Here is a 143,174-nt window from a genome sequence, read left to right on the forward strand (position 1 = left end):
AAGTAGACATAGAAGTTGAAGAAATACTAGCAGAGCACATGAGAAGACTGTTTGTTAACCAAACCCGTATGTCCAAGATTTTGTGTCCAACAGAGGAATTACAGGAGAAGGTGATTCACTCAATCCAACCAGGAGACTGGGTATGGATCCAGTCCCTGAGGAGAAAAGACGGGAAGCAGCCCCGTTGGGAAGGCCCATACCAGGTTCTGTTAAACCACTGCCTTTGCCATTAGAAAAACTGAGAGAGTCACTTGGGTCCACGTTATCCACTGCAAGAAGGTATGTACACATATGAACACTGCTGATCACACACAGAGTTAGGAGAAGAACCGAGTACCAACAGGGTCCGGGGGTTACCTCCTTAACGAAGATTTCCTATCCCGACCGTTCATCACTGTGTGTGCTCCTAGAGGTGTGAGTATGGGGTGGTACCTTGCAGATCGACTAAGGGCAGGAGAGGGTTGGCGGTTTTTGGGAAGAGTAGAGACTCTGAGCTGCATCATAGTCTAATCTTTCTGATACATTCAGATCCACCACCTTCCGGTACTAATCATACGACACTGTTGTCATTTATAAGAATGAAAAGAAAAACTATCTAATACACTGATGAGTGACATACAGAATAAGGAATCAAAGAAGATCAAGATGTAGAATTTAAGGTAAACGTTAAACTATTTCCTGGGAAAGCAAATAACTGTACAGGAATTGGGGTTGGCCAGATTGAAGTACTCAGCCAACCCACCTCGGTTCACTTTAACTCCTGATGAATACCAGTGTTATAGATACAAGAATGGCACCAAGAACTTAGATGATTTTAATGGCTGAAAGGTAGTCGTTAATGTGACTGAGTTAGGTTTAGAAGTACAGGAGAAAATTCTTAACCTAACAGAACCTATAACTGATGTAGGGTGGGCTAGTACCAGCAAAGGACGCATATGACAGAAATTAGGAACTTGCGCCCTGGGGTTATTGGTCCAACCAAGTCGAATTAGTCATCAGAGACCAGTTATAGGAGGCTAAAGTAGGCACAGGAGGAGTTTTGACCAGGATGGGAGTAGCTTTGTCTAGATGGATGCTATTGGCATCCTCAGGGAAGTTCCAGATGAATACAAAGCTATGAATCAAATATGTGAAGGCTTTAACACTACATTATTTTGGTGGTTGACAATAAATAAAAATGTGGATTGGATTAATGACATCTTTTATAATCAACAGAGATTCATGAATGAAACCGGGGATGCAGTAAAGAGGTTCTCTGACCAATTATCCGCCACCTCCCTCGTGACCTGGTAAAATAGACTGACTCTCGATATGTTATTGGCAGAAGAGGGCGGTGTAGGTAGAATGATTAGGTTCATTGCTGTACGTAAGCTCCTGATAACACAGCTCATGTTTGGGAAATGGAAAAGTGTTGTAAGAACTGTATTATGGACTGTTATTTTCACCTGTATGAGTGTGTTGAGATTGTGTGATTGATGAGTATATGCCGAGTGTGAAAGGTTTAATCACCAGGACTCTAGAGAAATCGATGACGCAGCAGATGGTGAGATATGGACCGATTCTGAGCTCCGATCAGTGGGAGGACGAACACGGACCTCCAGGCCAGGAAGATGGCTCTGTTTATTTTAACCATGAGGAGCCAATGTTTGATGAAACCATTTTCAAAGTTTATATTGACTGTTCCTTTAATGATAATTATGATGAAAATCCTTGTAAACGAAGTGTCATAATTGGAAATAGGCCTAGGACAGTCATTGATGAGTATCGGATGTATATACATGTATTGGTTTGGTTAATCCTTATATCACAATTATGTTTCCATATAGCATTTGATAAACAATGTGTATTATTAGTCATTTAAGGGTGGAATGATAAGAGAATTATCTAATGAAGGTAAATTAATCAATAATAAATCCATTATGAATTAGTAGTTATGTAGCATGGATAAAAAAAACTGTAAGTCAATGTGCATAACGTTAGTCCCATCAAGTCTAGACATGGGTGTGTGAGATACCGGGAGGAGCCTTCAAGGTTCTCCTAATCTATGGGGAAAGGAACAGGCAGTGCTGGAACAGTGGTAGCAGGTCAAGGAAGAGATACTGTTCACCTACTGTCTGTGCGTATGTGTGTGCATAGGTTATCTACTTTTGGGTGTGAATGTGTGTGCGTAAGCGGAGAGAGGATAAAATGAACATCTTTGTGTATGTTGGGCAGAACGTTCTCTGAATAAACTGTACAAGACCTTTTGCAGAAAGCTGAGTCCTTGCCTAATTATTAACCCAGTGTCTTACAAACCCTGGGGATTAGTCAAGGTTTACTGATTGTTAATTATTAGCATTAGGATATAAAATTCCTTTGACAGTTATTTGAAGGTAATTAATGAACATTCTGAGAACATGTTTCCATATGATTTTTAAAATCACTGCTAGCTTATTTTGGGTTAACTGTTGAACCAAGCACAGAAAGGACACATGGAAATTAATTTGCTTAGGCATTAATCATACAAACACATTTATTTTTCAATGTGGCATCTTCTGTTCTCTAAATATAGAATTTTGGCAAAACATACATTTACTTTAGGGGAATCCAGCATTCGAACAGTGCAATGTGCACCCACCAACTTTCCTTTCCAACTCGCAACTGTACTGAAACCAGATATCTGTTATAATGACGAGATGCTCATGTCTCCGCCCTAACAATGGGAGTCGTTCCAAGGGCAGGAAGGCAGGCGACAAGCTTAGGTCTGCTTATAATGCCCATAGAAATGCATTGGATTCATTCTGCACAGATTTTTTTTTACGAGAGTGTGTCCTCTCGCTTTGCCTCTTCCTCTCTGCTGAAACTATCGTACCAGAGAAAAGATCTGTGCTAGCAAAACAGCGCCACTCTGTCTTACTATATGTAACCCATGTATCTGATGCTGTCTGGACAGAAATAGTATGACATGCCATACTATTTTTGTCCAGACAACATCAGATACATCTTTCTATCTGCATGAATCTCTGTCAAATAAATGATCAATATTTTTATATTTTATTTGGACAGGCAAGGAGGTAAGGTACGGTGGACGAGGCCACCTAAGGCCCACCCCTAATGATGGGTCTGCATTGTGGGAAGGTTTTATGCAAAAGAACAATAGGACAACCTCACTCACACCAAGCACTAAGAAACAAATGGTTCTCAGAACGTTATGTGCTAGCTGGGCTAACACTGCCATGTTGGCAATAGAATACGCTTTCAAATGATGCCCACCCACCTAACCCAGATTGCGATTTATAATGGAATGTTTTTGGATTGGAAACTACAAGTGTGCTTAATTGAGTTCCTCAATGGCAAAACTAGGAGCGCTCAAAAAAGCACCTTATAGTTTAAGGCTCTTTCCTTGAGTCATAATAGAGCATTGAAATGATTTAGGAACATTTTACAGTTTGCAGAGTTGTGTTGCCACTTGGAGACACTAGTTGGACCTCTCACTCAAACCGTTGTAATCGTTTTTTCTTATCTTGCACCTAATCCAAAATGTGAATGAATATTCTTATTTATGTTACTGAATGTTTACAGAGTATTTTTAGATTTCATTATTGACAAATGCTGTAAATAGCACAGTAAATGTAAAATGCACATAAATTCAACTGTTTTGTCCTCACCTTTGGTGTTCCCATCCAATTGCTACCATGTCTTGCATATCCTTTTTATAGTTCTTCTGTTAGAAACATTTTTATTTGGCCCATACAGACCAATTTTCACAAGATTAAGGAGTTAAGGTCCCTGCTACGACTAGGTTCCAAAATGTTACCTGGTTACCATCAGGAGAGAAAAAATGGCCCCAACAATCTGGGACCTGTGGTGCCACTGCCACCTCTGTGTCCAATCAGATTCCCGGAAATCGCAGGTCAGGCATGGCACAAGTCTATAGAAAGCAGAGTGTGCATTCCACTTTCATAAGGTATTATTTTAGCAAACAGAAAATAACTCACTCCTGAAAGACACAAGCAAAAACTCTTTAGAGAAATGTTGTAGCAGCCTACACCTAAACATTAGTGATCTGACCTGCAGTATCAGTCTGATTAACTGTAAGCCTCTATATGTCCTGTCCCATCAATCAATCAAATGTATTTATAAAGCCCTTCTTACATCAGCTGATATCTCAAAGTGCTGTACAGAAACCCAGCCTAAAACCCCAAACAGCAAGGAATGCAGGTGTGGAAGCTTCTGGCCAGGGGAAACAAAGTGGTAACACTATGTATTTATGGCCTAAAACAATGTATTTGTCTTAAGAGAAAATGTGAATGTGATCAACTTTGGTTTATATTCAAACTTCTTTAATCCAAAATTCAAATAGTGATGACATAGGCTAGACTGTGTTAATGGACCTGGCACTTTTTAATTACAAATATATATAGGCCTACACAGCGATGGAATTTAAGGATTTGGGGCACTGGCCGTTTCCATCCATGGGCCTACATGATGCAACCCTGCCTAAAGCAAGCTCGGTCCTGTTAGTTCTATTGTCTAATCACAGTTGTCTGTGTAACGGAAACCCCCCCTTTTAAAATATAATTCATATGAACAAGTACAAGGTTTTACTATAACTACTGCTGAACACACCTTTTCTATACATTTATTGTCCATACTGTCTATATTTCGGACTCTGATATTGCTTGTTCTGATAAGTATGAATTGTTTTACTTTTTGGATTATTTGTGTATTGCTTTTTAATTTCTAGATATTACTGCACTTTTGGAGCTAGAAAACACAAGCATTTCGTTGCAAATCGATGTACACGACCAAATACACTTTGATTTGAAGGTTGCTGCAGTTTTATAGGGTTTTTATCCTCCCTATAAGGCCAGGAGTCTTTCCAGAAGTTTAAAACTATGTGACCTGATTGGAAAAAATCTGTTATCATCACAACGTCATACCTATCCAGAGATTTACTTTCAGGTCTGAAAGGCACTTTCCCATCGGCAAATCAGCAGTATTTTTTGGTTGCTCAAAGATTATGGTTACTTGCCCGAAAATGTAAGTAAAGTCTCAGAGAGGTCAGAGAGTAGTTTGGCCAAAGAAGAACTCATACCGTTTAACCCAATTCAGTCTCCATAGGGAGTATTTACAACTGAATATGATTGAAGAAATGACCCCATCTAGTGGAGAAATAATAGACATGGTCCATGTGGGCTTTTAGAGGAAGGTAAGTGCTATGCAGATGTTGGTTCAGGTTTTATGTGCTCCATTTTTTTACTTAACAAATAAGGAACACTCAATATGTGCACTTATAAATCATAACAATATTAATCAAAATACAGCTGTAGACAGAAGACAAAGATCAAACATACAACTGATGTCTCTCCTGAGGTCTGCCCCATAGGAAAAGTCCCAAGTTATTTTATTAAGCCCGAAGTCCAGCCCTAGTGATGTCACTGCTTACGTCATTACCTTCTACTCATCAGACCAAGCCCATGCATACACAGCTATACAAACTTGCAAGAGAGATACAATAGTTCCAGTGTTTTCTAAGGCCTCAGCAGTAAATGTCCACTCCCCCAAGTTGATATATAGAGGTATGTCAGACTCGTCTCTTATCTCTTTTACTCCCCTGCAGGGTTCTATGTTTATCTTCAAAGTGCTGTCTCACAGACCCCATGCAATAATTCACACATCTCTCAGATCGTTTCTTTATAAGAGGCAGAGACTTAGAAAAGACTGTGGAACAATATTAAACCTTTATAATGAATATATATAGTTCATCTGTAGTCTAGGACCCTATAAATGTAATGGGGGAGGGGTCTTTTATAACCCTTCCCCTTCTATTAATACAACATAAGCATAATCAATTATTATAATACATCAAACATTTGGTGCAGCCCCTATCTTGACCCCATCACAGAGAAGCACAGTTGACCTAGATAGACATCAGATCTTTGAATCTGTACTATTATGGTGTCTGTGAGAGCATGGACAGTGCCATTGAGACCATCTCCATTTTGAAGTAGTCAATTTTCTTCTTCTACTACTTCTATGAGTTGGCAAACAAACTGAAAGGGTGCATACTGCCACACGCAGTGCGTGGTTTGAACAGGTATAAAGGCAAGGTTGGCGATTCACTACCACCTGCAGTTATGGAATGTTTGCTCACAACTATAATTAATTGGCTGATTCCCCTCCTGGTGACCCGATTGGAATTATGTGATCCTTCCTTAACCCATAGGAAGTCCCACCCACCCAGTAGACAACTTCAAAATGGTGACAGTCTTCAATGGCGCTGGCCATGGCAAAACAGGCTTTTGGGCACAAGAGTCCTCTAGCTATTTCTATGGGAAGCAACAGCTCTCATTTGGGGGGGAAAACAATCCACATCCCTGCATGTTCAAATGCCTTTATTCAAGTGCAAGCATAGATGTTATGCTTTTTGCTTAATACTTAAGTAAGAACAGTGCTACATGTTGATATGCTTTCAGCAAATCAACAAAGGGTTATTGTTACGGATACAGGTAGTGTGTATCCTGTATTTGTATATCTTTTCTCTCCTCCTCCTCACAGGTGACAATCATCACTCCCCAATCAGTCATCAATCAGTCCCCAAACAGAAGACACCTGCTCCTCTTCCCTCACCCAATCACAGCCCCTTTCCCTTGGTTTAAAAACCCCAGTCAGTTGCTCTCTTTCTAGCTCATTCTCACTCTGTGTTCAATCTCTCTCTGTGAGAAAAGGGGGTACCAAGACAAGTCGCCCATGGGCATACATTACCCGGAGGAATACTTTGTCTAAGTACCCTAGTTAGAACTGGGCGGACCACCCACTGTATTTTTGGTTAGTTAGCTAGCTGTTCTTGAAGTAGGCTAGTCTAGCTTAGGGGTGTTTTGGATTATTGTTTCTTTGCTTGGGTCCAGCTCAGCCCCTTTTCTCACTCCCCATTACCGTGTGTTTGAAAATAAACCAGTAGTGTTTGACGGTAGATTTAAGTTGTCTGTGGTTTTTGTTCACACTGTTCCTTTTCACTATTATAATTTGCATGATTTATGTTACGGGTCTCATCCATCCCCCCTAGACTGCAGGGCCAAAAAGGGATTCGTAACAGTTATGATCAAATCAATCACATTTCTAAAACTACATTATCATAATTTCAAACTCTTGTGTGTATATATAAGAAATTAGTAATTGATTGGCAACATGGACATAATTATTCCATTTTTGGATGTGTGTTAGGAGCATTGTTGCGTCTGTGCCAGTCAGTGCTATCAGATGTATTCTGGTCTCACCACGAAGCGAAATGCATACTGGCAGATCTGTTTGTGCTGTATGGCCATGGCCTTTGGCATGACAATGACAGTAGGAGTTAACAACACAGTACAAACCAGGCTAAATGGAACTCACTGAATAGATTCCATGTTGCAGAGTCTAGTCCAGGGACATGGAGAAGCAACAGCAGCCACAGAGTGATTCCACGATTCTGCATTTTCACCAGCCAGCTTGGAAAACTGACAAACAGATAAGCAATAGAAAAAGAGGAAAATTTGGCATCCTGAGTGGCTCAGCGGTCTAAGGCACTGCAGTGCAGTGTTCGATCCCGGGCTGTATCCCAACCCGCTGTGATTGGGAGTCTCATAGGGCGGCGCACAATTGGCCCAGCGGCGTCCGGGTTAGGTTTTGGCCGGTTTATGGCGTCTTTGTAAATAAGAATTTGTTCTTAACTGACTTGCCTAGTTAAATAAAGGTTAAATAAATAAATGTATTCTGCATGGAAGAGTGGGCCAAAATTCCTCCACAGCAACGTGAGAGACTGATCAACAACTACAGGAAGCGTTTGGTTGGAGTCATTGGTGGCACAACCTGTTATTATTTTTTCACACAGGGGCATTGGGTGTTGCATGTTTTTGTTTATTAAATAAAAAAATAAGTATGTAATTGTTGTTATTTGTTCACTCAGTTTCCCTTTATCTAATATTAGGTTTTGGTTGAAGATGACTTAAAAAAATATGCAAAAGTAGAGAATGCTTTTTCACAGCACTGTATATGAAGTGTGACTGGCTCATGGCATTTAACCGTGGATGTACGGGGAAAATGTCCTCCTTTTCCTTTTTGTTGTCACTTCTGTTGACCCCCTCACATAGGGGCTTGTGCTCTCTGATTGGCTCCACGTCAAGTTGTTTGACACTGACGAGATTTGCAAAAGTTGTTTTGACACTGACTGACAAGCATTGCGATTCGACAAGTAGAAACGTCAGGTTCGTCGCTTCCAGGTCGGCACAGTGGGTATTTTGTTCTAGCAAGAAAAGGAACGGCCTCCCACTGTTATCCGCAGTGAGATTCTCAGTGTTTCTGGTGAAATATGCCCAACTCACAACGTCCATGAGCAAAACCATTGGCCTAAAGCTTCAATGTCTAACGTTATATTATACCATCTTCCTCAACAATAACAACCACCATTATTAGTTTTAGCTGATGCAATACATGAATTATAATTTCATTGAAAAAAATGGTACTAAAGTAGCATAATTGTATTCTACACAAAAATACAAGTAGTGCTGTATCTGCTAAAAATCTAATGCTTCATGTCAAATACCTGCATTCAATAAGACAACAGTCATACAGTCTACAATGCACTGTGCTATTCCACTCCATACATTGTATTGATAAGAAATTATATCACATTTTGTTGATTTTTAACGCAGTCCATTTTCTATACATAAAGTAAATGTATGTGTACAAGAGACAATCAAGTATATATATTACAATCAAACAGTATTGTTTATGCATCACTGAGGACAATAGTTAATTAGGCTTTTTGTCACGTCCTGACCCTTGTAAGATGTCATTTTCTATAGTAGAGTAGGTCAGGGCGTGACAGGGGGTGTTTTGGGTGGTTTTCTATTTCTATGTTTAGTTCTAGTATTCTATTTCTATGTTGGATGTTTTTGGGATGATCTCCAATTAGAGGCAGCTGGTTCGTGTTGTCTCTAATTGGAGATCATATTTAAGTTTTTTTTTTTTCCCCTAGTGTGTTTGTGGGCAGTTGTATTCTGTTTAGTTGTGTTCTGTGTAGTCTTCAGTACCTGACAGAACTGTTAGCTGTTCGTTTTCTCATTGTTATTTTCTTTAGTGTTCTGAGTTTAATAAACAGTAATTTTGAGCACTCAACACGCTGCGCCTTGGTCCCCTCTATACGACAGCCGTTACACTTTTCCAGAGATGACATTTTCAGCTTATATAGAAACAGGGGTGGAAGTAGTTGCTAATGTAATGAAAACTGCACTTCTGCAAATGGGTTCTCTATGTTTAATTTCTTGTAAAATCAATGGGGGTCCGGTTAGCATTTCTTGTCAGGTGCAGAATGACAGATCCATAACACAGTTCTATGTGAATTTTATTGGTTAGCCGATCCACAACAACCAGGACAGTAGTGTTCCCCTGAGACGGGTGAAAATCGGTCAGGAAGTCCACTGACAGGTGAGACCATGGCCGTTGTGGAACGGGGAGGGGCTGTAGCTTCCTTGTAGGAAGGTGCCTAGGAGCCTTACTCTGGGCGCACACCGAACAGGAAGAAACGTAGAACCTAACGTCCTTAGCCAAGGTGGGCCACCAGTACTTCCCCCTGAAAGGATCGATTGGCCGGTCCTCCGTGTCATAGAGACGGGACTGCGCGTTGGCCTTCATGTTCAGGAAGCCTGGTCTATAGGAAATGGTGAACCTGAAACGGGTGAAGAACATGGCCCACCTAGCCTGACGCAGATTCAGTCTCCTAGCTGCCCGGATATACTCCAGATTCTGGTGGTCGGTCCAGATGAGAAAAGGGTGCTTAGCTCCCTCAAGCCAGTGTCTCCACACCTTCAGGGCCTTTACCACCGCTAACAACTCCCGGTCCCCCACATCATAGTTATGCTCCGCCGGACCGAGCTTCTTCGAAAAGAAAGCGCAGGGGCGGAGTTTAGGTGGCATACCCGAGTGCTGTGATAGCACGGCACCCATCCCAGCCTCGGATGCGTCCACCTCCACTATGAATGCTAGAGAGGGGTCCGGGTGCGCCAACACGGGTGCCTCGGTGAACAGCACCTTCAACCTATTGAAGGCTCTGTCAGCCTCTGTTGACCACCGCAAATGCACCGGAACCCCCTTCAGCAGTGAGGTAATGGGGGCCGCTACCTGGCCAAAACCCTGGATAATTGGCAAACCCTAAGAACCGCTGCACCTCCTTCACCGTGGTTGGAGTCGGCCAATTACGCATGGCCTTAACGTGGTCACACTCCATCACCACCCCCGTGGTGGAAATGCGATAACCCAGGAAGGAAACGGCTCATTGGAGAACACACACTTCTCAGCCTTGACGTATAGGTCATGCTCCAGCAGTCTCCCAAGCACCTTGCGCACCAGAGACACATGCGCGGCGCGGGTGTCAGAATATATCAGAATATCATCGATATAGACAACCACACCCTGCCCGTGCAGGTCCCTGAGAATCTCGTCTACAAAGGATGGAAAGACTGCTGGAGCATTTTTTAACCCATACGGCATGACGAGGTACTCATAATGGCCCGATGTGGTACTAAATGCGGTTTTCCACTCGTCTCCATCCCGAATACGCACCAGGTTATACGCGCTCCTGAAGTCCAGTTTTGTGAAAAACCTTGCTCCGTGAAATGATTCCACCGCCGTAGCGATGAGAGGTAGCGGGTAACTAAACCCCACCGTGATGGCATTTAGGCCTCTGTAATCAATGCACAGACGCAGACCTCCCTCCTTTTTCTTCACAAAAAAGAAACTCAAGGAGACGGGTGAAATGGAGGGCCAAATGTCCCCCTGTCCCAGAGATTCCGTGACATATGTCTCCATAGCCAACGTCTCCTCCTGTGACAATGGGTACATGTGAATCTTGGGAAGCGCAGCGTTTACCTGGAGATTTATCGCACAATCCCCCTGTCGATGAGGTGGTAATTTAGTCGCCCTCTTCTTACAGAAAGCGATCGCCAAATTGGCGTATTCAGGGGGAATGCGCACAGTGGAAACCTGGTCTGGACTCTCCACCGATGTGGCACCGATGGAAACTCCCATACACCTCCCTGAACACTCCTCTGACCACCCCTGGAGAACCCCGTCTCCACGAAATCCGGGGATTGTGACTAGCCAGCCAGGGAACCCCCAGCACCCCCGGAAACGCAGGCGAATCGATAACGAAGAGACTAATCTGTTCCTTATGATTCCCCTGCGTTACCATGTCCAGTGGAACTGTGGCCTCCCTGACCAACCCTGACCCTAATGGCCGGCTATCTAAGGAGTGCACGGGGAAGGGGGGATCTATTGGCACTAGCGGAATTCCCAGCTTGATGGCGAGTCCGCGATCCATAAAGTTCCCAGCTGCGCCTGAATCGACTAGCGCCTTATGCTGGGAAGAGGGAGAAAAGTCAAGAAAAAAAATACAAACATGTAACCAACAGGGGGTTCTGGGTGAGTTTGGTGCTGACTCACCTGGGGTGACCGAGAAGTGTTCTGCCTGCCCTCTCGACTCCCAGACTGCCTCCTCCAGCACCTGTCGGCCGTGTGTCCTCTCCGACCACAGCTGGTGCAGGAAGAGCCTCCTGCCCCGGTAGGAATAGGGGCGGGAGTGCAAGGAGGTGGAACAGACAGGACCCTTTCCGAATGCCTGCGGGCAGCCAGTAGATTGTCCAGCCGGATAGACATGTCTATAAGTTCGTCGAGGGAGAGAGAGGTGTCTCGACACGCTAGCTCCCTGCGGATGTCCGCCCGGAGACTACACCGGTAATGGTCTATCGTTCCACCCCGCCCCAGCGGCCAAGGTCGCGAAGTCCTGCACGCTCCTCGTCTCCTGCCTAAGGTGGAATAGCACCTCACCGGGTGGTGAACTCTGCACGTGAACTCTGAACCAGGCGGGTGAACTCTGGATAGTGATCCCTCGCCGAGTCTGGGCCATTCCAGACCGCGTTGGCCCACTCCAGAGCTCGGCCCATCAGGCAGGAGACGAGGACTCACACTCTCCTCCCCTGAGGGAGTAGGTCTCACGGTAGCTAGGTACAGCTCGAGCTGGAGCAGAAATCCCTGGCACCTAGCCGCCGCTCCATCGTACTCCCTCGGGAGCGCAAGACGAAGCGCGCCGGAGCCGGACGCAGGGGGAGGAGGAGGTGGATTCGTCGGAGGAGCCGGAGGTGGAGAGAGGAGACCACTCCTCTCCCATTGGTCCATTCTCTCACTCATCTGGTCCATCGCCGATCCGATGGAGAACGGTGGTTTGATGGAGGACGTGTTCCTCCATCGAGGGAAGGGGGGTGGCAACTGCTCCTGCTGACTCCATTCAGTGTAGCGGGATTCTGTAAGGCTTTGGGCGTAGTGGGTGTGAAGTCAGGCGCAGGAAGCAGAGAGTACCGGGTAGTGCTTTAATGTACACAACGGCGAACACAAGCCACCCCATGGAGATACAGGGCGCACACAAAAACAAAGTGCCCCAAACACTGGGGACTGAAACAGTCCAAGGAAAACCACGTACCAGCACATCAAACATGAGCGTGTACAGATGCAAAATACAGATAAACAATCCCGCACACAGAGCAGGCGGGCCTACTGGCTAAAATAACCCAGCTAATCAGCCCAACACAAAACAGGTGCAAACAATCAACAGAAAGGGGGGAAAAGGGAATCAGTGGCAGCTAGTAGGCCGGTGACGACGACCGCCAAGCACCACCCGAGCAGGAAGGGGAGCCACCTTCGGTAGGAGTCGTGACACCTAAATCCTAACCCTAATCTAAAAGTTGATGTGATCGTTTCCTAATGCAGACAAATGCACATCTTCTTTAAGGTCAATGTCTATGTTAATTTTGTATGATTCCCAACTTCCCAAACGCACCAAATAAAATACTCAGGGTGTATCAAAATAGATTTACTCAAAAACCACCAGTAAAACATTTGTTATAATAGGATGACATGAGATTCTGCTTTTCTATATTCCTTCAAAAAACATTCTATTTTCATAAAGGTCAGACCTTCAATGGATTCACATATTAAGTGTTCTGGAGCATATGAGTTCACCTGAATTGAGACAGGAGATGTCCAGATTGTCTAGAAGTGCATGCATACGAGATGTGTCAGGAAGAGTCTCTGATGAGTAAAGAGCAGAATAAAATTGCTTAAAATGGATTGTTGATTTCTTTGGGATTGGTAGAAGTTAAATCAGCTGCAACACAGATTTCAGGTATGGTGCTGCTAGCAGCGCAATGTCAAACCTGGTGAGATAACAACTTGCCAGCTTTCGCTCCGTGTTCATAGAATTTTTGCCTCGACTTAAACAGAAGCTGCTCCGTTTGTTTGGTGGAAAGATTGTCAAATTCCGAATGGTGTAGCGGTCTCTAGAGTTCAGGAGTCGGAGAAGAGGCATATCTGTTGTCCACATCTAGAATGAGTTGAGCTGGCTCCAATAAGCGTTTGGTGCACTGTTTGTTGTCATACGCTGTGTATTAAATAATTTGGCCCTTAAGATACAGTTGAAGTCGGAAGTTTACACTTAGGTTGGAGTCATTAAAACTCGTTTTTCAACCACTCAACAAATGTATTGTTAACAAACTATAGTTTTGGCAAGTTGGTTAGGACATCTACTTTGTCCATGAGACAAGTAATTTTTCAAACAATTATTTACAGACAGATTATTACACTTATAATTCACTATATCATAATTCCAGTGGGTCAGAAGATTACATACACTAAGTTGACTGTGGCTTTAAACAGCTTGGAAAATTCCAGAAAATTATGTCATGGCTTTAGAAGCTCTGATAGGCTAATTGACATCATTTGAGTTAATTGGGGGTGTACCTGTGGATGTATTTCAAGGCCTACCTTCAAACTCAGTGCCTCTTTGCTTGACGTCATGGGAAAATCAAAAGAAATCAGCCAAGACCTCAGAAAAAAAATTGTAGACCTCCACAAGTCTGGTTCATCCTTGGGAGCAATTTCCAAACGCCTGAAGGTACCACATTCATCTGTACAAACAATAGTACGCAAGTATAAAGACCATGGCTGTCATACCACTCAGGAAGGAAATGCGTTCTGTCTCCTAGAGATGAACGTACTTTGGTGCAAAAAATGCTAATTAATCCCAGAAGAACAGCAAAGGACCTTGTGAAGATGTTGGAGGAAACAGGTACAAGGTATCTATATCCACAGTAAAACGAGTCCTATGTTGACATAACCTGAAAGGCCGTTGGGCAAGGAAGAAGCCACTACTCCAAAACTGTCATAAAAAAATCCAGACTATGGTTTGCCACTGCACAGTGGAACAAAGATTGTACTTTTTTGGAGAAATGTCCTCTGGTCTGATGAAACAAAAATGGAACTGTTTGGCCATAATGACCATCGTTACGTTTGGAGGAAAGAGGGAGGCTTGCAAGCCGGAGAACACCATCCCAACCAGGAAGCATGGGGATGGCAGCATCATGTTGTGCGGGGGCTTTACTGCAGGAGGGACTGGTGCACTTCACAAAATAGATGGCATCATGAGGAAGTAGAATTATGTGGATATATTGAAGCAAGACCTCAAGACATCAGTCAGGAAGTTAAAGCTTGGTCGCAAATGGGTCTTCCAAATGGACAACGAGGCCAAGCATACTTCCAAAGTTGTGGCAAAATGGCTTAAGGACAACAAAGTCAAGGTATTTGAGTGGCCATCACAAAGCCCTGACCTCAATCCTATAGTTCTGTGGGCAGAACTGAAAAAGCGTGTGCGAGCAAGGAGGCCTACAAACCTGACTCAGTTACACCAGCTCTGTCAGGAGGAATGGGCCAAAATTCAACCAACTTGTTGTGGGAAGCTTGATGAAGGCTACCCGGAACGTTTGACCCAAGTTAAACAATTTAAAGGCAAAGCTACCAAGTACTATTTGAGTGTATGTAAACTTCTGACCCACTGGGAATGTGATGAAAGAAATAAAAGCTGAAAAAATAATTCTCTGGTGATCCTAACTGATCTAAGACAGGGAATTTTTACTAGGATTAAATGTCATGAATTGTGAAAAACTGAGTTTAAATGTATTTGGCTAAGGTGTATGTAAACTTCCGACTTCAACTGTACATACATGCATACACACACACTCAAAAACATTTAATTAAATAGTTAAACAAACCCAGTAAAATTCAACATTGGTATAAATGTAACCCTCTGTTGAACATCCTAACAAGTCAGAATACCGAAAATTGACTGCCACACGCTTGGTAATTAATACCCGTCCTGCAGAGCTGCAGTGTTCGCTCGGCTATACAACCTGCAAATCCGTGCCATCCACCACCAAGCACCAGGGCGGACCAACCAGTCAAATAGTAAAGAATAATTCACATGGTCCTTTCTGAGTATACACTTGTATGTATTAAACATGCTCACAGTATGTTAGAAGGGTATCCTATTAAGGCATGGAAAGGGAGCTCAGTGGCTAGCTTTAGGTAGCAACTAGGCTAATCAATTCGTGGCTGTACAGCCGCAGTTAGTTGGTTAAAGCTAATTGTGCCATGTACTGTAAATAAAATACTATTCAAACTATATTGTCCTTGTGAGAATATGTCACCCTATACATACCATCATTGTTCATAACGTTAAATTACTGGAGTAATAATTGTCATTTTTTTGGCAGCATGGTGGAGGCACGTTTCTAATCAATACAATGTATGGAGTGTAAATAGCATTGTAGACTGTATGACACAGTTGACTTAATGCAGGTATTTCACAAAAATCGTTCGATTTTTATTGGATACATTGCTAAGGCATGGTGATTTTTGTGTAGACTTTAAAATGGAGATAGCCTCAATGGCGCTTCCCATGCTGTCATAGGCGCTGTAATGGCACAGGTAGAAAGTCCTCTATCTACACTACCAGTCAAAAGTTTGGACACATCTACTCAAGGGTTTTTCTTTATTTTTACTATTTTCTACGTTGTAGAATAATAGTGAAGACATCAAAACTATTACATAACACATACGGAATCATGCAGTAACCAAAAAAGTATTTTATATTTGAGATTCCTCAAAATAGACACCCTTTGCCTTGATGACAGCTTTGCGCACTCTTGGAATTCTCTCAACCAGCTTTATGAGGAATGCTTTTCCAATAGACTTGAAGGAGTTCCCACATATGCTGAGCACTTGTTGGCTGCATTTCCTTCACTCTGCAGTCGAACTCATCCCAAACCATCTCAATTGGGTTGAAGACGGGTGATTTTAATGAGCTGTCCTCCCCTCAGCAGCCTCCACTCATCTGCTGTTACTTGATGGACATATGGAGAGGGTAAGAATCTTACAATGGTCATGTTCATTAGGCACCAAATGGAAGAAAATGTACTGAAACAGGGAGGGACCACCTGGGTCATATTCACTAGTCACAAAATGGAAGAAAACGGACAAAACATCAGTGAAATGTTGAGGTATCATCTGAACTTGCACAATAAAAAATCTTCCTTTTCATTTTCTGTTGCACAACATTTTGAAACGTTTTAATACGGCGTGCATCTAATGAATATGACCCTGGTGTGTCCTTACATGTGTTTGCAACCAGGAGGCAGTGGAAACAACAAGTAAGTCTTGTCACTAACCAAATCAACCCTCTACCCCCTAGGGCCCTCAAACTCAACTCTGGACCTCGAAGCCAGTTCTACTGTTTTTATTCGTTGTTCAGGGACTGATTCAGACCTGGAACACCTGGTGGTGCAATTAATTCTTAGGTAAAACAGAAACCAGCAAGCTCTGGACCTCATAGGGTAAGAGTTGAATACCCCTGCCCTAGAGTCAATTAGTATTTTTTTGCATATTTCAAATCAAATGTTATTTGTCACATGATGCGAATACAACAGGTGTAGACTTTACCGTGACATGCTTACTTACGAGCCCTCCCCAACCATGTAGGGTGCAGTTATATACAGGGAGTACCAGTACCAGATCAATGTGCAGAGGTACAAGGTATTTGATGTAGATATGTACTTGAAGGCAGGTTAAAGTGACTAGGCATTCGGATAGATAATAATAAGGTATTTGAGGTAGATATGTACATGAAGGCAGGGTAAAGTGACTAGGCATCAAGATAGATAATAATAAGGTATTTGAGGTAGATATGTACATGAAGGCAGGTTAAAGTGACTAGGCATCAAAAGAACAGAGTAGCAGCAGCATATGATGAGTGTAAAAGTGTATGTGTGTGTGAGTATGTCATTGTGTGTGAGTGAGTGTATTAAGTGTGTATATAATGTGTAGTCTTGTGAGTGTGAGTTGAGTCAGCGTAAGATAGGGTCCGTGCAGATAATCCAGGGAACCATTTAATTAATGATATTATTTAGCAATCGTATGGCTATTTAGCAGTCTAATGTGTTGGGGGTAGAAGCTGTCTCGGAGCCTGTTGATCTTAGAGGCGGTGCTCCGGTACCGTTTGCTGGACGGTAGAAGAGTGAACAGTCTATGGCTTGGGTGGCTGGAATCTTTGGCATTTTCCGGGCCTTCCTCTGACACGCCTGATAGAGAGGTTCTGGATAGCAGGGAGCTCGGCCCCAGTGATGTACTGGGCTGTCCTCAACACCCTCTGTAGCGCTTTGCAGTCGAGGGATGGTGAATTTGCCATACCAAGCAGTCAAGATGCTCTCGATGGTGCAGCTGTAAAACTTTTTGAGGATCTAAGGGCCCATGCCAAATCTTTTCAGCCTCCTGTGGGGGAAAAGGCGCTGTCATGCCCTCTTCCTGACTGTGCGGGTATGTTAGGTCCTTAGTGATTTCTGCACGTGATTCCGCTTGCTTTTTGTTTATCCTCTATTTTGTCTATCCAAGGATCGGGTTCAATCTGGTTGGATGATATGGACTGCAAAGGAACCGAGAAGTCCCTGTCCAGCTGTCCCTTCAAAGGCTGGGGTTGACCGACTGTTCCCACAAGGAGGATGCAGGGGTCGTTTGTGAGAGACGTACGCTACTACGCTTCACTGTGGGTGGAGCTCTAAAGTATTTTCCTTGATTCCTTGTCTCCTCTTTCCCGTCTCCTTCTCAAAATTCTCCCTGTCTCATTCCCAAAACATCAGAGGGAAAAGGAGAGCGTTGGTGGAGATGATCTGATGTGCCCTCTCCTTTAATGCTCTCCTTGATGTTTTGAGAAGGAGGCAAAGTGAGAGGACTCAAGGAATCGAAGAAAATACCTTTGAGCCCTGTCTGACAAAGGCCTCTTTCTACCAGTCTGGATTCCCTGTCTGATCAAGGCCTCTTTCTACCAATCTGGATTCGCTGTCTGATCAAGGCCTCTTTCTACCAATCTGGATTCCCTGTCTGATCAAGGCCTCTTTCTACCAGTCTGGATTCCCTGTCTGACCAAGGCCTCTTTCTACCAGTCTGGATTCCCTGTCTGACCAAGGCCTCTTTCTACCAGTCTGGATTCCCTGTCTGACCAAGGCCTCTTTCTACCAGTCTGGATTCCCTGTCTGACCAAGGCCTCTTTCTACCAGTCTGGATTCCCTGTCTGACCAAGGCCTCTTTCTACCAGTCTGGATTCCCTGTCTGACCAAGGCCTCTTTCTACCAGTCTGGATTCCCTGTCTGACCAAGGCCTCTTTCTACCAGTCTGGATTCCCTGTCTGACCAAGGCCTCTTTCTACCAGTCTGGATTCCTTGTCTGACCAAGGCCTCTTTCTACCAGTCTGGATTCGCTGTCTGATCAAGGCCTCTTTCTACCACAAATCTGTGTAACACTGATACTCAGGGAGAAACAGACATTTTGAACCCATAAAAACTAGGCACAATGTTATTTTCCTGGTTAAATGAAGGTTAAATGAATAAATAAATTATTGAATGAATGAATACGTGTCGCTAAACTACACTGAAACTAAAATATGTTCTATCAGCCCCACAGGGAACAGGGATGGGGAGGGGAGGGGAAGTGGAGGAGAGGAACATCAGCACCCACAAACTGATCCTCTCTCTCTACCCACACTTCGACATCAATACAGGTCCAGTAACCTCTCCCTAGAGATTAGCCAAGCCTGCAGCCCCTGTGTCACCAGCTTCATCAGGTACTAGTCTATGACCCTTAACAGGTGCTATTTAGATATGTTTATTGGGTCAATACATGATCCAGAATGTTGTACAGTATGTCTTAAAGGGGAAGTTCAGTATTTTACAATGTAATGTATGTGGGTGGCAGTTAGCCTAGCGGTTATGTGCTGGGCCAGTTACAAAAAGGTTGCTGATTAGATTTCTCGAGCCGACTATGTGAAAAATCTTTCGATGTGCCTTCGAGCAAGGCACTTAACCGTAATTGCTCCAGTAAGTCGCTCTGGATCTGCTAAATGACTCAAATGTAAAATGTATGATGGATACCCCTATCACTCACATTGACTTTTAGCTAGCGGTGGCTAAAGTATAACTGAAAAATGTAGAGGCTGTTAAAAGGAAACCGAACCATGGATTATAGTTTATCCTGGCCCATGGACTACTTTTCACCCTTAAATTATAAAATAGAATTGACCCTTTAGGGACGTTTTAGGGACCTTAATCCCCAAAATGAAAATGTGTCAGATGATTTTAGACCTCAAAAGTAGCCAGTCTGTCAAGATGAATCTACGTATCCTTGCATCAACTGTGTAGATCCAGGCTGATTGTGCCTTACTTAAAGCACAGTTTTTCTCTAGGTCCAACACCACTGGCTGAAGTTCCTTTTTAGCTATGGTATCTCCTCATTTTTTGTTTGTTAATACAAGTGAATGTATTTAAATGTCCTTGCTCTGGCTCTCGAGGTACACCCTACTAACAACAGTCTGGCCCTGTCCAACTCCTGTCCTGAAGGCCTGTATCACTTCTGCTTCCTGGTGAGACCAGAGTACATCTGACAGCACTAGCTGGCGCAGATGCAACAATGCTCACATTTTTTAATAAGAGTTTTAAATTACGGTACTGTAGTTTTGGAAAATGTTGATTAATTTGCATATGAATCTTAATTTCATCAAATAATATCAAAATGTATGACTGTTCTTAGATTAGAATTATGAACATAACAATATTAACTATAAAATGTATGCTTGCACTTGAATAAAGGCGTTTCAACATACAGTGATGTGGATTATGCTTTTTCCTTGATGACGGCTGGTGCTTCTCTGTATAGTACTTACCCTCCTCTAAAAGCCAACATGGACCATGTCTATCTAGGTCTACTGTGCTTCTCTGTATAGCACTTACCCTCCTCTAAAAGCCAACATGGACCATGTCTATCTAGGTCTACTGTGCTTCTCTGTATAGTACTTACCCTCCTCTAAAAGCCCACATGAACCATGTCTATCTAGGTCTACTGTGCTTCTCTGTATAGTACTTACCCTCCTCTAAAAGCCCACATGAACCATGTCTATCTAGGTCTACTCTGCTTCTCTGTATAGTACTTACCCTCCTCTAAAAGCCCACATGAACCATGTCTATCTAGGTCTACTGTGCTTCTCTGTATAGTACTTACCCTCCTCTAAAAGCCCACATGAACCATGTCTATCTTGGTCTACTGTGCTTCTCTGTATCCTGTCTGGGCCAGTGGGACACTTACGTCCCACCCTAATCAACAGCCAGTGGAATCGCGTCGCGCGAAATGCAAAACCTCATAAATGCTATAACTTCAATTTCTCAAACATATGACTATTTTACACCGTTTTATAGATACACCTCTCCTGAATCGAACCACGTTGTCCGATTTCAAAAAGGCTTTACAGCAAAAGCAAAACATTAGATTATGTTAGGAGTGAACCCAGCCAGAAATAATCACACAGCCATTTTCAAAGCAACTAGCATGCATCACAAATACCCAAAACACAGCTAAATGCAGTACTAACCTTTGACAATCTTCATCAGATGACAATCTTAGGACATCATGTTACACAATACATGCATTTTTTGTTCGACAAAGTTCATATTTATATATAAAAACAGCATTTTACATCGGCGCATGACATTCAGAAAATCTTTTCCCTCAAATGCTTCCGATAAATCAGCGCTACAATTTACAAAATTACTATTCGAAAACATTGTTAAAATTTAATATTGTCATTCAAAGACTTATAGATTAACATGTCTTGAATGCCACTGCTTTGCCAGATTTAAAAATAACTTTACTGGGAAATCACACTTTGCAATAAACGACGTGGTATACCCAGCAAAATAGGCTAGGCTATACATGTTGGAGCCATCTTGGAATGATCAACCATCAAAAATACTATTGTAAATAAAACCTTACCTTTGATTATCTTTATCAGAAAGCACTTCCAGGAATCCCAGGTCCATAACAAATGTAGTTTTGTTCGAAAAAGTTAATCATTTATGCCCCAATTGTTAGAGCGCTCCGAAGGCTATTGAAAATGTACCGTGCTGAGTAGGACTTGTCGTCACGAATGTACAATTTTTTTTAATTTAAGTTCGTTCAAACATGTCAAACGTTGTATAACATAAATCTTTCGGGCCTTTTTCAACCAGAGCTTCAGTAATATTCCATGGGGACGTTTGCATTGTCTTTCAAAACGTTTCGAAAGGGGAGGGTAGCCATGGGCGGCGGCGTCATAATGGTAAATGGCCCTCCACCTGTGACCACTTTCCACAGCCTCTCTTTCAGTCAATTTTGATAGTAGGAGACTAAAACCACTTTGTAAAGACTGGGGACATCTACTGGAAGCCTTAGGAAGTGCTAAATGATTCATAACCCCCTGTGTGTTTCAATGGCAAATGTTTGAAGTGATATCCACACATCAGATTTCAGTTTCCTGTCAGGATTTGTCTCAGGGTTTTGACTGCCATATGAGTTCTATTATACTTACAGACACCATTCAAACAGTTTTAGAAACTTTAGGGTGTTTTCTATCCAAATCAAACAATTATATGCATATTCTAGTTACTGGGCAGGAGTAGTAACCAGATTAAATCGGGTACGTTTTTTATCCGGCCGTGCAAATACTGCCCCCTATCCCCAACAGGTTTTAAAGAACTTACCCTCCTCTAAAAGCCCACATGAACCATGTCTATCTAGGTCTACTGTGCTTCTCTGAATAGTACTTACCCTCCTCTAAAAGCCCACATGAACCATGTCTATCTAGGTCTACTGTGCTTCTCTGAATAGTACTTACCCTCCTCTAAAAGCCCACATGAACCATGTCTATCTAGGTCTACTGTGCTTCTCTGTATAGTACTTACCCTCCTCTAAAAGCCCACATGAACCATGTCTATTATTCCTCCACTAGATGGAGTCATTCCTTCAATCATATTCAGTTGTAAATACTCCTTATGGAAGCTGAGTTCCTCTCTGACCAAACTAGTCTCTGGCCCTATATGAGACCTTCAGTTTCTAGAAGCACATAAATAGCGCAGTCCCGGTTGCCAGGATACTCTAAAGGATTAGAACCATAGAAATAAACCACTAGAACAGACCTGTCAAATTTCCGTGGTTTGAGGGGCTTTATCCATTCTAGTAATTATATTTCTATTATTGTAACCTTGTCCACTCCAGCAGCTGTGATCAGTCCAGACTGACTGTGATCGCTGCTGGTCAAGCAAACCTCTGTCAATATGACGTCAGCCATAGATGCTGTTCAGTGCTCCAACAGGGTTGGTTAGCTCAGCATCACAGAGCAACTCTGATGTATTTTTAACTGTCGTGGGAACAAAGTTCAATAGTATATCTGTTTATTACAGAACCAATGAATAAGGGTGGAGGCTTGACCACTTCACAGCATGTCTGTGGAGAGAGACAGACAGTGAGAGAGAGAATAGCTCTGCTATAACAGTATTGTTACAATGGGAAAAAAAATTGTTGTTTTTGTAGAAATTCATGAAAACACTTTAACTTGTATTCAGAGGTTGGCAGTTTGAAAACGGGGTCATCGTAAGGTCAATACTCTTCTAGAGGATTCTGACTTAAATAAGGCCACATAGACCTAGTTTCAAACTCTTTTTCATCATGGCATTTTTTTATTTTACCTTTATTTAACTAGGCAAGTCAGTTAAGAACAAATTCTTATTTGCAATGACGGCCTAGGAACAGTGGGCTAACTGCCTTGTTCAGGGGCAGAACGACAGATTTTTACCTTGTCAGCTCGGGCAACCTTTTGGTTACTGGCCCAACGCTCTAACCACTTGTCTACCTGCCGCCCCTATTCCAATTACCGTCATGAGTGAGTAGTATCTCTCTCTATTTCTATCAGTCACTGTCCTCTAGTTGGTATATCTCTCTATTTCTATCAGTCACTGTCCTCTAGTTAGTATCTCTCTCTCTATTTCTATCAGTCACTGTCCTCTAGTTAGTATCTCTCTCTCTATTTCTATCAGTCACTGTCCTCTAGTTAGTATCTCTCTCTATTTCTATCAGTCACTGTCCTCTAGTTAGTATCTCTCTCTATTTCTATCAGTCACTGTCCTCTAGTTAGTATCTCTCTCTATTTCTATCAGTCACTGTCCTCTAGTTAGTATCTCTCTCTATTTCTATCAGTCACTGTCCTCTAGTTGGTATCTCTCTGTATTTCTATCAGTCACTGTCCTCTAGTTAGTATCTCTCTGTATTTCTATCAGTCACTGTCCTCTAGTTGGTATCTCTCTCTATTTCTATCAGTCACTGTCCTCTAGTTAGTATCTCTCTCTATTTCTATCAGTCACTGTCCTCTAGTTAGTATCTCTCTCTATTTCTATCAGTCACTGTCCTCTAGTTAGTATCTCTCTGTATTTCTATCAGTCACTGTCCTCTAGTTGGTATCTCTCTCTATTTCTATCAGTCACTGTCCTCTAGTTAGTATCTCTCTCTATTTCTATCAGTCACTGTCCTCTAGTTAGTATCTCTCTCTATTTCTATCAGTCACTGTCCTCTAGTTAGTATCTCTCTCTATTTCTATCAGTCACTGTCCTCTAGTTAGTATATCTCTGTATTTATATGTCACTGTCCTCTAGTTAGTATATCTCTGTATTTCTATCAGTCATATATTGAATCTCAAGACATCAGTCAGGAAGTTAAAGCTTGGTCGCAAATTGGTCTTCCAAATGGACAATGACCCCAGGCATACTTCCAAAGTTGTGGCAAAATGGCTTAAGGACAACAAAGTCAGTGTATTGGACTGGCAATCACAAAGCCCTGGCCTCAATCCTATAGAAAATTTGTGGGCAGAACTGAAAAAGCGTGTGCGAGCAAGGAGGCCTACAAACCTGACTCAGTTACACCAGCTCTGTCAGGAGGAATGGGCCAAAATTCACCCAACTTATTGTGGGAAGCTTGTGGAAGGCTACCCAAAACATTTGACCCAAGTTAAACAACTTAAAGGTAATGCTACCAAATACTAATTGAGTGTATGTAAACTTCTGACCCACTGGGAATGTGATGAAAGAAATAAAAGCTGAAATTAATCATTCTCTCTACTATCATTCTGACATTTCACATTCTTAAAATAAAGTGGTGATCCTAACTGACCTAAAACAGGGAATTTTTACTAGGATTAAATGTCAGGAATTGTGAAAAACTGAATTTAAATGTATTTGGCTAAGGTGTATGTAAACTCCCGACTTCAACTGTATATCAGTCACTGTCCTATAGTTAGTATGTCTCTGTATTTCTATCAGTCACTGTTTTCTATTTAGTATATCTCTGTATTTATATCAGTTACTGTACACTAATTAGTATCTCTCTGTATTTATATCAGTCACTGTCTTCTAGTTAGTATCTCTCTGTATTTATATGTCACTGTCTTCTAGTTAGTATATCTCTCTATTTATATCAGTCACTGACTTTTATTTAGTATATCACTGTATTTATTTCAGTCACCGTCGTCTAGTTAGTATCTTTCTGTATTTATAACAGTTATTGTACACTAGTTAGTATCTTTCTGTATTTATATCAGTTACTGTACACTAGTTAGTATCTCTCTGTATTTATATCAGTTGCTGTACACTAGTTAGTATCTCTGTATTTATATCAGTCAGAAGTGTTCAATGACGTTACTTGGCAACATGCAAGCCCCGACAGTCCTGGGCAGGGGGTTCACCTCTTACAACACTTGTACTTACATCACTGACACGTAATTACATTTTACATTACACCCATGTTTTCACATCTTACATTACACCCGTGTTATCGAGTCAGTCACATAGAAACCTGAGGGGTGGAATTGTCTGGTGGAGGAATGGGCCGTGTTCAGTTGCCAAACGTTGTTGAATGCTGCACATAGAAATTCCATGAATAGAGCCTACTCTATTCCTTGTTCTACATGTCGGAGAGGCATGTTTGTTCTACATAGCATATTTCTAACTAAAAGTTCCAAAACATGTCCTGCTGAAAAAGGCAATGTTTTAAATGTCATGCCCATATCAAATGAACTAATATAAAAAAGCTAATCTTACTAAACTATCCCTTTAAGAGATCCTGTGTGTAATAATGAATATGACACATCTAAATTCCCCTAATCCATAATCCAGAAAGTAGACATGATGGTTTAGTCTGGGGAAGGCCATGGAGTGCGTGAGCTGATAAGAATTATTATTATTACAGCTCATATTTACAAACATCTGTCATATACTGTGCAGTGCATCTCTGTTGAAACATGCCGACTGTTTGAAGAAGAGGCGTGGTAAGACTGTTTTGATAGGAGTAATCCCATGTATTTTGTCTCTGGAGGAGGGAAATGCATTGCTGTGTCACAGCCCAGTGGCGTCTGGTTGAAAAGGCCAGACAGGATTGAAATTCTGTGTTAGTATCACTGATGACATAATTCCACCTCACTCTCACAGTATTGCATAATACTGGTAATTTACTCGTACACTTACAATGCCTACACACACGTACAATCATAAATGACCCATACAGACATGAGTGGTGGAATTGTCAGGGGGTGGATCGTATACAAAAAAAAAGAGTTAGGAGATAACCTGTGAAGAACTAACTCTGCCCCCTGTATTCCACCGTATGAAATGTCAAGTTATTTTTCTCCCGGGAACACTTTCCCGGACGTGTCTGTGTCATATCCGGGGTCTGCCTGAGGAAATGAGTGTGCTCTTATAAAATCTCAAAGCAAACTTCAATTTTGTAAAAGTTCCACCATGAGTAAGTAGCTATGAATGTTACCTCACACACCTACAACAATTCCAAAACAACTCTCTTCTGTCTCCACAGTCTCTGTTTACTGTAGACGCACTGTTGAAATTCATGTGAATCATTGTGATTCATTGGGTGAACACGCAGTCACACCGTAGGCTGAGTGGTCCACTGTGGTGCATTGTGGTCCACTTGACCAGAGTCCCTGATGTGAATCATATGCAATCAGACATTATGTCCAGGCAACAAGAGGACATTCTCAAGACATTTAAAGGGATGTTCATACCTTACCACAGCTGTTCAGTTAAACCTCATCATCGCCCCAAAGGAGGAGACAGCCAACACAGATCATTCAGTGTTTCAGGGAGTCTTCAATACTAAGATATTAATAGATCTGCTGATGAATGGAAGACCACGGGAATTGTCCAGTGGGATCAAATGAAAGAGTGGAGGAACTGGGATTAAATGAAAGACAGCAGTAATGGAAAGAGTTGGAGGAGTAAGAGGCCTGGGGGGAGGGGGTGAAAGGGCAGGGTAGTGGTCAGGTCACCATTGAGCCATGTGTGTGTGCGCACACTTGTCTGTGTGTTTTTTGTGCGTGTATGTGTGCACACCTGTCGGTGTGTATGTGTCGTGTGCATGTGTGTGTGTGTGTGTGTGTGTGTGTGTGTGTGTGTGTGTGTGTGTCGGTGTGTCGGTGTGTATGTGTTGTGTGCATGTGTCTGTGTGTGTCGGTGTGTGTGTGTGTGTGTCTGTGTGTGTCGGTGTGTATGTGTGTCTGTGTCTGTGTGTGTATGTGCACGCGTGTGTGTGTGTGTGTGTGTGTGTGTGTGTGTGTGTGTGTGTGTGTGTGTGTGTGTGTGTGTGTGTGTGTGTGTGTGTGTGTGTGTGTGTGTGTGTGTGTGTGTGTGTGTGTCGGTGTGTATGTGTTGTGTGCATGTGTCTGTATGTGTCGTGTGCATGTGTCGGTGTGTGTGTGTGTGTGTGTGTGTGTGTGTGTGTGTGTCTGTATGTGTCGGTGTGTATGTGTCTGTGTGTCTGTGTGTGTATGTGCACACGTGTGTATATGTGTGTGTCGGTGTGTATGTGAGCGCGTGTGTGTATGTGGTGGGGGGTGAGCAGAGGATGTGGGTCACTGACATGACGCCCACTAGTTCCCACAATGAGACCCTCTTTTTCGGTCTCACTGGGCAATTCCTTTGAGAGGGAGTATTTCTGTCCCTGCAAGTGTATAATTTGGGCTAGCGAGGTTGGACCATTCCCCCCAGCCTCAGTGGGTATTTGCAGTGTGCTACATACGTTCAGAGGGGGGCTGCTTGCTTACATTGCACTTTGACAAATCCCACCTCATTGTGCAAATGAAAACCTTATGTCTGTCTATTTTCTAATGCAGACCGATCCACAGTGGTGAACAATCTCCTGTTGAAGTCAGTGAGACCTGCACTAGTCCTGTTTTAACAGCTTGTCTCATTGAGGTCAAAGAAGATGGGATACCTGCACTGTCTGCAGAGCAATGCAGTTGTGTTCAATTAATTAAAGGGACATAACTCTCCAAAATCTAAGTTTGTCAGATGTTTTAGACCTTAAAAGTGATGTGATTTACATGTACATTTACATTTAAGTCATTTAGCAGACGCTCTTATCCAGAGCGACTTACAAATTGGTGCATTCACCTTATGATATCCAGTGGAACAACCACTTACAATAGTGCATCTATATCTTTTAAGGGGGGGGGGGGGTTAGAAGGATTCCTTTATCCTATCCTAGGTATTCCTTAAAGAGGTGGGGTTTCAGGTGTCTCCGGAAGGTGGTGATTGACTCCGCTGTCCTGGCGTCGTGAGGGAGCTTGTTCCACCATTGGGGTGCCAGAGCAGCGAACAGTTTTGACTGGGCTGAGCGGGAACTGTACTTCCTCAGAGGTAGGGAGGCGAGCAGGCCAGAGGTGGATGAACGCAGTGCCCTTGATTAGGGTGTAGGGCCTGATCAGAGCCTGAAGGCCTATATCGAATCTTCCATTCCTCTCAAAAAATTTAGAAAAAGCTGTTGCACAGCAACTCACTGCCTTCCTGAAGACAAACAATGTATACGAAACGCTTCAGTCTGGTTTTAGACCCCATCATAGCACTGAGACTGCACTTGTGAAGGTGGTAAATGACCTTTTAATGACGTCAGACCATCGATCACCACATTCTTTTGGAGAGATTGGAAACCCAAATTGGTCTACATGGATAAGTTCTGGCCTGGTTTAGATCTTATCTGTCGGAAAGATATCAGTTTGTCTCTGTGAATGGTTTGTCCTCTGACAAATCAATTGTAAATTTCGGTGTTCCTCAAGGTTCCGTTTTAGGACCACTATTGTTTTCACTATATATTTTACCTCTTGGGGATGTCATTCGAAAACATAATGTTAAATTTCACTGCTATGCGGACGACACACAGCTGTACATTTCAATGAAACATGGTGAAGCCCCAAAATTGCCCTCGCTAGAAGCCTGTGTTTCAGACATAAAGAAGTGGATGGCTGCAAACTTTCTACTTTTAAACTCGGACAAAACAGAGATGCTTGTTCTAGGTCCCAAGAAACAAAGAGATCTTTTGTTGAATCTGACAATTAATCTGGATGGTTGTACAGTCGTCTCAAATAAAACTGTGAAGGACCTCGGCGTTACTCTGGACCCTGATCTCTCTTTTGAAGAACATATCAAGACTGTTTCAAGGACAGCTTTTTTCCATCTACGTAACATTGCAAAAATCTGAAACTTTCTGTCCAAAAATTACACAGAAAAATTAATCCATGCTTTTGTTACGTCTAGGCTGGACTACTGCAATGCTCTACTTTCCGGCTACCCGGATAAAGCACTAAATAAACTTCAGTTAGTGCTAAATACGGCTGCTAGAATCCTGACTAGAACCAAAAAATGTGATCATATTACTCCAGTGCTAGCCTCCCTACACTGGCTTCCTGTTAAGTCAAGGGCTGATTTCAAGGTTTTACTGCTAACCTACAAAGCATTACATGGGCTTGCTCCTACCTATCTTTCCGATTTGGTCCTGCCGTACATACCTACACGTACGCTACGGTCACAAGACGCAGGCCTCCTAATTGTCCCTAGAATTTCTAAGCAAACGGCTGGAGGTAGGGCTTTCTCCTATAGAGCTCAATTTTTATGGAATGGTCTGCCTACCAATGTGAGAGACGCAGACTCAGTCTCAACCTTTAAGTCTTTACTGAAGACTTATCTCTTCAGTAGGTCCTATGATTAAGTATAGTCTGGCCCAGGAGTGTGAAGGTGAACGGAAAGGCTGGAGCAACGAACCGCCCTTGCTGTCTCTGCCTTGCCGGTTCCCCTCTTTCCACTGGGATTCTCTGCCTCTAACACTTTTACAGGGGCTGAGTCACTGGCTTACTGGTGTTCTTCCATGCCGTCCATGGGAGGGGTGCATCACTTGAGTGGGTTGAGTCACTGACGTGGTCTTCCTGTCTGGGTTGGCGCCCCCCCTTGGGTTGTGCCATGGCGGAGATCGTTGTGGGCTATACTCGGCCTTGTCTTAGGACGGTAAGTTGGTGGTTGGAGACATCCCTCTAGTGGTGTGGGGGCTGTGCTTTGGCAAAGTGGGTGGGGTTATATCCTGCCTGTTTGGCCCTATCCGGGGGTATCATCGGATGGGGCCACAGTGTCTTCTGATCCCTCCTGTCTCAGCCTCCAGTATTTATGCTGCAGTAGTTTATGTGTCGGGGGGCTAGGGTCAGTCTGTTACATCTGGAGTATTTCTCTTGTCTTATCCGGTGTCCTGTGTGAATTTAAATATGCTCTCTCTAATTCTCTCTTTCTCTCTTTCTGTCTTTCTCTCGGAGGACCTGAGCTCTAGGACCATGCCTCAGGACTACCTGGTATGATGACTCCTTGCTGTCCCCAGTCCACCTGGCCGTGCTGCTGCTCCAGTTTCAACTGTTCTGCCTGCGGCTATGGAACCCTGACCTGTTCACCGGACGTGCTTGTTGCACCCTCGACAACTACTATGATTATTATTATTTGACCATGCTGGTCATTTATGAACATTTTAACATTTTAACATCTTGACCATGTTCTGTTATAATATCCACCCTGCACAGCCAGAAGAGGACTGGCCACCCCTCATAGCCTGGTTCCTCTCTAGGTTTCTTCCTAGGTTTTTGGCCTTTCTAGGGAGTTTTTCCTAGGGAGTTTTTCCTAGCCACCGTGCTTCTTTCACATGCTTTGCTTGCTGTTTGGGGTTTTAGGCTGGGTTTCTGTACAGCACTTTGAGATATCAGCTGATGTACGAAGGGCTATATAAAAATAAATTTGATTGAAATTTGATTGAAGGTACGGAGGTGCCGTTCCCCTCACAGCTCTGTAGGCAAGCACCATGGTCTTGTAGCGGATGCGAGCTTCAACTGGAAGCCAGTGGAGAGAGCGGAGGAGCGGGGTGACGTGAGAGAACTTGGGAAGGTTGAACACCAGATGGACTGCGGCGTTCTGGATGAGTTGTAGGGGTTTAATGGCACAGGCAGGGAGCCCAGCCAACAGCGAGTTGCAGTAATCCAGATGGGAGATGACAAGTGCCTGGATTAGGACCTGCGCCGCTTCCTGTGTGAGGCAGGGTCGTACTCTGCGAATGTTGTAGAGCATGAACCTACAGGATCGGGTCACCGCCTTGATGTTAGTGGAGAACGACAGGGTGTTGTCCAGGGTCACGCCAAGGTTCTTAGCACTCTGGGAGGAGGACACAATGGAGTTGTCAACCGTGATGGCGAGATCATGGAACGGGCAGTCCATCCCCAGGAGGAAGAGCAGCTCCGTCTTGCCGAGGTTCAGCTTGAGGTGGTGATCCGTCATCCACACTGATATGTCTGCCAGACATGCAGAGATGCGATTCACCACCTGGTTTTCAGAAGAGGGAAAGGAGAAGATTAATTGTGTGTCGTCTGCATAGCAATGATAGGAGAGACCATGTGAGGATATGACAGAGCCAAGTGACTTGGTGTATAGCGAGAATAGGAGAGGGCCTAGAACAGAGCCCTGGGGGACACCAGTGGTGAGAGCACGTGGTGCGGAGACAGATTCTCGCCATGCCACCTGGTAGGAGCGACCTGTCAGGTAGGACGCAATCCAAGCGTGGGCCGCACCAGAGATGCCCAACTCGGAGAGGGTGGAGAGGAGGATCTGATGGTTCACAGTATCAAAGGCAGCTGATAGGTCTAGAAGGATTAGAGCAGAGGAGAGAGAGTTAGCTTTAGCAGTGCGGAGAGCCTCCGTGACACAGAGAAGGGCAGTCTCAGTTGAATGACCAGTCTTGAAACCTGACTGATTTGGATCAAGAAGGTCATTCTGAGAGAGATAGCAGGAGAGCTGGCCAAGGACGGCACGTTCAAGAGTTTTGGAGAGAAAAGAAAGAAGGGATACTGGTCTGTAGTTGTTGACATCGGAGGGATCGAGTGTAGGTTTTTTCAGAAGGGGTGCAACTCTCGCTCTCTTGAAGACGGAAGGGACGTAGCCAGCGGTCAAGGATGAGTTGTTGAGCGAGGTGAGGTAAGGGAGAAGGTCTCCGGAAATGGTCTGGAGAAGAGAGGAGGGGATAGGGTCAAGCGGGCAGGTTGTTGGGCGGCCGGCCGTCACAAGACGCGAGATTTCATCTGGAGAGAGAGGGGAGAAAGAGGTCAAAGCACAGGGTAGGGCAGTGTGAGCAGGACCAGCGGTGTCGTTTGACTTAGCAAACGAGGATCGGATGTCGTCGACATTCTTTTCAAAATGGTTGACGAAGTCATCCGCAGAGAGGGAGGAGGGGGGGAGGAGGATTCAGGAGGGAGGAGAAGGTGGCAAAGAGCTTCCTAGGGTTAGAGGCAGATGTTTGGAATTTAGAGTGGTAGAAAGTGGCTATAGCAGCAGAGACAGAAGAGGAAAATGTAGAGAGGAGGGAGTGAAAGGATGCCAGGTCCGCAGGGAGGCGAGTTTTCCTCCATTTCCGCTCGGCTGCCCGGAGCCCTGTTCTGTGAGCTCGCAATGAGTCGTCGAGCCACGGAGCAGGAGGGGAGGACCGAGCTGGCCTGGAGGATAGGGGACATAGAGAGTCAAAGGATGCAGAAAGGGAGGAGAGGAGGGTTGAGGAGGCAGAATCAGGAGATAGGTTGGAGAAGGTTTGAGCAGAGGGAAGAGATGATAGAATGGAAGAGGAGAGAGTAGCGGGGGAGAGAGAGCGAAGGTTGGTACGGCGCAATACCATCCGAGTAGGGGCAGAGTGAGAAGTTTTGGATGAGAGCGAGAGGGAAAAGGATACAAGGTAGTGGTCGGAGACTTGGAGGGGAGTTGCAATGAGATTAGTGGAAGAACAGCATCTAGTAAAGATGAGGTCAAGCGTATTGCCTGCCTTGTGAGTAAGGGGGGAAGGTGAGAGGGTGAGGTCAAAAGAGGAGAGGAGTGGAAAGAAGGAGGCAGAGAGGAATGAGTCAAAGGTAGACGTGGGGAGGTTAAAGTCACCCAGAACTGTGAGAGGTGAGCCATCCTCAGGAAAGGAACTTATCAAGGCGTCAAGCTCATTGATGAACTCTCCAAGGGAACCTGGAGGGCGATAAATGATAAGGATGTTAAGCTTGAAAGGGCTGGTAACTGTGACAGCATGGAATTCAAAGGAGGCGATAGACAGATGGGTCAGGGGAGAAAGAGAGAATGTCCACTTGGGAGAGATGAGGATCCCAGTGCCACCACCCCGCTGACCAGAAGCTCTCGGGGTGTGCGAGAACACGTGGGCAGACGAGGAGAGAGCAGTAGGAGTAGCAGTGTTATCTGTGGTAATCCATGTTTCCGTCAGTGCCAAGAAGTCGAGGGACTGGAGGGTAGCATAGGCTGAGATGAACTCTGCCTTGTTGGCCGCAGACCGGCAGTTCCAGAGGCTGCCGGAGACCTGGAACTCCACGTGGGTCGTGCGCGCTGGGACCACCAGGTTAGAGTGGCAGCGGCCACGCGGTGTGAAGCGTTTGTATGGCCTGTGCAGAGAGGAGAGAACAGGGATAGACAGACACATAGTTGACAGGCTACAGAAGAGGCTACGCTAATGCAAAGGAGATTGGAATGACAAGTGGACTACACGTCTCGAATGTTCAGAAAGTTAAGCTTACGTTGCAAAAATCTTATTGACTAAAATGATTAAAATGATACAGTACTGCTGGCTGGTGAAGTAGGCTAGCTAGCAGTGGCTGCATTGTTGACTTTGTTTGAAAGTGTAGCTGGCTAGGTAACCTCGATAGTTTCAGTACTACACCTTATCATGATACAAAGGCAACTATGTAGCTAGCTAACATAACACTAATCAAGACGTTCCTTTGTAATGTATTTAGTTTCTACAATGCTGCTCGTCGGTAATAGTTGGCTAGGTTTGGAAATGGCGTCGCGGGGGCCGAAAAAAGCTGGCCAGCTAACCTCGATAATTACTCTAAACTACACAATTATCAAACTATGACAAACTATGACAAAGACAACTTATTGACTAAAATGACTAAAATGATACAGTACTGCTGGCTGGTAAAGTAGGCTAGCTAGCAGTGGCTGCGTTGTTGACTTTGTTTGAAAGTGTAGCTGGCTAAGTAACCTCGATAGTTTCAGTGCTACACCTTATCATGATACAAAGGCAACTATGTAGCTAGCTAACACTAGCTAACCTGGCTAGCTAACCTCGATAATTACTCTAAACTACACAATTATCTTAGATACAAAGACAGCAAAGACAACTATGTAGTTAGCTAACACTACACTAATCAAATCGTTCCGTTGTAATGTATTAGGTCTAATGTCTAATGTCCCAGAGAAGTATACACCATATAGCCAATATTCAAGTTACAACTTTACATAACAATTTGTTTACAACTCAATTCAAGTCCATACTGATTTGAGTTGTAAACAATTAGCAACTAAACTTCCATAGTGTATCTTTGAATCACAATGACCACTTTCAGGACACCATAACTGACTTATTGGGAATCATATCTTGTCATATCAATGTTGTCACATTAATGTTACCAGGAAATGAGAGAAAAGTTTACAATAATGTGTGCCAATAATCTTAACAGACTATTCTCACCCATTGTACAAACACATGGAGCTAACACAATAAAATCTACAAGAGCAAACTCTCCCTCACTGAATCAAAGGTTATTCGAATAAAAAAACGTTTAGCATCACTGTCCAAATACATATGGAGAGTCCTTTATATTTTCAAAAAGTGCTAATCAGGATTTCTTCATTTTATGCTGCTCTAGACCAATCATCAGTTACCTCTCCCACCAAACCCCCCAGCATCCTGGGACACGTTCTGGTTCAGCTGCATGTCCTTGATGCAAGGTCATCACTGCCTAAAGGTCAGGTTCACTGTCCACCTCCAGGGAAAGCTGTCCCAATCCTCATTCTTTGATTGTGAAAGTAAAGGCCTACTACACCCAGCCACCAAGCAGCTTGTGTCCAGTAAAAGAGGAAATGGTCATTTAAACGTCTAACCCACCCATACCATAACAGGATGATAAAGACGTCAATAGGCAGATGTTACGCATTAGGAGAAAGCTGGTTATGACATCCCAGTGCTTGATGGGAAGTGAACAGGGTGGAGCTGTGTTGTCTAATGAGAAATGTCCTTTTGAAACAAAGATCTTAATGAAATGTGATATGATTCAGTTCTTAGCTGGTGGGAACTGACGTTTTTGGTTACAAAACGTTTCTGTGAAAAGCAAACAATGAGAGCAGTCAATTTCCAATAGATTAGAACAGAAGGGAAAAGCTTCCATTACCACTGAAAGGTGACTTCCAAATTTTCCAAGATGTTCCAAAAATCTGCTATTTCAGTGTGTTTAAGGCAAACACTTATAGCACACATAATCCAATATGTTATCATCTGTTTTTAAGACTGTAATTGTAATCTGATTACACATTTTTCAAAAGTAATCTAGGTTGATTACAGTTACTTCATTTTTTATATCTGATTACGTAATCCCTGTTACATGTAATCCGTTACTACCCAACCCTGGTGCTAATACACAGTAGTCATTATAATTTAAAGATACACTATGGAAGTTTAGTTGTTCATCGTTTATGTCAAATGAATGATATATTTACCTTAAAATAAAGTGTTTATACCACTATCTGAAATGAATGGAAGAGATAAGCACCATTTAATTTCCAGATTTGCTGTGTTTATCTTTTCCATTAATTTGGGGAAGGCACATATCTGTATACAACTGATGGCATGGGATGTGGGCATGGGATCTACAAGATGACCTACAAGATGACCCCCTTATCTCCGCTCACTGGTCACCATAGCAGCACCCACCTGTAGCATGCGCTCCAGCAGGTATATCTCTCTGGTCACCCCCAAAGCCAATTCCTCCTCTGGCCGTCTCTCCTTCCAGTTCTCTGCTGCCAATGACTGGAACGAACTACAAAAATCTCTGAAACTGGAAACACTTATCTCCCTCACTAGCTTCAAGCACCAGCTGTCAGGGCAGCTCACAGATCACTGCACCTGTACATAGCCCATCTATAATTTAGCCCATACAACTACCTCTTCCCCTACTGTATTTATTTATTTATTTATTTTGCTCCTTTGCACCCCATTATTTCTATTTCTACTTTGCACTTTCTTCCACTGCAAATCTACCATTCCAGTGTTTTACTTGCTATACTGTATTTACTTTGCCACCATGGCCTTTTTTGCCTTTACCTCCCTTATCTCACCTCATTTGCTCACATTTTATATAGACTTATTTTTCTACTCTATTATTGACTGTATGTTTGTTTTACTCCATGTGTAACTCTGTGTTGTTGTATGTGTCGAACTGCTATGCTTTATCTTGGCCAGGTCGCAATTGTAAATGAGAACTTGTTCTCAACTACCTGGTTAAATAAAGGTGAAATAAATCAAAATAAATAAATATATGGGACTAGGCTGTGAAGCAAGTGTGTAGTGGCAACTGACTGGAAGACTGGGAGCTGTCCTCTCTCTCTTTCTCTTTTTTATATGGGCATGGGGTAGCCGGCAGGCAGCACAGAGCTGTGGAAAAGCAACCAAGCAAAAATGTTCAATGCGCAAAAGAGTGGAAATATGGAACCCAGAGGAACAGCGGATGGACGCCAAAGATGATGTCAGAGAGAGAGATTGAGAGAGAGAGAGACAGAGAGAGAGACAGAGAGAGAGAGAGAGAGTGAGATGTGTGACTCACGCTCCAACCACAACTCTCCTCTCTTCCTTATTCCTCCTTTCCCCTATTACAACACACCATGTACTCCATGTTACACACACACACACACACACACACACACACACACACACACACACACACACACACACACACACACACACACACACACACACACACACACACACACACACACACACACACACACACACACACACACACACACACACACAACCACTCCCAGGCCAGAAACAAGACAAAACAGAGTCTGGAGGCCACAAACCCCAATTCTCCAAGTCCCCTCAACTTCCCGAGCTGGTGTTACAAGCAGCCAGTGGTGAATACGTTTTTCCAACAAAGGAACAGGCCATTTTTGTGCATGGGAGTAGGGGGATGCTAAATGCCTGAATATATCTGACTATAGCATTATGTTTCATTCAGCAGGAAGCCAGGGAGCAGGGAAAGAAGCAGGGGTTTGGGTAGCTTACATTAGGGGAATTGCCACCAGATTGAATCTATTATGTTTAATGGGATGATGTCATCCCTCATCCCTCCTCCCCCTAAACCTCTATTCTCTCTCTCTCTCTGTCTCTCTATCTTTATTTCTTAATTAAGTTAAATTCAAAGGGCTTTATGGGCATGGGAAACATTTGTTTACATTGCCAAAGCAAGTGCTATAGATAATAAACAAAAGTGAAATAAACAATCCAAAAATAACAGTAAACATTACACTCACAAGTTTCACAGGAAGAGACACATTTCACATGTCATATTATGGCTCTGTACAGTTTAATGATGTGCAAATAGTACAAATAGTACAAAAGGGAAAATAAATAAACATACATATCTCTCTATCTCTCTCTTTATCTCTCTCTCTCTTTCTCTCTGTGTACTGGTATTTCCTTGTGTGCTGTGATGTCTTGGGTTTCCTATTAGCTGCTGAAATTGCTCCCAGACACACAAGGTCCACATTGCACTCACTATACACAGGTCTGTGGAAGCACACTGAGAGATATTTGAACTTGGGAAAAAGTACAGCAAAGTAGGCCATCGGTTGTGGATAAATGCTTAAAGGAAATCACATGACAAGAGCAGGCGCTATATTAAAATGTTGTAGACATCAGATAGGACATGTTTGGAATTAGTGACTTGTTATTAGGCCTAAATCCAACCTTTATTCAAGTCACATATTTAGATAATGCCATGAGGATATGGAAACGGAGACTTCATAGCCTACATATAAAGATATACATAATGTAGGCTAGACTCTTAGACACATTACATAAGCCTAGCCTATTGATGAAAAACAACCTCATTGTTACTAGAGCTCATTCAACATGAATCTGCTGTTTTATAGAATGCTCAGCCTGCCTGCCACTGGTTAGGTCCTGACTGGGGGAGGAGCTCACAGCCCACCATAAAAGGCAAGGAAAACACATTTCTAGGTGTCTGTCAGTCTGGAACAGTCTAGAAGGGAAAGAGCAATGTTCTAGTGTAGTTTACATGTCACACTTTCAATAGTGCGATCCTTTTGTGATATTTGGCGAAACAATCGACTTCACGACCTTCTGAAAAGCTTGGGACTGAATATATATTTGTGTTTCTGTTCTTTAGCTGTCGTGGGGTAAACATTTTCCCTCCACGCGATAGATTGATAGATTTTTCCATACAGTCGACAGTAGAATATTTCGTTTCCAAAATGACTTGGTCCGTAAGCAGTTGTTTCTTTACTCTGGTCGTTCTGTTCCTCTGGCGGGTCGAAGACATCGCAGAAGCTTGCAGTTGCTCCCCTGCGCATCCTCAACAGGCTTTTTGCAACGCAGATGTCGGTAAGCAATTTTGGCAACATTTGTTTCTCTTCACATGTTGATAGATATGCTACTACACTGTATCAAGATAGGCTACTACACATTTTTGCGCATCATGCAGAATTGTCTATGGTCGTTGTAACTTTGTATAATTTTCATGCCATGATCATTAGGCCTATATTTACGTATTCTCACACAATTATTTACATAATTAAGTAGGCAACAGTAAAACGGACTACAGCCAGGGTTCTCAAACCCTGTTCCTGGATAGCTACCCTCCTGTAGGTTTTCTACACCAACTGTTCTATTTTGCTATAGGCCTACAGTATGCCTTCAGATTCATTGTTATTTGTCCAAAAGCTAAATGATATACACCAAAATATAAAAATAATGTTTTCCTACATTTAGCCCAAGGCACTCAGTTGTAGTGTAGACTTCTTGGTGTAGACTATTATGAAAATCAAATAATAGTGGTAGGTTATATCACTAATCTTTGACAGTTAATATGTTTCACCATTTAAGATGGATGGCCTGCTTTATTTGCAACATACTGGGAATACAGGAGGGAATGGTGATGGGTGGAATAGAGGCTGCTAATGAACACCTCTCTTTTTCTCTCTCTCACACTGCACACATACACACACACAGCACGTTGCTTCAAAACAAATGTTCAATTCAACATGAAATTATCCAATACTTCACATACTTTACGTTTTACAGACAGAACCCATCAACCCCCCCTTCTTTTTCTTTTTCCTGTCACACTGATGCTCTAGAGTAGTCTTATAGCAGCAGCTACTGTACCAGACACTGTGCCCTCTATAGAGTAGTCTTATAGCAGCAGCTACTGTACCAGACACTGTGCCCTCTATAGAGTAGTCTTATAGCATCAGCTACTGTACCAGACACTGTGCCCTCTATAGAGTAGTCTTATAGCAGCAGCTACTGTACCAGACACTGTGCCCTCTATAGAGTAGTCTTATAGCAGCAGCTACTGTACCAGACACTGTGTCCTCTATAGAGTAGTCTTATAGCAGCAGCTACTGTACCAGACACTGTGCCCTCTATAGAGTAGTCTTATAGCAGCAGCTACTGTACCAGACACTGTGCCCTCTATAGAGTAGTCTTATAGCAGCAGCTACTGTACCAGACACTGTGCCCTCTATAGAGTAGTCTTATAGCAGCAGCTACTGTACCAGACACTGTGCCCTCTATAGAGTAGTCTTATCGTAGCAGCTACTGTACCAGACACTGTGCCCTCTATAGAGTAGTCTTATAGCAGCAGCTACTGTACCAGACACTGTGCCCTCTATAGAGTAGTCTTATAGCAGCAGCTACTGTACCAGACACTGTGCCCTCTATAGAGTAGTCTTATAGCAGCAGCTACTGTACCAGACACTGTGTCCTCTATAGAGTAGTCTTATAGCATCAGCTACTGTACCAGACACTGTGCCCTCTATAGAGTAGTCTTATAGCAGCAGCTACTGTACCAGACACTGTACCCTCTATAGAGTAGTCTTATAGCAGCAGCTACTGTACCAGACACTGTGCCCTCTATAGAGTAGTCTTATAGCAGCAGCTACTGTACCAGACACTGTGCCCTCTATAGAGTAGTCTTATAGCAGCAGCTACTGTACCAGACACTGTGCCCTCTATAGAGTAGTCTTATAGCATCAGCTACTGTACCAGACACTGTGTCCTCTATAGAGTAGTCTTATAGCAGCAGCTACTGTACCAGACACTGTGTCCTCTATAGAGTAGTCTTATAGCAGCAGCTACTGTACCAGACACTGTGCCCTCTATAGAGTAGTCTTATAGCAGCAGCTACTGTACCAGACACTGTGCCCTCTATAGAGTAGTCTTATAGCATCAGCTACTGTACCAGACACTGTGTCCTCTATAGAGTAGTCTTATAGCATCAGCTACTGTACCAGACACTGTGCCCTCTATAGAGTAGTCTTATAGCAGCAGCTACTGTACCAGACACTGTGCCCTCTATAGAGTAGTCTTATAGCAGCAGCTACTGTACCAGACACTGTGCCCTCTATAGAGTAGTCTTATAGCAGCAGCTACTGTACCAGACACTGTGCCCTCTATAGAGTAGTCTTATAGCAGCAGCTACTGTACCAGACACTGTGCCCTCTATAGAGTAGTCTTATAGCAGCAGCTACTGTACCAGACACTGTGCCCTCTATAGAGTAGTCTTATAGCATCAGCTACTGTACCAGACACTGTGCCCTCTATAGAGTAGTCTTATAGCATCAGCTACTGTACCAGACACTGTGCCCTCTATAGAGTAGTCTTATAGCAGCAGCTACTGTACCAGACACTGTACCCTCTATAGAGTAGTCTTATAGCAGCAGCTACTGTACCAGACACTGTGCCCTCTATAGAGTAGTCTTATAGCAGCAGCTACTGTACCAGACACTGTGCCCTCTATAGAGTAGTCTTATAGCATCAGCTACTGTACCAGACATTGTGTCCTCTATAGAGTAGTCTTATAGCAGCAGCTACTGTACCAGACACTGTGCCCTCTATAGAGTAGTCTTATAGCAGCAGCTACTGTACCAGACACTGTACCCTCTATAGAGTAGTCTTATAGCAGCAGCTACTGTACCAGACACTGTGCCCTCTATAGAGTAGTCTTATAGCAGCAGCTACTGTACCAGACACTGTGTCCTCTATAGAGTAGTCTTATAGCAGCAGCTACTGTACCAGACACTCAGACCTATTTTCTTCTCCAGATCATTTAAATCCCCTTGGGGTCACATGAAGGGAGATATTCTCAAACATAACCAACTAAGAATATTCTAGCATCTTCTTCCTTCATGTCCTTGTGAAATAAACACAGGATAGTTGTTAATTCTGTGGAATGTGACTGACCTATGTCTGGCTCATAGTGGATTTGACAAGGTCAAAATATGCTAGAAATGTATCCATTTAAAGTCATCTGTCCTTTCAAAGGTGCTGTCATGCTGTTGTGCTGTTATGTTAACATCCATACAGGCAGATACGAATAAAAAAAAAGCTTGTGTAATGCATTGTGGGTAAATAGTGTTTGTTGTGAGCTCTACTATGGGTGGTTCTCTGGCCAGATCCTTGTATTGGTCATCAAAGTGTACCATGAACAGGCAAGATGTTGGGAGTCGAGTAGCACAATCCACTGTGTTGTGACTGAGAACTGTTTTTCTGGGACCTTCTTCTATATCAAATCACATTTTATTGGTCGTATACACATATTTAGCAGATGTTATTGTGGGTGTAGCGAAATGCTTGTGTTCCTAGCTCCAACAGTGCAGTAATATCTAACAATTCACAACAATACACACAGATCTAAAGGTAAAAGGGTGGAATTAAGAAATCTAGAACCCTGGATGGGTTCTGCCCTGGTCAAGCCTAAACCACCAGAACAACAACTACAGATGATAGATGCCTTCTACTGCAGCCACTATTACTACTGTATAGTTACTACTGCTAGCCTGTGTGGCAAATGGTATCTGGGAAACATGGGCTTTGGTGTGAGGTCCAGGCAGGGTTGCTCACGTTCATTAGGCCACTGTAGCAAAACGTTGTGCAATGGAAAAAGTGAAAAAATGAGTGTTTCTTATTTGACAAGTGTAGGTAGTAGGCCTACCTCCCCGTTTCGGAAAGTTTTCTTCAGTTTCATGACTTGTGAACACGACCCAGTGCACTCTTAGAGAAAAGGATTCCAAAAGGTTTCTTCAGTTGTCCCCATAGGAGAAACCTTTTTGGTTCCAGGTTGAACCCTTTGGGGTTCCATGTAAAACTCTCTGTGGAAAGGGTTCTATTTGGAACCCAAAAAGGTTCTTCAAAGGGTTCTCCTATGGGGACAGCCGAAGAACCCTTTTAGGTTCTAGATAGCACGTTTCTATTTCTAAGAATGTACTACAGCGTCCACGTCCAGCCTGAAGGCTGATGACTGTATATGTACTTTAAAGAACCAGGGAATCCCACTAGTTATACTGTATTTTAGTCAATTCCACTCCAACATTGCTCATCCTAATATTTATTTGACTTTTAGATGTGTGTATTGTTGTGTATTGTTAGATACTACTGCCCTGTTGGAGCTGGGAACACAAACATTTCAGTAACCCGCAATAACATCTGCTAAACATGTGTCTGCGACCAATAAAATTGTATTTGATAAAATTGTATTTGATTTAGTCATATTAGGCCAAACCTTTGGAAACCAACGAGGATCTGTTTCTGGGCCTCTTTCTCTTCTGATTTGACCAGGTACAGACCACTGCCTGTTTGGGTTACTTGTCTTTACATAACTAACTTATGCTAACGAGAATCTCTGAACAGTGACCGGCTTGTCTTGATGTTTAAATACTGTTTTTTCAGGGACTTTCTTCGTGGTTGTGAGCTGGCTCAGCCTGTGGTGTGTATATATACAGCAGTTTACTTATTCCACAGTTTCTCTGCTATAGGTTGCAATGGCACCAGAGTTCGTAGAGTTTCACGTTTTAATGGCATGTGCACAAGGACAGTGAAATGCCTTTCTTGCGAGCTCTAAACCCAACAATGCAATATTCAGTATCAATGAAGTACTAAAAATAACATAAGGTAGAAAAAAAACACACAAGAAATAAGATGAACATGAGAAAGTAAGAAGCTGCAGTACAGTATATACAGAGTCCGTTCCAATACCATATTTCCAATGTGCAGGGATACTGGAGTGATAGAGGTAGATATGTATAGGGGTCACGTCACTAGGCATCAGGATGTATGAGAAACAGAGTAGCAGCAGCATAAATTAAGAGTGTGTGTGTGTGTGTGTGTGTGTGTGTGTGTGTGTGTGTGTGTGTGTGTGTGTGTGTGTGTGTGTGTGTGTGTGTGTGTGTGTGTGTGTGTGTGTGTGTGTGTGTGTGTGTGTGTGTGTGTGTGTGTGTGTGTGTGTGTGTGTGTGGTCACTATAAATATGTGTGCATGTTATGTGTGTGTCGGTGTGAGTTTGTAGAGTCCTGTGCCATACATACCAAGCAGTGATGCAGCCAGTCAAGGTGCTCTCGATGGTGCCGCTGGATAATTCTTTGAGGATTTGAGGGCCCATACCAAACTTTTTCAACCTCCTGAGGTGGAAGAGGCCCTGTCACTCCTTCTTCATGACTGTGTGTGTGTGTGTGGACCATTTTAAATTCTTAAATGCCTTGCGAGTGTGGAGCTGATTAGAGACCTTATTCAAGTCGACCTCGGAGAGCGAGATCCCCCAGTCCTCTGGGGCCTCACGCATGGCATGGCATGGTTATTGTCGAAGCGTGCGTTAAATGCGTTGAGTTAGTCTGGTAGAGAGGCATAGTTGAGCAGATCACTCCCGGGTCTTCCTTTGTAATCCGTAATGGACTGTAGCCCCTGGGCTCCCGAGTGGCGCAGCGTTCTAAGGCACTGCATCTCAGTGCAAGAGGCAACCAGTCTCTGGTTCAAATCCAGGTGGGATCACATCCAGTCGTGACTGGGAGTCCCATAGGGCGGCACACAATTGGCCCAGCATCGTCTGGGTTAAGCCAGGGTAGGCCGTCGTTGTAAATAAGAATTTGTTCTTAACTGACTTGCCTAGTTAAATTAAGGTTAAATAAAAAAAACAATTAAAACATGCGAGGGGCGTAGAACCTGTGTAATATGATTCCACTTTATTCCTATGTTGTCCTTTTGCTTGTTTGATGTAGAAACACAATCCTGTTCATGAGATTAGTGCAGCAGAATAAAGCCTAGGTTTAGGTTAAAGGTCAAAAGCAGAACGGTCTTTTCATTGCACTTTCATTTCATTGACACTAAAAGGCTGTGAATCAGGGTTGGAGTCAATCTAATTTCCATTCAGTCAATTCAGAAAGTAAACTGAAATTCCAATTTGAGGAAGATTGGTGCTTTTAGTTTACTTCCTGAATTGACTGGATTGAAACGGAATTGACCCCAACTATGCTGTGAAATGCACAAACCATGGTCAGAATGGGTAATTTTACTGTCAACAGTTTCTAGTATGTGAACACTGGACACTGTTTGCTTTTCTTTTGCACAACGATGCCTTGAAGTTGGCAACGTGGTCACATTGCAATGGCATTGTCATCCCGTCTGATGGAAATTAGGAAATAGAGGGCCAATGAAGAGCATGACCAAGCATCTGAACCTGTTGAGAAAGTCCCTGGCACACACTGCCTTTTAAAATCCAGCTGTGTAAACCCATAACCTCTGGAAGGATTTTTAATCTCTGTAAATTCCTTGGTCGATTTTCACCACTGAAAATCAGACAATATTCTTTGTAATTTTCCCGATGCCATTAACGGGCTAAGCTATGTTGAAGGCGTATTTTTATACACAAACCATTCTGATGAAATAAATCCTTGGCCTGCTTTAGAGGTGACCTCATTTGGCCTGGTGTACTAGTTTGGTGCTGTTCCCTATTTTCAGGATACATCGCATTTCTTAACGCAAGAGGTTCAATTTGGGACCTCCTGCCCTCTCAGTAAAGGTGACTGGCATGAATGACACTGTCAACCTAGCTTCTGTGTGGTCCATTGTAGGTTGGTGCGGTGGGGTGGCAGGCAAGAGGAGGGACGGCGCCTTCGGTCACTTTCTTTAAAGGAGTTTCAGTATTTGTCTTCCACTGGACAGAGGACAGAGAGTAGGAAAGACAGGAAGCGAGTGTGTTGCACAGGGCTGGGAATTGCCAGAGACCTCGTGATACAATATTATCACCATACTTAGGTGCCGATACGAGATGTTTTGCGATTTTCACAATTCTGTATGTATTGCAATTCGATACTGTGATTTTATTGTGTTTTGATGCTCCAAAAATATTGCTCCCCATTTGTCTTCTGCAGAGGGACAAGGGAGAGCCATGAGAAAACGAGGTTTGATCAGTCATGGAAATAAAAGTGCTGAAAACACTGGTGTTTTGGTGCAAGTACAGCCAACTAGCGCAAAAATAATATTGCGATATAGTCAAAACGATAAGATATATCATAAAAAATAGTATCCCGATATGTAACTGTATGGACCCCGCCCATCACTAATGTCACAGGCAGCAGGTGACATTTGAACCCATGCTGACACTGGTACGTGTATGTTCTGTAGGTGGTAGCACATCAAGCTAGACCACCAAGGCCACTTGGTTCCTTCTTTTGTCTTTAGGCAGAGGTGTACAGTCAATTCCAGGGGGGGAGTATTTCATTGTCTGTCTGACATGTACTGAAACGTATGAACTTGATATCCTCTTCACTCCTTGTGGACCACTGCGATAACAACGCCATGTACTGAATATACTGGAAGTCTTCTTCTAATTGGCATCTCCAGACAGTTTATTCAATCATGAGAAGGGATTGAACAGAAGCAAATCCATTTCCATCCGCATCAATTGAAATCGTCCCGTCAGGGCTGACCGGTTACGGAGCCCTTCAATGCCGCTCGACGGTCAGATGTTATGCCAGTCATGCATTTGACCAAGCAGTCCGCTGCCTCGTATTGCTTCTAGTTGGAGGTGTGTGTACTTATGGAGAGATTTGAGGAAAAGGAATGCAAACCTTTTGGGATCTGAAAAAAGTAGGCTGACTGGTTTCTGCTCTGAAGACAGGCCCTGCTGCAAGCTGTGTCAACAGACGATACCATTATAACCACATCCTTTTCTGTCCAAAGCAAAATCTGCGCCAGCTTTGACATCACAACAGCTCCTTATGTACTCAGGGTTTGGCTGGGCTGTTTGTTTATCACGCGGACAGGTTGGCTAACGGTTGTTCATTCTACTAAGTGAGATGATATTTCCATGCTTTTGAAGTCCTGAGTGGATAGCTAACGCAGACGAGTGCTTGAATTGGGCCAGTGTTCAACAGGCTTACCAGCACTTTACCATAATTTAACTGCTTGACTATCGACACCTCTAGGTTAGTCCCTGTAAAACATGAATACCGGCATTGTGAAATTAAAGCGGACCGGCACCTTTTTCATTCTACTTCAAGCACTGATGCAGTCTGTCCTGTGCAGTATGGTAAGACAGGACGGTTGAGCACTGATGCAGTCTGTCCTGTGCAGTATGGTAAGACAGGACGGTTGAGGACTGATGCAGTCTGTCCTGTGCAGTATGGTAAGACAGGACGGTTGAGGACTGATGCAGTCTGTCCTGTGCAGTATGGTAAGACAGGACGGTTGAGGGTCTTTGGCAGCACTACAACATGAGCAGCTATTCTTGACGTTTCAGAGAAATGTACCAAGAAACAGATTGCTGTTTCAGTTAGTGAAGAGGTGTGATGACATGCAACACACAATTCCCTGAGGACAGTTCCTGTTGAGTTTATGGACAACCATTTGAAGCTAAGAGATTTCATTCCTAGTAGATTCTCCAAAATGATTGAGGGACACAATGGCGAACACTTGATGTGAGAGCTAATTGTTTGGTTTGAGTGGATTGATGAATTTGGCATTGCTGCGGAGGGGGCAAGCTCAGTTGGTAGAGCATGGCAACATCAGGATAGTGAGTTCGATTACCAGAACCACCCATACGTAATAAATGTATGGGTACATGACTGAATCGCTTTAGATAAAAGCATCTGCTAAATGGTATACTGTATATGGAATGAGGACTAGATTGGATAAAAGCATCTGCTAAATGGTAATTTACTGTCTTTCTTTTGATTTGACTTAATCATTTTAGCTCCTAGAGGAGCAAAGAGCCTCAACAGTGTATCTCCAGCAAACCCAGTTCAGAGCAGTTTTCTTAACTTCATTCCAGGTGAATCCTAGTTCCTACCCTCTTCATCCCTTCTTCATTGGTTCTTCTCAATGTCTTCCTCGATGTCCAACCCTGTGGATCCCACTCCAGTGCCTGTCTTGTTAGTCTTTAGAGGGCAGGAATAGAGGGCAGGAATTGTCGGCCACTGACTGACCACTGTGTTCAGAAGGAAAACATGCAGCAGGACTGGCTGAACCAGAACCCTTCTCCTCTACAATTAAATGACATGCATGGACATTTTTCCCATCTGCATATTGTTAGAAAAGGTTTGTTGATGACCAAGCAACTATCCCAACTAGTGTGTTTGTTGTTTGTGAAAGAGGACAATTAGAAAGTACACTCTGTTCCGCAACCTCTCCTGATCTTGTGCCAGCCTGCCAGATAATTCTTCTTGTCTTTTTCACAGCCTTTGGCCATCTTGTTTCCAGTAAACATTGTAATTTCCTATAATGATTTTATCTATGGTCAACTGTTTTCAGGTAACATTGTCATTTCCTATAATGATTTTATCTATGGTCAACTGTTTCCAGTTAACATTGTCATTTCCTACAATGATTTTTATCTTGAGACCGAGAACAAATCAACTTATGTGCAACTCGGGTTAGAATTGGACACACACCACACACTCCATGTTAGTCATAATCATCATTCAGTGGACTCTCCCAGGTTTCACCTCTGCACGGTGGAGTTGCGTAGTAGTCTGGGAAAGTTACTAGGATGAGTCATTTAGCCTTCCCATAGATTAGAAATGAACTTGAAATGGAAGGTTTTTTGGAAATGCTGTTTTACAATGTAACACTGATAGGTAATTGGAATCTTAAAACAGATGTCAGATTTTTCCAGAGCCATAATTGAGTGCTCCCTTTGTGTTCCTTGTTTTGAATGATTGTCTCACCATTTTAATCAATGAGTTCTAACTTTTTAACTACTTGTAAAATGTTTAATTGACTGTCAATAATTAATTTGATTATAAATCCTTTATAAACCCGTAACCTTATTGTAAAGTGTTACCCTTTAATTCAGTTTAGGGGGGGGGGGGGCAGTCAGAGTGAACAAGAAGGAGTTGTTTTATGATGAGCCACTTCCTGGTAAATCTACCCTCTTTGAACATCTGTCAACAGGCTTTATCAAGGACTTGTTTAAGTCATATTTTTTGAGTGCCCTTTTCAGTGTCCATCCATACTGTGCTGCCTGTATCCCCCCTCCTTTCCAGCACGGTTCCAGCCACTATGATAGATGTGTAGTCCGGTCAGTTGAGCTTGGCTCAGTAGTTTGATAATGGTACCTCATTTCGGCTCACCTTGGGGGCCAGGCAGAGCGTGGTGTTTGTTGACTACACAGTGTACACTGTTGTTATGGCACAGGGCCAATGAGAGCAGACTGTGTAACATGCATCACATCTCCCATCCAATTACACTGATGTAGTGTGTCAACCAATAAAACCACACATAAAACCACTGTAAGACTTGCAATAGCAGCCCCACTGTTCCAGCAGCTCTATAGTGTAATGAATGTGATGGATGGCTACTGGTAACCATCCGGTCATTCAGACAGGAAGTGCGCTTTTATCCCCGCTGTTAGACATAAATGTGGCAGCTAGAGGTTAAACCATTTGGATTTAAAGCTGAGGAAGATTAAATGTGTTAGTTTGTTTCTGGACTTTCTCAGTTAATTCTTCGTAGGTTTGGTGATTGGAAAATCGGATGGTGTTAGAAGTTGGAGTTTGGAAATGGTAGGACTCATGATCTGCTCAGGTTCAATGGAGAGGGAGATTACATGTCACAATCCAATCATGTTAGTGTATTTTCAAAAGGAAATACCAAATTGAGAAAATGATATTACATGAAGAGAGTACTGTATTAGCCATGTACACAGAACCCAGCTCTCATTTCCAAGAGCAGACTAGTTTCACAGTACATTTCAGACCGACAGCATTGTCCACCAATCCAAGTGACGCAGCACAACTGTGTCACTCCACAGTCCAGTCAGTCAATATATCCTTGCTTGGTGTCTTTGGAACATTCCACCTGACTTACTTTACCATAGGAGGGAAGCAGAAGTGTCCGGTGTCTGATTCCTGCTCAGCCAGTGAGGATTCTTTCTGTACACTCCGGTCAAGGGGACGACCACCAATCCCCATGGACCTGGAGGAGCAGGAGGCTGTCCCTACACTGGTTGTCCATGGGGCTGTAACACTAGCAACGGTGTGTTTCAGAATGGCAGAGTGTGGAACACAGAGGGAAAGAGGGAGTGTGTGTGCGTGAGTCGATCATTCTGAAAGGATCACTCAGTGCAGTACTGTGGGGTCCCCTGGGCATGTTTGGTGTCGTGTGTGTGTGTGGCCTCAGAAAAGGTGCTCTGTTCCATCTGAGACTGTTTGTAGACTATAGTGAGACTCTGTGCAGACAGTTGTGTAAAGTACATAAGTAACAATACTTTAAAGTAATACTTATGTAGTTTTCTTTGTTGTCTGTACTTTACTTTACTATTTATATTTTTGACTACTTTTACTTTTACTTCACTACATTCCTAAAGAAAATAATGTACTTTTTACTCAAGTAGTGTTTTACTTGGTGACTTTCACTTTTACTTGAGTCATTTTCTTTTAAGGTATCTTTACTTTTACTCAAGTATGACAATTTGGTACTTTTTCCACCACTGTGTGTAGACTATAGTGAGACTGTGTGTAGACCTTACCCACTGGGCCCAGAAGTGAATTCAATCCCTATTCCACGTTGGTTCAATGTAATTTCATTGAAGGGATGTGGAAACCACGTTGATTTTAACAGTGTGTGCCCAGTGGTTAGAATCTGTATGACTGCAAGGGCTGCCCTCTCAGAGCTGTTCTGATGCACACAGCAAACCATGCAGCCTGGGTAGAGTTTAGTGCTTTTTCCTGGCTAGTTGACTCTTCTCCTTCTCTGTCTATCCTGTTGACGTCTCTCTCGCGTGCTCTCTCTCTCTCGCCCTGTCCCTCTCTCGCCCTGTCTCTCTCTCGCCCTGTCTCTCTCTCCCCTGTCTCTCTCTTCCCCTGTCTCCCTCTTCCCCTGTCTCTCTCTTCCCCTGTCTCTCCCTCCTCCCCCTGTCTCTCTCTCTCTCCCCTGTCTCTCTCTCTCCCCCTGTCTTTCTCTCTCTCCCCCTGTCTTTCTCTCTCTTCCCGTCTCTCTCTCTTCCCGTCTCTCTCTCTCCCCCTGTCTCTCTCTCTCTCTCTCCCTGTCTCTCTCTCTCTTCCCCTGTCTCTCTCTCTCTCTTCCCCTGTCTCTCTCTTCCCCTGTCTCTCTCCTGTCTCTCTCTGAATGTCAGTGCTAACATATGGTATTGGTATTGCTGGCCTGTCTCTTTCTAAACACATGAAATGGTGATGAGGATGATTCCACAACTGCAGCATGATTGCTATTCCTGCCACTCCTTAACTCTGTTTCCCTGCCTGGAGATATTCTACATTCCTCCATCACTCTCACCATCCTATCTCCTAGTATTCTCTCTCTCTCTTTCTCTTTTGTCCCTCCCTCTCCGTTCTCCCTGTCAACAGTTTGACTCTGTAAAACCTTAAAAGGAAATGTTATTCTCGGTCCGTATTGTAATCCAATTAAGGCACATGCTTCGTACTTCTTAGACAAAGTATAAATTCCCTAAAAGACTGGTCTTAGCCGTACCTGCGGTCGCCACCTTGGGAAATTGGACGACTGAACTCAAAGTAAACATCTGTTTAACATTAGTCTCCAGTCTGATTCACAGCTGAAGGCAGCTAGGGCTGGACTGCACTGAGGTGAACCTCATCTTTCATTCATAGCAGCATTTTCCACACTGCCCTTTGTTTGTTGCTAGGCAGTGCTACACTTATGGTTTTAGAAACCAATAGAAGAGATGTTCATATTAAAGGGATATTACACTCTAAAGTCAAAGTTTGTCAGATGTATTTATTTTTTATCTCAAAAGTAATCTTGTGTTTAGGAAAGTCCACCTCCCAGGCTATATATTGTGTAGATCCATAAATACACATCCCAAGCTATGTATTGTGTAGATCCATAAATACACATCCCAGGCTATATATTGTTTAGATCCATAAATACACATCCCAGGCTATGTATTGTGTAGATCCATAAATACACATCCCAGGCTATGTATTGTGTAGATCCATAAATACACATCCCAGGCTATGTATTGTGTAGATCCATAAATACACATCCCAGGCTATGTATTGTGTAGATCCATAAATACACATCCCAGGCTATGTATTGTGTAGATCCATAAATACACATCCCAGGCTATGTATTGTGTAGATCCATAAATACACATCCCAGGCTATGTATTGTGTAGATCCATAAATACACATCCCAGGCTATGTATTGTGTAGATCCATAAATACACATCCCAGGCTATGTATTGTGTAGATACAGCTACATGCCACAATCCCTAATGAACGGAAAGATGAGCACCATATAATTTCCGTATTTGTGGTGCGTATCTTTTTAATTCATTTTTGGTTGAGGCATAGTTGGCTCTGCACAACCGATGGCAGGGGATGTGGAGCCATCTTGAGGTCTGTAAACCTCTGACAAACTCTGACAATGGAGTGTAATGTCCCCTTTAAGTAGCTGGTAAAGCTGTTAGTAAAAACCCAGTCTACTGTAATTTCATTAGATCAGGATGCCTGCAAAACAAAAACAAACTGCAATTCCAGTGATAAAGCAACACAAGTACATCTATGTGGTGTACTGGTCCTAATGATGATAGACAGCTGTGGAATAGAGGGAACTTAACATCGTTACAGAGGAAGTTCATCTGTTTGGCAAGGACCATGTTTTTCCACTCCAACCTTTCTGCCTATTTCTTCCCTACTTGTCCAACAACAAATCCTTTAAAAATCTCCTGAATCAGACTGAAATGAGGAGAAAGAAGAAAAGAGAGGGTGGTTTGTGTCGCTGTCAGCACCTTCTACCCAGACTGATGGGCGGAGGGCTCGGGAGGAGGGGCCTGGGCCCAACAGTGTGTGACAACGTCTAGTGTGTGACTGATTTCCTGTGCACATGCGTGCATTCTGGTTAAATTTTCCAAAAGATTGCTGACTAGCTTCCTCAGAGCAGGCCAGGCACATTCCTCTCTCAGATTACAGCTGATGAAACGCTCATGTGCCTCAGTCTTCCTACCAGCACCTGGTTGGCACCTGAACATCTGCAGACCAGACAGGGCAGCATAGTTAAACCAGGCGTGTTGAATTAAAGGCAGGGCAGCATAGTTAAACCAGGCGTGTTGAATTAAAGGCAGGGCAGCATAGTTAAACCAGGCGTGTTGAATTAAAGGCAGGGCAGCATAGTTAAACCAGGCGTGTTGAATTAAAGGCAGGGCAGCATAGTTAAACCAGACATGTTGAATTAAAGACAGGGCAGCATAGTTAAACCAGGCGTGTTGAATTAAAGGCAGGGCAGCATAGTTAAACCAGGCGTGTTGAATTATAGGCAGGGCAGCATAGTTAAACCAGGCGTGTTGAATTAAAAGCAGGGCAGCATAGTTAAACCAGGCGTGTTGAATTAAAAGCAGGGCAGCATAGTTAAACCAGGCGTGTTGAATTAAAAGCAGGGCAGCATAGTTAAACCAGGCGTGTTGAATTAAAGACAGGGCAGCATAGTTAAACCAGGCGTGTTGAATTAAAGACAGGGCAGCATAGTTAAACCAGGCGTGTTGAATTAAAGACAGGGCAGCATAGTTAAACCAGGCGTGTTGAATTAAAGACAGGGCAGCATAGTTAAACCAGGCGTGTTGAATTAAAGACAGGGCAGCATAGTTAAACCAGGCGTGTTGAATTAAAGACAGGGCAGTATAGTTAAACCAGGTGTGTTGAATTAAAGACAGGGCAGAATAGTTAAACCAGGCGTGTTGAATTAAAGACAGGGCAGAATAGTTAAACCAGGCGTGTTGAATTAAAGACAGGGCAGCATAGTTAAACCAGGCGTGTTGAATTAAAGACAGGGCAGCATAGTTAAACCAGGCGTGTTGAATTAAAGACAGGGCAGCATAGTTAAACCAGGCGTGTTGAATTAAAGACAGGGCAGCATAGTTAAACCAGGCGTGTTGAATTAAAGACAGGGCAGCATAGTTAAACCAGGCGTGTTGAATTAAAGACAGGGCAGTATAGTTAAACCAGGCGTGTTGAATTAAAGACAGGGCAGTATAGTTAAACCAGGCGTGTTGAATTAAAGGAGAAGCAAACGACCAGAGCGAGGAATCTAGGACCAGGAGGAAAAATTGACTTTCATCTGTTTTGGAGCAAACCTAGCCAAAATGTTGCACCCAAACAGTCTAAACTTATGCACAGTCTGAACAGACGGTAGAAACGTGGGTCTATAAAGCATTTTACTGTTGTTCTCTTAGATCCCATAACACCCTTAAACCGTCAGTGTCTGACTGACCAGTAAAACGGAAATAGATTATTTCAGTAGAGTTAAACCATGTCTCCCTCTCTTTCACTCTTCTAGTGATCAGGGCAAAGGTGGTTGGAAAGAAAGTGGTTGAGGCTGGTAATGACGTCTATGGTAACACCATCAAGAGGATCAAGTACGACATCAAACAGATCAAGGTATGATCAGCCTTTTTATTAAGTGGTTTCTGCAGTCAGTGACATTCAGACCTGCATATGGACATGTTTGATAGATCCTTCTCTTCCTTTCCTTGTGATTGGATAGATGTTCAAAGGTCCTGACCGGGATATCGACGCCATCTTCACTGCACCCTCCTCAGCCGTTTGTGGCGTTACTCTGGAAACCAACGGCAACAAGGAGTATCTCTTCACAGGTGCGGTTCTCACTATGTTACCAAGATCTATTGCCAGCACTGGTTCAACTACCAAGAAATGCTTACAGCATTATGACCACTGACTGCATGCTGTAGGAGAAAACAAGTGCTTTAGAACAATACATTTTTGGTACAACTTCAGGTTTCAATTCATAATAACTTTTTTAAATAAATGTTTGTGTTTTTAAATTAATGATGTATACCCATTGATTCTTGAAGAATATAGCTTGTAAATTAGTAATGTCCTTAGTTCAACTGTTGTACCCCATCAGAACCCAAAATACAAGCTTGTTTTAATTTGAATCACATGCGTGGTCAGTGTTTGCATCCATAGCTCTGTCTATGAATTTGAGAGGGGTTACATTTCTTCAGCCCCATCCCTCAGCTTTTCACCAAAACCATGACAGGGCGTCTGCTTTGTTATTGTTTGAACTGCAGATTTCTAAATTAATCATGACAAATGTTATACATGCTTATGAATTAACCATTTTATAATTCTTATAAATGTTTATACATATTAAAATACTAATTGATTTTAAGTATTTATGTACACTAGTTATAAATAGTTTATGAATGCTTATTCAAGTTATTATAAAGTGTTACCCACTCGAAGAGTTCCAGTGTTCCTGTCTGTATCAGTATGTTTTCTCTATGGGACATAGACTCACTATCTCCTCTATGTCTGCAGGCAAGCTGGAGACTGATGGAACGATGCATGTTACACTGTGTGACTTTATTGAGTCTTGGGAGGCCATGAGTGCCACACAAAAGAAGAGTTTGACTCAACGCTATGAGAGTGGCTGCAAGTGCAAGGTGTGTGTGGGGGTGTTTAATGGGAATTATAGGAATATTACAGTACACAAGTTTTGTTCAATATTTACACAGCACATTTTCTTAAAGAGTACTCTGATCACATTGGGAAATGCTAGAGAATTGGGGTAATGATCAGTCGGTGTTCTTGATCTTTCTCTCTTTCTGCTCCGATCCACAGATCATCCGCTGCACTTCCATCCCCTGTACGATCAGCGCCCCGGAGGAGTGTCTGTGGACGGACTGGGTGATGGAAAAGAGCCACAGCGGTCCCCAGGCCCAACACTTTGCCTGTATCAATAGGAGCGATGGGTCCTGTGCCTGGTACAGGGGGATAGCCCCACCCAAGAAAGAGTTCCTGGATATTGAAGACCCCTAAACTCTACAGGTCATCCACTCACTGTTCAGAGTGACTAAAGATGTCTGCAATTAATACATGGAGAAAACAAAAGTACACAAAGCTACAAATCCAAATAATTATGATTAAATAAATCAGTAAAGTAGTTAATAACAATGAATTACAAGACCCATATTGACTTGTCCAGTTGTGATGTCACATAGAGAGGTCAGGTGACAGGTTGCAGGAAATAGTCAGTATGCAAGAGAGCAACAATCTTGAGAAAACAGCACTTTCTGACCCCCCACCTCTCTATAAGCGCTTACTGGTCACTTCTTGTACAAGTGCAATAAAAATAAACTACAAATCAAATATAGAGCTTCAAGTATTAATTGATCTTGTGCCGTTCATTTGTCGCTCGCTTTTAAACTGGAACCAAAGGTGTTATTGAAACCCAAAAGGGTGATATCAAAGTGTTGTTGGCCGATGTGGTCGTGTTTCTAAATAGAACATTATTCCTAAAAAAATACCATCCTAAAGCCTGGGGCATGTTCAGCTGGGCACAATATTGTAGAACGTTCAGGTCGTATGTTATATACATGAAGAACAAACATGTTTTTCTGACATAAAGGAAGGAATCATGTAAGCTCTATTCATGGCATTTCTATCTGCAACATTCAACCTTTGCCTACAACATTCAACACTAGCCTACTGAACGTAGCCCTGAAGTAGTTTGGGTCTAAACCAGGGCTTCAGTTTTGTAATGTCATTGACCAAATTAAACATGACTCAGATTCAGTGGAGGCTAGTGGGAGGAGCTATAGGAGGATGGACTCATTATAATAGCTGAAATGGAATAAATTGAACGAGTCAAACATCTGGTTTGATACCGTTCCATTTATTCCATTCCAGCCATTACAATGAGCCCGTCCTCCTATAGCTCTTCCCACCAGCCTCCACTGCTCAGATTCTTTCTTCCTTGCTTTATAAGTCTGATAATATTATTCTTGGTGTATATTCTTCGGTGGGATAAATATTCTGTTAATTTTAATGTACTAGACAGGAGTGGTCTAAAAAAAAGGTGCCACACTGTCTGAAGTCACTGTGTCGTATAACTAGAACTGCTTCATCATTCCTATTATAATATTAACTGGCTTATCTGAGGTCTTACTATGGACAAAACCCTTTGTTGATTTCTCTGCAACGGAGACTAAACCTGGCTGCTTTGGTTCACTATGTTTATATAACTACACTGCACATGCCACACAGTACAGTCTGAAAACAAGGTCATGAATCTTCCAGTTTTTTGTTATGTACGTATTTTATATTTGTTTAGTTCTGGTATAATTATAATATTTTGCTTTGGTTGTTTTGTATGTCTCTTGGTGTAATGCCTCTGTGTAAGAACATATTTCATTAGAGAAATTGGGAGATTCGTTATACCTTTTTGCAAATTACATGTGTTCTTTGTAAAAAAACACAAACTTTTTTTGTGTGTGAATATTCTCGAATTGTGATTGGGGTAAAGGGAATATGTTTGGCACAGTTTTCTGTTCACTTTACAGTACATGTAGTTACTTCACAAACCAGATCAGACCCATATTGTAGCATGCCAAAATCTCCACTGAAAACTTGTAATAGCTCCCCAAGCTATTGCCAAGGTTTTAGCTTAGCGGGCTAACATAGTCTTGTGGTGCATTGGACACCTGGGTTTGAACCCAGCCTGTCAGAGTAGCTTGTTGGTTACCTGTGCTCTGCTTCATCATGACCCATCCTCTACAAGAGGTTCATCTACAATTACTGTTGTATTACTTCAGTAAAAACTGAACACAATGTTGTACTGCTATAATAACTGATCAATCATTTGCCTGCAGAACAGGGATACTGTATCATATAACTCCAAACTTGTATATCCACGTAAAAAAATATTCTATTATCCCGTAATGAACATGGTATCAATTCTGTATAAGTAAGTGTCTCTTTATGTAGTACTAGCAGAAAAGTAGAATGAAAATGGATGACTCGTGCTAGATCCACATGAGACTGGTGTGTGGAGAAGCAACACAATTTCTTGCATGCATATGACGCCTTGTATCATTCGAACTGTATGGTATCTTCAGACAATGGACAGATGATACAAATAAAAGTTTAGATATACATCTGATGTGTTTATTTACTTGTTCAGCAATTGTGCAGCAGAATTTATTTGACACAATATTTCACCCATTATTATAATTATTATTATTATGCCCATATTTGAGTGGTTAGTCATGCTGAATTTTTATGGTGGTACAATGGCTCCTCCTGCTGACAGATCTATGTGCCTGCCCGTGTTGACTCTATTTGATTACAGAGTGCCCTCCTCTGGAATACACTGGAAATGTACACCTAATAGTACATTCCACATGAAGAAAGAGGTCAAAATCACGGGATGGAATGAACTTTAGTGTAGGGGTCATTGAAAATGGTAGAGGTCCATTATTGTTTATGTGACAGTTCAAGGCTATGTTAGATTCAAAAGTGTACATTCTTAATTGAGGGCATTTCATATTTGAGAATGGATGTGCACAATAAGTGATTCATATTCCTATATAAAAATAAATTAAATGGGAGGGGGGGGGGGGTATGATACATTTATTGCAAAATTAAAAACATGAAATACAGAAAACAAGGAAGGCTTATGTCTTGTGGTGTGCCAGACATGCCATAATAACATGCCATAATTCATGTTGTTACATAACAGCCAAGCACTGTGTTTTCAATTACATCAATCAATGAAATCCTCTGGATTTCCAGCATGTTACCACAGATAGAACAATGAGCCATATGTTTCACCGGATGTATGAATCTGAACTATCCGTTTGGCGTTTCCACTCACACCAAATATGATCATGAGAGGAAGCCCAGTGGGACAAGATGGAGCGAGATGGATTTTGGCCGGCTCTGAGCACTTGTTGGCTGCTTTTCCTTCACTTTGCAGTCCAACTCATCCCAAACCATCTCAATTGGGTTGAAGTCGGGTGATTGTGGAGGCCAGGTCATCTGATGCAGCACTCCATCACTCTCCTTCTTGGTCAAATAGCCCTTACACAGCCTGGAGGTATGTTTGGTCATTGTCCTGTTGAAAAAGAAATGATTGTCCCACTAAACCCAATCCAGATGGGAAGGCGTATCACTGCAGAATGCTGTGGTAGCCATGCTGATTAAGGGTGTCTTGAATTCTAAATAAATCACAGAAAGTGTCACCAGCAAAGCACCCCCACACCATCACACCTCCTCCTTCATGCTTTACGGTGGGAAATACACATGCGGAAATCATCATTTCACCTACGCTGCATCTCACAAATACACAGCGGTTGGAAACAAAAATCTCAAATTTGGACGCATCAGACCAAAGGACAGATTTCCACCAATCTAATGTCCATTGCTTGTGTTTCTTGGCCCAAGTAAGTCTCTTCTTATTATTGGTGTCCTTTAGTAGTGGTTTCTTTGCAGCAATTCGACCATGAAGGCCTGATTCACGCAGTCTCCTCTGAACAGTTGATGTTGAAACAAGAATGAAAGTTTAGTGTTTGACAAATAAATATACATACTTTTCATAAAACTGAAATATAACATCGTCAGGCAATTAAGAGATAATGGTGTCTGTTACTTGAACTCTGAAGCATTTATTTGGCCTGTAATTTCTGAGGCTGGTAAGTCTAATGAACTTATCCTCTACAGCAGAGGTAACTCTGGGTCTTCCTTTCCTGTGGCGGTCCTCAGTTTCATCATAGCGCTTGAAGGTTTTTGCGACTGCACTTGAAGTAACTTTCAAAGTTGTTGAAATTTTCCGGATTGACTGATCTTCATGTCTGTTGTTTCTCTTTGCTTATTTGAGCTGTTCTTGCCATTATATGGACTTTGTCTCTTACCAAATATGGTTATCTTCTGTATACAACCCCTATCTTGTCACAACACAACTGACTGGCTTAAGAAGGAAATCAATTCCACAAATTAACTTTTAAGAAGACACACCTGTTAATTGAAATGCATTCCAGGTGACTATCTCATGAAGCTGGTTGAGAGAATGCCAATAGTGTGCAAAGCTGTCATCAAGGCAAAGGGTTGTTACTTTGAAGAATTTCAAATATAAAATATTTTTTGATTTGTTTAACACTTTTTTGGTTAATACATGATTCCATGTGTTATTTCATAGTTTTGTATCTTCATTATTATTCTACAATGTAGAAAATAGTAAAAAAATAAAGAAAAACCCTTGAATGAGTAGGTGTGTCCAAACTTTTGACTGGTACTGTGTATACTAGGCGGTGTCAGAGGAAGGCCCAAAAAATTGTCAAAGACCTCCAGTCACCCAAGTCATAGACTGTTCTCTCTACTATCGCACGGCAAGCGGTACCGGAGCACCAAGTCTAGGTCCAAAAGGCCACTTAACAGCTTCTACCCCCAAGCCATAAGACTGCTGAACAATTAACCAAATGGCCACCCAGACTATTTACATTGACCCCCCCCCCCCCCCACACACACACACACACACACACACACACACACACACACACACAGTTTTTACACTGCGGCTACTTGCTGTTTATTATCTATGCATAGTCACTACCCCTACCTACATGTACAAATTAACTTGACTAACCTGTGTCCTCACACATTGACTCGGTACCAGAACCCCCTGCATATAGCCTCGTTATTGTTATTTTATTGGGTTACGTTTTATTGAATGTTTTACTTTAGTTTTTTTTATTAACTATTTTCCTAAATCTATTTATTGAACTGCATTGTTGGTTAAGGGCTTGTAAGTAAGCATTTCACGGTTCGGTCTACACCTGATGTATTCAGCGCATTGACAAATACAATTTGATTTGATTTGCTAACCTGCATTTTCATTGGCTTCGCAAATCTGTCAGTCATGCTTGCCCACACCCTCTCAGAATGCAGCATGGGGGAAAGAATGTAACACAATTAGGGAACTGTAGCCAGGCAGAGTGTCTTTATCGCCAAACAGTCGTCGTTTTCGGATGATTGAACTTAAGGTGAGTGTTAGTAATGATATTTAAGAGTGATCAGTCTATCGATCTGTTTTATAACGACTAAACATCTGACGGATATTGTGAGGAGGTTGGGGGGTAGCTAGCTAACCACATTGCAGCATCGAGACGCCACGTTAGTCGTTAGCAAGGTTGCTAACCAGAAAGCTAGCAGTAAACAGTTAGCTTGCTGATGTTACGTGGTTATTTTGTTAGCTAGTTACCCATTCGGTGACAGTTTTCAGTTGTTACAGATAGATATATGTAACGAATAACGTTAACTATTATCCTTAATCTAAAGCATGTTTGTTTATCGGCTAGCGTAGTAACTAAAGTTACGTGTTTGCAACTCAGATGCTAGCTAACATTTGCCTCTCGTGACCCACTGTACTCCGCGTGGAGACATTTTGACCAAACCAGGTCCGACTAGCTAGCGACGATAGAACAGCTAGCTAATTACACTGCCTTGGTCAAGTTGGCTAGCTAAATAGTAAGTTAGATACACAGATAAGGACATATTGAACGAGGCCCCATAACAATTAAATAACATTCATGTCACACGAAAAATTGCAATGTATTTGGCTCGCTTTGCAGATTAGTTAACGTTGGATGGCTAAGCTAGCTAAAATGTCTAGTATCTAACCTGGCTTGCTTGCTAGCTACTAACTTACTATGTAACGGTAGTAGTTACTGCAGCCAACATGGCTGGCTAGCTAACTTGCTCTGTCTGTAAAATCTTTACTAGCGACTTCGTCGCGGTGTCTTATTTAGCTAACTAGCAATCTACAAACACATGTTAACTTTGCAGTAGATAACCGTAAGCTAGTGAACTATGGTATTGTTGTACTTAAGGGGGAGAGCGCGAGCTAGTAAAAAGTACATTACTGGAATATCTAGGTTAACTTGCTAGCTACACTTCACAATCCTGTGCATACTTCTTTGTAAACACTGGTCAAGTCTGTCAGGGAAATTGGCTAGTTTCCCGACAGAAGTACAGTGTTGAGTGTTTGAAAATATCAATGTCCAGCAATGAGACTCGCTGGGTTTATAGCCGATGTTAAGACTTGAGATTCAGCAACCTCCAAGTCGAAACATATGGACTATTTGGCCTTATAAGAAGGTTTGTGTAAAAAAAAAATACAAAAAAAAGCAGGTTTGTAATACTAGCTATTTGTGTCTATTTGTGGCAAGTAGCTAATGCTGGGCATACACCACATCGTAACAACTTGGATGTGCTCACATTTAATTATCTCCTTGTACCAAATCTTTAATTCCATCAATATTCAACCCCAGGACTGTGGTGCTCACGATGATTCCTTAGTTGATCCCCCTGCGTTTCTATTGTCGTAGGGGATAATGCCGACACGCAAACGTTGAGCTACTTTATTAGTGTTGAGATAATGTGCACATCATTATGTGGCGTAACATCCCAAAAGAGATGGGTGCACAGAATATGGATAATAATAAATTATATTTTTTGTTCCTGTCATGGTAGGACGCAATGTAATATTGGTGGAGTTCGTTTTCCATGGCCCGGTGCCCCGGGTGAGTGGAGGTTTTAATTAAAGACCCATGGAATCTTCTTAAATGGGCAAACTCTGCTAAGCTGGGGCACCTGCCCATGTAAAACGAACCCGTCCATTGAAAAGGCATCCACCAATCAGTTTTCCATCACCTTGGTCCACACAGTGCGGGTTGTTGTTGCGTTCCTCTTCTCCATCATTGTTTTGGTCTCACATGCTGAGTGCTCATTGGGCATGGACCGCTGCCAATCGCATTGTAGCACTGCTCATACATCAAAATGGCAAAATCGTGTGGTGTATGTTCGTTATAACCAGTCTCGTTGTTGTGGTTTATTGCCGTGCATACACTACAGGATTTTGATACGTTTTTGCCGTCCCAGACACATTTTCATGTTCGGGATGAAATCCTATGAACTTGGGCTAGGATCAGGTCATTGGGACTCGTGTAGTTTGAGCGGGTCAAGGACACACTGATTCTGGCTGTTCTGTTCTCCAGTCCCCCGGTGGGAAGTCCCGATTTAATATTCAAGCACATTTTGGTTGTATCTTGTAGTATGAGTGATAGGACGTGATTAGGCAAGCATGTGAGACCCAAACAATGACGGCAAAGATGAAACCAAGACGCAGGTTGTCACTAGCTACCACAGCCACAAATTGAAAATTACTCTATAGTAAAAATGTCTGAATACAAAAAGTGTTTTTTGGTCTTAAGGTTTAATATCAGATTTTAAGATTAGAAATAGGCAGGATTTACCCATAATTATGACAGATTGGTAGAGCTGTGGCGAGAATGCAGCTGTTTAAATGTTACGTTTTCACCACCAAATCCCTCGGTAGAATGTAAGTCCATGTCCACATCTGCCTAACCATTTGAGGGTCTGTATTCTGCCCCTCACTCTCTCTTTCTGATGTTTTTTGCTAGGGTTGCAAAGGGTTGGAAACCTCCTGGCGAATTTGGGGAATTCATCAAAAGGTTAGCTTATAACAGTGAACCTTTTTTGTGGGATACATGTAAGGAAATTCTGGTCTTGTGGCATATTTTGGTTAAACTATGCCCAATTTAATGTAATTGCAACCCTCTGCGTTGCGGTCTTCCATCACATGTACAGCTGATTCTCAAGATCTTGCACACTAATGAGATGCTATTGAGCCCACACTACTACACTGTCTGAGCCAAGGACTACATGCTTTCTGTTAAGTTTTGATTACAATACTGGGTGGGGTGAATATATTTTGACATACATTATTTTTTGTTAACTAGTAAATAGTAGCCTACAGCAAAGTGTTTAAATCATTTCTAACTTGTTAACAATTTCTGCTAGTTAGTTTTAGCTTGCTTGAGTCTACTGAGTGTTAATTCACCTGTTTCCATACGTTTCATTTTATAACATTTATCTTACAAAGGAGTTTAATCTAAATGCTTAGCTAGTTATCTGTACATGGAATTGTATTAGGTTTTTTTTACTACTTTTTTTAATAATCTTGACTAGAAAATGCCACGGGCACTATCTGATGTGTGGAGACATTTCACTGCCGCTAATGTAGAAGGAAAAGCTGTGCACATTTGCAAATAATGTGCCAAATCACATGTGAAGAATGCAACAAAGATGCAGAATCATCTGGCCAAGTTCATTAAGTTCCCTCAGCAATCACAACAAGCAACCTCTGTCCCTCTACTTCTATTTGAGGTGAAAATTATGAATCAGACACCTTATCGATAGCAACAGCTCATGGTCCTCCTGGAATCACCAGTTTTTTTGACTCAATGGAGCAACTTAGTCAGAGACATGCTGATGAATGTCTTCCCCGAGCTGTGTATGCAACTGGTTCACCTCTGCTCACATGCAATGTGTATTGGAAGAGATTTCTGAATGTTCTTACCCCAGCATACACCCCTCCAACCAGACTACTTATCTACTAATTTGCTGGATGTAGAATTCAACAGAGTTCAAGTGAAGGTCAAGCAAATCATAGAGAAAACGGACTGTATTGCATTCATCTCTGATTGGTGGTCGAATGTTCGTGGGCAAGGAATAACTACATCTCCACCCCTCAACCAGTATTCTACAAAAGCATAGACACAAAGGACAACGGACACACCGGTCTCTACATTGCAGATGAGCTGAAGTCAGTCATCAATGACCTTGGACCACAGAAGGTATTTACACTGGTGACAGACAATGCTGCGAACATGAAAGCTGCTTGGTCTAAAGTGGAGGAGTCCTACCCTCACAGCACACCCTTTGCCTATGCTGCTCATGCATTGAATCAGTTCCTCAAGGACATCATGGCACTGAAAACAATGGATACACTCTACAAGAGAGCCAAGGAAGTGGTTAGGTATGTGAAGGGTCATCAAGTTATAGGAGCAATCTACCTCACCAAGCGAAGTGAGAAGAATAAGAGCACCACATTGAAGCTGCCCAGCAACAACTTTTGTGGTGGTTTTGTCATCATGTTTGACAGTCTCCTGGAGGGAAAGGAGTCTCTCCAAGAAATAGCCATATCAGTCTGCCGATATGGACAGCCCCATCAAGAGGATCCTCCTGGATGATGCATTTTGGGAGAGAGTGGTAAGCAGCCTGAAACTCCTGAAACCTATAGCAGTAGCCATTCCGCAGATTGAGGGAAACAATGCCATCCTGTCTGATGTTCAGACTCTGCTTGCAGATGTAAGAGAATAAATCCGTACTGCCCCGCCCACTTCTGTTGCTCCAAGCAGAGGAAACTGCAGTTCTGAAATACATCAAAAAGCGTGAAGACTTCTGCCTGAACCGCATACATGCTGCAGCGTACATGTTTGACCCCAAGTATGCTGGCAAGAGCATCCTGTCTGGTGCAGCGATCAACAAGGCCTATGGTGTCATCACAACTGTGCCTCGCCACCTTGGCCTGGATGGGGGCAAGGTTCTTGGCAGTCTGGCCAAGTATACTTCCAAGCAAGGGCTTTGGGATGGAGATGCAATATGGTAGTCGGGCCAACATATCTCATCAGCCACCTGGTTGAAGGGACTTTGTGGATCTGAGGCTCTTTCCCCTGTTGCCACCATCATCCTCCAAATCCCACCAACATCAGCCACCTCAGAGCACAACTGGACCTTGTTTGGGAACACACAAACCAAAGCACGCAACAGGCTGACCAATACAAGGGTTGAAATTGGTGGCCACCCGGGAAAATGTTAGGCTTTTTGAACCTGACAACGAGCCATCCTCAACAAGGTTGAAAAGTGACAGTGAAGATGAGGCTTCAGAGTTTGATGTTCAAGAGGTGGACATTGAGGAGGTCCAGGGAGAAGACATGGAAGCCTGAGAGGAAGACAACCAAAGCTTTAGTCTATAAAGTATCATTTTACAGATGTATGTTGAAAACATTTTTCGGAGATGCAGTGGATCATTGGGGATCATTCAATATTCCCTTTTGTTTTTGTGAATTCATCCCATGTGAATAGTCAACTCATTTCATTAAAGTTCAATTCATAACTAAATTGCTTTTTACATTTTCTATTGGAAGGATTTCATAATTTACAATTGTCTGTCTACTTATAAGGTTTATGTTTGTCTCCATATGATATGGTAAATATATCCAAAGGTAAAGTATCCAATTCAAAAAAACATATATATTTAAATGGTATTAATATTCATTTGCATATATTTCTGTTAATTCCCATCAGGTTTCCACCTCTGAATATTCCCCAAAATGTGCAACCCTATATTTTGCACATAATAATGTGCACACTTATAAAGGCAGGAGCTCGCTGTTTTCATGTCGGCATTTTTTTGTTTGCAAACCAAATTGCAAAAATAGTTTTGTATTTATTTTTATCCGATTGCCACCACAACTTTATTCATTCACTTAATCGGTCATTCTCACATCTCTCTGAAAGATTATCTATTACCTCTGCAAACTGACTCTGTGAATATGGTTCATGGGATGCTCATGTCTCCACCCTACCAACGGGAGTCGTTGTCCCAAAGGCAGGTGACAAGCTTGGGTCCAAAATATTCCCATAGAAATGCCTTGGGCGTATTTTGGCGAGAGTGAGACCTCTCACTTCACCTCTTCCTCTCTGATATGGCCTGTGGCTGCCCCCCACCCCCACCTCTTGCCTCATGAATGTCATTACTGGTTAAAGAGTGAGCGCACACTTTTATAAAATAAGCTACCTCTATGCAGATGTTGTTTAATCAGTACAATAAAATGAGTCCCAATTGGAGGGGAAACAGATTATTTGCCATCTGTAGCCCCATGAAATCAGCCAAAACAAGCTCAACTCCATGCATGCTCTCACTCCTATTGAATATGCATTCCCCTTTATTGTGTATAGGCTACATCTTGATTTAACCAGTTTATCAATAGATTTACCATTCAAATAAATGATTACCGTTATGTAGTTACATTGGTAAAAACAAAGTAAAATTGATTGTATAATCGATTTAATTAATGCATGCATAGCTCTCTCTGAAAAATGTTCACTTGAAAAAGTTCAAATGTGTTTATTGCACTCAAAGGATGCCCAATGATTGAACAGCCAAGTAGCTGAGTTTCTGTCTGGAAGTGCCATTCTGTGACTTTGGCTAATACGCCTTTTGTTGCCATGGTATCATTTTGGTATTGACTTTTGTGATACTAATCCTCGTATCAGTATCTAAGTAAAAAGCCTAACGTTTTCTTGATTGTGATGTCATTAGAACAGTATGTAGTGTTGTGGGTCCACAGTGTCTCTGACGGTGGCATAACATTCTGTGTGGTAACCTAGCCTATATGGTTCAATGGTTGGGTAGAACAGCAGCCCTATAGAAACGGTTTGGTGAATAAACTGAACCTCCCTGTAGGTGTTCCACCCATTCCATCTCACTGTGGGCTGTGTGATTGTTAATTCTATCAGTAGCAGCACATGAAGGTTAGTCTGCCCTTGTGTGTGATGCTGCATGTGCAGCCCCTCTGCTCTCCCCCTCGGCTACGTCACTGCCAGATCTAATGATGAGTCAGGCTCCGCTCCCTTTTCTCTGTCAAGTGTGGGTTTGAACAGAACACTGCTCTGTGATCCATCCTGTGTCTGTGTGCTGTTGACCCAGAGCTGTTTCCTCTCCCCAGTGCTTTTCAACCCCTCAATGGCAGCATGCTAGTGCATCACTAACATATAGCCCTGTAGTTTGCTGGTCCTACATCAAGTTGACACAAGGTTTGTGTAGCAGTCCTTTGTTTACTCTAAGCGTGCTGGGTTTTTAACAGCTCACCATATCTTTGAGCTAATGGAATGTAGCCTATTCAATCATTCTCATCCTGGCTATTCCAGCTAGCCTATTTGTAGTAAAGTTAAAAAAAATATATATAATAATATATATATATATATATATATATTCATCTTTATTTAACTAGCAAGTCAGTTAAGAACAAATTCTTATTTACAATGACGGCCTACTGGGGAACAGTGGTACAAATCATTAAAATCCAGACAGAAAATATTTACACAAGAAGCAACCTATTGTTGCTTTGTTCAAGGGCAGAACTATTTAAAAAAAAAAAAAAAAATACCTTGTCAGCTTGAGGATTCGATCCAGCAACCTTTCGGCTACTGGCCCAACGCTCTAACCCCTAGGCTACCTGCTGACCTAGTCTTGCCTATATTTATCTTAAGCCAGTACTACTTGGGGGGAAAAAATCACATTGAGTTCAACTAAAACACTAGCCACAGACCTGTTTTAGGCTGACTTGTTTTGATCAGTGGCACATTGAGGCCTAGTCCACACTGGGTGCGTTGTAATTGAGGCGGACTGGGACTGAGGGAAGCGTTGGAGCAATTAGCCTACTGTCACTACCCTGTCATCATTTCCCATTCAACTCTGTCTGCCAGCACGTTGGCATGCGCCGGAAATGACACCTTCAGGAGTCATTCACTCCACTGCCCAAATGGCTGACGCATGCAGACAGGGCAGGGGTTGTGAAAAGGTGCACCTACACTCTGTTATCTGCTCAGAGATGGTCTATTGAAGAGGCTGCTGCCTTTAAAGGGCCAGTTGTTGCTGGTTTTCTGATAGATTTACCAGCTCAGGATGCTGGACAGTACATACAGATATATGACAGTAGGTACAGATATGAGATATGCCATAGCAGACTCTTTTAACCAAAGCAACTTAGTCATCCGTGTGTAGATTTGACATATATATGGTCCTGGGAGTCGAACCCACTATCCTGGCGTTTTTAAGAGCCATACATTACCAACTGAGCTACAGAGGACCAGTATCTAGCCTATTTCACTACTCAGTCCCATATTAAGCACACAAGTGACGTGCAGTATAGCCTGTGTCTTTTCAAACCAATTCTGTAGCTTTTCTTCGAGCCTAACCAACCTGGCCTGTATTCAGAAACGTCTCAGACTAGGAGTGCTGATCTAGGATCAGCTTCCCGCTGTCCATGTATTCATATTCACTAGAATATCTAAAAAGGCAAACTTATTTGAGATCAACACTCCTTCTCTAACGCTTTATGAAAATGGGCCCTGAAGTGAAAAAATAATCAACGGTTACAACTGAATGAATAAAACAAATATAACAGCGATTGCACGTAGAAATAACTGAAGGCATTCTGAGGACATGTAACAAACAGCATGACTGTACCACACCAGTCTTTCCTTTGTTGTGACAGTGGACTGTCGGGTGGTTGCTGGTTGGTATGGCGACGACTTGATTGATGTAGGAATAGACCGAACATGAGTATCTGACCTGGTAGACAGCAGCTGTGCTTGTGTCGAGTCCCTCTCACCGCTAAGCACACACGCACGAGCGTGAACACACACATCATGCCCGCCTCCACTATATTGCATAACAACAGAGACGGCTGCCAAGTCCCAGCCTGACTCCTCAGATACTCAGTCCTCTTGCCATAATATGCTGCTGCTCACATAATATGCTGCTCTCTCGCCGAAAAACACTAGTTCACGCTTACAGCCCGGGTTGCCAGATTACAGTCTGGGTTGCCAGGTTAGGAATCACTGACAGGAAATAGAAATTCACTGCTACAGTAGCCTCTCTCTCTGAGGGAGTGATGAAGCTGCTGTACTGTGGACTGGATGTTGTGGATGTGCTACACAGTGTTGAGACCAATTGCTGCTCAGTAAGATTTCCGAGATGTATTATTATTATGGTATCATGACCTTTATTCATAGGCATGCTGAAAAAAATCTATATACACACTGGAATTTAGTGTTTGCTCATATGTGACTAAATATTTAATTTGCCTAGATTTAATTGACAAGTCTCAAACTGGCCGCCTTATTGTGTGTAATTGTTCTGATTTTGCTTTATCTATACTGTAGGCCTGTGTGGATTATTTCTTCATTATTTGTTCTGTGTTCTCCATGTCAGTGCCATTTCACCAGGTCAAATTCCTTGGTACATGTAAGCAAAGGTGATTCTGATCCCTGAATCCCACCCTCTGTCTCATCCACAGTGATGCTCAAACGATGCCTATAGTGGACAAGCTCAAGGAGGCCCTGAAGCCCGGCCGGAAGGACTCCTCGACGGGCGACGATGGCGACCTCAACAAGCTGCTGGCCTCCTCGGCCAAGAAGGTCCTGCTGCAGAAGATTGAGTTTGAGCCGGCCAGCAAAGGCTTCTCCTATCAGCTGGACAGTCTCAAGACCAAATATGTGATCCTCAACCCCCGCGGCAGTGAGGGGGCCACATCGGGTCAGAGGGCCAGCACAGAGCCCGCTCAGATCAAGAGGCAAGGTAAGGCTGTTGACTGGGAAATGTACTCTCTCTCTCATAGAGCCATTCAAGAGGTTTGTTAAGTCTAGTTTTCACTGCACACAGAATTAACTCGCTTTGATATTCTTAATATCCCCCATTGTCTTAACCTTTTTGGTGGAATTGAATAGAGCTATTCTTCACCATGAGTGTTTCTCTCTCTTTGGGTTTTTGGTGACGTGATCGAGTTAGGCTGTATTATAGAGATTGTCTGAACTATTCTCAATGGCTTTTCTGAATTATCCATGCAATTTCTCTAATTAATCTCACTCCTCCATCCACCAGTTTCAGACAACCAGGGTGGGGGCCAGAGTGATGGGATCCCCGCCCCACAGAAGATGCTCTTCCCTGGGAACAGACTCTCCATGCGTTGGGAGCGTGTCTACCGGGTGGGAGCCGGCCTCCACAACCTGGGCAACACCTGCTTCCTTAACTCCACTGTGCAGTGTCTCACCTACACACCGCCCCTGGCCAACTATCTACTCTCCAAGGAGCACAGTCGTGCCTGTGAGTAGTTCAGTTGACCTCTGGTTAGATACCTTTTTGAATTTCACAATATAGGCCTTGTAGAGGTAGACCACTAAATGGGGCAATACAAATCTTTTGCTTCTAGTTTTTGAGACTAAACAAATGGACAAATATATTGTCTAGAAATGACCTCAAAGGTTGGATGGAAAGGGCCACATGTCCAACAGCTCTACTCCCATGAGTAAAAGGGGATACCTAGTCAGTTGTACAACTGAATGCATTCAACTGAAATTTGTCTTCAAGCATATTGTTTGCTTAAAAATAATGGGTTTGTGTGCGTTCGCAAGATAAGAAATTGATATTACGTCATAAACCAAACGGCCAACATCTGACACACACAATAGGCAACAAACTGTTGTGCTGGAAGTCAAATGACTTCCTCAGTTTGTTGGGGTAATGACGGTGACTGGGCCAGTCTGGTGGGGTAATGACGGTGACTGGGCCAGTCTGGTGGGGTAATGACGGTGACTGGGCCAGTCTGGTGGGGTAATGGCGGTGACTGGGCCAGTCTGGTGGGGTAATGACGGTGACTGGGCCAGTCTGGTGGGGTAATGACGGTGACTGGGCCAGTCTGGTGGGGTAATGACGGTGACTGGGCCAGTTTGGTGGGGTAATGACGGTGACTGGGCCAGTCTGGTGGGGTAATGACGGTGACTGGGCCAGTCTGGTGGGGTAATGACGGTGACTGGGCCAGTCTGGTGGGGTAATGACGGTGACTGGGCCAGTCTGGTGGGGTAATGACGGTGACTCTGGGCCAGTCTGGTGGGGTAATGGTGGTGACTGGGCCAGTCTGGTGGGGTAATGGCGGTGACTGGGCCAGTCTGGTGGGGTAATGGCGGTGACTGGGCCAGTCTGGTGGGGTAATGGCGGTGACTGGGCCAGTCTGGTGGGGTAATGGCGGTGACTGGGCCAGTCTGGTGGGGTAATGACGGTGACTGGGCCAGTCTGGTGGGGTAATGACGGTGACTGGGCCAGTCTGGTGGGGTAATGACGGTGACTGGGCCAGTCTGGTGGGGTAATGACGGTGACTGGGCCAGTCTGGTGGGGTAATGGCGGTGACTGGGCCAGTTTGGTGGGGTAATGACGGTGACTGGGCCAGTCTGGTGGGGTAATGACGGTGACTGGGCCAGTCTGGTGGGGTAATGGCGGTGACTGGGCCAGTCTGGTGGGGTAATGACGGTGACTGGGCCAGTCTGGTGGGGTAATGGCGGTGACTGGGCCAGTCTGGTGGGGTAATGGCGGTGACTTGACTTCACCTCATTATTCTATTCCTGTCCATTTCAGGTCACCAGTCGGGTTTCTGTATGATTTGTATAATGCAGAACCACATCATCCAAGCCTTTGCCAACACGGGAAATGCCATCAAGCCTGTCTCCTTCATCCGAGACCTAAAAAGTAAGTAGTATTCTAAGTGTTTAGCTGTTTTCCGTCTTGAGTTGGCGTTGTTTTTTCAAAATTGTAGTGCAAGCTTGTTTCTAGCAGCATTGCAATTTTTGTTGTCCTGTAAGGTACATGATATTGATTGGCTGTTATATTCTTGATTTCAGTTTAGTTTCAGAAACACTAACCAGGTTTCCATCCATCCTTTTTATGAGAGTAAAGTACGTCGGGGGGAAAAAATGTCCCAACGGGCCAGATGGAAACAGCAAATGTCAACTAAACCAAATACGCTAGACACGGTGGGGATGGTTTTATGTCTAAGATGAATTATGTGAGTAATGGAAATGCTTTAATGTGCCAGTATTGCTATAATAACATATTGGAGTCACATGATGTTGTGTGGTCTTCCCACTACGACTCAGGAAATCATACAGTTTACTACAGATGAAATAAGTGATGAAATTCACAGGGTGGTGAAAGTACAAGGTGTTGAGCTTGATCCTCCTTTCCAACAAATATCCAGGGTCTTATTCTGGTCATGATCGATGCTTGACTGCCGTTTGGCTAATAGAAATGATCTCTCTCTCTCTCTCTCTCTCTCTAGTCATAATAATCATTATGTAGGCTATACCCACACTGTATCTACGAGTGTGAGCTGTGTCACTTACTATGTAACACATCTTCAGTGACAACCGTCAGTAGAGTGAAAAATGCGATGGAAACCCATTTAACTCTTATTTGGTACAGTTAAAGTGGGTAGTTTACATACACTTAGGTTGGAGTCATTAACTCCTTTTTCAACCACTACACAAATTTCTTGTTAGCAAACTATAGTTTTGGCAAGTCAGTTAGGACAACTACTTTGTGCATGACACAAGTCATTTTTCCAACAATTGTTAACAGACAGATTATTTCACTTTTAATTCACTGTATCACAATTCCAGTGGGTCAGAAGTTTACATACGCTAAGTTGACTGTGCCTTTTAAACAGCTTGGAAAATTTCAGAAAATTATGTCATGGCTTTAGAAGCTTCTGATAGGCTAATTGACATCATTTGAGTCAATTGGAGGTGTACCTGTGGATGTATTTCAAGGCCTACCTTCAAACTCAGTGCTGCTTTGCTTGACATCATGGAAAAATCAAAAGAAATCAGCCAAAACATCAGAAAACAATTGTAGACCTCAAGTCTGGTTCACCATTGGGAGCAATTTCCAAACGCCTGAAAGTTCATCTCTCCAAGCAATAGTACGCGAGTATAAACACCATGGGACCATGCAGCCGTCATACCACTCAGGAAGGAGAGGCGTTCTGTCTCCTAGAGATGAGCGTAATTTGGTGCGAAAAGTGCAAATCAATCCCAGAACAACAGCAAAGGACCGTGTGAAGATGCTGGAGGAAACGGGTACAAAAGTGTCTATATCCACAGTAAAATGAGTCCTATATCGACATAACCTGAAAGGCCGCTCAGCAAGGAAGAAGCCACTGCTCCAAAACCGGTATTAAAAAAGCCAGACTACGGTTTGCAACTGCACATGGGGACAAAGATCGTACTTTTTGGAGAAATGTCTTCTGGTCTGATGAGACAGAAATATAACTGTTTGGCCATAATGACCATAGTTATGTTTGGAGGATAAAGGGGGAGGCTTGCAAGCTGAAGAACACCATCCCAACTGTGAAGCACGGGGGTGGCAGCATCATGTTGTGGGGGTGTTTTGCTGCAGGAGGGACTAGTGCACTTCACAAAATAGATGGCATTGTGAGGGAGGAAAATGATGTGGATATATTGAAGCAACATCTCAAGACATCAGTCAGGAAGTTAAAGCTTGGTGGCAAATGGGTCTTCCAAATGGACAATGACCCCAAACATACTTAAAAAGTTGTGGCAAAAGGGCTTAAGGACAACAAAGTCAAGGTATTGGAGTGGCCATCACAAAGCCCTGGCCTCAATCCTATAGAAAATTTGTGGGCAGAACTGAAAAAGCTTGTGCGAGCAAGGAGGCCTACAAACCTGACTCGGGTACACCAGCTCTGTCAGGAGGAATGGGCCAAAATTCACCCAACTTATTGTGGGAAGCTTGTGGAAGGCTACCCAAAACATTTGACCCAAGTTAAACAATTTAAAGGCAATGCTACCAAATACTAATTGAGTGTATGTACACTTCTGACCCACTGGGAATGTGATGAAAGAAATAAAAGCTGAAAGAAATCGTTCTCTCCTACTACTATTCTGACATTTCACATTCTTAAAATAAAGTGGTGATCCTAACTGACCTAAGACAGGGAATTCTGACTAGTATTAAATGGCAGGAATTGTGAAAAACTGAGTTTAAATGTATTTGGCTAAGGTGTATGTAAACTTCTGACTTCAATTGTATGTGGAAATGTTGCACTACATCATCACGCACAGCCTTTTATCCACAAGTAAATTTGATGGAAACATCTTTGGTGAGTGCACATTGTTATGCAAAAATTATAAAAATCTGCATATAAACAATCTCACTAGTTGGATGGAAACCTAGCTAATGAAATGAGAACCAAAGAACTCTGATTCAGTATTATGTTCTGCATGTTTTTCAGTTCTTGCTATTTACCCGTACATCGATTGTAATATATAATCGTTCTGTAGATGGTGCATTGTGCCAGAGAGCACCCTGGAGACTCAGTAGCAGTATGCATAAGGTGATGACATAACATTGGTTGGGAGTGTCACTGTGACTGCAGCTTGTGACTGCAGTGCCTTAGTGAGGCTGTGACTGTTATATAGAGAGGGGAGGGATGGTACAACCACCACACTGTTATATAGAGAGGGGAGGGATGGTACGACAACCACCACACTGTTATATAGAGCGGGGAGGGATGGTACAACAACCACACTGTTATATAGAGAGGGGAGGGATGGTACGACAACCACCACACTGTTATATAGAGAGGGGAGGGATGGTACAACCACCACACTGTTATATAGAGAGGGGAGGGATGGTACAACAACCACCACACTGTTATATAGAGGGGAGGGATGGTACAACCACCACACTGTTATATAGAGAGGGGAGGGATGGTACAACAACCACCACACTGTTATATATAGAGAGGGGAGGGATGGTACAACAACCACCACACTGTTATATAGAGAGGGGAGGGATGGTACAACTACTACACTGTTATATAGAGAGGGGAGGGATGGTACAACAACCACACTGTTATATAGAGAGGGGAGGGATGGTACGACAACCACCACACTGTTATATAGAGAGGGGAGGGATGGTACAACCACCACACTGTTATATAGAGAGGGGAGGGATGGTACAACAACCACACTGTTATATAGAGAGGGGAGGGATGGTACAACCACCACACTGTTATATAGAGCGGGGAGGGATGGTACAACCACCACACTGTTATATAGAGAGGGGAGGGATGGTACAACCACCACACTGTTATATAGAGAGGGGAGGGATGGTACAACCACCACACTGTTATATAGAGAGGGGAGGGATGGTACAACAACCACCACACTGTTATATAGAGAGGGGAGGGATGGTACAACTACTACACTGTTATATAGAGCGGGGAGGGATGGTACAACAACCACACTGTTATATAGAGAGGGGAGGGATGGTACAACAACCACCACACTGTTATATAGAGAGGGGAGGGATGGTACAACTACTACACTGTTATATAGAGCGGGGAGGGATGGTACAACAACCACACTGTTATATAGAGAGGGGAGGGATGGTACAACCACCACACTGTTATATAGAGAGGGGAGGGATGGTACAACTACTACACTGTTATATAGAGAGGGGAGGGATGGTACAACCACCACACTGTTATATAGAGAGGGGAGGGATGGTACAACTACTACACTGTTATATAGAGAGGGGAGGGATGGTACAACAACCACACTGTTATATAGAGAGGGGAGGGATGGTACGACAACCACCACACTGTTATATAGAGAGGGGAGGGATGGTACAACCACCACACTGTTATATAGAGAGGGGAGGGATGGTACGACAACCACCACACTGTTATATAGAGAGGGATGGTACAACAACCACCACACTGTTATATAGAGAGGGGAGGGATGGTGTGAGTTCATCCTGATCTGAAGCCAGAAATACCCACTGGGATCAATGCTAATGTCAGTAATATAATCTAAGCTTGGCACAGTGAATGACTGACATTTTTATTGGTTTAAGTTTGCGGAGACTTGGAGTGTGTTCTTCCTGCACCTTACTGTGGATACCTTATGGTGTGTGCAGTAGTAGAGTCCTCTAGTGAAGGGCTGTTCAATTCCGCTCCTGGAGTGCAGAAACACTTCGGGTTTTTGTTTCTACCTGATGTACCAGTTCTGAATTAGTCCCATTTTAAGAGAGGATGAAAACCAGAAGTGTTTTGGCCTTCCTGGAGCGACATTGAACAGCCCTGCGATGTGCCTGAGTCCACAGAGATCACCTTTCTGTTCTCCTTCTCTTGGTCCTGTCCACCTCTTCTTACCACCCTGTCTTTTTCCTTCCCTATTGCTGCAATACCCTCTTCCCCAATCCACTGCTCTCTCTCTACGATGCCCTCTCTGTTTCCTTGTGACTGCAGGCTATGTGTAGCAGGGTAGCAGCATTAGCACAAACCCGCAGAAATGCTAACAATTTATCTAGTCTGCTCTGCTGAGATGGTTGATTTTCCTTTAGCTTCCTCTGTCTCCTGGCTATAAGATTGAGACGTTCTCTCCCTCGCCTTTTTCGCTCACTCTCGCCAGCCTCTTGCTCTCCTCACACACACCATTTCCTCCATTTTACTCTTGTTTGTGGTGTCTCCTTCCCCCTCTATCTGTTAAGAGGAGACTGTAGACTGGTTCTCCCTCCTGTTAAAGGAAAAATCCAACCAAAACCACTCATTCCTTTAATTTACGGGGTTAAATAACACCGAGAATAATTTTTTGTCAACAGATGTTTCATTTTGGCGTTATAACAAGGTTGCTAGCAACATGGAAAATCCTTTTGGAAATCTATTGCAGTCGACTACAAAATCCGCTATGGGCTGGCTAGCTAGCTAGCAAACCTAGCTACACACAATAATACCAAAGACAATATAAGCATGTAACGTAGCTAGTTAGCTGTAAAATCGCTTAAAACTCCATTATCCATTTTGCAGTCTACAATCTCACCACGTTCAACCTGCACATCAATGTGCCTCAGAGTGGAGTCTGACATTCGCAACGACAGATATACTTTTAAGGAGATGGGAAATGTTGCCGATGCATGTCAATGGGCCACACGGTGCATTCTGGGCTATTCTTGGACATTATGGGACAAGGTGTGCTCTCCAAAAAGTGAAGGGGAGTTTATAGGGCGCTAGCTCAACCCAATGTTAGCACAAATTTTGTCAACAAGAACTACAACATTACAAATCTTTTCCTAGATGTAAGATTAACTTGCCATCTGTAATATTGTATAGCTTTTTAATCGTTACGTACTTTGGAGGAAAATAGGCACGTTTCTCGACATATCCACTGACTTTGAGAAGGGATTGCGTGATGATTAGCTTAGCAACCTAGTGACGCAGCATGACATCGTGAACATGATTGGTCGACAGTGCTGGGTGGAGTATTACATGGTCCGTCTTTCATTGGATTCCTATCTCATTTGTATTATATCTCTGACACCGGCACTCTGGACTAAAGAGGCAGACTATTATGACGTGTTCTATATCCTCCATGAAATGACACATTTCTCCAGGGAGGAATATGATCAATGGCTCATTCCAGAGAAGACATCCTCCCGAGTTAAGACATCGGCCAGTATTGAAATCTGACATGTATGATAAACTGTTTCACCATCTAAAAGTCCTATTCCTATTAACTTCCAGTGTAGTGAGAGCTACTTTATCACAGTGCTACGTCATACAGGCCGGATTTCTGCCTGCTTAAATGCCAACAACGCAGATACACATGAAATGAGCCGGGGAATTGATAGAACATCACTCAGAGATGCACGAAAACAATACAACATTGAAAATGGGTGAACCTTTCCTTTAAGAGGAGACTGTAGCAGGTTGTAGTGTGTTTAGGTCTCTGTTTCTCCCTCCATTTAAGAGGAGACTAATTTGAATGGCTTAATGCCTCAGAGTGGTCTCATGCTGTAGGCCTGCTGATAATGGACAGGTAATTTCCCCCCACTGAGGACAGTAATGTATTTTCACAGCACAGTCCATTAGTTAGAAACAACATCAAACCAACATCGGAGACAAAAACACAATGTGAAGATTGGCTTGGTCGTGCTGGTATTGTGTGCTCTAGATAGTTTCCCATGAGGCCATAAGGGATGGAGTTGAGGCTTTTGGTATTATTCTAACAGGGTGTTTCTTTTTTGAACTTGCAGAAATTGCCAGGCACTTTCGGTTTGGTAGCCAGGAAGACGCCCATGAATTTTTACGCTACACCATCGATGCCATGCAGAAAGCCTGTCTGAACAGCTACCCCAAGTAAGTTTGTCAGTCATTGAGTGAAGGACGTTAATTATAGCTCACTGAGATGTGGATTGAATTGAATGTGGGTGTTCAGAAAGCCTCTTTCTGTCATTTTTGGATGATTCTTTGTGTTTTTGAATGTATTTCTCTCTCTGGGTCGTAGGTTAGACCGGACGACACAGGCCACCACATTGGTCCACCAGATCTTTGGAGGTTACCTCAGGTCGCGAGGTACAGCTTTCAATCTACTATATTGCACAGTTGGTCATTTCAATTCCAGTCAATTCAGGAACTACACTGAAATTCCAATTCTCTTGGAACTGGAATTTGTACTTTCTGAGCTGACTGGAATTCAAATGGAATTGATCCCAACCCTGCTACATCGATAAACTACTTTTTAAGGCATATTGGCAAATTGCCTTAGTGGATTAATTATATATTTTTCTCTTTCAGTTAAGTGTTCTATTTGCAAAAGTGTGTCGGACACATACGACCCTTACTTGGACATTGCTGTGGAGATTCGAGTAAGTCTCTTGCTTGCTTACATTTAAAGTATCTTCCTCCTGTCGTTGAATAATTCACAAGCACAGATCTAATCAATCGATCACATTTATTTTATAAAGCGCTTTTTACATCAGCGGTTGTCACCAAAGTGCTTACCCAGATACCCAGTCTAAAACACCAAAGAGCAAGCAATGCAGATGTAGAAGCCCATTGGCTAGGAAAAACTCCCTGGGCAGAAACCTAGGAAGAATGGTACTTATAAATTCTTGTCAGATCGGTGGTCCTATTGATTTATCCCTCAGCCAGAATAAAGAGTTAATTGATATGTGTTTGCTGTCCCAAAGGAATTCAGCTGATGACTATTTGGTTTCATGCCTGTGTTGTGGTCTTCCGTCTGTCCTTTTGGTTTCATGCCTGTGTTGAGTGGTCTTCCGTCTGTCCTTTTGGTTTCATGCCTGTGTTGAGTGGTCTTCCGTCTGTCCTTTTGGTTTCATGCCTGTGTTGAGTGGTCTTCCGTCTGTCCTTTTGGTTTCATGCCTGTGTTGAGTGGTCTTCCGTCTGTCCTTTTGGTTTCATGCCTGTGTTGAGTGGTCTTCCGTCTGTCCTTTTGGTTTCATGCCTGTGTTGAGTGGTCTTCCCTCTGTCCTTTTGGTTTCATGCCTGTGTTGAGTGGTCTTCCGTCTGTCCTTTTGGTTTCATGCCTGTGTTGAGTGGTCTTCCGTCTGTCCTTTTGGTTTCATGCCTGTGTTGAGTGGTCTTCCGTCTGTCCTTTTGGTTTCATGCCTGTGTTGAGTGGTCTTCCGTCTGTCCTTTTGGTTTCATGCCTGTGTTGAGTGGTCTTCCGTCTGTCCTTTTCAGCAAGCAGCAAATATCGTCCGAGCCCTGGAGCTCTTTGTCAAGCCCGACGTGTTGAGTGGAGAGAACGCCTACATGTGTGCCAAGTAAGTTCTGAGTAATGATGTGGTAACTTCTAACACACTGATATTGTAGACATACACAAGGCCCACATTAGTGTTATAGACATTTTATAAACAACACACTTACACTTTATCAGGTGTAAGAAGAAAGTTCCGGCAACAAAGCGATTCACAGTCCATCGAACGTCCAATGTTCTGACCCTGTCTCTCAAGAGGTTTGCCAACTTCAGTGGAGGAAAAATCACCAAGGTAAACCTCTTGCAACATTAGTCATTACTCTGTTTAAAAATGCTGTTTCAGTGCAACAGTTCTCACCCTAACTGGGTTGTAGTCCGTAGGGCACACCATTGCAAAACGCTTTGCAATGAAACATACACATTTTTGTGTGTTTTTTTTTTTTTTTTTACAAATTCAGGAAGTTCCTCCCCCATTTTGAAACATTTGCTCCCTACTGAACATGCCCCTGATGCTTATCTCGCCTGTGTTTTTGTTAGGACGTTGGCTACCCAGAGTTCCTGAACATCCGCCCCTACATGTCTCAGAGCATGGGGGACCCGGTCATGTACGGCCTCTATGCTGTCCTGGTGCATTCTGGGTACAGCTGTCATGCTGGCCACTACTACTGCTATGTCAAGGTAAGGAGCCTGATGGTAGGCCTGAGACGGAACATTTGAGATAGATTTTCATTGTCACTGTTCTAAATGTAAATTATCCTTCAGACTTCCAAACAAAATCCATCAGAACAGTATGTTTGTTATCCTGTTAATCTCTGTTTAGTCTCTACTGTGGGATGTCCCTTCACTTTATTTAGAAAAGCCCATTTAAATTTCCGCTGTCTTCACAGGCCAGCAACGGGCAATGGTACCAGATGAATGACTCGATGGTCCATTCCAGTAACATCAAAGTAGTCCTCAATCAGCAAGCCTACGTCCTATTCTACCTGAGGTAAGACTTTAACAATAGAGTTACCAGACCTGGGTCAAATACAGATGTCTGAAAAATACCTTTTACATTGAGACCTTTTTCAAGTGAGCCCTGAAAGTGTTTAGCTTAGAGTTTACTCTGTTACGTTTTACATGACATTTGAGTCATTTAACAGACAGTAGCTTAACTTACAGTAGCTGGTCCCCCGTGGGAATCGAACCAACAACCCTGGTGTTGCAAGCGGCATGATCTACCAACTGTTAGAACTATTCCATTGGTTCCATTCTACATGGCAAGCTAGATCAAGCATAGCTCAAGTATCTATTGCTGGTCGGATGGTTACTAGCGACTGATTGCAGTAGTAGTTAGTAACCATACATATTGACCATACCTGCTCTTTGCCCATTAGGATCCCAGAGACCAAGAAGAACGTGGATGGCCAGATCACCAAGCAGGGAATGGGGAAGAACGTAGCGACGTCAGAGCAGTTCAGGAAGACCAACCTCAACAGGCCCCTGTCGTCTCCGCAGGTCACCAAGGTATGGGACAGGCTGGCAGAACGGTCCATCATCAGAATGTTTGAAAGCAATACGGTATGAAAAGACTTGCTGCCTTCGATGTGATACTTTTATTGTCCATTTGCATGGAAATCAATACAATACAGAACGGTTCAAATAAGGACACATGAACTATACTGTCCTTAAATAATGTAATATACCACTGTTCAGTAGCCTGATGGCTGATGAGATGAGGCTGTCCTTAGACTATAATTAAGCATTAAGGCTTGAGGGCGTGTGGTATATGGCTAATATACCACGGCTAAGGGCTGTTCTAAAGCACGACACACCGTGGAGTGCCTGGACACAGCCTTTAGCCGTGGTATATTCACCATACACCACAAACCCGAGGTGCCTTGTTGCTATTATAAACTGGTTACCAACGTAATTAGAGCAGTAAAAAAATACACATTTTGTTATACCCGTGGTATACGGTCCGATATACCACGGCTGTCAGCCAATCAGCATTCAGGGCTCGAACCACCCAGTTAATAATATGCATTATGCCACTGTTCAGTAGCCTGATGGCTGATGAGATGAAGCGGGCCTTACACCATGTAATATACATTATACCACTGTTCAGTAGCTTGATGTAAGCATTGTAAATAAGCATTTCACTGTTGTATTTGGCAAATGTGACAAATGAAATTTGATTTGATGGCTCATGAGATGAAGCGGGCTCTACCTCTTTGTTCTGAACCTGGGGACTTTGTATCGCCTCCTGGGTGTCTTGTATGGAGTGTTGTCCCAAGGCTTGGTCATTGAAACATGTCTCTTTCACTGCAGAAACTGGACCCTTTCCAGCTGCGTAAGATCCAGTCCGTAGAGGGCGGCCTGGGCATACCCGTGTCTAGGAACGGCGCCAATGGCTCCCAGCAGCCCAACAAGATGTCCAATGGGACGTCGTCCCACGCCCCCACCAGGATACCCGGCGGACCCATGCTGATCGAGGAGCCCTTCAAGAAGCTGAAGAAGCCCTGTCCTCCTCAGCAGCCCCAGGTGCGCAGCAGCACCCCCGCCCCCTCCTCCAACGGTGTGGGCAGCAGGTCGGACGGCGGAGACCGGAGGCACGGGAACCAAGGGAGCAGGGGCCTGGCCGCATCTACCTCACTCAAGTCCTTGTCAGACTCCTCCTCGGCAGACACCTCCGACTCAAAGGTACAGCACTAGTTCTAATATATTATGAATTTTATTGGACGGGCAGTCTGTCTACTATAACTGCACAAAATGTACCCTTATATAATTGAGGTCACATACAGGAGGAAAATGTGCATGTTTGAGATATGCACGTTGTCTTATTTACATGTACTTCCCTCACTCAGAATGTAATAGTTCCCATTACTCTTTAGCCCAGTCATGTTAATGTTATACTGGATTTACCATACAGATATAAGATGGTCAGTTTGTCTGTCATTGGTTTTTGGTCATCTTATTCATCAGAACCAAATGCTTGCTATTGTCATCCAGGATTCCATGGGTACCAAAAGTGCGCCGGTTGGTGGGACGTCCACCCCCCCAAGGAACGTCTCGAACGGCATGGCCTCCCCTGCCGGGAGTGTGGAGCGCGTGGGCACGGAGGAGCAGAAGACCGTCAAGCTAAAACCCCTGGCCCTCAACAACGTCACATCTTCACCCACCAGCACCACGTCTCCCCCGCCCGCCAAGAAATTGGCCCTCTCGGCCAAGAAGGTGAGACTAGCAGCACCGTGAATGGCTCAGTAGCCTCAGTAGCCGCTTACTTGCTGACCAGAACGCGCAAGTTGATTTTTATACACTGACACCTGATGCGATCAGGACTCGGAGGTTGAAATAGCTAAACAAACTCTCAACCAATTATTCATTTGGGGACCATTCGAAAAGCATTAAACCATTATGGCAATTTAGCTAGCTAGTGTGCTATTGATAGCTAATTTGTCCTGGGATATCAACATTGTGCGTTTCAGGTAAAATAACAACCCAAAGTCCTCTACTCCGACAATTAATCCACCGATAGAACGGTAAACCAAATTCATTTCTAGTCATCTCTCCTTCCGTCAGGCCTCTTTTTTCTTTGGACTTTATATGGCGGTTGGCAATTAACTTTAAGGTGCTTTACCACAACCAACTGGAGTGTGGACCTCAGTGAATCTTTCAGTCACCCACGTGGGTATATGTTCCTAAAAACCAATGAGGAGATGGGAGAGGCAGGACTTGAAGCGTGTCGAGCGTCACAATTAGAACACGTTTCTATTTTAGCGCCTGGCTGCGCAGACGCTCGCGAGCAGTGTGGGTGCAATGATGGAATGCATGTATACATTTATTTTGCAATGCTCGCACATGAGACGTGTCTGGTCTGGTCAGCATGTTAGCCACAACAGCACTGTCTGGGCAAGCCAGTACTGACTACTGCGAGAGAGGTTTGTGTTCGATTTAAAACGAAGACACCTTGTCTCTGATTGTAAACGCCTTGTGGATAAATTTGCCAGTCTCAGATTGACGTTGGATCTTTGTCGCAGGTGTAACAGGAAGTAGTATGTTGCGTCTGTTTTTAAAGCTTTCTGGTGCAAGTAAGCACTGGCTCCCACAGGTGGCGCGGCACTGGAAAATAGGCTATGCTTAATCATAGTTTACTAGTCTGTATAATTAGGGCCCTGTCTTTTGGTTAATCATGTCACATGACATATAGTTCAACCTTTTAATTTTTTATTTAAAGCTGTTTCATCAAACTGTATCCTTTTTATTTTTATGTCAGATGGTCCAGCACCATCCTCAGACAATTGTGTACATTTTTGGTCTAATTCTAAGTTCTGGAAAAGGCTTAAAATAAAGGTTAAAATCCAGGTCATATGACATGATCAACCAAAACACAGGGCCCTATTTATAGTCTATCAGCAATACAGCTGCTTTCCCTGGTCTTTGCCTTGTTGCCTGCTGCCTTCCTTCACCTCTATCCCTAACTCTTAAAATAAGGTGTTTGCTTTTATCCTATCAAATTGATTGTATTGTATTGGATCTGTTGTAGTCTACTGTAAAGCTAGTACACTGTGTTCCTGTTCTATCAAACCAACCAGCTAGTCTACTGTAAGACTAGGGCTGGGCGATATGGACAAAATATCATTTTTACAGTATTTTATGAATAATTGTTAAAAAAATAAAAGATCTAAATATGCTTTGAGTAGTTGATGACTCTAGGGTAGCAACACAAATTATAAGTGATTTCAATTTCTCCATTTATACCATTCAATCCAACTCCACATTGTGCCACGCAGCATGATATGGGCAAATAATATAGGCCTAGTTAATTGGTGAACTGTTGGAATATAGTAGTTGTAATATAGTGGGCAGCACCTTGAATACGTTGTTATGACATGACAATGAATGAATCAACCAGGGAGGAATTATTTACAGGGTAGGAACAAGTTAGTCAGTGTTTCCTGGTGACCCTAATTAGATGTTCTTACTTCATGTAGCTAGCTAGCTAACATATTCATGCATCGCCTATTCCTCTCTGATAAGCATTTTTGTGCAACGGTACCTTATCTAGGCATGCACTGGTACTAGTCAGTATTAGCTAGCTACGTTTGCTCTTCTACATTTAGCTAGCTAGCCAGCTAACTAGCGATTTAGCATTAGCGGCTAACAAATTATTTAAGCAACACCTTGCTAAGAAAAGACAAACTAACAGATTGTAGTTTGCAGACAGTAAGATACACAAACGAATAGTGTATATAACACTTGTGGACAGCAGCATGTCACCAACATTGTTATATCTGACCATGCAAAGTGAATGGCGAGAAAGTTCTCGTGACTCTGTGGTCGAGCAACTGCTGTCCTTGAGTTCAGGGCTTGGTGTGGTTGGCAGCAGTCTGAGCAGCAAGGGGGGGATGACCCAAATCATATTTTGCCACATGCTGACCTTACAGTGAAATGCTTAATTTCAAGCCCTTAACCAACAATGCCGTTAAGAAAAAATCTTAAATGATTTACTAAATAAACTGAAGTAAACAAATATAAACATGAAAAATAGAAAAAACAAGTAATTAAAGAGCAACAATAAAATAACAGTAATGAGGCTATGTACAGGGGGTAACGGGACCGAGTCAATGTGCGGGGGCACAGGATAGTTGAGGTAAAGTGACTATTCCCAAGGTCCTTAGCTTAGTGGTGAGCTTTGAGGGTGTTGTAGTCAACAAATGGCATTCTCACGTAGGTGTTCCTTTTGTCCAGGTGCGAAAGGGCGGTGTGGCGTGCAATAGATTGTCATCTGCGGATCTGTTGGGGCGGTATGCAAATTGGAGTGGGTCTAGGGTTTCTGGGATAATGGTGTTGATGTGAGCCGTTATCAGCCTTTCAAAGCACTTCATGACTACAGACGTGAGTGCTACAGATCGATAGTCATTTAGGCAGGTTACCTTGGTGTTCTTGGGCACAGGGGCTATGGTGGTCTGCTTGAAACATGCGTTATTGCAGACCCGGTCAGGTTGAATATGTCAGTGAAGCCACTTGCCTGTTGGTTAGCACATTCTCGGAGTACACGTCCTGGCAATCCGTCTGGCCCCGTGGCCATGTGAATGTTGACCTGTTTAAAGGTCTTACTCACAACGACTGCGGTGAGTGTGATCATAGTAGTCCAGAACAGCTGGTGTTCTCATGCATGCTTCAGTGTTGCTTGTCTCGAGGTGCTCGTAGAAGTCATTTAGCTTGTCTGGTAGGCTTGTGTCACTGGGCAACTCATGGCTGTGCTTCCCATTGCAGTCCTTAATAGTTTGCAAGCCCTGCCACATCCGACGAGTGTCGGAGCCAGTGTAATAGGATTCAATCATAGTACTGTATTGATGCTTTCTTTGCCTGTGATCGTTCGTCGGAGGGCATAGCGGTATTTCTTATAAGCTTCCGGGTTAGAGTCCCGCTCCTTGAAAGCGGCAGCTCTACCATTTAGCTCAGTGCGTATGTTGCCTGTAATCCATGGCTTCTGGTTGGGATATTTATGTATGTACGGTCACTGTGGGGACGACGTCATCGATGCACTTATTGATGAAGCAGGGGACTGATGTGGTATACGCCAATGCCATAGGAAGACTCCCGGAACATATTCCAGTCTGTGCTAGCAAAAAAGTCCTGTTGCTTAGCATCTGCGTCATCTGACCACTTCCGTATTGAGCGAGTCACTGGTGCTTCCTGCTTTCATTTTTGCTTGTAAGCAGGAATCAGGAGCATAGAGTTATGGTCAGATTTGCCAAATGGAGGGCGAGGAAGAGCTTTGTACGCGTTTCTGTGTGTGGAGTAAAGGTGGTCTATAGTCTATATAGTTTTCCTCTGGTTGCACATATAACATGCTGGTAGAAAATTAGGTAAAATGGATTTAAGTTTCCCTGCATTAAAGTCCCCGGCCACTAGGAGCATCGCCTCTGGATGAGGATTTTCTTGTTTGCTTATGGCCTTATACAGCTCATTGAGTGCGGTCTTATTGCCAGAATTGGTTTGTGGTGGTAAATGGACAGCTACGAAAAATATAGATAGTGTGGTCAACCGTTTATAATGAGATACTCTACCTCAGTCGAGCAAAACATTGTGTTACGAACCGGCTCAGAGTTCGCAACAAAAGGGAGACAACGTGGAGACGAGTATCAAAAATATATATTTATTAGCTACCACAACCAAAAACAACAAGGTGTCTGCATGGAGAGAGTCTTCCCCAATGACTGTGGAAGAGGTCTCTTTATCCTGGGACACAGCCGGGCCCAGGTGCTTCCCATTTAGCTGACGACCCTTCCAACTCCGCCCACCGGCATCCTAACAAGGAAACAAGAACAGAGAGAATACGGCAGACAGAGAGGGAGGGTCGTCACACACCCCCCCATAAAACCGGGGACCAACAAGGGCCCCTGAACAACGTACCAGCCTCTGCGTCCCAAATTGACGAGAGGTTACATGTTCACTTTCCACTTGCCCCAGCCAACCTCCTTCTCCCCAGACCTCAGCAACCTTTGTGCACAGGAAGCAACATTTAAGAGGAAAGGAGAACACAAGACCAGGAGGGACCAGACAGGAAAGTTAGAACATGACAAAACCAAACAATGGTCAGTCACATAACACTCAGGAACAGGGCGCACAAGAGACCACATCAGCTACAAACGCAAACAACATCTCCCAACGGTTCATAGTCATTTCTCAACGGTTGTCATTTCCCAACGATTCAGTCACTCCAATGATTCATAGTGACTCCAACGATTCATAGTCACTCCAACGATTCATAGTCACTCCAACGATTCATAGTCACTCCAACGATTCATAGTCACTAAACTCATAACCAAATACGAGTACAGACCAGAGGGTGTAATAAAGGCAAACATTTTATGTGCCCTACTCGTCAGTGGCACCTGCCAATAGCACAATAACAGGTCAAATTTGCTCACAAACTTAGCTGCGCCGACTTAATCAACGCAGTCCTCCATCCGAGGAAGAGGAAATTAATCTGGCTTAGTGACTCCGTTTACTTTACGGTGGTCCGTTCCAACCGGTTTACTGACCAAGATACAGGGAGAAGCCCAACTGGAGAAAGAAGGCTCTGCTATCTTACTCTCCAGCATGTACCTGACCTCAGCATCCAGACAACGCAGTTTCTCTATAGAGACTCTATAGAACCGCTGACGAATGGGGTCAGCATCTCCAATGTCAATATCATGCTCTATCAAGTTTGTACGTGTAGGTGTCACAGAAAACAAACCTGGAATTTTCCGAATCAGACCAACCAGCTCTTTCCGCCCATCAACGGGTAGCTGAGTAAAAGGGCTATCCAAAATATCCAGTGTCTCTGAATTTTTCAATCTACCCTGCAGTATGCAATCATCGGGACCAGGAACATTTTCGTCCTCATGCACAGACCTAGCATTACAAGAACCAAGGGAAGTAACGGTATCAGCCAAACGAACAGGTTTACCATCCTCTGTAGACTCCCACTTTCTAATCAGAACATCCTCTTGGAGAAAATAACCATGTGCGACATCTCCCAACTGTTCCACAGGCACAATTTGGTCACGCAACTCTTCTAATGTGGGGTCAGTCCGTGGCGCATTGATTAGATCGGAGCGGAATACAGATAACGGGATAACAGGGAAAACAGTGAGAGACTTCTTTGTGGTATTATCATTTACCGGAGCAGGGACCAGGTCACCATGGCTCATAGACCGCGTCACTGCACCCGCAGAAAACACCGCTGGGAAACTCTGCGCACTCTCATCAGGAATCCCTACAATTGACGGTTTAGTGGAAACCACTAGAGTTGGAAACAGGACAGGCCACACACGCTCACCAGCCAAGTTATTCCCAAGGATAACGTCGATACCCTCAATAGGCAACGAAGGACGCACCCCCACAACAACCTCACCTTTCACCAGTCCACAATCCAATATCAGTTTATGCAATGGAACTGACAGATTGTTCAAACCTATTCCCCTAATTAGAACACTATTCCCAGAATCAGTCTCAGCAGAGAAAGGTAACACAGATTCCAACACAAACGATTCCGAGGCACCTGTGTCTCGTAGGATCTTCACTGGCACTAGGTTCTTACTTCCTAACATAGACACAAAACCCTCCGTAATGAAAGGTAAATAGCCTGGGTCAATATGGACTTTCACATGCCCCTGGGCCTGAGACAATGTGTCAGGAGTAAACTGATGTGGAACAGACGCAGCTAACGCCGTAGGCCTAGATTTAACGTTAACACACGTACTGAATTTACCCCTAGACCTGAGAACCGGACATTCGTTTTTCCAATGACCTGAGCCTTGACAGTAGTGACACTCTTGACCAAAGTCAGTTTTACCACGGGAGTCAGGCTCAACCCTAGTTGACTAAAACTCTGCCCGTGAACCAGAGTATCTCGGTGAGCGAGGCCCAAATCTCTCCGAACGCCCCCACTCACTCCAAGTACAGGGTTCTACAAAAACACTTTTGTGAGTCAAAACATATTCGTCCGCCAAAACCGCAGCTTCAGCGACAGTCTTTACTTTTCGTTCTTTAATATACGTCGCTATATGATCAGGGATTGTGTCCTTAAATTGCTCTAGCATAATCAGATCACACAGCCCTTAAAGTCATAACCGCAGAGGCGGAACACCAGCGATTAAACTGTGAAGATAATTTTCGCGCAAACTCAACATGAGTCTGCTTATCATCCCTTTTTAAAGTTCTAAATCATTGGCGGTAAGCCTCAGGAACCAATTCGTAAATCTGTAACACCGCCATTTTAACCTTATAATAACTGACACTGTCGGCTACACTAAGAGCTGAATATGCTTCCTGCGCTTTACCAGTCAGCACACACTGCAACATTAAAGTGCGGTCAGAATCAGGCCAACAACCTAGCGTCAGCAACACGCTCAAACAACGAAAAGAATGTCTCAGGGTCCTTTTCATTAAACTGAGGCAACAACCGTAAATTCCCAACAATGTCAAATGTGTCCGGGGCACGCCCAAAAGAGGAACGACTCCTAAGTAAATCTGCGTCACCTTCCCAGAGCAAACTCTCCCCTGAGAGCTTTCCTTCCCTAACCAACTCTAGTCGCTCTTGTTGCAGGTTGATTTTAGCACGCTCCATATCCTGTTTAAATTCCAATTCCTTCTCATATTTTACACGATCGTGCTCTAGCTGTAACAGAAGCAGCTCTTTCTGCTGTTCAAAAAGAAGACTACTAGGACTAACCGATGGAGCGGTAATTGTAACATATCGGGGAGACGGCGAGTCCTCAGCAGAGGCTGCCCCAGTGGTATCATCAAGAATACCACTCTCCATCAAATTGGCCTTCAATATTAACCTAATAGAATTTTTTTAGGCGTTTGTCACTAATTTCAACTTTGTAGTGTTCAGCAACCTTCAACAGCTGTTCTTTAGTACATACATCTAACAGTTCCTTTGATGGAAAGCGAATGAACTCGTCTACATTAGACGCCATAGTCAAAAAAATTCTCACTCAACACCTCTACTGAGCACACCAGACCACAACAAGAGAAAATACAATCACACCGGGCACCACAGAAAAGAGATGAGAAATGGAGCTTCCCCAAAATCTACAATAACTCAACCCTAGTCTTCATGCAGATTTGCGGTGGGTAATTATGCACTGTAGCCCGCTGGCAAGGAAGTAACCCCCCAGCACGCTGGTAGATTCCACCAAGCCACGGATGTGCCCCCGAGACAACTGCTCAGTCCACAGACACCACACAAAAATAACAAACATTAACAATGCCCAACATATTCCAAAAATGAAACACGTCGCTAAGCCTATCAGGGGAAAAAGGTTATAGCTCCGGGTAGTAAGTTTCACTACCCTATCCAAATCTCCCACCAAGGTACACAGCTGATTGTACTCACCTCCTCAGACCTCCTCAGACCAACGTCCCAACAGCAAGTAGAACAAGCGTTTCCAGGCTAGGCAGGGGCCTGGAAACTAACCAATGTATTCTCTCCAACACAGCACACAAACCAAACAAACAAAGGCAACCAATACTGAGCACCAAACTCAAACTAACAAACAAAGCACCTCAATTTAACATACTTCCACGTTTTCTCCCAAACACAAGTTCAAGATCCCGGACGAGCCCCCACTTGTTACGAACCGGCTCAGAGTTCGCAACAAAAGGGAGACAACGTGGAGACGAGGAGTATCAAAAATATATATTTATTAGCTACCACAACCAAAAACAACAAGGTGTCTGCATGGAGAGAGTCTTCCCCAATGACTGTGGAAGAGGTCTCTTTATCCTGGGACACAGCCGGGCCCAGGTGCTTCCCATTTAGCTGACGACCCTTCCAACTCCGCCCACCGGCATCCTAACAAGGAAACAAGAACAGAGAGAATACGGCAGACAGAGAGGGAGGGTCGTCACACATTGAGTCTTCATTAATATTAGATTCCGTGCACCAGCTGTTATTGACAAATAGACAGACGTCCACCACTTGTCTTAACGGAGGCAGCTGTTCTATCTTGCCGATGCACGGAAAACTCAGCCAGCTCTATGTAAGGTCTACACCTGTTGTATTGGGCGCATGTGACTAATAACATTTTATTTGTTACCATTTCGTCGTTCATCCACAACTCAGTGAAACATAAGATATTAAAGTTTAATCTCCTGTTGGTAGGATAGTCTTGATTGGAATTAATCCAGTTTATTATCCAATGATTGCACGTTGGAAAATAGGACTGATGATAGAGGCGGGTTACCCACTCGTCGGATTATTACAAGGCACCCCCCAACCTATGACCCCTATATCTCTGTCTCTTCTTCATGCGAATGACGGGGATTTGGGCCTTGTCGGGTGTCTGAAGTAAATCCTTCGTGTCCGCCTCGTTAATGAAAAAAATACCTTTGTCCAGTATGAGGTGAGTAATCGCTGTTCTGATATCCAGAAGCTCTTTTCGGCCATACGAGACGGTGGCAGAAACATTATTATGTACAAAATAAGTTACAAATAATGCAAATTGGTTTGGAGCCCGTAAAATGGCAGCCATCTCTTCCGTCACCATTAGTATTAAACTCAAGTAGCAAAAGGAGTAAACATTATACGTGCTGGAGTTGTGTACCACATTTAACAAACCAATCATGGAAATGGTTATAGAAGGTAAAAACTCAAACTGCTCCATGCATCAATACCGGTGTGTGTGTGTGTGTGTGTGTGTGTGTGTGTGTGTGTGTGTGTGTGTGTGTGTGTGTGTGTGTGTGTGTGTGTGTGTGTGTGTGTGTGTGTGTGTGTGTGTGTGTGTGTGTGTGTGTGTGTGTGTGTGTAGTAAAATATCGTATACCGCCCAGCCCTATGCAGGACTAGTACACTGTCTGTGTTCCTATTCTCCTGTCTAACCAACCACATAGTCCAGTACAGGTCTCTCCAGCCTTGTTCTTGGAGAGATACTGTCCTGTAGGGTTTCACTCCAACCATAATCTAGCACACCTGATTCTAATAATTAGCTTGTTGATGAGCTGAATCAGGTTAGTAACAACTGGGGTGAATTGAAAACCTGGAGTGAAAACCTACAGGACAGCATCTCTCCAGGAAGGGTTAGACAGCCCTGTATTAGTAGTTGCCTCTTTTTACAATGTTTTGTCTCTTTTAGTTCCAATTATTTTCTTCTAACCATTTCTAACTCTTCTCTGTCATACCATCCTCTCCTGTTTTTCTCTCTCCCTTGTTAATTTGTTCTTCCATCCGTCTTTACAATGATTCCTTCCTCCTTATTTGATCATCCCTCCTTTTTTGTCACGTTCATGGCAATTTTCTTTTAGACCACCAAGTTTTTATTTTTGTCGATAACTGCAGGCCAGTCGCAGCCGGAGTCCGAGCAGCACTGAGGCTCAACACCCCCACCTGCCACGCCATCCGTCCAGTGACCGCACGCATCCTTCTCAACTTAACAACCTCACCTCCACCTCACCCACTCACAGTCACAGGTACGACCCGCCCCCCCCCCCCCCCTTCAACAGACCGTACACGGCATTGTGTACAGTTAGGCACAAACAGGAGAACTATATTAAACTGAGTAAAACAGGGTGGTACTACCTGAATTTGTCCAATTTAGAAACACTGCATTCTGTTTCCATTTCAAAGCAGTTTGTTACAGTATGCTCTACTGAAGATCACCCAGTTCTCACTGGTTTACTGTCCCATTGGTCAACTTTGAAACAACACACAAGACTATACATTGTGTTCAATATTTTGCTGGATGGTTTGAAATTCTCCAATTTTGTTCTTGAACATTTTCTTCTCGTTCCCCTCTCAGGGTTGGTCCATTCCATTCACCCAAACTGCAATCTCCACCCGCAGCCCACCATGTCCACTCAGGCATCCCATCTAAGCATCAGAGTCCCCAGAAATCAACCTCCACCCTCTCTCCAAAAACCAATGGGCTTCAGACCCACCTTCCAAAGAGCCCTAAACCTACCCAGACCCCCAGTCTGTCAGAGCCTGGCCCAAGCAGTTCCACCACCTCCTTAAAGAAGAAAAAGAAGAAGCGGCGTCACTCTGAGATGGAAGGCGGAGAGCGAGAGCCAGCACCGGCCTCCATCATCCCAGACATCCCCGCTGAGCCCGAACTGATTGAACCGGCCAGTGAGAGGAAGAGGAGGAAAAGGAGAAAGAAGAGGAAGCGGGAGGAAGAGGATGGAGATACAGCCGAGAACCACAGGGAAAGGGTCCAGTCTCATCTGGAGGCTTCACCGCCGGCCCAAGAGGAGGACTGGTGTCAGGGGGGATCATGGCGACTCAGCCCCCCTGACAAAAGAGCCCTGGAACAACCAAAGCAGCCCCATCCCCAGCCTGAGAGTAGGCTCCAGTTGGTTCCAGTGGTTCTCCAGTGTGATGCCAATCAAGGAGAGCAGAGTATGGACACTGTGACGATGATGATGAAGAGGAGGAGGAGGAAGAAGAAAAGGAGATTGGAGGAGGGACCGGAGGAAGCAACATCAACATGTTCTGTTTCAGAAAGGTCACTTTGAAATGTTATTGTGATATTCTCGCTAGAAACGTTACATGCATTACAGAGTACTATTATTTGTCTGTCTGGTCATGTAGCTTTAGACCTGCAGCAGTAAACATTTCAGTTAAAAGGTCCAACGCATCAAAAAGTAAATAATACATACACTACCAGTGAAAAGTTTGGACACACCTACTCATTCAAGGGATTCTTTATTTTGACTATTTTCTACATTGTAGAATAATAGTGAAGACATCAAAACTATGAAATAACACATATGGAATCATGTAGTAACCCCAATTTTTTTTTTAACATATCTAAATATATTTGTGCTTCTTCAAATTAGCCATCCATTGCTGTGTTTCTTGGCCTAAGCAAGTCTCTTCTTCTTATTGGTGTCCTTTAGTAGTGGTTTCTTTGCAGCAATTCGACCATGAAGACCTGTTTCACGGTCTCCTCTGTACAGTTGATGTTGAGATGTGTCTGTTACTTGAACTCTGAAGCATTTATTTGGGCTGCAATTTCTGAGGCTGGTAACTCAAATGAACTTATCCTCTGCAGCAGAGGTAACTCTGGGTCTTCCTTTCCTGTGGCGGTCCTCATGAGAGCCAGTTTCATAGTGGTTTTTGCGACTGCACTTTAAGAAACTGTAAAAGTTCTTAATGTTTCTGATTGACTGACCTTCATGTCTTAAAGTAATGATGGACTGTTTCTCTTTACTTATTTCAGTTGTTCTTGCCATAATATGGACTTGGTGTTTTACCAAACAGGGCTGTCTTCTGTATGCCACCCCTACCTTGTCACAACAAAACTGATTGGCTCAAACACATTGAGAAAAGATATTCCACAAATGTAACTTTTAACAAGGCACACCTGTTAATTGAAATGCATTCCAGGTGACTACCTCATAAAGCTGGTTGAGAGAATGCCAAGAGTATGCAAAGCTGTCATCAAGGCAAAGGGTGGCTACTTTGAAGAGTCAAATCCCCCCCCAAAAAAGATTTAACAATTTAATTAAATTTTTTATTTTGTGGTTACTACATGATTACATATTTGTTATTTCATAGTTTTAATGCATTCACTATTTTACGATGTAGAAATAAAGAAAATCCCTGGAGTGAGTAGATGTCCAAACTTTTGACTGGTACTAAAATACACTGCTCAAAAAAATAAAGGGAACACTAAAATAACACATCCTAGATCTGAATGAATGAAATAATCTTATTAAATACTTTTATCTTTACATAGTTGAATGTGCTGACAACAAAATCACACAAAAATAATCAATGGAAATCCAATTTATCCACCCATGGAGGTCTGGATTTGGAGTCACACTAAAAATGAAAGTGGAAAACCACACTACAGGCTGATCCAACTTTGATGTAATGTCCATAAAACAAGTCAAAATGACGCTCAGTAGTGTGTGTGGCCTCCACGTGCCTGTATGACCTCCCTACAACGCCTGGGCATGCTCCTGATGAGGTGGCAGATGGTCTCCTGAGGGATCTCCTCCCAGACCTGGACTAAAGCATCCGCCGACTCCTGGACAGTGTGGTGCACCGTGGCGTTGGTGGATGGAGCGAGACATGATGTCCCAGATGTGCTCAATTGGATTCAGGTCTGGGGAACGGGCGGGCCAGTCCATAGCATCAATGCCTTCCTCTTGCAGGAACTGCTGACACACTCCAGCCACATGAGGTCTAGCATTGTCTTGCATTAGGAGGAACCCAGGGCCAACCGCACCAGCATATGGTCTCACAAGGGGTCTGAGGATCTCATCTCGGTACCTAATGGCAGTCAGGCTACCTCTGGCGAGCACATGGAGGGCTGTGCGGCCCCCCAAAGAAATGCCACCCCACACCATGACTGACCCACCGCCAAACCGGTCATGCTGGAGGATGTTGCAGGCAGCAGAATGTTCTCCACTGCGTCTCCAGACTGTCACGTCTGTCACATGTGCTCAGTGTGAACCTGCTTTCATCTGTGAAGAGCACAGGGCGCCAGTGGCGAATTTGCCAATCTTGGTGTTCTCTGGCAAATGCCAAACGTCCTGCACGGTGTTGGGCTATAAGCACAACCCCCACCTGTGGACGTCGGGCCCTCATGGAGTCTGTTTCTGACCGTTTGAGCAGACACATGCACATTTGTGGCCTGCTGGAGGTCATTTTGCAGGGCTCTGGCAGTGCTCCTCCTTGCACCAAGGCGGAGGTAGCGGTCCTGCTGCTGGGTTGTTGCCCTCCTACGGCCTCCTCCACGTCTCCTGATGTACTGGCCTGTCTCCTGGTAGCGCCTCCATGCTCTGGACACTACGCTGACAGACACAGCAAACCTTCTTGCCACAGCTCGCATTGATGTGCCATCCTGGATGAGCTGCACTACCTGAGCCACTGGTGTGGGTTGTAGACTCCATCTCATGCTACCACTAGAGTGAAAGCACCGCCAGCATTCAAAAGTGACCAAAACATCAGCCGGGAAGCATAGGAACTGAGAAGTGGTCTGTGGTTACCACCTGCAGAACCACTCCTTTATTGGCGGTGTCTTGCTAATTGCCTATAATTTCCACCTGTTGTCTATTCCATTTGCACAACAACATGTGAAATTTATTGTCAATCAGTGTTGCTTCCTAAGTGGGCAGTTTGATTTCACAGAAGTGTGATTGACTTGGAGTTACATTGTGTTTAAGTGTTCCCTTTATTTTTTTGAGCAGTATAGATAGATAGATGGATAGATATCTTAAGGCTTTGATGCCAAGATAATAGCTAAATGTATTGGAAGCAACATATAGCATGTATCACTGGGTCAAACCTACCCTGACCAATATGGATTCTTACATGGGAGGTATAGGAGAAAGTACAACCAAATGTCCAGTTTCTTTGCACATTGACACGTTGAAAATATAAATATATTTTTTTGTACAGCAGTTCTGGGACGAAGGACACGGTTGTTGAAAACGGCGCTGGGGATTCTACTGCGCCAAAGAAGTTAAAGAAGAAGTGCAGGCTAAAAGAAGAGGTGAAACAGTGGGAGGAAAGCAGACGTTGTTGCTCTGACGACCAGAGGAGCGACACTGAAGCAGCGGAGGCCCTTCCTAAGAAGGGCACTGTGGAGAGCACCGGTAGACCCACACACCACACACTGCTGCATTGACTGAAGCCAACAATCCAGTCTTACCCATTTTTTGCACAACCTATTTGGCAAAACTTTTGTAAACTCATACCCAAATATGGTTTCAGGACTTGAACTCCTGTGGGCAATATCTCTTGATTAGGCTCTATCTTGGTTTTGCATTATGTAAATTATGTATACATTATTACATTTCCCAGGACTCACTATTTTGTTTTATGTTTGTTCTTTTTGTTGCATCTGCAAATGTTAAGGTTTTTTCTGGATTAAAAAAGGGGCATAGGTGGGGTGGGCGTGGCAATGAGCGCGGTCGGCCCGTACGTTTACGGCCCTCCCTCCTGGCGTTGTAGCTGGGGAAAAACATTCCGCCCGTTTCCTGGAATTCTACATATTTCTCCATAGAGCTTAGAAATAGTTTTAGTTTGGAAGTTTCCTGTGATTCCATGCGTTTTGTCATAGTTACTGCTGTTCTTTTGCTTAAACATAATACAAAATGCTGCTACATTAATTGTTTTGGGAATTTTAATTTCTTCCTGACTCTCGAGCTTTTATTTTGGTGCTTGTTAGTTCTCAAAGATTATATTATATAAAACTATAGGGCCATTATCTTTACTAGCTAGTTTATATCTGGTTTTAGTTGTACCTGGTTGTGAATGTTTCAACTCACTCTACTCCTTCCCCCCCCACCATAGCTGGAGTGATCGTGTGGGACAGCCAGGTTAAGGATGGCTACAAGCGCTCCAAGGCCCCCGCTGCAGAAGCAGTAGAGGGTGGGCCTGGGGATGTCCCCCGCCCAGCCCCCATGGTCTGGGATGGCAAGAGGAGTGGTGGAGTGGTTGAGGAGCTCCTGAAGAACTCTTTGGACAAAGCCTATGGAACCCAAGGTGAGATCTAGAACATGACATTCTCAAGGTTGCACTTTACCTCTAGTGGAGTCAAGAAATTGTAATATGAAGTTGTAGCAATGTTATTTATGTAGCTAGCTAAGTCTCTCTGGGAGACTAATGGCAGTAGCAGCTCATACCTCTGTTGTGCATAGCGCTGTAATGACTGAGGGGGGTGGGTGTGTCCAGTCCTCAGCTGGGAGGGAGAGGCATCTGCCATCAGTAGGGATGCCATTGACGACACCCGCGATGCCAGAACCGACATGGTGATTGACGAGTGGGACGAGGACTTTGACAGTGGAAAGGTGAGAGGGCACCCACAGACACACAAGCCTGTGGAAAGCTGTTTTCACATAGTGATTGTTTCAACAGAAGACATTATGTTAAAGGGATACCTCAGTTGTAGCTTGTTTTTGACTTACTTAGGGTGCTGTTTAAAGTTTTATCGCGGATATTTAGCAACATCCTAGCCTTCCACTAGAGTCCTAGTGGAAACTGAATGCACCAGTTAGCTCTGCGTCTAAAGTATGGGTGAAGGGCTCCTTCTGGCTTAACTATTCCTAGAACCATGCCTTGGAATCCACCGCTAGCTGGTTCCGGCACATTTTACCTCTGTTACCTCTGGTCTTAACATTTCTTGTGTGTATGAACAGGTGAAGAAAATGAAAAAGTATAAGCGAGAGAAGAGGAGGAGCGGCAATATCTTCCAGAAGATCCAGGACCGGCGGAGCATGTGGTCGGTCACACCCGGCGCTAAGAAGACCGGCTTTGGATACCGTCACTGAGAGCCAGCCAGAATGGATGTTTGGATACAGTCACAGAGCCAGCCAGAATGGATGTTTGGATACAGTCGCTGAGCCAGCCAGAATGGATTTTGGATACCGTCACTGAGAGCCAGCCAGAATGGATGTTTGGATACAGTCACTGAGCCAGCCAGAATGGATATTTGGATACAGTCACAGAGCCAGCCAGAATGGATGTTTGGCCACATACAGTACAACTGAGCTGGAGTGACGACACGTGACACCACTGTAACAATGTTACTCTCTTTTGATTGTTTGGCGGTTCATACCCTGATTGCAATACGAGAGACCATGGCCAGTTGACAGGACAACACAGCTTTCGGGGAGAGATAATGACCATCTTTGATCTGTGCTAGTCTCTTCAGTATAGAACTTCCTTCGATGACCGAGTCTGGTGAGCTGACCAACACGAGCTGTGATGTTACCATCGTCAGCCAGGGTTCAGCAACAATGAGTTGACCATTGCTTCTACACCGTTGTCTCAGATGGATATGAAAATATTGTTCAGTATATGGTGCTCAAGCTGCTCATGGAATATGATGGATTTACCGTACTGTGATGCTGCTGAGCTTCCATCTGTGGTAATAACACAGATGACAAAATGACATGTATATCATTTATGTTAGGAATTCAGAACAAGTCATGTTAGGAATTTGACATGGTTGGGCTACTCTAGGGGACAGTTGTGGGATTTTCTAGCTAGTATCAAAGGATGTGGCATGCACCATATAGCATTTATCTGTGTGAGGATGAGCTGAGAGATTTTGTATAATGTCTGCTAGATAACCCTTAACCATCAGCCTAATGTATTGAAACCTATGAGGGAGACACTTGTCTCTCTTCGCCCAGCCGTGTGTTCAGGTGGACGAAACATTCAGAACTTTGAATTATAGTAATGTAATGTATAGAGCTGAAATGACTTCCTATAGAAAATCATTCTGTTCTACACAGTCTATTTCTCTGAACATTCTAAAATGTTGCGACCAGTGATTTAGTGTTAAAAAAAAGAAAAATGGGTGGGTAATGCTGAGTAAAACAACACTCCCTATTTGTTCAATGCATTTTTCCGCAAATGGTGGGTAAACGCTCGGGCAAAATACAAAAACATGCGTAAACGGCATTTACGTGCGTTTACCCTGTAATACCCCACTGGTTACAACCGTTGTGCTGTTGCAGACTGGGCGATCTGCAGACTGGGCGATCTGCAGGACAATGGGCCAATACAGGTGAATGCTCTGAATACTGTTCTCCTGACTCATATGGCCTATTCCCTATGTGAAGACGTGTGGTGACCATCTCGCGCTTATCACTATCAGCACAATCACCAAGTCACCTTTAAAAGATACGAAACATGGACAGGACCGCAGATCGTGAAACCATGATAACTGATTTGCTTTAATCCCATCCTCTCTTTTAGTTTGTTTGAATGATTGATACTTTTATGGTTTTATGTTTTCTAATTGTGTGTGATTTCTTTGCCACAATGCCTTGGTATGTTCTACATGACTTGATAAAACTGACCCACTGTGGCTGCTGCTGAGACATTTACATGTTCTGATTGTACTGTTATATTACAAGCATGTATTTGGAGGGGGAAGGAGTCACAGGCCTGTCCCAAGCAGACAAACGGCCTCATCTTTAGTTTAATCTTCTTGATTAATGTATGCATGATGGTGGTATTTGAAGTTTCCTTTATCAGTATATTCAGTTCTGCGTCCCTAATAGTTTTCTTTTTTCTTTCCTGTGTGAATTTAATTTGATGGTTCTGAATATTATGTAATTTGGTAGATGTGTCAGAATAGAAAATGTCATGGTCGATTAACACCAAGTGATGCTGGAATATGAATTGCCGCTACATCAGCTAATTGCAAAGTTCATAGGCAGATGTCTGTACCTCCAGGTCAAGTTGGGGACAGTTACGATAACATCAAGGCATTGCCTGTTTGTAACACCACATAATCCACCTTTTAATGTATTAGACATATCATTGTTTCATCTGCTTTCTAATCCATTTGCTCTCCTTTCTGGTAAATAGTCCCATTTCTGTTTTGCGAAAGAGGGTATGAGTGTGATTCTGGGTGGGGGTGTTGAATTTTGAACTTTTTTCTACACTAGACATCTATAGTAGGTCATGAGTGAAGCTAATTGCTCATCTCTTCTGCTTGTTATTCCCAAAATGTCAAGTCATTGGTCCCTGGTCTCTAACTAAAAGTTGGGTTGTTGACCATTGTTTAGTATTGCTCCATCACCAGTGGAGTTCAGCTTTGTTGTGCATCATGTGTTTTCTGAATGCATTTTGGGCCTCCATATGAACCAACAGTTCTTTCTTTGTGTGTTCTATCCCAGATAAAGAGTTACATGTAGGCTGGTCCCAGATCTGTTTGTGTGGTTTGGCCAACACCTATGGCCATTGTACATTTTGGAAATGCAGCACAGACATCTGGGGCCAGGCTAGATTACATATGTTGCCCCAGGCATTGTTAGTTTGAAGTTGATGTATATGCTATTAGTACATGATCATTGTCCCAATCTGTACTCTCTCTATGCAAATCACCCACAGACAGTCCAACTAACTGGTCATCTGGAACCTGATGTACCCAGCCATCCCCCAACCTTACAACACTCATGTACAACCAACCTTCTAGCCAGGTCCACATTTTATTACACACCACCACCATTTTTATCCTGAAGATACTGTTTTCTACAAGTATATTTGGGGGAGGTTGGGGGGAGAAAACATGGGATCTTCCACTTTATCTGGGCACCGATTTTGATAAATAGATCATAAATTATAATCAATTAACAAAACCGCTTTGCCAGTGTAGAAGATTGTACAGTCCACCTGGTGTTTCCCATGCTTTCCCCGTCATCCCTGCGTCGACCTAGCCTCGTACAAACCATCCTGATCTGATCGGCTACACAAACACAATGCAAGCTTGTGACATCAGGATGATTCGTACGGGGCTAGTTTAGTTCTAGCCACCCATTGACTCTCATTCTAGAGATGTCAGCTTAAACAGTATAGTTAATTGATAATGTTAAATAATTTAAAGAAACTTTTCACAAATCTTTAATGTGCTATAAAAGATACGGATGAAATCTGTATTTGGGTTGGTGGGGGATTGTGAAAGTTTAATTTATTGCAGATGGATGTTCATATGTGCGTGTTTCATACGATGACATCTTGTTACTGTAGTGTCATACAGTACGAGAGCGGTTTCATCACCAGTTCCATTGAATGTGTTTCATGTTGACTGTGAAATTAACTTTAGGACATGTTTGATTCTCAAGGAAACTGACACGAGGACATTATACTGGTGTGACTGATCCACGTCATATTTGCATTGATGGTTCTATATTTTGCACCGCCTTTTCAGACCAATGAGAGACATTTCATAATGAAAAGTGACTCTTACCAAAATGGATAATGTAATTAACTATACAGGTGCAATAAAGTTATGACTTTGTGAGAATAGGTGTCTGGTCTTGCTTCTTTGTTAGTAGAAAATATGAATATTCATATTTTCTACTAACCATCAAAAGCCTGAATGGAATATCAGACTGCATTTTAATTTTGTCCACATTTTGTTACGTTACAGCCTTATTCTCAAATTGATTAAATTATTTTTCCCTCATCAATCTACACACAATACCCCATAATGACAAAGCAAAAGCAGGTTTTTAGACATTTTTGCTAATTTATAATAAAAAAAACATACCTTTATGAAAATAAGTATTCAGACACTTTGCTATGAGACTTGACATTGAGCTCAGGTGTATCCTGTTTCCATTGATCATCCTTGATGTTTCTACAACTTCATTGGACTCCACCTGTGGTAAATTCAATTGATTGGACATGATTTGGAAAGGTACACATCTGTCTACATAATGTCCTACAGTTGATAGTGCATGTCAGAGCAAAAACCAAGCCATGAGGTTGAAGGAATTGTCAGTAGAGCTCCGAGACAGGATTGTGTCGAGGCACAGATCTGGGGAAGGGTATCAAAACATTTCTGCAGCTCCCTAAGAACACAGTGGAATCATTCATTCTTAAATGGAAGAAGTTTGGAACCACCAAGACTCTACCTATCGGGGTAGAAGGGCCTTGGTCAGAGAGGTGACCAAGAACCCGATGGTCACTGACAGAGTTCCTCTGTGGACTTGGAAGAACCTTCCAGAAGGACACCCATCTCAGCAGCACTCCATCAATCAGGCTGTTATGGTAGAGTGGCCAGACGGAAGCCACTTCTCAGTAAAAGGAAAATGACTGCTCGCTTGGCGTGTGCCGAAAGGCACCTAAAGGACTGACCATGAGAAACAAGATTCTCTGCTCTGATGAAACCAAGAATGAACACTTTGGCCTGAATGCCAAGCGTCACGTCTGGAGGAAACCAGGCACCGCTCATCACCTGGCTAATACCATCCCTACAGTGAAGCATGGTGGTGGCAGCATCATGCTGTGGGGATGTTTTTCAGCGACAGGGACTGGGAGACTCGTCAGTATTGAGGAAAAGATGAACGGAGTACAGAGAGATCATTGATGAAAACCTGCTCCAGAGCGCTCATGACCACAGACTGGGGCAAAGGTTCACCTTCCAACAGGACAACGAGCCTAAGCACACAGACAAGACAACGCAGGAGTGGCTTCAGGACAAGTCTCTGAATGTCCTTGAGTGCCCCACCAGAGCCCGGATTAGAACCTGATCGAACATCTCTGGAAAGACCTGAAAATAGCTGTGCAGCGACGCTCCCCATCCAACCTGACAGAGCTTGAGAGAATCTGCAGAAATGAATAGGAGAAACTCCCCTAATACAGGTGTGCCAAGCTTGTAGCGTCATACCCAAGAAGAATCGAGGCTGTAATTGCTGCCAAAGGTGCTTCAACAAAGTACTGAGTAAAGGGTCTGAATACTTACTGAAATGTGATATTTCCTTCCCCCCCTATTTTTAAATTAGCAAAAATTTGGAAATTGCTGTTTTTGCTTTGTCATTATGTGGTATTGTGTGTAGATTGGGGGGGAAAACATTTAATCAAGTTTAGAATAAGGCAGTAACAACAATGTGGGAAAAGTATTGTGGTCTGAATACTTTAAGAATGGACTGTCATTTTAGTGTCATAAAAGTCTGAATATTAACATGGGATCTCAAATATATATTTCACTAAATAATGCATGGCACCGACATCATGCAGGTGCAACGACACATTTATGAGGCAATTGTGCTGGTTCTTCACAACAGTAATTATGTAAATGAGTAAAATGGCATAGTATCTGACAAATGAAGATATAGCGCGTGACATCACCTCTGAAAGGAGGGGCCATGATCGTGCTGTTTCTCTGTTTGGATGGATTGATGTTCTCAAAGCTCTGCCTGCATACCTAGCTACTGTACACAACTTACAACCGATTTAGTTTCAGCAGGAATAGAAGAAATAGGAAAAACCGCTTTCGAATCAGTTGGGGACTTTAGGGAGGGGTACATCCAGGCAGACTGACAAGCGGACAAGCGTGGGCGGACGTATTGGAGATATCGGTTGCAGCAGAGGGAGCTCCAGAAACTGAAGCCTACAGCAGCATCAGTATGGATGGGGAGAATTATGGTAGGTTGTTTATCTTTCCGTCACTTCATATAGATAACGCATACTCACGCGTGTAAACACCTGTCTACAGTAAACATGACCGTTAATTCAGTGTTAGGTTTAAAGCGTTCGCTTCTAGGCTTACCAAAAGCCATGATCTGCGCGTGATGAACACAAGTCGACTAGATTCATGTCACGCTACATACAGTCCCGATGTTTCAAGTTCAAGATTGGCGGAAGTTGTTTAGGCTACCTGATGAACAGCACAGGTAGTCCGGTCGGGAATTCATGGGCTATAAAAAGACATACATGCTGAATTATTGAACATCATGATGGTGAAGCTTTGCGCCAGGGATGAATATAGGACATTTTCCATAGGGAACCATATAAATCTATATAGGCACTCAAAGCAGGGCTCCTTTGATTTCAATGGGACTCCCAGGGACTCCATTTTTTAAAAATATGTTTTTATAGAAAAACTGAATGAATACGAATAAATATGCTTAAGTTTTGTCAGATTCTTCGTTAAATTGCATCAATACATAGATGCATTCAGAAAGTATTCAGACCCCTTCACTTTTTCCACATGTCACGTTACAGCCTTATTCGAACATTCATGAAATACAAATTGTCCTCATTAACCTACACACAATACCCGCATAATCATAAAGCAATACGTTTTTTTGAAATTGTGGCAAATTTATAAAAAATATAAATGCCTTATTTACATAAATATTCAGACACTTTGCTATGAGACTTGAAATTGAGCTCAGGTGCATCCTGTTTCCATTGATCATCCTTGAGATCTTTCTTCAACTTGATTGTAGTCCACCTGAGGTATATTCAATTGATTGTACACCTGTCTACGTAAGGTCCCGTGTGGCTCAGTTGGTAGAGCATGGTGTTTGCAACGCCAGGGTTGTGGGTTTGATTCCCATGGGGGACCAGTACGGAGCGTCTGCTAAATGACTAACATGTAAATGTCCCACAGTTGACAGTGCATGTCAGAGCATGAACCAAGTCATGAGGTTGAAGGAATTGTCCGTAGAGCTCCTAGACAGGATTGTGTCGAGGCACAGATCTGGGGAAGGGTACTAAAAAATGTCTGCAGCATTGAACACAGTGGCCTCCATCATTCTTAAATGGAAGAAGTTTGCAACCACCAAGACTCTTCCTAGAGCTGGCTGCCCAAACTGAGCAATAAGGGGAGAAGGGCCTTGGTCAGAGAGGTGACCAGGAACCGGATGGTCACTCTGATAGAGCTCCAGAGTTCCGCTGTGGAAATGGGAGAATCTTCCAGGAGGACAACCATTTCTGCAGCACTCCACCAAACAGGCCTTTATGGTAGGGTGGCCAGATGGAAGCCACTCCTCAGTAAAAGGCACGTGACAGCCTGTTTGGAATTTGCCAAAAGGCACCTAAACGACTCTCAGACCATGAGAAACCAGATTATCTGTTCTGATGAAACCAAGATTGAACTCTGAATGCCAAGCGTCACGTCAGGAGGAAACCAGGTACCGCTCATCACCTGGCCAATGCCATCCCTACGGTGAAGCATGGTGGTGGCAGCATCATGCTGTGGGGATGTTTTTCAGCGGCATGGGAGACTGGGACTGGGAGACTAGTCAGGTTTGAGGGAAAGATGAACGGAGCATAGTACAGAGATCCTTGATGAAAACTTGGTCCAGAGCACTCAGGACCTAAGCACACAGCCAAGACAACACAGGAGTGGCTTCGGGACAAGTCTCAATGTCCTTGATGAGAAAAAAACAACCTATTTAATCAATTTTAGAATAAGGCAGTAAAGTAACAAAATGTGGAAAAAGTCAAGAGGTCTGAATACTTTCCGAGTGTACTGTATAGGCTGTGTGTTGCTTCAGTCCAGCCATATACTAGTCAGGTGATGCATGCACCAGATAAACAAGCCCCAGTGTAAAGTGATCTCTTTACAGGAAGTTAAATGCTATGCATGAGATCTGACACTTCAGGAGAGTCATCCTTGATGATGTCATTCCTTGACTCCATGGGGTCGTCATCATGCTCCTGATTATGCAGACTTGATTATGTCAATTATTTATTAGTTAGCTTGCTGATTCCCTAATGCATCTGAAAATAGAAGCTGGTGGCTGCAATGGCCTCATTCCAAGATATCATTTGCTGTTTCTGTCTCAGTGGGAGTGGTGTGTTGGCTGTTTCTGTCTCAGTGGGAGTGGTGTGTTGGCTGTAGAGGGCTGTTTCTGTCTTAGTGGGAGTGGTGTGTTGGCTGTTTCTGTCTCAGTGGGAGTGGTGTGTTGGCTGTAGAGGGCTGTTTCTGTCTTAGTGGGAGTGGTGTGTTGGCTGTTTCTGTCTTAGTGGGAGTGGTGTGTTGGCTGTTTCTGTCTCAGTGGGAGTGGTGTGTTGGCTGTTTCTGTCTTAGTGGGAGTGGTGTGTTGGCTGTTTCTGTCTCAGTGGGAGTGGTGTGTTGGCTGTTTCTGTCTCAGTGGGAGTGGTGTGTTGGCTGTTTCTGTCTCAGTGGGAGTGGTGTGTTGGCTGTTTCTCTCTCAGTGGGAGTGGTGTGTTGGCTGTTTCTCTCTCAGTGGGAGTGGTGTGTTGGCTGTTTCTGTCTCAGTGGGAGTGGTGTGTTGGGTGTAGAGGGCTGTTACTGTCTCAGTGGGAGTGGTGTGTTGGCTGTTTCTGTCTCAGTGGGAGTGGTGTGTTGGCTGTTTCTGTCTCAGTGGGAGTGGTGTGTTGGCTGTTTCTCTCTCAGTGGGAGTGGTGTGTTGGCTGTTTCTGTCTCAGTGGGAGTGGTGTGTTGGTTGTTTCTGTCTCAGTGGGAGTGGTGTGTTGGTTGTTTCTGTCTCAGTGGGAGTGGTGTGTTGGCTGTTTCTGTCTCAGTGGGAGTGGTGTGTTGGCTGTTTCTGTCTCAGTGGGAGTGGTGTGTTGGCTGTTTCTGTCTCAGTGGGAGTGGTGTGTTGGCTGTTTCTCTCTCAGTGGGAGTGGTGTGTTGGCTGTTTCTGTCTCAGTGGGAGTGGTGTGTTGGTTGTTTCTGTCTCAGTGGGAGTGGTGTGTTGGCTGTTTCTGTCTCAGTGGGAGTGGTGTGTTGGCTGTTTCTCTCTCAGTGGGAGTGGTGTGTTGGCTGTTTCTGTATCAGTGGGAGTGGTGTGTTGGGTGTAGAGGGCTGTTACTGTCTCAGTGGGAGTGGTGTGTTGGCTGTTTCTGTCTCAGTGGGAGTGGTGTGTTGGCTGTTTCTGTCTCAGTGGGAGTGGTGTGTTGGCTGTTTCTGTCTCAGTGGGAGTGGTGTGTTGGCTGTTTCTGTCTCAGTGGGAGTGGTGTGTTGGCTGTTTCTCTCTCAGTGGGAGTGGTGTGTTGGCTGTTTCTGTCTCAGTGGGAGTCGTGTGTTGGCTGTTTCTCTCTCAGTGGGAGTGGTGTGTTGGCTGTTTCTGTCTCAGTGGGAGTGGTGTGTTGGCTGTTTCTGTCTCAGTGGGAGTGGTGTGTTGGCTGTTTCTCTCTCAGTGGGAGTGGTGTGTTGGCTGTTTCTGTCTCAGTGGGAGTGGTGTGTTGGTTGTTTCTGTCTCAGTGGGAGTGGTGTGTTGGCTGTTTCTGTCTCAGTGGGAGTGGTGTGTTGGCTGTTTCTCTCTCAGTGGGAGTGGTGTGTTGGCTGTTTCTGTCTCAGTGGGAGTGGTGTGTTGGGTGTAGAGGGCTGTTACTGTCTCAGTGGGAGTGGTGTGTTGGCTGTTTCTGTCTCAGTGGGAGTGGTGTGTTGGCTGTTTCTGTCTCAGTGGGAGTGGTGTGTTGGCTGTTTCTGTCTCAGTGGGAGTGGTGTGTTGGCTGTTTCTGTCTCAGTGGGAGTGGTGTGTTGGCTGTTTCTCTCTCAGTGGGAGTGGTGTGTTGGCTGTTTCTGTCTCAGTGGGAGTCGTGTGTTGGCTGTTTCTCTCTCAGTGGGAGTGGTGTGTTGGCTGTTTCTGTCTCAGTGGGAGTGGTGTGTTGGCTGTTTCTGTCTCAGTGGGAGTGGTGTGTTGGCTGTTTCTCTCTCAGTGGGAGTGGTGTGTTGGCTGTTTCTGTCTCAGTGGGAGTCGTGTGTTGGCTGTTTCTGTCTCAGTGGGAGTGGTGTGTTGGCTGAGGTTCAGGGTCCTCCCACTAAACTACCATCAGTCACTTATCTTACAGTTTGTACTGCATGCTTTATTGCTTTACAGGTTATACTTTTACTTGAGTCTCCCGTCATGAGGCATATAAACACATGACATACAGTAGCTTAAGTCATGAGCAGTCGTAACGGTTGAAGTTGAGAAATTACAACTGACGTTATAGTGACACAACAATGTAGGTTAGGTCAGCAAACTGGTTCAACTTATTCATGGCTTGTGTCATGACAGTGTAATATAAGTCTTGTCTTAAGTTGACACCAACAGTCATGATTGGCAACTGTTATGTCATTGTTATGACAGTCTAATGTAGGCCTTATGCCAGGGGGTTCAATTAAAATATGACGACTTTACTTTTATGTAATAATGAGCTGTGATGTGACGAATAAGAGAGACAGGATGTAGGAATGTAGTCAGCACATTCAGACCCACTCAGTGTCCCTGATACTCCTCAGCTACGTCCCAAATGGGACCCTAATCCCTACATAGTGCACAATATAGGGAATAGGGTGCCATTTGGGACACAACCCTCCTGTCAAAACCACTGGTAAGAATGTCATATCATCATCCTCTTTCTGTAATGCATTTTGATTATTCAGCATAACTATAGGCTCCCGAGAGAGGATAAAAGTAATCCTTGCTCTCGCTCAAGAAGTGTGTGTGTGTGTGTGTGTGTGTGTGTGTGTGTGTGTGTGTGTGTGTGTGTGTGTGTGTGTGTTTAATCCAGTCAGACAAAGAAATATTGTTTAGCCTAGTTTTATATTTTATGTTGCATCTTCAGAGAATATGTTCTCAGTCTGTTGCCATCCTTTCCTGGGTCTCCTTACTTACTCTGCAGAGGGTGAAGTTGCTAGGTACCAACCGTCAACCCTAACTAGCCCTCTCAGGACACCAGACTGAGACCTTTTTATGCATGGCTGTGCAGCTTAATTTAGCCTTAGCTTCCACACCGTCTTGTGTTACTTTTATGGCGTACGACCTTTGCGACTTTGACTATGTTCCTTAGCCTAGCGAAATGGAGCGTTGGGCCAGTAACCGAAAGGTCGCTCGTTCGAATCCAGCGACAACCAAAAAATATGGCCCTTGAGCAAGGCACTTAATCCTAATTGCTCCAGGGTTGCCGTTGATAATGGCTGCCCTGGCCATTACCCCACTTTCTGAGGGTGTTGGGATATGGAGAAAAAAAACACATTTACAATTCACACTTGTAACGTGTAAAATACTCAAATAGAACAAATATAAGCGAGTGTTTGTATTTGTCCTATTTCACACATTACATGTGTGAATTGGAAATTCGTTTTTTTGCATTGTGATGTCAGAGAAACGTTATAGTGCATTGTTTCCTTTGCGATATCAACAAGGTTTTAGTCCATTTGTACTTTATCATTTCAGTATTACTTTATAGACGCGGTAAAGAGGTCAATGGAATGCAGACCGTGGGGGATAGAAGACGGATGCCGGATTGGCGCACATTCAACAAATCTGATCTAACAAAGTGGATATTCATCAAATCCGTCATGATTGATGTATTGTAACAGGCCCACAATGTGGTTACTAAAGTCCCTTTTTGATATATTTGGCTGTTTTCCCTGCATAACATTTAGAAGTAGTCCCTTTTCAGGTTTAGAAGTAGTGACTGCTAAATGCTAACTCCTTTTCGTATAAACTGGTAGGATAGCTAGCATAGAGAAATCGGTGTTGGTAGTCAAAGTCATATTTAACTGTAATGCAGTTGATTGGTGACGATGATATGAATATGTATTGGAGTTGACATCCATATAAGCATTATGCTCCGATTTGTACCTCAACATAGTGTGAAATATAAACAATAGCCTAAATTTAGGCAAATTTTGCTAGTGGCAATGAGGAGATTTGGATTCTTTCCCCCACGTATTTCCATGGGATTTCCATCGGTTTAGTGAAGTTCCATTGACCTCTTTACCACATCTATGATATCAGCGAAAAGGTTATATTCCATTGTTACTTTGTGATGTCAGAGGAAAAGGTTATATTCCATTGTTACTTTGTGATGTCAGAGGAAAAGGTTATATTCCATTGTTACTTTGTGATGTCAGAGGAAAAGGTTATATTCCATTGTTACTTTGTGATGTCAGAGGAAAAGGTTATATTCCATTGTTACTTTGTGATGTCAGAGGAAAAGGTTATATTCCATTGTTACTTTGTGATGTCAGAGGAAAAGGTTATATTCCATTGTTACTTTGTGATGTCACAGGAAAAGGTTATATTCCATTGTTACTTTGATGTCAGAGGAAAAGTAAAGGTCATGTCTGCTTGTTTAATGCTACAGTCTCAGATAGTGTTTTAGATACTGTTCAATATCTAGTTCTTTCTACATGATGAAGTGCACCCACAGAGGAAGTACAGTCAGTAGCTCAGGTTGCAGTTGTGATTTCAGGTGTGTGTGTGGTTGCCGTGGTTACAGCTGCTCGACAGCAGGCCCTGCCTATTCCTGTTGGTGTTCCTGTGGCCCTTCTCTCATGCTGTCAGTCTGACTAATGGTCCCGCCTCCTAGACAGAATGACTGACATGTAGTTGGCCAAGCACATCGTTCTGACAGATGGCACCGCCTTCTAGACAGAATGACTGATGTGTGGTTGGCTGAGAACGTCGTTCTGACAGATAGCACCGCCTTCTAGACAGAATGACTGACGTGTGGTTGGCTGGGCCTGTTTACTTCAGTCATCTCACCTCAGGCGGAGTTTAGCTGTTTGGACTTATTTCTGGAGACCTGAGATTAGAAGGGCTCTTACAGACAGCACATTTTAAACACTGCTTCCCTCTCATATGCAAAACACTCTCAGACAGAAATCACGAAATCAGACGCCCAAAACTCCCTGCAGCGCATATAGCCACCCGCTGTGGTTAGAAAGACACGGTCTGAAAGAAGGACCTGAAAGATGAAGAACGGGGGAAAACATCTGAAAATGAGAGAGAAAAAGTAACTGTCACATTGAAGCGGATGTGAATCACTTAGTTGATCTTTCTTCTCACTTCCTCTCTGAAATACACAACTCTGCCTCTGCCTGTCCATCTCTGTCTGCCTGTCCATCTCTGTCTGCCTGTCTGTCTCTGTCTCCCTGTTTATCTCTGTCTGCCTCAGTCTGCCTGTCTGCCTGTCTATATCTGTCTGCCTGTTTATCTCTGTCTGCCTCTGTCTGCCTGTCTGCCTCTGTCTGCCTGTCTATCTCTGTCTGCCTGTCTATCTCTGTCTGCAGGCGCTTTCCTCCTCTGTCTGCCTGTCTATCTCTGTCTGCACGCGCTGTCTACCTCTGTCTAAGCCACAAGGGACAAATCTAATTTTATTAGTCGCATACACATGTTTTGCAGATGTTATTGCGGGTGTAGCGAAATGCTTGTGTTCCCAGCTCCAACAGTGCAGTAATATCTGACAATTCACAACCATACACACACATCTAAAAGTAAATAATGGAATTTAAAAAAATAGAAATAATAGGACGAGCAATGTCTGAGTCCAGAGTATAAATATATATACAGTACCAGTCAAAAGTTTGGACAGACCTACTCACTCCAGGGTTTTTCTTTATTTTTTACTATTTTCTACATTGTAGAATAATAGTGAAGACGTCAAAACTATGAAATAACACATGGAATCATGTAGTAACCCAAAAAGTGTTAAACAATTCAAAATATATTTTATATTTGAGATATGGACTTGGTCTTTTACCAAATGGGGATATCTACTGTATACCACCCCTACCTTGTCACAACACAACTGATTGGCTCAAACGCATTAAGAAGGAAATAAATTCCACAAATTAACTTTTAATAAGGGACACCTGTTTATTAGTTTACTCCAATTGGGTGATCGGTGGTAGGGTTTGTGGGGAATAAAAAAAAAGGCACACCTGATAATTGAAATGCATTCCAGGTGACTACCTCATGAAGCTGGTTGAGAGAATGCCAAGAGTGTGCAAAGCTTTCATCAAGGCAAAGGGTGGCTACTTTGAAGAATCTCAAACATAAAATCTATTTTGATTTGTTTAACACTTTTGGTGACTACATGATTCCATATGTGCTATTTCATAGTTTTGATGTCTTCACTGTTATAATACAATGTAGAAATAGCGAAAATGAATGAGTATGTGTGATGGGATGTATAGACATTATGAACAGCATATATTGATAGAATATATAATATACCTGAAGAATAGGTAGGATAGAATAGTATATATACAGGGACGAGATAACTAACATGTTAAACTTGTTACCCTGATGAAGGTAAGGTACCCTGACCAAACCATAGGTTCTATGTGAAAATTCGACTTAAATGGAAGTTAGCATTTGTCCCTAAGACGTTTGTGGAGCATTTACGATAACCATTGTGCAGGAGTTTCTTCCTCTGCTGGCTAGCTGTACCCTGACACTGTGTTCCGTAGTTATTCTAAGCTATCCTACTTGTGTAAGCAGTCTCTTGTGATGCTTAGAACATCAGTGGATCAGGAGGGCTGTTGTTGCTTTCTCCCAGCTGCTATTTTGAGTCACCGGGGGGATGCTAGCTAGGCTGGTGTGTGGAGTTCCAAAAATAAGTTAATAATCCACCTCCACACCACTGTACTCAGCAGGGTTGGGGTCAATTCCATTTCAATTCCAGTCCATTCAGAAACTACACCAAATTCCAATTACACATTTTCCTCATTGAAACCATTGAAGAGATTTGGAATTAGAATTTCAGTGTAGTGGAATTCACCCAAACCTACACAGTACAGTACCCAGTAAATAATCCACCTACACAGTACACTACCCAGTAAATACTCGACCTACGCAGTACACTACCCAGTAAATACTCCACCTACACAGTACACCACCCAGTAAATACTCCACCTACACAGTACACCACCTAGTAAATACTCCACCTACACAGTACAGTACCCAGTAAATACTCCACCTACACAGTACAGTACCCAGTAAATACTCCGCCTACACAGTACAGTACCCAGTAAATACTCCACCTACACAGTACACTACCCAGTAAATACTCCACCTGCACAGTACAGTACCCAGTAAATACTCCGCCTACACAGTACAGTACCCAGTAAATACTCCACCTACACAGTACACTACCCTGTAAACACTCCACCTACACTGTACACTACCCAGTAAATACTCCACCTACACAGTACAGTACCCAGTAAATAATCCACCTACACAGTACAGTACCCAGTAAGTACCTAGTAAATAATCCACCTACACAGTACACTACCCAGTAAATACTCAGTAAATAGTACACCTACACAGAACAGTATTCAGTAAATTATCCACCTACGCAGTACACTACCCAGTAAATACTCCACCTACACAGTACACTACCCAGTAAATACTCAGTAAATACTCCACCTACACAGTACACTACCCAGTAAATAATCCACCTACACAGAACAGTACTCAGTAAATAATCCACCTACACAGTACAGTACCCAGTAAGTACTCAGTAAATAATCCACCTACACAGTACACTACCCAGTAAATACTCAGTAAATAGTACACCTACACAGAACAGTATTCAGTAAATGATCCACCTACGCAGTACAGTACATAGTAAATACTCAGTAAATAATCCACCTACACAGAACAGTACTCAGTAAATAATCCACCTACACAGTACAGTACTCAGTAAGTACACAGTAAATAATCCACCTACACAGTACACTACCCAGTAAATACTCAGTAAATAATCCACATACACAGTAAGTACTCAGTAAATAATCCACCTACACAGAACAGTACTCAGTAAATAATCCACCTACACAGTACAGTACCCAGTAAGTACTCAGTAAATAATCCACATACACAGTAAGTACTCAGTAAATAATCCACCTACACAGAACAGTACTTAGTAAATAATCCACCTACACAGTACAGTACCCAGTAAGTACTCAGTAAATAATCCACATACACAGTAAGTACTCAGTAAATAATCCATCTACACAGTACAGTACTCAGTAAATAATCCACCTACACAGAACAGTACTCAGTAAATAATCCACCTACACAGTACAGTACCCAGTAAGTACTCAGTAAATAATCCACATACACAGTAAGTACTCAGTAAATAATCCACCTACACAGTACACTACCCAGTAAATACTCAGTAAATAGTACACCTACACAGCACAGTATTCAGTAAATGATCCACCTACGCAGTACAGTACATAGTAAATACTCAGTAAATAATCCACCTACACAGAACAGTACTCAGTAAATATCCACCTACACAGTACAGTACCTAGTAAGTACTCAGGAAATAATCCACCTACACAGTACAGTACTCAGTAAGTACTCAGTAAATAATCCACCTACACAGTACACTACCCAGTAAATACTCAGTAAATAATCCACATACACAGTAAGTACTCAGTAAATAATCCACCTACACAGAACAGTACTTAGTAAATAATCCACCTACACAGTACAGTACCCAGTAAGTACTCAGTAAATAATCCACATACACAGTAAGTACTCAGTAAATAATCCATCTACACAGTACAGTACTCAGTAAATAATCCACCTACACAGTACAGTACCCAGTAAGTACTCAGTAAATAATCCACATACACAGTAAGTACTCAGTAAATAATCCACCTACACAGTACACTACCCAGTAAATACTCAGTAAATAGTACACCTACACAGCACAGTATTCAGTAAATGATCCACCTACGCAGTACAGTACATAGTAAATACTCAGTAAATAATCCACCTACACAGAACAGTACTCAGTAAATAATCCACCTACACAGTACAGTACTCAGTAAGTACTCAGTAAATAATCCACCTACACAGTACACTACCCAGTAAATACTCAGTAAATAATCCACATACACAGTAAGTACTCAGTAAATAATCCACCTACACAGAACAGTACTTAGTAAATAATCCACCTACACAGTACAGTACCCAGTAAGTACTCAGTAAATAATCCACATACACAGTAAGTACTCAGTAAATAATCCATCTACACAGTACAGTACTCAGTAAATAATCCACCTACACAGTACAGTACCCAGTAAGTACTCAGTAAATAATCCACATACACAGTAAGTACTCAGTAAATAATCCACCTACACAGTACACTACCCAGTAAATACTCAGTAAATAGTACACCTACACAGCACAGTATTCAGTAAATGATCCACCTACGCAGTACAGTACATAGTAAATACTCAGTAAATAATCCACCTACACAGAACAGTACTCAGTAAATATTTGTATTTATTTTATTTATTTATTTAACCTTTATTTAACCAGGAAGGGCTCATTGAGATTTAAAATCTATTTTTCAATAGCGTCCTGGCCAGGATAGGCAGCGCCAAGTCATTACAAAAATTACAGACAAACAACATGAAAAACTACAAGTAATATAGTAAAAACCATAGAATTCACAAGAGTATAACAAAATCAAAAACAGAAAATTCAAAACATTGACAAGTCAGAGAATCAGACTCAAGATCATTCATCAGTGATTTAAAAATACCAATCGGGTTCTTCCAGTTTAGAAGTATTTTGTAAGGCGTTCCAAGACGATGGCGCAGAGTACATAAAAGCCCTTTTACCAAATTCAGTTCGGACATTTGGAACAGTTAGCAGGATAAAGTCCAGCGAACGAAGAGAGCACCCACCACATTTCTGAACAATAAAAATGGCCAAATAAAAAGGTAGTAAACCCAAAATGGCTTTGGAAATAAAAGTATACCAGTGACTGAGCCTACGAGTGACTAGAGAAGGCCAGCCAACCCTGGTATACAAAGTGCAGTGGTGCGTAAGGGTTTTGCAGTTTAAAATAAATCTCAAAGTGCCATGGTAAAGGGTGTCAATTGATCTCAAACACTGAGCTGAAGCATTCATATATAAAATATCCCCATAGTCTAGTAAAGGCATAAATGTAGCTGATACTAGCCTCCTTCTGGCTTCAAAAGAAAAACAAGCCTTATTCCTAAAATAAAATCCCAATTTCACCTTACATTTTTTTGTAAGTTGTTGAATATGCATTTTAAAAGAGAGGCCATCATCAATCAAAATTCCAAGATATTTATGAGGTTACAACCTCAATCTCCTTGCCCTGACAGGTAGTAATAGGTGAAAGGTTCAGAGGTCTATTTCTTGCTTTAGAAAACACCATTAGTTTAGTTTTGTCAGTATTGAGGATAAGCTTCAATTGACACAAGGCATGTTGAACAGTATAAAAAGCAGTTTGCAAGTTCTGGAAAGCTTTTGTAAGAGATGAGGCACAACAGTAAATAACAGTATCATCAGCATAAAAATGAAGTTGCGCATTTTTTACATTTTTGTCTAAATTATTTATATAAATAGTGAATAAGAGAGGACTAAGTACAGAGCCTTGGGGCACACCATTAAAGACAGACAATTTAACAGACCTAAGCCCATCAAATTGAGGGCACTGAGTTCTATCAGAAAGATAGTTAACAAACCATGCAACTGCATGCTCTGAAAGACCTACACTCGACAATCTCTGCCTTAGTATAGCATGATCAACTGTATCAAAAGCCTTAGAGAGATCAATAAAAAGTGAGACACAATGCTGTTTTTTGTCAAGAGCTTCAGTGATATCATTTAAAACTTTCATGGCTGCTGTAATTGTGCTATGCTTCTTCCTGAAACCAGATTGGTACATTGATAAAATAGAGTTAGTAAATAAAAACTATTTTAGCTGTTCACTCACAAGGGTTTCAAGTATTTTCACCAGGGGTGACAGCTTTGAGATTGGCCTATAATTATTTAAATAATCCACCTACACAGAACAGTACTCAGTAAATAATCCACCAACGCAGTACAGTACCCAGTAAGTACTCAGTAAATAATCCACCTACACCGTACTCAGTAAATAATCCACCTACACAGAACAGTACTCAGTAAATAATCCATCTACACAGTACAGTACTCAGTAAATAATCCACCTACACAGAACAGTCTCAGTAAATAATCCAACAGCGCAGTACAGTACCCAGTAAGTACTCAGTAAATAATCCACCTACACAGTACTCAGTAAATAATCCACCTACACAGTACAGTACTCAGTAAATAATCCACCTACACAGTACAGTACCTAGTAAATACTCAGTAAATAATCCACCTACACAGAACAGTACTCAGTAAATAATCCACCTACACAGTACAGTACCCAGTAGGTACTCAGTAAATAATCCACCTACACAGTACAGTACTCAGTAAATAATCCACCTTTACAGTACCTAGTAAGTACCCAGTAAATAATCCACCTACACAGTACAGTACCTAGTAAATACTCAGTAAATAATCCACCTACACAGAACAGTACTCAGTAAATAATCCACCTACACAGAACAGTACTCAGTAAATAATCCACCTACACAGTACAGTACCCAGTAGGTACTCAGTAAATAATCCACCTACACAGTACAGTACTCAGTAAATAATCCACCTTTACAGTACCTAGTAAGTACCCAGTAAATAATCCACCTACACAGTACAGTACTCAGTAAATAATCCACCTACACAGAACAGTACTCAGTAAATAATCCACCTTTACAGTACCCAGTAGGTACTCAGTAAATAATCCACCTACACAGTACAGTACTCAGTAAATAATCCACCTTTACTGTACCTAGTAAGTACCCAGTAAATAATCCACCTACACAGAACAGTACTCAGTAAATAATCCACCTACACAGTACAGTACCTAGTAAGTACCCAGTAAATAATCCATTTACACAGAACAGTACTCAGTAAATAATCCACCTACACAGAACAGTACTCAGTAAATAATCCACGTACACAGTACAGTACCTAGTAATTACTCAGTAAATAATCCACCTACACAGTACAGTACCTAGTAATTACGCAGTAAATAATCCACCTACACAGAACAGTACTCAGTAAATAATCCACCTACACAGAACAGTACTCAGTAAATAATCCACCTACACAGCACAGTACCTAGTAAGTACCCAGTAAATAATCAATTTACACAGAACAGTAGTCAGTAAATAATCCACCTACACAGTACAGTACCTAGTAAGTACCCAGTAAATAATCCACTTACACAGTACAGTACTCAGTAAATAATCCACCTACACAGAACAGTACTCAGTAAATAATCCACGTACACAGTACAGTACCTAGTAATTACTCAGTAAATAATCCACCTACACAGTACAGTACCTAGTAATTACGCAGTAAATAATCCACCTACACAGAACAGTACTCAGTAAATAATCCACCTACACAGTACAGTACCTAGTAATTACTCAGTAAATATGATCACTTTTCTTCCAGCGTTTGTGTGTTTTCAGTCTGTTCTGACTGGTCTGACTGGCCAGTATCCCCTGTACTCTCCATACTCTATCTCCCTGTGGTCCTGTATGGTTCAGTTGGTACAGCATGGCGCAGGTAACACCAGGATTGTGGGTTCGATTCCTGGAGCCACCCATATGTAAAATGTATGCGCGCATGACTGTAAATTGTCATTCTATTTCTCTGCATTTGAGATGTTGTTAGATACCGTCACCCTAGCACACTAGCCTTCTTAGGGCACCAGGCTCTCTTATGCACTGCCGCTGCTTGGTTCTGTATGGCTGTTTCTGCATGGCAGTTTTGTAGAATTTTGCTGCGTAACATAAGATGATGTTCTCTTTTGTAGGAGTACCAGCCATGTCTGCCTGAGCAAATGAGGGATGTGAAGGTTGTGATGATGAGCTTGACTGAAACAAGCATGCACAGGGAGGACCCATTGCCTGGGTCATGTTCATTAGGCACGTAACAGAGGAAAACTGCCTGAAAGGGAGTGAAAACACTGTGAAAAGTTTTGCTACGGTGTGCGCTAATGAACACGACCCAGGATACTAGTGGATAATGGAGATGCTGCCCTAAAACCAAGATGAACTTCCTATTGCTTGAAATGCCCACTTGGTGGCAGACGTGTACCAGATAGCTCATTAAATTACAGTTCAACACTGATATAAACAGAGAAAATACAATACCAATGTTCTAAGGACAGTATTGTAAACACTGTATTGTCTAATACATGTCAGCTAATAAAAAAATATAGGTCTCAATTCTGAATCGTGAATTTTAATATGGTATATTTAATGTAGGCATAAATGAGAAGGCTATTAACTTGTTATGAACTATGCCTAGGTTTGATGAACAATCTTCACAATTGGATTCACAGTTTTCATTATACTTTTGGTTTATAGAAGTAGTTGCATCCAGCTTGAGTCAACATTTAGGACACTTCCTTATTTGAAACTCCCTGACATGTGCACAAATAATGATTTGGGAGCATCATGTGAGAAAATGCTGTGATGTCTAGCCATTTCCCATTAGGGGAGAACTCTGCTCCACCTAACCTCAAGAGTTCAGTGCCTTTCTCAAACTTTGTCATGTTTCTGCGTGTGTGTGTGTGCGTGTATACCTGTGTCTGTCGGATTCTCTGCGTGTGTCTTTGAGTGTGTGTTTGTGCGTGTTTTGTGGTCATGAATGTGTGTGCCTACGTATTTATGTGCATAGCCTGCATAGTGTTGGTGCATAAAGATGTGTGTGGCTAAAGGCAGCTATCAGAACTGTGTGGAGACTGTTTCTTATAGTAATACCAGAGGTGTTATAATTAGAACAATGACGCCAGCTTCCTGTGCTCTGACCCCTCTGTCCATCATTATGACACATGGGGATGAATGGCTTCTGTCTGGACCCACAGGAGCCCAGAGTGTCAGACTGTGAGTGTGTCGGACTGTGAGAGTGTCGGACTGTGAAAGTGTCGGTCTGTGAAAGGCCAAAAAATGACACTCAACCACAATTGGGGGAAAATAAAAGTTAAATAATGGGGCTCTGTTTATTACACACACACACACACACACACACACACACACATTTCTTCCTCCCTGACTACTATACCAGGTCCCACAGTCCCTTGCAGTACAATGGAGATGCATAGCCTACATATTAAAACCAAAAGAAAGCAGAAGCAGGATTTGTGCTGACTTCACAGAGCAGGGTCTTGACCGTCCCTCTCGTGACGGGCCTGTTACACTGGAACGATGACATGCAGCTGCAGCACTTTGGGTACTTCCTCCTGACTCTGCAGCTTCAGGCTGTGTCCCAAATCGCACCCTATTCCATATACCCTTCAAACTCAACTCTGGACTGGAAGCCAGTTCCACTGTGTGTTTTTCATTGCTTCCCTCTAATCAGGGACTGATTTTGACCTGGGACACCAGGTGTGTGTATTAATTATCAGGTAGAACAGAAGACCAGCAGGCTCCGGACCTCGTAGGGTAAGAGTTGAATACTGCCCTATATAGTGCACTACTTTTGACCGTGGTCCATTTGGGATGTAGACCCTGATCTGGGGTCAGTGTTGGAGTCTTCCTCCCGTGGTGCAGGGCTCGGGTCATGTCTTCATTACCACCCCACTGTCACAGCATCACCTCCTCCCCCCACCCCATGACCCTCAGTCATTTTCTCAGCCCTCAGTCAGTCTATGTAAGGCTGCTCCCACTGCTCTGCGACACAGCCTGATTGGCAGAGAAGGAGGGACTGAGGCACCTGATTGGCAGAGAGGGAGGGATGAGGCACCTGATTGGCAGAGAGGGAGGGATGAGGCACCTGATTGGCAGAGAAGGAGGGACTGAGGCACCTGATTGGCAGAGAGGGAGGGATGAGGCACCTGATTGGCAGAGAGGGAGGGATGAGGCAGAGTGATGGACACAGAGTGATGGCTACTTGTGTTTAAGAATTTAAAGAGTGTTTGACACTAGGTGAGTGATTGACACCAGGTGAGTGATTGACAGATGGTAGAACTCACATTGACAGTTGGTTATTGCTAGCTTGTCTGCCGTGGAAGGTCAACTGGGCTGCACTCCCCAAAGAGAAATAGAAAAATGAAATATGAATGCAGGAACCAAATCTCATTTCAATCAAAGGAGTCAAATCCCGTTAGGACTGTGAATCTGGACGTGTGTGTGTGTGTGTGTGTGTGTGTGTGTGTGTGTGTGTGTGTGTGTGTGTGTGTGTGTGTGTGTGTGTGTGTGTGTGTGTGTGTGTGTGTGTGTGTGTGTGTGTGTGTGTGTGTGTGTGTGTGTGTGTGTGTGTTTATTACTGTGAAGAAAAGGCCCCTTGTGTATGTCCCAAGTGTGATTTTGTTTTTGTGAGTAACTGCAATAGAAGAGAAGAAGAAGATCATAATCACAACAAATGAATCACAGATTCTTGTCCAGGAACAAATCATTTCTTTTTAACCTGTTGCCAAGCAACAATGAGTTCTGGATTTGTACATAAAGGCTGTGTTCCAATGGGACCCTATTACCTACATAGTACACTACTTTTGACTCTGGTCAAAGTAGTGCACCGTGTAGGGAATAGGGTTCCATTTGGGACGCATCCAAAGGCTTCATAAACCAATCCTGAGAGGAAGGATAAAACCAAAACAGAGGGTGGAGGAATGAATCTGATGCACTGCCTTAGATACAGTAACCACAACATCTGTACATTTAGAAAACACTCTTATCCAGAACGATTTAAGGAGCAATTCGAGCTGAGTGCCTTGCTCAAGGGCACATCGACAGGTTTTTCACCTAGTCGGCTCAGGGATTCAAACCAGCGACCTTTTGGTTACTGGACCAACACTCTAAACCTCTAGGCTACCTGCCGCCTGTAGTAGGTTAGCCTGGTCCCAGATCTGTTTGGCCTGTATAGCTAACTGCTATGGTCCAATGTCATGTTTTGGAATGACAATGACCATAGGACAGCACGGACAGATCTAGGAACCAGGCTAAGACATCTGTGTGTGTGTATGACGTCTTGCTTTAAATGCCTAGACACACAGACAATTGCGAATGTTTTACATTTTTCAGATAGGCATGTTGAAGTATATATCTTGGTCAATGTCGTGCAGCTTTTGACAGGTTATTTCAATATACCACTTTCATATAAGAGTGTGGAATGGTTTAAAGAATCCAAGGTCCAATAAGCCTTTATTTGCTGGACATACGGTACGTCCCAATGATCTCTCCTCCTTCCTGAAGTGTGCCCTCGTTCCCTTCTCTCCACATATTTAAAAGCACTGGATTGGTGTAGTTATAGGTTCCATGGAGTTCTCATATACCAGTCATTTCAAGGGATGTGAGCATAGAGTCTAGATAGAGTCTATTAAAAAACACCCTGTAGTATTCTGATGGATGACTAAATATTCCTAGAAACATGATCCTTTGAACTGCTTCAGGTCTTGGTGCTGCAGAAAATATTGATGTTAACACCAGTGGTGTTTTTCAATGCATCTGTTTGTGTTGAGAGAGAGAGAATTTGCCCATAAGGTGAGTTAATATGTTCTCCTACACACAGCCTGAGAATGTGTTTGTGTGTGCAATCTGTTTAGTCTAAGAATATCTTGCGGAGTTACTGTGCAAAGTAAGAAGGGAGCGCAAGAGACACACACAGAGAGAAAAGAGGCTCAGAGAGAGGGAGCAGAATAGAGGAAGAGAATAGAGGAAGAGAATAGAGGAAGAGAGAGCACAAACGGGGACGAGGGAGAAATCAGCAGAGTTCAGCTGCGGCTACTGAAGAGAAAGGGTAGAAAGACTGAAATCCACAAAGAGAGAGAGAAATAAAGGAGGAGAAGAGGGTGAAGGAAAAGTGCTTTGACTACTTGAAGTCCCAGTGACACACACCAGGACCTGAGGAGGAATTTGTTCCATGGACGGCAGCCGTCGGCTGAGGAGGCAGACGAGAAGGAGCGAAGAAGGGGAAGGGGAAGGGGATGAGGAGAGCTCTCTCTCTTTCTCTCTCTGGAAAGAAGGGAGACTGGCCTTCATGACAACTTATCCTTTCTCCACCTCCGTCTGCTGAACTGAATCACAGGGAACGAAAGAGAGAGCCCCTCAGACACTCACACAACCACACTAGTACACTAAGAATCGTTCCCCCATCCACACAAACAGAGTTTTGACTGAGCCATCATGGGGACAGTGAGCGAACTTTGCGCGTCCAGTTTCCAAGCCTTCCTGCGTCCTGCGGTGAAGGACCCGCCTCCTCCAGGTAAGATGGGCTGCCTTGGGAACCAACGATGTGGATTAGATAGCCTATCGTCAACAGATGGTTGTCTTGTTGCCTGCATCTCTGTTAATGTATTCATGGTGTCGCCACAGTTAGCGGGAAATGGGGAAATGTCATGTTCCACTGTGGTTGAATTTCATTATCAGGTGCCTTGGGTTTATTTTCATTTTAATCTTGTAGATAATGTACCTATGTAAATGAGAGTTGCTGTCTCTCTCTCTCTCTCTCTCTCTCTCTCTCTCTCTGAAATACTTGATCGATGTGATCATGTTACTTTTTGATCAATGTTTTGTTCATTTTTCTCTTGGAGATGTACAGTATGATACTCTGTTGCTTTCTGTGTTGTTCAGAAGGATATGTTAGTTTGTCTTTCAGTGTTGTTTAGAAGGATATGTTAGTTTGTCTTCCAGTGTTGTTCAGAAGGATATGTTAGTTTGTCTTCCAGTGTTGTTCAGAAGGATATGTTAGTTTGTCTTCCAGTGTTGTTCAGAAGGATATGATAGTTTGTCTTCCAATGTTGTTCAGAAGGATATGTTAGTTTGTCTTCCAGTGTTGTTCAGAAGGATATGTTAGTTTGTCTTCCAGTGTTGTTCAGAAGGATATGATAGTTTGTCTTCCAGTGTTGTTCAGAAGGATATGATAGTTTGTCTTCCAGTGTTGTTCAGAAGGATATGTTAGTTTGTCTTTCAGAAGGATATGTTAGAGTTTGTCCTTCAGTGTTGTTCAGAAGGATATGTTAGTTTGTCTTTCAGTGTTGTTGAGAAAGATGTTAGTAAGAGTCTGATAATATCAGATGCCAGATTACATTTCTCATTGGATGAGAGGGCAACAGTCAACAATCGTCTTAATTAACAGATGCAGCCATTGGAATGGGTGTTAGTTCCTTGACAAAAGGTGTGTGTGTGTGTGTGTGTGTGTGTGTGTGTGTGTGTGTGTGTGTGTGTGTGTGTGTGTGTGTGTGTGTGTGTGTGTGGCATGAACACGTGGCTTCCCCAGAGGTAATAACAAACCACTGGGACAGAGATATCTGTAGCTTGCTGTAGCTAATGAGCTGGTTTCATTAGGGTTTAGTTTAAGACCTTTCTCCCTCTAAACAGAGCAGTAGTGGAGTGAGCCCAGCTAATGCCATTAGTGAGAGCACATGTAATCCCTGCAGAACCTACCCACACACTGCCAGAGGAAATAGGCATACCTTCTGACAGTAAGCATCTCTCCTCTGTAACTAGCTCACTAAATCTAGATCTCACACCATCAATACATGGACCCGTAAACAAATGCCTGTACAATCACAGATACCTCCCCTGGCTTCCATCCCAGCAGACACAATGACATCCAGCTTTAACTCACCTCTGGGTTCTCTTCTTTTACTTGTCCTATATTGAGACAATAATAGGTTACTGTGCCTTTAATTACTTTGGGCTTCAGTCTTTTTGGGGGCGTGGTTTCAAATCCCACCGATGCCACCAAATGTTTAGAGTGTACAAAACAGGTTCTTGCCCTTATTTCACTGGTAAATTGCTGTGTCCTCATAGACAAAGGGCACCGCGGTAGTGTTAATTTGGGATCATCTCCTAAACCCAGATTACCAGGGTCCATTGCTCCTCTATAATCTATCATCACAAAGTAGGAGGTTAAGATAGTAGTTTGTAGCCTGTCAGTGAATCAGTAATGGGTGACTGGGTTTGTTTATGCACGCCATCTGTCTCTCCAAACGTCAGATTTCATTTTCATCCTCTTACTGTAAGTCTCAACAAGACAGATGTATTAGAATGTGATGGTGCCAGAGTGATATTGTGAAAGGATGGTAGGGGTGGAGGGGCAAGTCATGTGTTGTTACTCCATCACCTTGAGAGCAAGTGCCTCAGGGGAATGAGTTGTCCTGGGGATAATCATTTGGGACTGTTTGCTAGCTTTTTGACATTTTAGTCATTAACAGACTCTTATCCAGAGAGATTTACAGGAGCAATCAGGGTTAAGAGCCTTGCTCAAGGGCACATCAACAGATTTTTCACCTAGTCGGCTCGGGGATTCAAACCAGCAACCTTTCAGTTACTGGCCTGACACTCTTAACCTCTAGGCTACCTTTCGCTAGCCGTGGCTGTGTGGGAGAGTGTTGTGTTGACATCGCTCAAGGCAAGGGCTTTGTTCTTCAATGTGCTAGCCCCTTAGCAGCTGATAGCGTGCAGCAGACCAGGGTGGTTACAGTGGGGAAGTGATGCTGATTGTGATGTTGAAATACCTGAGTCAGCGCTGGTGGCTGTGTGTGCAGAGAGAGAAGAGACTCTTTAGGACAGGGGAAAGTGGGGACGTCTGAACTCGAATATCCTGGAATTAAGACAGCTGTGACGATGGTAACAATCATAGTTGTCACGACGGTAACAATCATAGTTGTCACGACAACATGCGCAGCGGGCAAAAATTGTTGAAATGATGTCACATTGACATCATAATAACATCATAATAACGTAATTTCAACCAGTTTAACTGTGATGATGTTATTTCAACCAGTTTTGCCCAGGTGGCCTGAGGACCTGGTTGTACCATGGGGCAGAATGGGGAATGTTAGGATATTAGGTCTGTTAGGTTTCAGTCGGTTACATTATGGCAGCAAGCTGATGTCTTATCCCACTATTCTTCAAACTGGGATGAATCATCATTGCTCATTGGGTTGGACTTTGGCTCCGCACAGGTCATCACCAGCCTGATTCAGCTTATCAACCAGCTAGGGTTGGAGAAAAAACCTACAGGAGGGTATCTCTCCAGGAACAGGGTTGGAGAGCCCTGATTTCACCCATAGGATGACTCATAGTTACAACCATTTCCATGTTAGTGCACCACTATAGTACGTACATTTCACCGTTCATTTGTCAGACAGTGCATGGTTCAGGTCTCTAATGTTTTTCCATTGTAATTCAGACAGTGAATTTGAAAGGCATGTATGATATCATATGACATCAGGACGATGAAAGACTGATCCTTAATTAGTGGAAGGATCATCAGGACGATGAGGGACTGATCCTTAATTAGTGGAAGGATCATCAGGACGATGAAAGACTGATCCTTAATTAGTGGAAGGATCATCAGGACGATGAGGGACTGATCCTTGATTAGTGGAAGGATCATCAGGACGATGAAAGACTGATCCTTAATTAGAGGAAGGATCATCAGGACGATGAAAGACTGGTCCTTAATTAGTGGAAGGATCATCAGGACGATGAAAGACTGGTCCTTAATTAGTGGAAGGATCATCAGGACGATGAAAGACTGATCCTTAATTAGAGGAAGGATCATCAGGACGATGAAAGACTGATCCTTAATTAGTGGAAGGATCATCAGGACGATGAAAGACTGATCCTTAATTAGTGGAAGGATCATCAGGACGATGAAAGACTGATCCTTAATTAGAGGAAGGATCATCAGGACGATGAAAGACTGGTCCTTAATTAGTGGAAGGATCATCAGGACGATGAAAGACTGATCCTTAATTAGAGGAAGGATCATCAGGACGATGAAAGACTGATCCTTAATTAGTGGAAGGATCATCAGGACGATGAAAGACTGATCCTTAATTAGAGGAAGGATCATCAGGACGATGAAAGACTGATCCTTAATTAGTGGAAGGATCATCAGGACGATGAAAGACTGATCCTTAATTAGAGGAAGGATCATCAGGACGATGAGGGACTGATCCTTGATTAGTGGAAGGATCATCAGGACGATGAAAGACTGATCCTTAATTAGAGGAAGGATCATCAGGACGATGAAAGACTGGTCCTTAATTAGTGGAAGGATCATCAGGACGATGAAAGACTGGTCCTTAATTAGTGGAAGGATCATCAGGACGATGAAAGACTGGTCCTTAATTAGTGGAAGGATCATCAGGACGATGAGGGACTGATCCTTGATTAGTGGAAGGATCATCAGGACGATGAGGGACTGATCCTTGATTAGTGGAAGGATCATCAGGATGACGAGGGACTGATCCTGGAAGCGTGGGGGGCTTGGGGATAATTAGGAGATTCATATCGGGGCAATTAAAAGCCTCTGTCTACATTCCAAATGCACCCTATTCTCTATATAGTGCACTACCATTTACATTTACATTTTAGTCATTTAGCAGACGCTCTTATCCACAGCGACTTACAGTAGTGAATGCATACATTTCATACATTTTCCGTACTGGCCGTACTACCCATTCCGTACTTCCTATAGCACGCTGGTCAAAAGTAGTGCACTATGTAGGGAATAGGGTGCCATTTGGGCCTCTGTGGCTGTCTTGTCTGAGGCTCAGAGGCAGGTGTTTGACACTAACAGCTCCTCTGCCACTAGACGTTTGACATGGAAGCTGGTCCTCTGGGATCAAAGCCAAGCCGGGGGCAGCTGTGGAGAAGGAGATGTGGGTGCTGGCTTCTGCTCTGGGTACACAGAAACTTGTATGTCAGCAGTATGCATTGTGTTAGACTGGGACTAGACTAGGAAATGTGCTTTAATCAGCCACCAACGGCCTTCCTTACATTTGGTGGCAGCGGTGGGATCCAGACAGTGGGCAGCAATCCACAGGGCAGCAACATCTCCAGCAGAAAGGCCCAGTATAAAGGATGTTAGCAGCTGGCTACTGTATGAAACTTTATGATAGTATAATAGGTATATGATGGTTAGAATCATATATTTGATTCCTCCATGAAGGCCCTATGATGATTAGAATCATGTATTTGATTCCTCCATGAAGGCCCTGTGATGATTAGAATCATATATTTGATTCCTCCATGAAGGGCCTATGATGATTAGCATCCTAACTACTGTCTGTCTTGTATACAGTTGATATGCCATGTTGCTTTGATTGTATTGCCATAGGTTGGTTTTGGACTGCCTCCAAGTATATGTTGGTTCTGCAATTCATCAATGGTTCATCAATGTACACAGTGCAAGACCAGGCCCTGTGCAGTGCAGTGACAGCAAGACCAGGTATACTGAAATAAACACCATTTGGATGTATTTAAGTTACATTTTCCACCTCAGCTTCTGTAGTTGGTAAAAGTAAGGAATCCGATGCTGGTAATGTAGAGAAGTGAATGTATCTAATGCCGAGCCAGACAGAGACACCAGACTGTCTGTCAGCCACTTCAAAGAGACTTGAATGTGGGAATCCAAACAGAAGCTCATAGAATGAACAAAGCTCTCTGGGTGGAATGAAAGGAGATGAGCACACACAGGCTTCTGGGTGGAAATACCTCCTTCCTAACATAGGTAAAGAGAAGGAAATTGGCCCAGCATTTAAAAATATGAGTCTTCTTTAGCCTGATACATTGCTTTCATGTCTACTACTCAGACTGGTAACGTTACCCATAGAGCAGTCATGTATATTACTCAGACTGGTAACGTTACTCATAGAGCAGTCATGTCTATCACTCAGACTGGTAACGTTACCCATAGAGCAGTCATGTATATTACTCAGACTGGTAACGTTACTCATAGAGCAGTCATGTCTACTACTCAGACTGGTAACGTTACCCATAGAGCAGGCATGTCTATCACTCAGACTGGTAACGTTACTCATAGAGTAGTCATGTCTATCACTCAGACTGGTAACGTTACCCATAGAGCAGTCATGTCTATCACTCAGACTGGTAACGTTACCCATAGAGCAGTCATGTCTACTACTCAGACTGGTAACGTTACTCATAGAGCAGTCATGTTTATCACTCAGACTGGTAACGTTACTCATAGAGCAGGCATGTCTATCACTCAGACTGGTAACGTTACCCATAGAGCAGTCATGTCTATCACTCAGACTGGTAACGTTACTCATAGAGCAATCATGTCTACTACTCAGACTGGTAACGTTACTCATAGAGCAGTCATGTCTATCACTCAGACTGGTAACGTTACTCATAGAGCAGTCATGTCTACTACTCAGACTGGTAACGTTACCCATAGAGCAGTTATGTCTACTACTCAGACTGGTAACGTTACTCATAGAGCAGTCATGTCTACCACTCAGACTGGTAACGTTACTCATAGAGCAGTCATGTCTACTACTCAGACTGGTAACGTTACCCATAGAGCAGTTATGTCTATCACTCAGACTGGTAATGTTACTCATAGAGCAGTCATGTCTATCACTCAGACTGGTAACGTTACTCATAGAGCAGTCATGTCTACTACTCAGACTGGTAACGTTACCCATAGAGCAGTCATGTCTATCACTCAGACTGGTAACGTTACCCATAGAGCAGTCATGTCTATCACTCAGACTGGTAACGTTACTCATAGAGCAGTCATGTTTATCAATCAGACTGGTAACGTTACTCATAGAGCAGTCATGTCTATCACTCAGACTGGTAACGTTACTCATAGAGCAGTCATGTCTACTACTCAGACTGGTAACGTTACTCATAGAGCAGTCATGTTTATTACTCAGACTGGTAACGTTACTCATAGAGCAGTCATGTCTACTACTCAGACTGGTAACGTTACTCATAGAGCAGTCATGTTTATCACTCAGACTGGTAGCCATGGAGCAGTCAGGCCTTTAATGTATTTGATGTAAGAGATGGGAGAGACAGCTCGATGGATCTAACTGTGGGTCGAGACAGACAGGTGACCATTATGCGATGTCTTCTGTGAGGCAACATGACTGATACAGTGCATTCAGAAAGTATACACACCCCTTGACGTTTTCCACATTTTGTTATGTTACAGCCTTATTCTAAAATGGATTACAGATTTTCTTCCCCCCTCATCAATCTACAAACATCGGGGGAGAAGGGCCTCGGTCAGGGAGGTGACCAAGAACCCAATGGTCACTATAACAGAGTTCCTCTGTGGAGATGGGAAAACCTTCCAGAAGGATAACCATCTCTGCAGCAGTCCACCAATTAGGCCTTTATGGTAGAGGCGCCAGACAGAAGCAACTCCTCAGTAAAAGGCACATGACAGCCCGCTTGGAGTTTGCCAAAAGGCACCTAAAGGACTCTCAGATCATGAGAAACCAGATTCTTTGGTCTGATGAATCCAAGATTGAACTCTTTGGCCTCAATGCCAAGCGTCATGTCTGGAGGAAACCTGGCACCATCCCTACAGTGAAGCATGGTGGTGGCAGCATCATGCTGCAGGGATGTTTTTCAGCGGCAGGGACTGGGAGACTAGTCAGGATCGAGGGAAAGATGAATGGAGCAAAGTACAGAGAGATCCTTGATGGAAACCTGCTCCAGAGCGCTCAGGACCTCAGACTGGGGGCGAAGGTTCACCTTCCAACAGGACGACGACCCTAAGCACACAGCCAAAAAAATGCAGCAGTGGCTTCAGGACAAATCTCTGAATGTTCTTGAGTGGCCCAGCCAGAGCCTGGACTTGAACCTGATCGAACATCCCTGGAGAGACCTGAAAATAGCTCTGCAGCAATGCTCCCCATCTAACCTGACAGAGCTTGAGAGGATTTGTAGAGAAGAATGGGAGAAACTCCCCAAATACAGGTGGGCCAAGCGTCTAGCATCATACCCAAGAAGACTCGAGGCTGTAATCGCTGCCAAAGATGTTTCAACGAAGTACTGAGTAAAAGATTTGAATACTTACGTAAATGTGATATTTAAGTTCAGTATTTTTTATGCATTTGCACAAAAAAACAACGACCTGTTTTTGCTTTGTCATTATGGGGTATTGTTTGTAGGTTGATTAGGGGGGGAAATGATCCGTTTTAGAATAAACAAAATGTGGAAAGAGTCGAGGGATCTGAATACCTCCTGAATGGACTGTATATAAGTGATTCTATTGTCTTGGCCCATGTTAGATTACTGTATATCCCTGTGGCCTACAGCAGGGGAATGTAGAATGACTGTCTTGTCCCATGACTGTCTTGTCCCAGGCTGGGCTCCAACAGCACCCGTCTAGTCAGGAGGCCTGTATTTCACGCACCGGTTCTGCTTCCCAAATGGCACTCTATATTCCCTATTTAGTGAACTACTTATGACCCATAGAGCTCTGGTCAAAAGTAGTGCACTATATAGGGCCTATGTAAGGAATAGGGTGCCATTTGGAAATCAGCCCAAGGCTGTCATCAGTCACACTCTGGAGCCCTTGACAGCCCTGATGGACCCTTCAGGACACATTCTAATGTGTGTGTGTGTGTGTGTGTGTGTGTGTGTGTGTGTGTGTGTGTGTGGTGTGTGTGTGTTAACATTTCTGTATGTGTGTTCATGTGTTTATGAGTGGGCAGCAGTAGTGTTTTGACATCTACCATAGACCACACTGCTCAAGGCTCCTAATAAGAACAGCACAGGACTCATTATCTTGCAGTAATACTCTCTAAATAATACTCTCAAAAAATAATACCACACCCTCTATTCCTCACCATGAACCATAGCCATCAATGGATAATCCTAGCATCTGGCTGAAATGGCATCACTTCAACAGTGGGACTGGGGGAATAGTGGTACAGCTCAATGGTTCTTCAATTACTTGATAAGCATTCTAAGCTTTCTACTTATGTATAGTATAGGATATGTATAGTATAGGATATGTGCTTGTGATGCTTAAAGGAGAGTTTGTCACAACACACATGTGCGTACACACACACACACACAATTCAGTCCCATTCAAAATCCAAAATCCAACTTCTGGTCCCCACAAGTATAGTTAAACACGTCCACACACGCACACACACTCAGGCCTGCCTCTGCCTGGGGATTCATTCCAGGTTAATATCTCTGTCTATGTTGCATTCAGCTGATACACCCCAGACTCATCTCTCTATGACATCACCAGCACCCAACAAAGGATAGTGCAGTGCCTGGTGGGAAAATAAATAAATGTTTAGGAAGTAAAACAATATGAGGCAATTAGGTAAACGACTGCATATTCTCCCTGGGGACTGTCTCAATAGTTTTATTGATGTGCTATCTTTCATCATAAATTGTGCTACTCTTGCATGAGGTAATATCTTTATTTTCCCATTATGTTGGCCTAGGAAACTGTAATACATACAAATGTCCTGAAGAGGCCAGTCTTACCATTTGGGATTTTTGGGCAAAGTTAAAAGCGCTGAGTGTTTTTAGTGGGTTTAATGTTAATGTCATGTATACTCTCTCTCCAGCCTCTAGGTCATCAGGCTGGTGATTATCCCGCACACCTGTCATCATCGTCACGCGCACCAGCGCCTCATGACACTCACCTGGACTCCATCACCTCCTTGATTACCTTCACTATATCTGTCACTCCCCTTGGTTCTTTCCTCAGGTGTTAGTGACTCTGTTTTCATGTCGGTGTGTTGTTTTGTGTTTTTTGTTTTGTTTATTTATTAAAACACTCACTCCCTGAACTTGCTTCCCGACTCTCAGCTCACTTGTAACAGTTAACCCATTTTAGTGTGTCGATATGCTTTATAAGCCTCGTTCAGATTGGTCCAGTGGTACTGCCAACTCCTTGGAACCTTGGGCTTGTGTCAAACTCAATCACAATGTCCCAAGCCATTATACAATGTGTCCTTGTGAACCACACTGTACTCTGCACACTAACCCTTGTGATTTCAGAGGAATTGCAACAGAGAGTATATACATTTATCACCATGGATACTTGACTTCCACACCACCTCAGCTGCATGAGAAAATACTATGTCTGCGTCCCCAAAATGGCGCCCTATTCCCTATATAGTGCACTACTTTAGACCAGAGCCCTATTCCCTATATAGTGCACTACTTTAGACCAGAGCCCTATGGGTCCTATGCTGGACATATTGTAAACGTTGAAGCCAGGGTGTTGAGTCCTGAGGCCTGTCTCACTATGGGCATGACACCTCCAGTACAATCACACCTGAATCAAGTCATACAGGGCATAATGATTTTTTAATTAGTTAAATATAGGTCTGCTTGTTCTGACCAGATAAAGGGCTGATGATGTTTTTACCAGTTGAATCAGGTGTGCTTGTACAGTGGAACTGGCTGGGGACCAGCTGAGGACAATGGGGGTACTCAAGGAGAGGTTTGGGTTCATTCCCTTTCTTCCTCGAGCATCCATACACGTACGATGTGATGTGGGTTTTCTCATGATGCTCAGTTAGTCAGTGTCCACACAGACAGAGATCGCTCAGACAGGGCAGGCTTATGAGGCCTGTTATATTAGGAGTTAAGACAGACCTGCACGGTGCCTCTCTCTAGTCTAACATGAGAATAATGGCCTGCACAGTGCCTCTCTCTAGTCTAACATGAGAACAATGGCCTGCACGGTGTCTCTCTCTAGTCTAACATGAGAATAATGGCCTGCACGGTGCCTCTCTCTAGTCTAACATGAGAACAATGGTCTGCACGGTGCCTCTCTCTAGTCTAACATGAGAATAATGGCCTGCGCGGTGCCTCTCTCTAGTCTAACATGAGAATAATGGCCTGCGCGGTGCCTCTCTCTAGTCTAACATGAGAATAATGGCCTGCGCGGTGCCTCTCTCTAGTCTAACATGAGAATAATGGCCTGCGTTGTGCCTCTCTCTAGTCTAACATGAGAATAATGGCCTGCACGGTGCCTCTCTATAGTCTAACATGAGAATAATGGCCTGCACGGTGCCTCTCTCTAGTCTAACATGAGAATAATGGCCTGCATGGTGCCTCTCTCTAGTCTAACATGAGAATAATGGCCTGCGCGGTGCCTCTCTCTAGTCTAACATGAGAATAATGGCCTGCACGGTGCCTGCCTCTCTCTAGTCTAACATGAGAACAATGGTCTGCACGGTGCCTCTTTCTAGTCTAACATGAGAATAATGGCCTGCGCGGTGCCTCTCTCTAGTCTAACATGAGAATAATGGCCTGCGCGGTGCCTCTACCTAGTCTAACATGAGAATAATGGCCTGCGCGGTGCCTCTCTCTAGTCTAACATGAGAATAATGGCCTGCGCGGTGCCTCTCTCTAGTCTAACATGAGAATAATGGCCTGCGCGGTGCCTCTCTCTTGTCTAACATGAGAATAATGGCCTGCGCGGTGCCTCTTTCTAGTCTAACATGAGAATAATGGCCTGCGCGGTGCCTCTCTCTAGTATAACATGAGAATAATGGCCTGCGCGGTGCCTCTCTCTAGTCTAACATGAGAATAATGGCCTGCACGGTGCCTCTCTAGTCTAACATGAGAATAATGGCCTGCACGGTGCCTCTCTCTAGTCTAACATGATAATAATGGCCTGCACGGTGCCTCTCTCTAGTCTAACATGAGAATAATGGCCTGCATGGTGCCTCTCTCTAGTCTAACATGAGAATAATGGCCTGCACGTTGGCTCAGCCCCCTTAGTTACACTAAGCCCTGTAATCCACTGGCCTGATACACATTTCATCCTCAAATGCGTTTTCACAATGTGATATTGTGAATGTGTGTAACACTGTCTGTATTGATGAGGCTAATGTGATATTGTGAATGTGTGTAACACTGGCTGTATTGATGAGGCTAATGTGATATTGTGAATGTGTGTAACACTGTCTGTATTGATGAGGCTAATGTGATATTGTGAATGTGTGTAACACTGTCTGTATTGATGAAGCTAATGTGATATTGTGAATGTGTGTAACACTGTCTGTATTGATGAGGCTAATGTGCAGTAGCAGCAGTAGTAGCCTATGTCCAAGTGAATGTGTATCTCTGGGAGTTGTCCACTGTTGTTGTGTATAGGGCTGTGTTTAAATGTTTTACCCTGTCTTTTCTGGGTTTTTAAATCCAGCTGTTAAGCTACAGAATACATTATGTCTAGAATTTTAGTAGATATGAGCCTTCAGAAATTCTTCCCAAATATTTAATAACTTTACTGGCCAACATCTACTGTCACATTCCAAGAATACCAGGATGCAACACACACACACACAGACACACACACACACACACACACACACACACACACACACACACACACACACACACACACACACACACACACACACACACACACACACACACACACACACAACAGCATACCAGCAGACATGGCCTTGATGTTGGAACAATACAAGGAAAAATAACATTCAACAAATAGCCATGCTTCCATCTGTCCAGTTGTGAAACCAAACTAGAGTGAAACAGTGTGAAAGTTGAATGTGTTTGTGAAGTTTTCCTTTGTTCAGTGTAATAGTGTTATTAGTCTTTATAGTGTGTGAAGTTTTCCTTTGTTCAGTGTAACGGTGTTAGTCTTTATGGTGTTTGTGAAGTTTTCCTTTGCTCAGTTTAACAGTGTTAGTCTTTATAGAGTGAACTTGAACACACTGACTGCCATAATCAACTAATGATCTGGCACGTCTTTAATGAAGATAATGTTAGCTCATCAGTCATGACTTGGTCAGTGGTTTCTGATTAGATCTATGTGACAGTAGGCCTATGTGACATACAGTTGAAGTCGGAAGTTTACATACACCTTAACCAAATACATTTAAACTCAGTTTTTCACAATTCCTGACATTTAATCCCAGTAAAAATTCCCTGTTTTAGGTCAGTTAGGTTCACCACTTTATTTTAAGAATGTGAAATGTCAGAATAATAGAGAGAATGATTTATTTCCGCTTTTATTTCTTTCATCACATTCCCAGTGGGTCAGAAGTTTACATACACTCAATTAGTATTTGGTATCATTGCCTTTAAATTCTTTAACTTGGGTCAAACGTTTTGGGTAGCCTTCCACAAGCTCCCCACAATAAGTTGGGTGAATTTTGGCCCATTCCTCCTGACAGAGCTGGTGTAACTGAGTCAGGTTTGTAGGCCTCCTTGCTCGCACACGCTTTTTCAGTTCTGCCCACAGATTTTCTATAGGATTGAGGTCAGGGCCTTGTGATGGCCACTCCAATACCTTGACTTTGTTGTCCTTAAGCCATTTTGCCACAACTTTGGAAGCATGCTTGGGGTCATTGTCCATTTGGAAGACCCATTTGTAACCAAGCTTTAACTTCCTGATTGATGTCTTCAGATGTTGCTTCAATATATCCACATAATTTTCCTGCCTCATGATGCCATCTATTTTGTGAAGTGCACCAGTCCCTCCTGCAGCAAAGCACCCCCACAACATGATGCTGCCACCCCCGTGCTTCACGGTTGGAATGGTGTTCTTCGGCTTGCAAGCGTCCCCCTTTTTACTCCAAACATAACGATGGTCATTATGGCCAAACAGTTCTGTTTTTGTTTCATCAGACCAGAGGACATTTCTCCAAAAAGTACGATCTTTGTCCCCATGTGCAGTTGCAAACCGTAGTCTGGCTTTTTTATGGCGGTTTTGGAGCAGTGGCTTCTTCCTTGCTGAGCGGCCATTCAGGTTATGTCGATATAGGATTCGTTTTACTGTGGATATAGATATTTTTGTACCTGTTTCCTCCAGCATCTTCACAAGGTCCTTTGCTGTTGTTCTGGGATTGGTTTGCACTTTTCGCACCAAAGTACATTCATCTCTAGGAGACAGAACGCGTCTCGTTCCTGAGCGGTATGACGGCTGCGTGGTCCCATGGTGTTTATACTTGCATACTATTGTTTGTATAGATGAACGTGGTACCTTCAGGCATTTGGAAATTGCTCCCAAGGATGAACCAGACTTGTGGAGGTCTACAATTTTTTTTCTGAGGTCTTGGCTGACTTCTTTTGATTTTCCCATGATGTCAAGCAAAGAGGCACTGAGTTTGAAGGTAGGCCTTGAAATACATCCACAGGTACACCTCCAATTGACCCAAATTATGTCAATTAGCCCATCAGAAAATAATTACTTGTGTCATGCACAAAGTAGATGTCCTAACCGACTTGCCAAAACTATAGTTTGTTAACAAGACATTTGTGGAGTGGTTGAAAAACGAATTTTAATGACTCCAACCTAAGTGTATGTAAACTTCCGACTTCAACTGTACATACATTTAAGATGGACCCTGTCTTGAGAAATCCCTGGCTTTCAGATGCACATAACACCATGTTCAGGTTGTAGTCTACAGTACACTGGTTTTATAACACCGTGGTCAGGTTGTAGTCTACAGTAAACTGGTTTTATAACACCGTGGTCAGGTTGTAGTCTACAGTACACTGGTTTTATAACACCATGGTCAGGTTGTCGTCTACAGTAAACTGGTTTTATAACAACATGTTCAGGTTGTGGTCTTTAGTACACTGGTTTTATAACACCGTGGTCAGGTTGTAGTCTACAGTACACTGGTTTTATAACACCATGGTCAGGTTGTAGTCTACAGTACACTGGTTTTATAACACCATGGTCAGGTTGTAGTCTACAGTACACTGGTTTTATAACACCATGGTCAGGTTGTAGTCTACAGTACACTGGTTTTATAACACCATGGTCAGGTTGTAGTCTACAGTAAACTGGTTTTATAACACCATGGTCAGGTTGTAGTCTACAGTACACTGGTTTTATAAGGAAGCTTTATTCATGACTTTTTATACTTTTTTACCAGAAAAATGTATATTTCTTTGGATGTAATCTGACCAGGTAACAACCAAATGATATATGTCCAGTGACGTGTTTGTCACGTCCTGACCAGTAAAAGAGGTTGTTTGTTATTGTAGTTTGGTCAGGGCGTGGCAGGGGGTGTTCGTTTTATGTGTTTCTGGGTTTTTGGTTTATGTTCTATGTTAGTATATTTCTATGTCCGTGTCTAGTTTTTCTATTTCTATGTTTAGGCTTTTTGTTTGACCTTCAATTGGAGGCAGCTGTTTCTTGTTGCCTCTGATTGGAGGTCCTATTTAGTAGAGGTTTTTCAGCTTGTGTTTGTGGGTGGTTGTTTTCAGTCTAGTGTTTTGTACCTGATGGAACTGTTAAGCTGTCGTTTGTTTCTTCTTTTGTTTACGTGTTCAATAAAAGTTAAAAATGAGCACTCAACCCGCTGCGCCTTGGTCTACTCGCTTCGACGGCCGTTACAGAACCACACACCACAAGATGACCAAGCAGCGGGGATGGAGTACCGGCCTGAAGGGCACACAGGGAGTTGGGCAGAGTCAGGCAATAGACCTGAACCAACTCCTCATGCTTATTATGGGGAGCATCGAGTCAAGAAAGCACCGAGCTATGGGGAAATGCGCACTGTAGTGAGAAGAAGCATTCAAAGGCCGGTGCGATCGGTGGAAGCTCTTCAGCGTGGCCAGGCTACATTGAGCACTCAGCCAGGAAGGGTTGTGCAGGCTGTGCGCTCCAGACCTCCAGTGATTACCCATGGCCCAGTGTATCCAGTTCCTGCTCCTCGCATTAGCCTTGAGGTGCATGTTTCCAGTTTGGCGCCTCCAAAGCCAGCACCACGCACCAGGCCTCCAGTGCGTCAGCCCAGTCCAGTTCGTTCTGCTACCGCTCCGCGCACTAACCCTGAGGTGCGTGTTTCCAGTCTGGCGCCTCCAAAGCCAGCACCACGCACCAGGCCTCCAGTGCGTCAGCCCAGTCCAGTACGTCCTGTTCCTGCTCTTCACACTAGCCTTGGGGTGCGTGTCTCCAGTCTGGTACCTCCAGTACCAGCCCCACGCATCAGGCTTCCAGTGCGCATTCCCTGTCCAGGACTTCCGGCAACAGTGCCCCGTCCAGAGTGTCCGGCAACAGTGCCCCGTCCAGAGTGTCCGGCAACAGTGCCCCGTCCAGAGTGTCCGGCAACAGTGCCCCGTCCAGAGTGTCCGGCAACAGTGCCCCGTCCAGAGCTTCCGGCGACAGTGCCCCGTCTAGAGATGGCCCACAATTTGGAGCCTGCAGAGCCAGCCCACAGTCCGGAGCCAGCAGAGACGGCCCACAGTCCGGAACCGACAGAGACGGCCCACAGTCCGGAACCGACAGAGACGGCCCACAGTCCGGAACCGACAGAGACGCCCTACAGTCCGGAACCGGCGCAGCCAGAGTCGCCCTACAGTCCGGAACCGGCGCAGCCAGAGTCGCCCTCCAGTCCGGAACCGGCGCAGCCAGAGTCGCCCTCCAGTCCGGAACCGGCGCAGCCAGAGTCGCCCTCCAGTCCGGAACCGGCGCAGCCAGAGTCGCCCTCCAGTCCGGAACCGGCGCAGCCAGAGTCGCCCTCCAGTCCGGAACCGGCGCAGCCAGAGTCGCCCTCCAGTCCGGAACCGGCGCAGCCAGAGTCGCCCTCCAGTCCGGAACCGGCGCAGCCAGAGTCGCCCTCCAGTCCGGAACCGGCGCAGCCAGAGTCGCCCTCCAGTCCGGAGCTCCCAGAGTCGCCCTCCAGTCCGGAGCTCCCAGAGTCGCCCTCCAGTCCCGAGCTCCCAGAGTCGCCCTACAGTCCCGAGCTCCCAGAGTCGCCCTCCAGCCCGAGGTCTCCAGCGACGCGCTTCAGCCCGAGGTCTTCAGCGGGGGTGGGGGTGGGGGGGGGGGGGGGGGGGTGGGGGGGGTGTAGCACAAGAACCGTCGGTGGTGGTGGCCACCCTCCCTTCCCTCCCTTTAGTTTATGATTATTCTTTGTTTTGGGGTTTATTTTTTGTGTGAGGTGCATCCGGGGTCTGCACCTTTTGGGGGGGGGGGGGGGGGGGGGGGGGTACTGTCACGTCCTGACCAGTAAAAGAGGTTGTTTGTTATTGTAGTTTGGTCAGGGCGTGGCAGGGGGTGTTTGTTTTATGTGTTTCGGGGTTTTTGGTTAGTATATTTCTATGTCCGTGTCTAGTTTTTCTATTTCTATGTTTAGGGTTTTTGTTTGACCTTCAATTGGAGGCAACTGTTTCTTGTTGCCTCTGATTGGAGGTCCTATTTAGTAGAGGTTTTTCAGCTTGTGTTTGTGGGTGGTTATTTTCAGTCTAGTGTTTTGTACCTGACGGAACTGTTAAGCTGTCGTTTGTTTCTTCTTTTGTTTACGTGTTCAATAAAAGTTAAAAATGAGCACTCAACCCGCTGCGCCTTGGTCTACTCCCTTCGACGGCCGTTACAGTGTTTATCTTCTCATGATAAATACATTGTTACTAGTTGGTTGTAATTTGGTTATATGATGTCTTCTCAACTAGTTTTCAACCAGAAAACGTCATTAAGATACTTTTGAAAATGTTGGTAGACAAAGATGCTTTACAGTTGTACATCATTGAGAGAACAGAATTGAATTTGCCCTTTTCAGTAATGGAATAATTTCCTGCTTATTTAGACCAGTAAGCAGCCGCATGATTTAATGTCCTAAAACAAAGACCTTTCTTTACACTCTATCAGCAACCGTGACATTTACATAATATTTACATAAACATCCAGTTTACATCAGATTTACTGAAGCATCCTCTTTGCATCTGTTAATGTGGATCAAGGAGAGGATGAGTATGAGTGCAACATATTTGCAGTTTTGCCTACGGTTAAGAATGTTAGAATCCTAGTGCATTTTGGTATGAATAAGGTAAGGGCTCTTTTCCTATCACTTGTCTTTGGGTTTATGCAGAGCTTGAGGGTGAACTGCTTACAGTGAATTGGACCATTGTTGGAACCGGTCAACAACCACACACAGAGTAGTACATTGTCATCATGTCTATCTCAAGTTGGCATTTAGAAGCACAACAGGGGCGTTCAGTGAATATCCCCCAAAGGAGGATTCTCATACTGTGGCTTAGTGGTGACCAACATGGGACAAAGGTGGTATTTGGACTTTAAATGAACAACAACTTCAAAATGCTTTATAGCATTGCTAAATGCTTCACAAGTCATTTACAAGTAAAGTCATACTACAAAATGATGTTTTGTTTTAGGTGGAACTCAATATGTGTTTAATTCTAGAGTGTGGCACATGAGTGGTCCCTCTCCCATGTAGACTTATTCTCAAACTGAGATGCTGAAGAGAAAATGGCCTAGCCCCGGGCCTAGGGCCCATAGACACGTCTGTAGATGGGAAAGGATCAGACCAATACACGCCGTGTGGTAGTAGCTCAGCCTAGTCCTCTCATAGACTTGGTGGTACATTTACTGTATGGCTTGTAGGCCTGCTCTGAGTCATGTAGTAGAACTAGACCTTGTAGGCCTGCTCTGAGTCATGTAGTAGAGCTAGACCTTGTAGGCCTGCTCTGAGTCATGTAGTAGACCTAGACCTTGTAGGCCTGCTCTGAGTCATGTAGTAGAGCTAGACCTTGTAGGCCTGCTCTGAGTCATGTAGTAGAACTAGACCTTGTAGGCCTGCTCTGAGTCATGTAGTAGAACTAGACCTTGTAGGCCTGCTCTGAGTCATGTAGTAGAACTAGACCTTGTAGGCCTGCTCTGAGTCATGTAGTAGAACTAGACCTTTCACGGCTGCCGAGTGGCGCAGCGGTCTAAGGCACTGCATCTCAGTGCTAGAGGCGTCACTATAGACCCTGGATCGATTCCAGGCTGCATCACAACTGGCCGTGATTGGGAGTTCCATAGGGCGGCGCAAAATTGGGCCAGCGTTAGGGTTTGGCCGGGTTAGGGTTTGGCCGGGGTAGGCCGTCATTGTAAATAATAATTTGTTCTTAACTGACTTGCCTAGTTAAATAAAGGTTAAATAAATAAATAAAAGAAATAACAGCCATTGCAGTGTAGATAGATACAACATGTTATAAAGGCATTATGAAGGCTCATACCCTATATGTATATACAGGAGTAAAGAATTACACCCAAGTGTTACAAAAAGTTGCATTAATGTTGTAGAATGTGCTGTGCAACTGAACTGTGTTATGACACACCCAGTTTGTAAGAGTAATACGCCTACAGTATCGGCTGACTGTCAGTGAACCTATGATGAGATGTGAATGACAGTATAGGGCCTAGGCCAGGGGCGGACTGGCCCGGGCATTTTATCACGCTGGAGTCTGACAATTTTGGGACGGTTTCTGTGTCTGTGCTCATTAACCTATTGAATTTACTAGTTTAATTTACTAATTTAACTAATAAAAAACTTAAAATACTATATACTGTATCTCTCTTTTGCATAATACTGCCACAAACAAAGGCCTACATTATAAGTAGACTAACAATGAAAAAGTAATTTCTTTACTTTCCATTCAAGTCCCAGATAGTTTGTGTTCCTGTTTATTGTCTCATTGGATTCTGAGGTAGAGTTGCAGTATTCTGAATTCTGAAGTAGGCCTATGTGACCACACACACACACACACACCTCCGATTTGAGTCTGACGGATGTGGTGGAGTGTTGATGGCAGCAATATTGCACAGATTACCAATGTACTGCACTATCTGTGTGTCAGTCTCTTTCCCTGCCCCCACCACCACTCAACTCTGCTGCCTGTTGTGGGTTTGATTCCCACGGGGGACCAGTACATTTTTATTTAATTTTTTTATTAAAAAAATGCATGAAATGAAAATGAAATGTGTGTATTCACTACTGTAAGTCGCTCTGGATAAGAACGTCTGCTAAATGACTAAAATGTAAATGTAAATGTAAGTGACTATGCATAGATAATAAACAGCGAGTAGCAGCAGTGTAAAAATGGGGGGGGGGGGCAGGAAGCTTGGCCCCAGTGATGTACTGGGCCGTACGCACTACCCTCTGTAGCGCCTTACGGTCAGATGCTGAGCAGTTACCATACCAGGTGGTGATGTAGCTGGTCAGGATGCTCTCTATGGTGCAGCTCTAGAACTTTTTGAGGATCTGGGGACCCATGCCAAATCTTTTCAGTCTCCTGAGGGGGAAAAGGTGTTGTCGTGCCCGCTTCACGACTGTGAAGAGGGGACTAAGCACACACCCCTGAGGGGCCCCAGTGTTGAGGATCAACATGGCAGACATGCTGTTGCCTACCCTTATCACCTATGAGTTAATCTTCATCAGCTAAAGTCACTTTATGTGAATTTTGACACATTTATGTAATAAAAAAGCACACATAAAGGCTTCATAATTCATCAAGTTCATGTTAACTGACTGATATTATCTCATAAAACAAAACTTATAAGATCTCCTCAGCTTGTGTTAACCTCAGACCTTATTTTCCTCCTTTATCCCCCCAAAAACGATTTCCCCATTAATTTTTCCTGTCGGGATGTCTGAACGAAACAGAGGTATCTATCTAATTTCCGTCTTTTAGGACTACAAACTGGCGAGCCATATTATACCAAAGACAGTACAGTATGAAAATAGGCAGAAACTTCTCCAATAGAAATCACCGATTACACTTGAAGCCGATGTCATGGGGACGTTGGCTAGCGAAGCTCATGCCCATAAACGTGTCATCGGGTCGAACTGTCGTCTAACGCCGAACTGCGCATGTGCGGGGCGTCAAATCATTGGCACTCCTTCGATATAAAGTAGTTTTTGACAAAAATGAAAACGTGTCAGTATGTCACTTTCACGAGGTTGGAGTAATGGCATGTTCAACTACTTAATATATTGGCTCGCATCTAGGTTGTGCCTTTAGATTGCGAGAAAATTAATAACTAAGGAAGAATTTTTCCCTTCTCTCATTTACTTGTCAAAGCCCAAAACTCGGGCTGGTCGGCTTGGTGTGTTTCACAAGCGTTTCCTGGGTTTAGAAGCTCTGTGATGATACTGCGCAGTACGCAAATACGGGACGTGCGTGCCATTTGCCGCGCCTCTTCCCGAATAGAGTCACTGCTGCGCAGACACAGATTGGCTTGTCAAAGTACTCGAAACCACTCCCTTCAACTGCTAACTCCCTTCCTTTGAATACAACCCATCCGGTACATTGTTTTATAGACGTGATTCCAGTACATAATAGTAAAAGTTATTCAATTAACAGTTTAAATAGCATTGGTTTCCTATGCGCAAGGTGAGCAGTGAAAACTTTGAAGCACCCACTCATTTGGAATAGCCCACTAGCCCGAAAAATGGTTCTCAAGTCGGAAGACGGAGTCGGTAAGTTATACTAGATAGTGAGAAAAATATTACTCTGATCTGAAATGTATCCGCAAAGTTTGCTCACTTGTTGTCAATAGATAGCCGATTCA

General features: G+C 43.4%; 3 protein-coding genes across 6 annotated transcripts in view; all 3 read left to right on the plus strand.

Annotated features, from left to right (window-relative positions):
* The first annotated feature begins 37,686 nt into the window (after window positions 1-37,686).
* On the plus strand, window positions 37,687-55,091 carry timp2 (Metalloproteinase inhibitor 2). The gene is given in 5 exon segments (NM_001141279.1): window positions 37,687-38,061; window positions 53,260-53,360; window positions 53,467-53,575; window positions 54,264-54,388; window positions 54,567-55,091. Coding segments are annotated over 5 exon segments (663 nt in total). The 5' UTR covers window positions 37,687-37,931; the 3' UTR covers window positions 54,765-55,091.
* Window positions 55,092-59,643: 4,552 nt separating this feature from the next.
* LOC106606430 (ubiquitin carboxyl-terminal hydrolase 36) lies at window positions 59,644-101,044 on the plus strand. Of its 4 annotated transcripts, none has more exons than XM_045715689.2 (21): window positions 59,644-59,764; window positions 62,204-62,254; window positions 68,732-69,012; window positions 69,316-69,537; window positions 70,843-70,953; window positions 77,323-77,425; window positions 77,574-77,641; window positions 77,864-77,934; window positions 78,773-78,855; window positions 78,969-79,080; window positions 79,326-79,466; window positions 79,676-79,776; window positions 80,165-80,348; window positions 81,099-81,470; window positions 81,780-82,001; window positions 91,609-91,739; window positions 92,069-92,773; window positions 95,680-95,876; window positions 96,577-96,768; window positions 96,958-97,073; window positions 97,422-101,044. In XM_045715689.2, the coding sequence occupies exons 3-21, from the start codon at window positions 68,745-68,747 to the stop codon at window positions 97,551-97,553; spliced, it is 3,531 nt and encodes a 1,176-aa protein (XP_045571645.1). In that variant the 5' UTR covers window positions 59,644-59,764; window positions 62,204-62,254; window positions 68,732-68,744; the 3' UTR covers window positions 97,554-101,044. The 4 variants fall into 4 exon arrangements, with proteins under 4 accessions (XP_045571645.1, XP_045571647.1, XP_045571648.1 ...); XM_045715691.2 differs by having other exon boundaries at window positions 95,683-95,876; XM_045715692.2 differs by having other exon boundaries at window positions 80,165-80,294.
* Window positions 101,045-142,833: 41,789 nt separating this feature from the next.
* Window positions 142,834-143,174, plus strand: part of cyh1 (Cytohesin-1) — a gene marked incomplete at its 3' end in the record, with an annotated part of 45,818 nt that continues 45,477 nt past the window's right edge. Inside the window, 1 exon segment of the mRNA NM_001141186.1 lies at window positions 142,834-143,082. Within this exon segment, the coding sequence (NP_001134658.1) occupies window positions 143,055-143,082 (28 nt within the window).

The sequence above is a fragment of the Salmo salar genome, chromosome 03 (genome assembly GCF_965601325.2).
Source record: "Salmo salar chromosome 03, fSalSal1, whole genome shotgun sequence".
Lineage (NCBI taxonomy): Eukaryota > Metazoa > Chordata > Actinopteri > Salmoniformes > Salmonidae > Salmo > Salmo salar.

Coding starts and splice junctions, on each gene's coding strand:
- LOC106606430 (XM_045715689.2), top strand. CDS start 68,745: ATGCCTATAGTGGACAAGCTCAAGGAGGCCCTGAAGCCCGGCCGGAAG. Junction 79,777..80,164: donor TACGTCCTATTCTACCTGAG/GTAAGACTTTAA, acceptor TTTGCCCATTAG/GATCCCAGAGACCAAGAAGA. Junction 80,349..81,098: donor GAATGTTTGAAAGCAATACG/GTATGAAAAGAC, acceptor CTTTCACTGCAG/AAACTGGACCCTTTCCAGCT.